Source organism: Meles meles, chromosome X, assembly GCF_922984935.1.
Source record: "Meles meles chromosome X, mMelMel3.1 paternal haplotype, whole genome shotgun sequence".
NCBI lineage: Eukaryota > Metazoa > Chordata > Mammalia > Carnivora > Mustelidae > Meles > Meles meles.
In genome coordinates, this window is record NC_060087.1 from 86,217,119 (window position 1) to 86,361,297 (window position 144,179).

Consider the following 144,179-nt stretch of genomic DNA (forward strand, 5'->3'; position numbering starts at 1 on the left):
TACTTCAGAATGAATCCAAAACTCAGCCATTTCCCATTATCTCCATTGCTACATATAAGGTCTAATCCACCATCATACATCATCTGAATAACAGCAACAGCCTTCTAAAAGCTCTCTTTGCTTTCATACTTGATCCCCCATGGTGCATCTTAGCACAAAAATGAAGGTGATAATTTTAAAATATAGGTCACATCATGGTTCTTCCGTGCTGAAAATCCTGAAAAGATACCCAATTCCACTCAGAGGGAGAGCCAAAGTCCTTACAAAAGCCATACAGTTTTTGGTTCTTCATTATATCTCTGACCTTTCCATCTGCTCACTTCATCACTCACTCTGTCATCTGTGGTCACCCTACTGTTGCTCAAACAAACAGGCTCACTGTTGCAATAAATCCTTTGCAATGTACCTCTGGAAGGAATGCTCTTTTCCAAGATACCCACTTTGGGTAAATTTTCTCACCTCCTTCAAAGCTCAAATTTCACCATTTCAATGAGGCCTACCTGAACTATCCTATTTAATACTGCAACCTGTCCATCCCAGTTCTATCTGCCTTAGCCTGCTCTGCTTTCATCACTAATATACTATACAACTTATTACTATGTTACTATGTTTATTGTTTTATTTTAGTCTTCCCCCATTGAAATGTAAAGTCCATGAAGACAAAGATCTCTATTTTGTTCACTGATCCCAAGTAACTAGAATTGTGCATAAGATGAAGATTTCTTTTTTTTTTTTAAAGATTTTATTTATTTGACAGAGAGAGATCACAAGTAGGCAGAGAGGCAGGCAGAGAGAGTGAGAGGGAAGCAGGCTCCCCGCCGAGCAGAGAGCCTGATGCGGGGCTCGATCCCAGGACCCTGAGATCATGACCGGAGCCGAAGGCAGTGGCTTAAACCACTGAGCCACCCAGGCGCCCCAAGATGAAGATTTCTTAAACAAATTATTTTTCTGGTGTTCTTTTTCCCCTTTCCTGCCATGCTCCAAAAGACTGGTCACACCCTGAGATGATTAAAATATTTACTCATTTTCTTCTAGTTCTTTTTGTTCTTATTATTTACATTTAAATATTTGATCCTTCTGGGGTGCCCAGCTGACTCAGTTGGATGAGCCTGTGATTCTTGATCTTGTGGTCATTCATTTGAGCCCCAAATTAAGTGTAGAGGTACTTGAATAAATTTTTTTAATTTAAAAAATATTTTATTATTCTGGAATTTATACTACAAGTTGTTATATAAAAATCAGCTTGGGGGTCCTGCATGGTTTAGTTGGTTAAGCATCCAACTCTTGATTTCAGCTCAGGTAATGATCTCAGGGTTATGAGATTGAGCCCTGTGACAGGCTCCATACTTAGCAAAGAGTCTGCTTGAGATTCTCTCCCTCCCTCTGTCCCTCCCCCCACACTCTCCCTCCTTCTTTCTCTAAAATAAATAAATAAATCTTTTTAAAAAATCAGCTCATATTTTTCCTCAACTGGTTATCCCATTATCTTATAGCATTTATTTAATAATTTTTTCTGTTTCCTAATGATTTTTGCATCACAAAAAATTATATCACACTAGGTATAGCCTTCTACAAAGTGCTGTTTTCACCCAACATTATGATTGTTTAGATTTATTCTTGTTTATACTGTAAGACTTATACAATAATTTTAAGTGATATATAATATTCCATTTTATGAACATCTTATTGTTTATATATTGCCATTCTTGTGGACACTTAAGTTGTTTCCTTTTTTTCTATTATGAACAACACTGCAATTGATATTATTGCTATAGCTTCCTGTTGTTCTATAGACATGTCTTCTGGAAGTGAAATTGCTAAATGACAGAGTACATGCATATTCAACCTGACTAGATTGTCAAATAGCTTGCTTTAGTAATTGAACAAATTTACATGCATATCTGGAATGTAGAATAGTTTCCATTTTCCCCTCATTTTTGCAAATAAGCATTTACAGATTTCTTTTTACCAGTCTAATGGGTGAAAATGAGCGTCTTCCTGGTGTTTGAATGGATTTCCCAGATTATTTCATGATGCTAGCATGTTGGTTTTTTTTTTAAAAAAAACTTCCAGAATCATAGCATTTTATTTTATTTTATTTTAAAGAGGTTTCACCCATTTGAGAGAGAGAGTGTGCACGCATGAGCCAGGGGGAGGGGCAGATGGAGAAGCAGACTCCATGCTGACCAGGGAGCCAAATGCAGAACTCCATCCCAAGACCCTGAGATCAAGACCTAAGCTGAAGGCAGATGCTCAACCCACTGAGCCACCCAGGCGCCCCAGGTTAGCATGTTTTTATACATTTTGGGGGCATACATGTTTCCTCAAATGAATTGCCCATTTTTCTTTTGTCTGTCTTTGAGTATTGCTACATATTCTATAGCTTAATTATTAGTCTACAATATATTTGGCAAAAATTTTTTCTGCATTCATATTTTGTTGGTTTACAACAAGTGTGTATAACTGGAATAAGCCTTTTTGAGGAAAAAATGACTTCTGGTACACATGCAACTCAACTGGTGGGAACCATGTACAAGAAAGTATACTATTAAGACAGGTTTTCAAAATATTTTAGGTATGTGTAATATACATACAGAAAAAATGGATGCATCCTAATTATGCATCTTCATGAATGTTCACAAAATGAAGACACCCATATAACCAGCCCCCAGATCAAGACACAGAACATGACTAGCCCCCGAGAAGCCTCTCTTTTGCTCCCTTTCAGTGACTATACCCAAGGATATTAACCACTCTCCTGACACTTTTATCCCTTTTGTATTTTTAGTAAATGAAATCATTCTGCATATACTTCGGTGTGTCTGGCTTCTTTTGCTCAGCATTTGTTTTCTGAGATTCATCTATGTTGTCATATATATTTGTAGTTAGTTCTTTCTCCTTTATGTATCAACTTCAATATGACACTATTAATTCTAATGTTGATGGACATTTAGGTTTTTTCTAGTTTGGGATTATTACAAATAGTGCTGTTACAAGCATCTTACCGATGTCTTTTAATGAACATACATATGCATTTTTCTTTGGCATATATCTCAAATTGAAGCTTCTGGTCAAAGGACATGCATATGTTCAGCTTTAGTAGATACAGCCAACTAATTTTCCAAAAAGTGTGCACAAATTATTGCTTGTCTTTTGACTTTAACTTCGTCTTTTATTATACAATCTTTATGAAACCCATTGTATAAATCTTTTTCTTTAAAAGTTGTGTCTTGTTCAGGAAATTCTTCTCTGCTATGAGGACATTATGATTTTTGTCTATATTTTTAATGTACTTTAAATTTTGTCTTGTGTACTTTAGGTCTTTTATAGATCTAGACTTTGTTTTGTATAAAGCATGTATCTAAATTTTTTCCATAAGGGAGATCAATTGTCAATCATATTTATTAAACTATCCATCCTTTCTTCACCTCTTTGCAAAGTCATATCTTTCATATACCAATTTCCTGTGTCTGACTTTTCCAATTTTGCAATCAATTTGTCAATTTTTACCAAAAAATAAGCATTTTAATCATTTGTTTGGAATATTATTATATTTATGGATTAATTTGAGAAGATTTGTTAATTTATTGACATGAAGTCTTCCCATGCATGAATACAGTGTTGTTGAGAAAGACAATCCACCATGGGCCCTGAGCATCCCTATATTCTTGCTGAATATACAAAAAATGTCCCTGAAAACTCTTTATCAGAGTTGTTTGAGGTGAACAGCCCTGAGAGATGAAGAAACATCTCCCCACAGACAAAGAGTGAGCTTGGTTCTGCTTCCTACAAAAGTGAACTCATTGTTCCTCTCCAGTAATGCAGTCCATTGTGTGTACAGTAATCCATCATGGGTCCTTTACAAGTATCTCATGGGACTTGGAAGATACTGGGAACAGACACAAATTAATATGAAGCTCTGATTGCTCCTTTTGCTGTAAATAATAAAAACCTTCATCTCTCACCTAAGATTCTCATGTCTTTTACAAAAATTCATGAAACTATGGAAGGTTAATGTGTTAACTTGTAGACAGGGTAAAATCCCAGACCCTGTGCAGTTCTTAACAAACACTTGTCCACTTTCAGGTATTTTTAAAGTTTTCCTTTAGTGTAATTTTATAATTTCATGCATAACGGCTTGTCCATCTTTGTTAGCTATCTTCTTAGCTGCCTTATAGATTTGGGGACTACCGTGAATGAGCCTTTTTTCAGTTGAATTTTTAAATTGGTTTTGAATTCTACAAAATTGTTACATGTCACTAGTGTATGTACTCAAATGGAATAATGTATTATTTCCCTCAGTAGACTGTTGACTTCTCTTAAGAGCAAAATCCATGCCTTATTCGTGTCTATATTCTTCCACTGAAACATTAATTCAATTAACATTTATTGAACATCTACTATGTATCAGTTGCTAAATAAAGAATGAGAGGTATCTAATCATAAATTAAATAGGATGCCTGCTCTCAAGGAATTTATAAAATGTGAAGAAGACAGACAAATGCTCAAAATAACATCATTAAGAAAGTAATATTATGGGGCGCCTGGGTGGCTCAGTGGGTTAAAGCCTCTGCCTTTGGCTCAGGTCATGATCCCAGGGTCCTGGGATCGAGCCCCACATCGGGCTCTCTGCTTGGCTGGGAGCCTGCTTCCTCCTCTCTCTCTCTCTCTCTGCCTACTTGTGATTTCTATCTGTCAAATAAATAAAATCTTTAAAAAAAAAAAGAAAGTAATATTATGTGAGATGCCTGAGTGGCTCAGTCATTAAGCTTTTGTATCCTGCACACAGAGAAGTGGTTACTGACATTTGTTATTGCCAGTAAAAAAGTCATCAAGCAGGATGCGGGGATGGCTCAGTTGGTAAGCATCTGCCTTCAGCTCAGGTCATGATCCCAGGGTCCTGGGATTGAGTCCTGCATCAAGCCCCTTGCTCAGCGGGGAGCCTGCTTCTCCCTCTGCCTGCCTCTCGCCCTGCCTGTTCTCTCTCTTTCTCTCTCTCTGACAAATAAATAAAAAATCTTTAAAAAATAAAAAAAGAAAGTAATATTATGTAGCACAACAGAGATATAAACAATCTATGGAAGTAGGGGCAATTCATTGTGACTTGGAGGATTCTGGAAGTCCTCATATAATAAGTAGTGTTTGAGTTGCATCTCAAAAGTTAATTAAGATCTAGACTAGTGCAGATGGAAAACAGGGAAGGAAGATGACTTCTCCTACCATGCCTGGCATTCAAGACCTTACACAATTCATCCCCAAGCTACCCTTCTAAACTCAGCTGTTAAGTTCTTCAAAAATTAAAAATTAGCCTCTCTTCTATTAACCATCTCTCAGATTCATAATATTTGAGTTCCCACCACATTGCTTTGCACTATAGCATGATGATTTAAAGCAAAAGATCTAGAATCAGGCAAATTTGGATTCTGGCCCAGGTTCTACAACTTACTGGCTATGAGACTTGGGGCAAATGAAAACTAGTTATGGTGCTTATCTCATAGGATTGTGTGATACAGAGATAATTCTTTTAAAGTTTTGATATAGAACCTGGCACAGAGTATTCACTCAATAAATATTAGCTATTATGAATGTTACCTCTATTTTATCCATCTCTCTGGAATTAATTCTCAAATCAATGAAAGCACATTTATTATAGGGGTACCTGTGTGACTCAGTCAGTTAAGTGGTTGTCTTTTGCTCAGATCATGATCCCAGAGTCCTGGGATTGAGCCCCACATCAGGTTCCTTGTTCATCAGGATCTTCTCCCTGCCACGACCCCTGCTTGTGCTTGCTGTCCCCCCCCGACCCTGTGTCAAATAAATATATAAAATCTTTTTTAAAAAACCCACATTTATTGTATATCCACTATGTGTAATAGGTAATATTAGGTATCATGGAGAACACAAAGATGAATAAGACCCTATACATGCCCCCCAGTGACCTGTCAAGTAGAAGATATAAAATAGGTTCAGAAAAAAATCATGAGGCAAGCCAAATGAAAAGTCTTGGCTACTCATTCTAGCTTTCCATAGCATGAAGAAGTTGGACCACCTGATCACCAAGACTATTTCCAAGCCTAACATTATGATTCTGTGACTTCTATGAGTGTAAGTGATACATCAAGGTTACTAACTACCGGGGAAAAGTGAAAAAGAGGTTAAACCAAATTCTACCTGGGAGAGTTGAGGGTACGTACCTGCATAGAGGAAATGACATTGAATTGTGTCATGATATATGGGTATCATTTGGTGAGGGAAGAAATGGGGGCAGTGGAATTCCAGGTAGAGGGGATATAAGAACAAAGGAAAGTATAGGGCACACTCAGGGAATACCTAGCAGTTTTGTGTGGTTAGAACATCAGGATTTATAATGTTTAAGTAGTGGAAAAATAAGGTGGAAACTTGTGTCAGATTATGGAGAGCCTGGAATGTCATGCTAAGTGGTATGGATTTTATTTTATAAGCTATTCACATTGGAAGGTTATAAGGAGTCCTGTTAAAAATAGTTTAGGAATAAAATAATGAAGGGTTGATTACTAATAAAGAACTGTGGGTTTAACGGTAGAAAAAAAAAGGATAGGCATCTTTTGGCATTTTCTATTACTACTTTGTGTATCTTGTTGAATAATTTTTAATCAAACATTTCTTGAGGGCAGGGACCATTCATTCATTCCACTAAGAGTTATTGAGCACTTAATATGTGCCAGACTCTCTTCTGAGGACTGAAAATACAGTGGTGAATGAGAGGGTCAAGATTCCCACGTGTCTGACTTATTTCACATAACATAATACCTTCTAGATCCATCCATCTTGATGCAAATGGCAAAATTTTCATTTTCAAATAGTTGGGTAATTTTCCATTATATGTATATGCCACATCTTTATCCATTCATCCATAAATAGAAACTTAGATTGCTTCCATAGCTATTATAATGTTGCTGTCAACATATATTAGGACTCTTGGTGTTGAAAGTATTGAAAAATGATGATAATGCTGGAAGTGGGAAGACGAGGAACAGGTTCGTAGAGGAAATAACAAGTTTTAGCTTTGAATATTAACTTTGGGATGCCAATAAGATATCTTTGGAAATGTCAAGTAGGCAGTTGTAAATAGACATCTTGAGCTTTTTTGTGCTCCATCCCACAGTTCTTCTCAATAACATAGTAATTTGTTTTAGGTGTACGTTTATTTTTTGAAAACTTAATAAAACATTGGCATCTTTACAGACAATGGTATGTTATGTTAATTGATATATACTAAATTAAGAACGTCGATATAAGGGATAAACACATATAAGCTGTTTAAATAACACAAGGTATATATTCTCTTTTAAAACAAAACAGAAGAGCATTACCTGTAAGAAACTCATTCTAATCCCATTCCTGATAATTCTCTTGTTAGCAATTTTTTAAAAATTCAGTAACTAATAAAAATCCAACAAAAGATATGCTAGACACTATGAAAAACATAAAACTTTGAGAAACATTAAAATTAGAATCTCAACCATAATTTTTGCTTACATTAAAACTCAACATTTACTTTTTTTTTAATTTCTTTTCAGCATAACAGTATTCATTGTTTTTGCACCACACCCAGTTCTCCATGCAATACATGCCCGCCCCAATGCCCACCACCTGGTTCCCCCAACATACCAAACCCCCTGCCCCTTCAAAACCCTTAGGTTGTTTTTCACTGTCCATAGTCTCTCATGGTTCAACTCCCCTTCCAATTTCCCTCAACTCCCTTCTCCTCTTCATCTCCCAATGTCCTCCATGTCATTTGTTATGCTCCATAAATAAGTGAAACCATATGATACTTGACTCTCTCTGCTTGACTTATTTCACTCAGCGTAATCTCTTCCAGTCCCGTCCATGTTGCTACAAAAGTTGGGTATTCATCCTTTCTGATGGAGGCATAATACTCCATTGTGTATAGGGACCACATCTTCCTTATCCATTTGTCCATTGAAGGGCATATTGGTTCTTTCCACAGTTTGGCGACCGTGGCCATTGCTGCTATAAACATCGGGGTACAGATGGCCCTTCTGTTCACTACATCTGTATCTTTGGGGTAAATACCCAGCAGTGCAATTTCAAGGTCATAGGGAAGCTCTATTTTTAATTTCTCAAGGAATCTCCACACTGTTCTCCAAAGTGGCTGCACCAATGTGCATTTCCACCAACAGTGTAAGAGGGTTCCCCTTTCTCCACATCCTCTCCAACACATGTTGCTTCCTGTTTTGCTAATTTTTGCCATTCTAACTGGTGTAAGGTGGTATCTCAATGTGGTTTTAATTTGAATCTCCCTAATGGCTAGTGATGATGAACATTTTTTCATGTGTCTGATAGCCATTTGTATGTCATTGGACACTTCATTGGAGAAGTGTCTGTTCATATCTTCTGCCCATTTTTTGATATGATTATCAGTTTTGTGTGTGTTTAGTTTAAGATGTTCTATATACATCCTGGATATCAACCTTTTGTCTGTACTGACATTTGCAAATATCTTCTCCCATTCCGTGAGTTGCCTCTTTGTTTTGTTGACTGTTTCCTTTGCTGTGCAGAAGCTTTGATCTTGATGAAGTCCCAAGTTCATTTTCGCTTTTGTTTCCTTTGCCTTTGGAGACATATCTTGAAAGAAGCTTCTGTGGCTGATATCGAAGAGGTTACTGCCTATGTTCTTTTCTAGGATTCTGATGAATTCCTGTTTCATGTTGAGCTCTTTTATCCATTTCGAGTTTATCTTTGTGTATGGTGTAAGAGAATGGTCGAGTTTCATTCTTCTACATATAGCTGTCCAATTTTCCCAGCACCATTTATTGAAGAGACTGTCTTTTTCCACTGTATATTTTTTCCTGCTTTGTCGAAGATTATTTGACCATAGAGTTGAGGGTCCATATCTGGGCTCTCTACTCTGTTCCATGGGTCTATGTGTCTGTTTTTATGCCAGTACCATGCTGTCTTGGTGATCACAGCTTTGTAGTAAAGCTTGAAATCAGGTAACGTGATGCCGCCAGTTTTATTTCTGTTTTTCAACATTTCCTTAGCAATTTGGGGTCTCTTCTGATTCCATACAAATTTTAGGATTATTTGCTCCAGCTCTTTGAAAAATACCGGTGGAATTTTGATCGGAATGGCATTAAAAGTATAGATTGCTCTAGGCAGTATAGACATTTTAACAATGTTTATTCTTCCGATCCAAGAGCATGGAACGGTCTTCCATCTTTTTGTGTCTTCTTCAATTTCTTTCATGAGTGTTCTGTAGTTCCTCGAGTACAGGTCCTTTACCTCTTTGGTTAGGTTTATTCCCAGGTATCTTATGGTTCTTGGTGCTATAGTAAATGGAATCAATTCTCTAATTTCCCTTTCTTCAACTGTTACTTTTAATAAAATTAAAATCTCAACAGTTTTATAAAAAATAAAATCTCAGCATCTATTTGTGTAGATATTGATGAGGGCAGTTAAGAAACTCTTGAAGAGGGTGCCTGGGTGGCTCAGTGGGTTAAAACTCTGCCTTCAGCTCAGGTCATGATCTCAGGGTCCTGGGATCGAGGCCCGGTTCAGGCTCTCTGCTCAGCAGGGAGCTTCTTCTCCCTCTCTCTCTGCCTGCCTCTTTGTCTACTTGTGATCTCTCTCTCTGTGTCAAGTAAATAAAACCTTAAAAAAAAGAAAAGTATCTCTTAAAGGACATAAAGTAGGAAGAATTTCCCTATCAGATACCAAGACTTATTACAAAGCTGCAGTAATTAAAGCAATGTAATATTGGCACAATATTAGAAAAATAGATCAATGGAGTAGAATAGAGAGGCCACAAATAATCCTAAGAATATATGAACGCTTAATATTTGACGGAGTTGGCATTGTGAATTAGAGAGGAAATGAGAGATTTTTCAACAAATGTTAATTGGAGCAATTGAATATTTATAAGGAAAAATAAAATTGGGTCTCTATTCTTACACACTGCACAAAATTAATTCCGTATATATTAAAAAACCTAAGTGCAGGGGCGTCTGGGTGGCTCAGTTGGTTAAGCATCTGCCTTCAGCTCAGGTCGTGATCCCAGAGGCCTGGGATCAGGCTCTGCATCAGGCTACCGGCTCATGGAAAGTATTCTTTTCCCTCTACCCCATCCCTGCTCATGTTCTCTCTTGTTCTCTCTCTCGAATAAATAAATAAAATCTTTAAAAAGAAAGTCTAAGTGAAAAAGATAAAAATTTAGAAATTTGAAGTGTTAAAATAGAGAAAACATCTTCATCTTCATCTTCATATCAGTATATCTTCTGTTTGTGGGGACAGAGAAGGATTTCTTTGAAAAGACACAAAAAAGCACTATGAGAAAAATGGTTGATAACTGACTATATTATAATTAAGAACCCCTGCTTATTGAAAGAAACCATCAATAAAATTATCAAAACATAAGAGACAAAGTGGGGAAGATATATGCAACACATATGAAGGACAAAGGACTAAATTTAGGATCTATAAATAACTCCTACAAATTAATTTGAAAAAACTATACTACCCAATAGGAAAAAAATGGCAAATGTCTCGAACAAATGAGTCACAAAATAATGAAAACTAATGCCCAATAAGCTTTCAAAAAGATGCTCAACATCATTAATAGTTAGGAGACTCAAAGTAGGAGGCCATTTTACTTACTACATTGGTGAAAATTAAAGTCTAATAAATGTTGGTCAGCAGGGGGAGCAATAGGAAATGTTAAATGCTGGTAGGGGTATAAATTTGTACATGCCATTAGGAAAAGCGAGGCACAATCTACTAACGTGGAAGGTGCACATAGCCTATAAGCCAGCAATTCCACTCTTAGGTAAATATCCTAGACAGGTTTGTGTTTATGTATACTACCAAGAATATTCATGGTAGCACTGTTTTCCAACAGTGAAAAAGTAGAAAAAATCAGAATGTCCCCAAAGTTATCATGGATAAATTGTGGTATGTTCACACAATGGTACATACAACAACAAAAGTGAAGTAACCAAACAACAAGTTATCACTACACACCTATTAGAATGACCAAAATTCAAAACACTGATAATGCCAAATGTTGATAAGGATGTGGAACAGTGGGAACTCTCATCCATTACTGGTAAGAATGCAAAATGGTACAGCCACTTTGGAAGGCATTTTGACAATTTCTTATAATATTCAACATATACTTACATACAATCCAGCACTTGTTCTCCTTGATATTTATCCAAAGGAGATGAAACCTTATGTTCACCCAAAAACCTGCATGTAGATGTTTATAACAGTTTTATTCATAGTTACCAAAACTTAGAGGCAACCCAGGTGTCCTTTAGTGATGAATAGATAAAAAACTGTGATACATCCAGACAATAGGATATTATTCAACATTAAAAAGAAATGAGCTATCGAGCCACAAAAACACATGGAGGAAAGTTAAATGAATATTACTAAGTGAAAGAAGTATTATCTAGAGGGTCCCCAAGATGATGGAGTAGTAGGAGGATCCTAGGCTCCTCTTGTCCCATGAACTCAACTAGATAACTATCAATTATCCTAAATACCCCCAGAAATTGGCCTGAAGACTGATAGAACAAACTCCACATTTGAATGGAGAGAAAAGACCACATCAAAGAAGGTAGGAAGTGCTGAGATATTGTTTAGGGGAGAAACAGATTGGATCGTGACTTTTGCAGAGGGGATGGAACTGTGGTTGTGGAGAAGGGCTAGAGAAGAGCACACAGGGAAACACAAAAGGAGAATGTTTTCCCAAAGCCATTGGCTTGGAAAATGAGAGGGGCTGAATTTCCTGAGTTCTTGCAAACAGCTGGGCTTACAGCCTGGAGTTTTAAAGGCTAGTGGGTTTGGCTGGGATAGAGCTAAGAGGGCACTCCCCTGCTCCTGGAGAGAAGGCAGTCAAACAACCTGGGGGGTAGATGGTGTGGTTCACAGTGGGGAGATTACTTGCTAATCTCAGAGAGCATCCCTGGGAGGATTCACAGAGATACCTTTCCAGGAACAGGGGAGCTGGCCAGTGCCATTTCCCTCCCCAGGCCTACAGCAAAAATACAGACCCACCTGTTGGAGGCAGTGTAGCATGGACTGGCTGCCTAACTTGCTTGCACTAAGCCCCACAACCCCGTGCTCTGGCAGGACTACATTTCTCTCTCTTTTTAAAAATGATTATTATTTTTTATTATGTTACATTAGTCACCATACAGTACATCATTTGTTTTTGATCTAGTGTTCCAAGATTCATTGTTTATATATAACACCCAGTGCTTATTGCAATATGTGCCCTCCTTAATACTCATCACTGGGCCAACACATCCCCCCAAAACCTAAAACCCCTCTAAAACACAGTTTGTTTCCTGGACTCCATAGTTTCTCATGGTTCTTCCCACCTCTGATTTTTTCCCTTCCTTCTCCTAATGTCCTCCATGCTATTCCTTATGGTACATAAGGAATATCATATGGTACGTATGATAATTGACTTTCTCTGCTTGACTTATTTCACTCAGCATAATCTCCTCCAGTCCCATTCATGTTGATGCAAAAGTTGGGTATTCATCTTTTCTGATGATTGAGTAATATTCCAATGTATATGTGGACCAAATCTTCTTTATCCATTTGTCTGTTGAAGGGCATCTTGGCTCTTTCCATAGTTTGGCTCTTGTGGACATTGCTGCTATGAACATTGAGGTGCGTATGGCCCTTCTTTTCACTACATCTGTAGTGAAATCTTTGGGATTGCCCTTTTCAATCAAGCTTGCCTCAGTCACAGTGCAGGTCCTCGGTTCTGGTGGAGTCAGTGTTAGGTCTCATTTCACAAGTAGACCAGAGCACACCTAGTTAAAATTTGCCACATTCAGGCCAAGGACCAAACACCATCCACAATGGGCAAGGAGATCCTCTACAGACAACACTCCTGAAAGATATAGCAGCCAAAACATAACAGCCGAGTACACACAGTACACACCAGAGACACTCCCAGGTCCTAGGCACTACAAGACTTCTTCTTCATAAGGTCACTACTTCCAGGACCAGGAGACATAACAGGCTTTTCTAACACAGAGAAGAAGGCAGAGGCTTAGACAAAATGCCAAGGCAAAGGAGTTTATCTTAAATGAAAGAACAAGAGAAGTCCATGGCCAGAGATCTAAGTGAAACAGATATAAGTAACATTCCTGATGGAAAATTTAAAACAATAATCATAAAGATACTCACTGGGCTTGAGAAAAGAAGGCATCATTGTGACCCTTACCACAGAGATAAGAGTTAAAAAAATCAATTAAAGATGAAGGATGCAATAAAGATTGGAAACAGGCTTGATGCAATGTATAGCAGGCTGAAAGAAGCAGAGGACTGAATTAGTGACCTAGAAGACAAAATAATGGAAAATAATGAAGCTGAACAAAAGAGAGAATTATGCAATATGAGAATAGACTTAGGTAACTCAGTGACTCCATCAAATGCAATAACATTTGTATTGTAGGAGTCCCAAAAGAAGAAGAAAGAGAAAAGGGAGCAGAAAACTTATTTCAATAAATAATAGCAGAAAACTTCCCTAATGTGGGAAAGGAAGCAGACATTCAGATCCAGAAGGCACAGAGAACTCCCTAGAAAAGCAACAAAAGCAGGTCAATGCCAAGACATGTAATTAAATTTGCAAAATAATAGTGATAAGGAAAAAATCTCAAAAGCAACAAGATAAAAGAAATCCTTAACTTACAAGGGAAAATCCATAAGGCTAGCTGGCAATTTCTCAACAGAAAGTTGGCAAGCCAGAAGGGAGTGGCATGGTATATTCAAAGTGCTGAATGAGAGAAATCTGCAACCAAGAAGATTCTATCCAGCAAGGTTATCATTCAGAATAGAAGGAGAAATAAAGAGTTTCCCAGACAACAGAAACAAAAGGAGTTTGTGACGACTAAACTAGCCCTGCAATAGTAAAGGGAACATTTTGAGTGGAAAGGAGAGACCAAAAATGAAAAAGACTAGAAAAGATCAGAGAAAATCCCCAGAAACAATGAAAAAACAAGTAATAAAATGGCATAAATATGTATCTACCAATAATTATTCTGAATGCAAATGGACTAAAAGCACCAATCAAAAGACATAGAATGGGTAAAAAAGACTTAGAACTATCTGTATGCTGCCTACGGTAAGAGACAAATTTTAGACCTAAAGACAGCTGCAGATTGAAAGTGAGGGAGTGGAGAAACAACACGCAAATGGCTGCCAAAAGAAAGTGAGAGTAGCAATACTTATATCAGACAAAGTAGACTTTTTTGCTCTTATATTGTTTTTATCCTGTTTTGGTATCAGGGTAATACTGGCCTCATGGAATGATTTTGTAAGTGTTCCTTTTATTTCATTATTTTTAAAATTTTGATGAAGATCATTATTTTGATTTGATTTGATTATTTTGATAAAGATTAATCATTTTTTTAAATGTTTGGTAGAGGGATGCCTGGCTGGCTCAGTCAGTTGGGCATCTTTTTGGCTTGGGTCATGATCCCAGAGTCCTGGGATCCTTGCTTCTCCCTCTCCCTCTGCTGTTCCCCTTCTTGTGCTTGCTCACTCTCTCAAATAAATAAATAAAATCTTTTTTTTAATTTAAACGTTTGGTAAAATTCACCAATGAAACCATGTGGTCTTGGGCTTTTTTGTGCTGGGAGGTTTTTGATTCCTAATTCATCTTTCATTCTTGTTCTTGGTCTAAGAAGATTTCCTATTTCTTGGATTCAAGATTCATGAGCCAATCTTGGTATCCTGTGATTTTTAAGGAATTTTTCATTTTTTTCTAAGTTATCTGGATTGTTAGTATATAATTGTTTATAGTAAGCTGTTATCACACTGCGTATTTATGTGGTTGTCTCTTGTTTTGTTTTCCATTTCTCATCTTGACTTTTGAGTCTTCTCTCGTTTTTCTTACTAAATGTAGTTAAAGCACTGCCAATTTTGCTTGTTTTCTTGGAAAAACTTGTCATTACATTCAATGTTATGTTATTGTTTATTCTGGTCTCTATTTTATTTATATCTGATTTTTCTTTGTTATTTCCTTCCTCTACTAGATTTCTGCTAAGTTCATTCTTTTTATATTTCCTTGTGGTGTAATTTTAAGTTGTTTATTTGAATTTTTTCTCAATACATGCATTTATAGCATTAATTTTACTCTAACATCTGCTTTTGCAGCATCCCATAAATTTTGGAATATTGTGTTTTCTTTTTCTTTTGTTGTGAGACATATTTTGATTTGCCATTTGATTTTTATTTGGCCCATGGCTTGTGTGGTAACGTGTTAATATTTACATATTAAATATGTACTCTAAAAAAAAGTCAGTCTAAAAAGGCTACATGCGGGGCACCTGGGTGGCTCAGTGGGTTAAGCCTCTGCCTTCAGCTCAGGTCATGGTCTCAGAGTCCTGGGATCGAGCCCTACATCGGGCTTTCTGCTCAGCAGGGAGCCTGCTTCCCCCACCCCCCAGCCTTCCTCTCTGCCTACTTGTGATCTCTCTCTCTCTCTGTCAAATAAATAAATAAAATATTAAAAAAATAAAAAGGCTACATACATGATTTCAACTATGTGACATTCTGGAAAAGGCAAAGCTATGGAGACAATAAAACAATCAGTGGTGGGGCACCTGGGTGGCTCAGTGGGTTAAGCCGCTGCCTTCAGCTCAGGTCATGATCTCAGGGTCCTGGGATTGAGTCCCGCATCAGACTCTCTGCTCAGCAGGTAGCCTGCTTCCCTCTCTCTCTCTCTCTCTGCCTGCCTCTCTGCCTACTTGTGATCTCTCTCTCTGTCAAATAAATAAATAAAATCTTAAAAAAAAAAACTATCAGTGGTTACCAGAAGTGGGTTGAAGTGGGAGCTGAATAGGTGAATCACAGATGGTTTTAGGGAAATTGACACCACTCTGTATGATACTATAATGGTGGGTATATGTCATTATATATTTGTCCAAACCCATATAATACACAACAGTAAGTGTGAACCCTAAAGTAATCTATGGACTTTGGTTGATAATGATGTATCAATGTAGGTTAATCAATGGTGAAAAATATACAACACTTGTGTGGGATGTTGATAATAGGGGAGGCTATGAATGTGTGGGAGCAAGGAGTATATTAGAACTCTCTGTACCTTCCTCTCAAATTTTCTGTGAATCTAAATCTGCTCTAAGAAAAAAAGACTTTTTAAAGTAAATTTGTCACATTTTTAAAAAAAGAAATGACATTTACAGTTACCTGGAACAACATGGATGAATCTTATAAATAATGTAGAATGAAAGAAGATAGTCACAATTCCAAATATATTAATTACATAAAGCTCAAATATCTGTGAAACAAAACTGCATTTAGAGAATCTTATATAGAAGAAAAAAACCTTAAAGGAAAGCAATTGTGTCACAATAGTCCAGCACAATAGTCAAGGTTACCTCTAGGATGGGGAAAGGAATGTCATCATTGGTGGGGGACTGAAGGCAGGGACAATGAAGGGGTGGGGGTTATCAAGATGTTCTATTTCTTGTCTTGGGTGGTCATTACATGGATGACTATAAATGTTCTTTTAACTGGAAGTTCTATTCTGAATGCTTCTCTTAAGGAAATGGAAAGCAAGGTCACCACCTGGGCTTGAGGATGGGTGAAGAAATGTTGAAGATTTGAGGACAAGAAAGGTGGTACAAAAGAAACAGAGAAGTTTGAGAATATAGGGAAATAGAATATTTTTTATTTATTTGTTTATGAAAACTTTTCACTTTTTTCCTGATTTATTATGGTGCTTTTTCTCTCATATAGAACATTATTTTATTCACTTGAATATACTATACTCTATGCAGTTATTCCAAAAATGTAAACTATAATACTACTTAATGTTTAAAAATAAATTTTAAGAGCAAAATTAAGTCTCAATAAACCATGTAACAATAATAGTAATACATTAGTTATTTGACCCTGAGCTTTAGAAAAGCTGATGTAGTTTATATTTAAGACAAAAATACACAGGGTTCATAGGGGGATTTTTATTCTTTTTCTTTCAACTTTTCATACTAAGTAACGTTAGCATTAAATTCTACATTTTGTAAGTTTAAATAGACACAGATATTTATTACCTCCTTATTTTATTGATCTCAAGTCCAAAAATCATTTTTTAAATGACAGGGAATGTAACTACATTAACATCACAAACAAAATATTGATATTTAAAATTACTAGAAAACTATTACACTCTTAAACTTTACTTGGAAGACTTAAATGGAAAAAGGTGATAGGTTTATATAATTTTGCCTAGGTTCTTATACAAAGCAATTTGAAAAATCAATTTAAATTGATAATTTAAATTATAACGTGCTTTAGTTGTAAATTCATGTTAATATTAAAATTACATACCTTTAAGTATTAACATACATAACGTAAATTTTCTATAAGGGCAAATATAGTGAATTTAAACAATTACCACAAATGTAAATTTAAAATAGTTCACAAATTTTCATTTTTAATATTCTATAGATTTTCTTTAACATGGGGTTACACCCTGATCAACCCAAGAGCATGGAAGCTGAAAATATCTTATGTCAAAAATGCATTTAATACACCTAACCTACCAAACATCATAGTTTAGCTCAACTTGAATGTGCACATTTACATTAGCTTATACCTGGGCAAAATCATCTAACACAAAGCCCATTTTATAATAAAATGTTGAATATCTCATGTAATTTGTTAAATACTACACTGAAAGTGAAAAATGGAATAGTTGTGTGGGTACAGCATGGTTGTCAGTGTATTGATTGTTTACCCTCCTGATTGTGTGGGCTCAGCTGTGTGACTGGCGGCCTCAGGTCTTCGCTGCTGCCCAGCTCATAAGAGTGTCTACCACTTATCACTAGCCACAGAAAAGATCAACATTCAAAAATCAAAGTGCAGTTTCTACTGATTACCTATTGCTTTCACACCATCATAAAGACAAAAAATCACAAGTTGAGCCACTGCTAATTTGGGGAACATCCATACAGTAACTGTGCCATTGTCATAGAGATAAAACACATTCTTTGAAAAGTAATTTGAATCTACAAACATTGACTCTAGAAATATTAAGATTTTAATTCCTGAGTAGTTCAGGGAAAAATATTGTGTGTGTGTATGTAGCTAGGGAATGAGGTGCTCAATAAAGTAAATGGGCTAAAATATTAACAGTGGGTGAATTTGGGTAGTATATATAGGTGTTCTTTATATTTGACTTATGTTGGCAACTTTTCTATGATGTTACCAAGATACCGACCTCACACTCAGAATCATATAAATCTTGTTATTTTTAATATTATTCAGAGGAAAATTGCATTGCTTGTTTTTAGCAGATGTGCTTTTTAAAATAAAAACAGACAAATTCATTTTGGACTATAAAAAAAAACTTTTCTATAAACTTGAAATTATTTCTAAATAAGAATTTAAAATGGAGAAAGAGACATGGGCTGACACAGTGGCATAAGTGGAAATCCACAGCATACTTGGAAATAAATGAATGCATCTGTTGGATTAAAAGATGGGGGAGTACGGTAGTTTATCTCCCTTTTAGCGTAAAAGCCACAACTATAGGGGTACCTGGGTGGCTCAGGGATTAAGCATCTGCCAGACGTCTTCCTTTAGGTCAGGTCTTATTCCATGGTCCTGGGATTGACCGGCATCTGGCTCCCTGCTCAGCGGGGAGTCTGCTTCTCCCTCTTCTTCTGCCTTTCCCCGACTCGTGCTTGTGCTCTCTCTTTCCAATAAATAAAGATATTTTATAAACCCACAGCTGTAAGCTATGAATTTTTGTAGATATTTTCTTCCTTATGAGTTTGCCTTGAAAAAGAACTATTCTATTTTTCCTTTCTTCGTGCAGACAGTATATTCGCTGTCCTAGCATCCACAGTACCATCCTACCCCATCCAAGTCTGCACAAGGACCAGATATGGGAACTCTTCTGCGGCTATTCTGGACCAGCTATTTTCTAGTGACCTTGCTGGAAAATGCATTCTGATCTCATATTGCCTACTGCTGTGTCTTTAATTTCTATGATATTAAGTGAGGAATTCTCATGGCTAGAATCTATATTTAGATTATTTTTAATGACAAATTCACTTAGGTGAGAAGGTACAAGTGGAGGTCATTATCACAATCATCTACAAGGAAAGCTGCAACATATGTCATCTTGGAAATCTTCAAAGTTCCAGAGTTGAAATGATTGGGACAGTTATGTAATATGTTTCTGTTTGTGAAATTTTAGTTCCTATGGTGTTGCTCATAGCAAACATGCCATCAATAACACAAAATCATCAAATGTCCCAGTTGAAAGTCATTTATTATTATTATTAATTATCATCAGCAGCAGCATCATTATCATTAGCACAAAACTAAATCCACTAATAAAAGAAAACAAAACCACACCCCAAAGGCATGTGTCTTGCTGACGGCAAGTCAATAACATTATTTTCACGTACAAGGGACAGCACCCTGAGGATAAAGATCATATCACAGATTGATAATCAATTCAATAATTCAGCCAACATTATTGAGCACCTAGGCACAACAGGAGATTTTAAAATGCATACAAGAATCTCTGCTTTCAAGGAGTTTTACAGTCTAGTAGGAGGTATTGAAGAACACCAACAAGAACACAGGGTCACAGAAACTCAGTGATATAATGGAATCAGTGCCATGTATGCAGTGTTCTTAGAAAGGGGGAGTCACAAGAGACTAATGCCACATTCAGGTGTGGGAAATCAGAAGAGTCTCCATAGAGAAGGTGGCATCTGAGCTAGGCTTTGAGGAACTGGAAGGATTTTTTACAAACTGGCATGTGAGGAAGGGGCACTGTAAGTGGAGAAATTGTGTGGGCCAAAGCACGGCCATGGGAAAGTTCATGGCATGTCTGGAGAGAGAACAATAGTCCGGTTTAGTGCTTTTTATGGGATCTATGTCAGTGGCAGTGGTGTGATAAAATGCTGCAAGTTATATGGGGGCCATATGTCGAATGGCTCCACATGACAGGTGAAGATTTCTGATCTTTTTGTCACAGTGACTGTATTTATCCACAGCAATAAAATATACAATTATTTGTGAGGAGATATGGTCATTATACTTCCAGATTTCCTAGAGAAACTCAAGTGGTTTCTAGGCAATGTTTTTACCTTGCTATCAAAAATATCCTGCCAGATAACACCAAGCCTTCTAGAGTAAATTTTTCTCATGCAACCAAATCTCTTCCTTCAAAGTCTATTCTTTCCACCCATCTAGTGACAATACTTCTTTCCACTCCTATATCCAGCTCCATCAGTTCCTGTGACAGCTGATCAGTTGAGGCAAGTCTAATTTCGGGTTTCCAGCTCCAGCTGCCAGCCTGACTGAAACTAGAGCCCCCAACCCTGAGAAGTGAGAGTGGTGGCAGTAGGGATAGTGAACAATATCTTGGAAATGCAGCCAGCCATCCAAGGAGTTCTGTGGAATCCACATCCTAAGCCTCAAGCTTAGTTCTTTGAAACTGGAGTCCCTGGTCCTCCACTAAGTTCGGTCCAAAGGACAACTAGAGGGATTCCAGAACTCATAGTGCCTAACTAAGGTCATCTTTCAACGTTTCTTCTTACTGTCAAGGAATTACTTAAAAGAATGACATTTCATCAAGGTTACAAGTTTTTCAAGGGCCTCCTGGGTCCAAGGCTGTTGAAACTGTGGATGGGATGAAATGACTTTCTCTTTCTGACCAAAGAACCCTGTTGGCCTTTGTTTGTACCAACAGGCTGGTAGTTGGGAATTTCTCCCATGCATTGGCAGTTCAAAGATACTGAAGAATGGTTGTAGTAGGTAACCAAGCCAAAGAAGTAAGGTATTTAGACCGACCTGGGAAGGCTTAGGATAACAAAGTTGCCATAGCCACACTTCCTGCAGTTAGTCAGTCTTTAGCTCTTTCCTGGAATGAGACCTCGTCTGCAGGAAGTCATGGATAGCTGTGGTGAGGCCCCATGTCACACTGGACCTTAGGATGACAAGGGAGCCTCCACGGTAGATCAGAAACACCTTTCGTCCCCGCGTGTCCCACACATCCTGGGCAGAGGCCCACAGGCTTGGCATGCTCTGCCAGCCAACATGGGACTGCATATTGGCCACCAGCACAATCAGAGGATACAGGACTAGGCAGGTTATTGTTCCATTGACGCTCCCAGACACTAAGGCAGGAACCCAATGGGGCAGGCCTTGCTCTGCCAAGCCATCCTGGATGGGGTCCTTGAAGGAAAAATACAGAGCACTCCCCAGGCTGTTCCTCAGAAGGATAGGCCAGAAACCACGATAGTAGCCCAGTGACAGCCGCCCCCATAGCCCATAAGAGTTGAACTCCTTGAGAATGCTGATGGTGCTGGGGAAGCGAGCTTGCTTGCGACCATCCTGGAGCACATTTTGCACCCTTTCAAAGGGGCTCAGTGCCACAGCCTCCACCACACCCGACATGAGCCCTGCAGCCCAGCGGTGTCTCAGGGAGTGTGGCCCAACGGGAGAGAGAGAACACAGCAGGCTATCATAAGTCCCAAACAACAGAGTCCCTTGCAATGTCTTAGAGAGAAGAGGTGGGTATATTCCCCGGTAGAAGTACTGAGGGCCTTCATGCCAAAGTTGTCGCACAGCCACTGATGCTGCCACAGCATGGATCTGTTGCCGGAACACAACCTTATAGATGGGGAAAGTCAGAAAAGTAGACACAAAGTTGGAAACGGCCCCAAGGGCATAGGCCTGGGAGTGCCAGCTTTTCTTTCCTGGAGACTCCACTCGTGTCCTGTGCTGTAGCTCCTTTCCAGGACAGTGGTTCGGTTCCTCCATGCTGAAGACGACTGAATACAGATGGAAGATACTGGCAAGAGTGGAAAAAGAGAAGTTAGACTGACCCATTAAATTTGTTGGGGGCATTTTCATGGCTTAGTGAGAAACAAAGCACCAAGAAAAATGGACCTAAGGAAAAAAGTAATGCTTTGGGCCAGTTTCAAAGAAATAGGCATATAAGAAGTCAACAAACTTGGGTGCCTGGGTGGCTCAGTCGGTGAAGCGTCTGCCTTTGGCTTAGGCTATGATCTCAGGGTTCTGGAATCGAGCCCCACGGCAGGCTCCCTGGTCAGGGAGCCTGCTTCTCCCTCTGCCCCTCCTCCCACTCATTCTCTCAATCTCTCTCAGATAAATAAAATCTTGAAAAATAAAAAAGAGTTTTGTTTTTTTTAAAAAAAGAAGTCATCAACCTCAAATTAAAACAAAGGCAGTTTTCTTTTTCTTTTTTTTTTTCCTGAAATGAGTCATCCTACCATGTTTTACCAACAAATCAAATATTCTAATATTGAAAGAAGATTTGTGACTGAAGAAAATAAAACCGGGGAAAGAGGGCTCAAAAACCTATTACACTCAACTTTCACCACATGAAGTTTTGCATTTGATAAACTGCTAGAACAATAAGTTGCTATTCTCTTTCCAAAGAGCGGCACTATCTCAGAGAGGCAGAAATGCATTCAGAAGCTGTAGTCCAATTCTTTCTCTAAAAGCTGGTAGTGAATGTGGGGATTGAGGAATCTCCCTCACCTCTCTGTCTGCAGAATCCTGCCAGTGTCCTGGCTGTTTCATGGCAATGCTCTGTCCACCCTCCCTTTCCAGTTGAGGAACTGAAAGAGTAGCTGTTCCTAGAAGGTCAGCACCAAAATGTTCCACACCTAGCTATTTCCAAGCCTACCCTTATGGTTCTGTAGCTATATAATAGAGTAGGAATTTTTCAAACTTGACAGCATGTGACATTGTTGGCCAGACAATTCTTTTTTTTTTATTTTTTTAAAGATTTATTTATTTATTTGACACAGAGAGACCACAAGCAGGCAGAGAGGCAGGCAGAGAGAGAGAGAGAGAGAGAGAGAGAGAGGAAAGCAGGCTCCCTGCTGAGCAGAGAGCCTGATGCGGGACTCGATCCCAGGACCCTGGGATCATGACCTGAGCTGAAGGCAGCGGCTTAACCCACTGAACCACCCAGGTGCCCGTCCAGACAATTCTTTGTTGTAGCTGCTGGTCCTGTGTATTGTAGAATGTTTAGCAGCATCCTGGCTAACACTCATTGAATGCCTGTAGCACCAGTTGAAATCAGCCCAGCTACTATAATCAAAATCATCTCCAGACAATGCCATATGCCCCCTGGGAAGCAAAATCATCCTTGGTTCAGAAGCCCTGTACTTGAGGTAAGATACAGTTCAAGGGCGCCAAACTACTGATCTCACCCCAGAAAAGGTTGGGAGCTAGCAGGTGGTTGGGTAGGTGAGAGGTAACTGGGGATCCAGGACACAGGAAGGCAACTCGGGATCAAGAAGAAATGAATGCTGAGTGTAGATCTGAGAACCTGAGAGAGTTTGTCAGGAAGGAGATAGGGCTGAGAAGACAGAGTGTGCCACAGGAGGAGACAGTGTGTGGAGGAGAGGCAGCATAGAGCTGTAGAGGGAAGGGAGAGGAGAAGACAGGCAGAGGAGAGGGCACCTTGACAGGGCAGGGGGTTCACATCGGGACTGGTAGGAATGGCAGATTCTGGAGCTTTCACCCAGAACCCTGGGCTGTGTGGTTCTGAGGGGAGAGAGAGGTGTTTGGGGCTCTAATTATGCTAGCAGTTGATGACCCCTCCACAGGGACAGAGGGGTACAGCCTCAGGCCTCCAGGGAGGGGTACAAGCCAGGTAATGTGAGTAGCCCACTGAAGACTTCCCTGGGCTGCCACACCCAGAACCTGCCAAGAAGTGCTTCTCCTTCCAGAATTATCCCCATCGACTCCTCCCTGGCTCCTTGCTCTTGCTCCATCCCTGACCCCATAATCTGACCTCATGGCCTCCCTCACAAGCCACACACTCTCTCTCAATGGAGGGAGGTGGAGGTTCAGACTCCTGTGCTCTACCAGTACTCTTCCCCTAATCCTAGCACCCCATGTTTGCCTTAAGCGTCACCTCCTTAACCTGGGAGGGTCCTTCTGCCTTCTGCCTCACACCCTTTAGCAGAGAACTGGCCAGAGCAAACGCTTATGAGGCCCACTCTTGCATCCCTCTGGAGGCACTTCTGGGTCCCAGCTGGCTACTTCTGTCTCTCTAGAGCTAAGAGACCCCCCCACACACACCCAGGTCACAGGTAGCTCTACTCAGGTCCCCAAAGCCACAGGCACTCCCAACATTCCCCAGATCTACTACCAAGGAACTTCTTCCTCCAAATCTGATCTGCACCTAAAGATGGGTAGTGAAGGAAATGTTTGCCCTCTCTTCTACCTCAAAGCGCAGTAATGTTCCACATTCTCCTGATTAACCTATAAACATGTGTTGACTGACTGCATAAGACATGTGGACTTGGCGGAAACACTGGGCTAGAATTTGGCAGACTAGCATTCTAAGTGCCAGCTCTGTTATCAACTTCCTTATGACCTTTAGAAATTTATTGACATCTTGGAGGATCATCCATCTCAGGTATAAAATGAGCTGAGGGGGTGTAATGCTCTCTAGGCATCCTCATATTTTGCATGTCACTGGGGGCTGACCTGGGGGAATTTGGACCAACTTTTAATAGCAGAATCTTGCTTTTCCCTCTTCAATTCCTCCTGCCATTTTTGCCAATCATTTTCAGGAATTAAAGGTGAACAGTAATTTAGAAATGCCTTAGCTTAAATATCTATTCATCATTTTAAAAATGCAATTCTTCCTATTTTGTGGGGGAGGAGGAGAATCTACTTTTTTCCCATGTATTCTCCTGTTATGATGCCAGGCTTGTGGGGGGCAGAGATCCAATACTGAATTCTGTCTCTATCCCTTAGTTGTGTGACCTTAGGCAAGACATTTCACTCATTCTCTGCGTCTTTAGTTATGAAATAGCCACAACAGACCTACCTCCAAAGCTTGTTGCAAAGATTAATAAAGTGAGATAAAGTGGTTAAGCATCCGCGCTATAGCGGCCTCAATAAAAAGCATTAAAAAAAAGATGCTTCCTGACTTCACCATCTGTCTCCAAGGAGCACATGTTCCTACAGGACACTCTCAGATCAGTCAGAAGGAGATGAAGAGGTATGGTGGAACAAATCCTGTGTTCACATGGGAGGCAGGGAAGACTTTTCTTCTGCAAATGCAAAGATGTTCTTATAAACAACTCTGGATGGTCTGGCCCCTTGACATGAATTCTGAAGTACAGACCACAGAATGCGTCAGGAGTCAACATTGAGCAGTTACTCCCTAGAATCCGTGTTGTGGCTCCTATGTCTATAGCCCAGAAAAGTGAACCCAGGGGGGTTCAGACTGCCCTGGCCCATCTAGTCCAGAGGGACAGCTGTGTGACCACCCCAGGATCCAGCCCCACGTTTATCTGTTCATTCATGGCCTCCCTCCACCACAGCTCGCAACCCCTTACTGATCGGCTACTAAATCACTTGTGCGTAAATTACTGTGAAGCCAGAAATGAACAGGACTTGGTACCTGCCTTCAAGGGCTTAGGGATCTAGTGGGACAGACAGTCAACAATGAGCTAAACTATACTGGAAGGCAAAATAAAGGGCACACTAATCAAGGTCAGAGCAGAAAGACAGGAGCAATTTATGTTATCTTGGACAGGGAGCAGCCAAGAAATTCCTCCCAGGAGGGGCATCTGACTTGATCCTTAATCAGTGAGCAGGCTTTCATTTGGAGTGAGGGCAGCCATTCTAGGCCGAGGAAGAGGTCTAAGGCACAAGAGACCTAAAAGCATAAGTGGTACACAGCTTTGGGTGCAGGCCTTGGAAAGGAAATAGAGCTGAGGCTGGTATAGATAAGTGAATTTAGAATAAGGGCCATATTTTCTTCCCCCACTGCAATGTGGTAAAGCATAAAGACACAGGCTCTGGAGTCATACAGCCCTGGGTATGGATTTATTTCCCTGTGCCACCTGCTAGCTATATGACCTCGGTCAAGTCTCTTCACTTCTCTAAGCTTCAGTATCCTTATCTGTCATGAAGCTTGCATGAGATGAAGTATATAAAATTCTCAGCACAGTACTCAGTATATAAATTGCTCCGTAAATTATATTAATAGTTTCATTAAAAAGAAGAGATCCCAGAAAGAAAGATTAGATTGTGACCACACTTTTTCTAAAGGCTGAAATCAGTCTAACATACTGGGTTGGGTCTTTTGCAGAGTTCATTTTAAATTGCTTGTTTGGGAGACAGCAGAACAAATTTGTTCATGGCCTTTGGAGTTTGATAGCCCTAAGAGGGCTGGAGTCCCCTGTCTCTACTTCTAAGTTGTGTGGCCTCATATAAGTTACTTGGTTCCCTATCTGCAAAATGGAATAACAATGCCTGTCTAACAGAGCTGCGGAGAAGCTTAAATGAGATAACAGATGGAAAGTTCCTGGCACAGGGGAGGCAGGCAGCCAAGGAAAACTATTATTGTTTCAACTGAAAAGCTTTATCTCCCTAACATTCAGGCTTTTAAGGTTTCTTTGTTGAAATTGGAAAATGTGGTCTCATTAGAGCCATGAATTGGAACACACTCCCACACATGAAGCCAGAGATAAGGGATGCTCTGTATCCAAATGGAGCCAGCTTAGCAAATCCTCCTCTCAGCCTTTTCCAAAGAGATCCTTGCTTTGTTTGAAGGGCCCAATCCAGGCACCTTTACACAATCCATTTCCTTTCACTTTTGCGGGGGCGGGGGGTCAGAACTCTAGGATCTATTCTTTGTCCTATTTGATCCCATCTCCACCAGCTGCAGATCACCTCAGTTGGCAGTGAAGCTAATTTAAACACAAGGACAAGAATCTGCTGAGACCTAGAGTCAGATGTCATGGCATTGGGGAGCAGAAGCAAAAGTCTGAAGGAAACCCAAGAGCTACTGCCGCCATCACCACGACCACGTGAGGAGAGCCTTCTCTCTACCTCCCACACCCTCCAGCCTCCACCACCTATCCCACACTGTCCCATCCACAAAAGAAAGGCCACAGTCCTCAGATAAAAGTCTTCATCTCCAAATTTTAAGTGTTTACTTCAAAGAACCCCAGGTATCAGGTTTGTCAAACAAGAAGGCAGAAAAGAGCATCAGGAGAAGTACCTTGGCAGGTTGAAAATGAACCCAACAGCAGTTAGATTTTTCATTTGCTTGCAAGAATCAGGAGTCCAGAACAGGCCCTGCAGGGAACCTTTTAACCACAATTTACATCAGGAAAGTAAGATCTGCTCTCCAAGAACCAGAAGTCATAGAATATAGAGACGGTTTCCCAGCCACTGGCATCACAGCCCATTCAAGCTGGCAGCCCTGCAGGACAGCTCTGCATGCCGTTTCCATGGAGTTGCTCCTGCTCTGGGGCCAGTGAGGCCAAATCCAGCAAAGAAGAGGTCCCCTCAAGAGCTCACAGAAGGGCAACCTAGCAACCTGTCCTCAAGCCAGGAAATGAAAGAGCTGTATCAGCAGTAGAGAGCTGGGGATCGGGAGTTAGGTCAAACTGTTTCATTTCTCATACTTCTTCCTGAAGTGCAAGTTGACAGAGGAAGATGTTACCAAGATGGCAGGGGAATGATTCTTAAATCACTTCTGGGCCACAGACTTCCTTGAAAATCTCCAAAACTAAGAACTCAGAAAAATACGCAGAGTCCAAATTCTTTGTAAACGATTTCAGAAAGGACCCTAGGTAGGAACCTCTGCTCAGTGGAGTTACGTGTCATGACCGATGTGCTGTGTGGCCAGATATATTGGCAGCAGGCCATTTGCTTATTACCCTCAGCATGATGTGGTGTTTCCAGCAGTGATTCATAAACTTCTCTACACCTCAGAATTAACTATAGCACTGGTTACAAATATAAATCACGCTCCCCACCCTTAGTCCTAGTAAATCTGAATCCCCCCAGAGGTAGAGCTCAGGAATCTGCCTTTCTAACAAGCTTTCCAAAATGATTTTGAGGCAGCCAGTCTTGTACCCATACTCTGATTAATAGCATGGGTTATGGTGTCAGAGAGATTTGATCCAAATTTTGGCTTCACCTTGTACTTTCAGGCAAGTCATCTCACCTCTGAGCCTTGTTTCCTTCGAGCTCATAAGCTGTAGATTTTTTTTAATAAACTGGCAGCTTACTGTAGCATAAAAATAGTGTAAAATGAGAAAGAAAAGTGCATTAGTTTCCTCTTCTGTACAATGGTTCCTGCAAAAATTGCCTAAGGCTCTTTTCCCCACTCTCTGCTGCCTCCCCCAACCACTCTCACTCAACACTGCCATCATGCCAAGACTGCTGGTGGGTTTGAGACCACCAACGTAAAAATACTCAGTAGGCAGTTCAGCTGGGCAAATAGTTAACATTAGAATAATAGGCTTGGATGCAAAATCGTATGCTGAAACTTATTTGCTGTGTGATGCTGGGCAAGACGCCGAACCTCTCTGTTTCCTCATCTGTACAATGGAGATTAACAGTCCTTGCTCACTAATTCTATATAGTTCCAAATGGCCCCTCCCATCTCCACTTTGGCTTTTCTCTACTAACCCTCAATCTGAGAGTAAAAAGGCGTGTTGACAAGGGGAGGCCTTTGAAATCGGATGTGTTGACTTGGGTGTGATCTCTCAGCTCTGCCCTTCCTCACCCCACTGCCTGAGTGGTGAAGTGCCCTCTCTGTTAATCCCGCACACCGCTACCTCCTTCACGGGGCTGCTGAGAAGAATATATGAGATGTCCGGGCAAGCGCATTCGCCTGCAGAAAGTGCTCAGTAAATGCTTTCTCCCCTTCCCCCTATACAAACGTGAGGGGCTTTTATTGTTCACTTGATTTCTGTCCCACCTCGTGTTTAAGGCATCCGGTCTCAAAGCGCGGAGGGAGGAGAGTCGAGTTGGAAGGGGTGAGGTAGAAAAAAAGAGAAGGGGAAATAGCAAACTCACGGGTAAAATGCAAATCGGCCCGGTCGGTGCGTCTGAGCTGCACTTGACACCGCGCTGGCTCCCGCGCCCCTGTGCCGCAGCCCGCGTAGGCCGGCTCCCCCCTTTTGCTAGCAATGGCCTCGGGGCCCGAGGCTGAGGGGAGAGGTCGCCCCCGCGCCCCGCTGATTGGCCGCGCGGCCCCGCTCATCAAGCTCTTTTGTGTCAATGGGCAGTGGCAAACTGAAGCTGCGGCTGCTGGGAGGGCCCAGCCGGTGGGCGGGGGCGGCCGCGGCTGCTGTGGGAACCTTGCCGCCTTGACTTGGCTACCCCCTGACTGGGCGGCTATGCGGTGCAGCTCCATCCCGCAGCTCCGGTTCGCTCAGAGGCGGAGAAGGCGTCATCCTTTTCCTCTACAGGGCTGCGGGGACTGAAAGGCGGCATCCGCAGCTGTCCACACCGGAGCATCCGCTGCTCACCAGCACAGCACAGATTAAAAAGAAAAATTAAAAAACCGATAGGGGGTTGCGGGGAGCGATTAACCGGCGCGAAGAGAGGAAGGGGAAGCTCCACCGCTACTGGGAGGCTCCCCACTTGGGGAATCGAGAACTGCGAGGCCGGGGAAGGAGCACTCCCATGGCCCAGCTGCGCCGAGGGAGGAGGTAGGGTTTTCCTGGGTGCTGCCAAATGAGTAGGATTTGCCTGGATTGAAAGAGGGGAAGTTTTTAGGGAGGGGTCGTAAGGGACAAGGAGGAGATGATCCCAAGCTGTCTGCCTTGAATCCCCTTTGCATTTCCCCATCTCTTCCTGGGGAGGAATATGTGAGGGTGCGTGTCCAACTCTTACTCCCTTTCTCCGTGGCAGGCCATCAAAGCCAAATCGGAACTTGAATTCTGTGCAGCTGATTGCAGAGCTGGTAGGCCAACAATTTCCCAGGGGACATGTAATGGAAGGGGTCACTTTGACTTGTATTCAGAAGGTGGGAGAGGGAATTTCCTGTCTAGCTACAGCGGAGCTGGGGGTGCAGGTAGGGACAAGGGATGAGGCTGCTTCTGACCCTTCCCTTCTCTGCCCTATCCTAGGGGACCGACACAGTCTTGACGCCCTGAGGACTGGGATCTGCAAACCGCACTGGATGGAGGTCAGGGCTGGGGTCTGCAACCCCAGTGGACAGAGGTTGACCTACCCCGAAGGGAGCTTTTTCATGGAAGGCACCTGCTGCAGACGCTGGAAGTGAATTAAAGGGGTGCACTTGTTTCCGAGCTTATGTTTTATAATCCGAGAAATAAGGGGAGAAACTTTTGAAAAGGGTGTGTGGTTGAGATCTGAAACGTGAGTTTAACAGATATCTTTAATTTTTTTATATATGAGTATAGTTGACACACAATGACAAGGGTATCTTATTACCTCTTATTATCACAAATCTATGAGATTTAGACCATTGCACTCTTATTCTGAGAGCCCAACAACAGCTCCACACACACTATTTCACCTAGAATTCAAAGCAACAGTTGCCCTCCCTCCTGGAAGACTGGCCAGAAGGGATGGATGTAACTCTGAAAGGAACCCTGCTAGCAGGAGGACCCCTGGTAGCTCAAGAAAGTTGTAATTGCCAGTCTCCTGCAGGGTATTTTCAGGTCAGTGGACAAATATAAAAGGTACTGCAGGGTGTTCATTAAAGTAAAGCAACTGCAGACTCCTTCCCTGCAATCTACTGCCTTATTGACCTTTTTTCCCCCTTTTTCTTTACAGTCCCTATTGAGATACAAGGAAGTCAGAGCCCGGGAACATTGCTTCCTCCTACAGATTAGGCTCTTCGAAAAAGTCTGAGCATCTTGTTATATTCAGATAGACAACCGTCATCCGTCATGGCTAGCATCATTGCACCGGTGGGTAAGAGCCGCAGCAAAACACACCCTTGCTACCTTGGCCCATTCAATTTTGAGGTCCCTGGGGAGGAGTCTTGGTCCTTTAAGGGTCCACATGGCAGAAAGAAATGTGAAGTTGTTCTTCGGGAGAGTGGTGCCAGCCCAAGGGGAAGAAACCTTTGAAAACTGGCTGATCCACGTCAGTGGGGTCCTGCCTGATTGGAATATGTCTGAGGAGGAAAAGCTCAAACACTTAATGAAAACACTCAGGGGCCCTGCCCGGGAGGTAATGCATTTGCTCCAGGCCACCAACCCCAATCTAAGTGTGGCTGATTTCTTGTGGGTGATGAAACTGGTGTTTGGGGAGTCTGAAAGCAGTGTCACTGCTCATGGTAAATTTTTTAACACTCTGCAGGCACAAGGGGAGAAAGCCTTCCTTTATGTGATCTGTTTGGAAGTGCAGCTCCAGAATGCTATTTAGGCAGGGATCATAGCTCAGAAAGATGCCAACCAGACTCGCCTGCAGCAGCTCCTTTTAGGAGATGAGCTAAATAGGGACCTGCACTTTAGGCTGAAACATCTTCTCAGGATATATGCAAATGATCAGGAGCGTTTTCCTAGTTTCTTGGAGTTAATCAAGATGATAAGGGAGGAAGAGGATTGGAATGACACTTTTATGAAACCAAAGCGACCCAAGAGGTCTGAGGTAATCTTGGAGAGGGCAACAAGCCCTGTAGTATTTCAGGGCCCCCAGCCAATAGCAATCAGCGGCACTGACTGCAACGTAATAGAGGTGAATGATACCCTTGATGACTCAGATGAGGATGTGATCCTGGTGGAGTCTCAGGACTCTCTACTTACATCCCTGGAAGCCCCATCCCTCAGAGGCAGGGCCAGACCTCTTGATCCAATACTGGTCATTGATTGCACCAACAGTTCCCGGGCTCAATCTCCTTGCACCAGTGGGGGTTCTGGGTATAAGAATAATGGTCCTGGGATGTGCGTAGAGCCAGGAAGTGAAAATACACAATCTTATGTTCATATTGTGGTGAGGAGGGCCACTTAAAGGAAACCTGTAACAGTGAGAGCAATAAGGCCCAGGTGATTGAGAATCTCATCATCATCCTGCAGGAGTTGACACATACAGAGAAGGAGAAGTCAAAGAGGTTCCTAGCAAACACAATGACCTCTCTGGGCCTTTAGTAAGGTATCAGAATGAGCCCTAAGTGAACCCTCAACTGTATTCATGCGGGAAAAACAGCAGGGTGGGGAGAAGTAGACTTCTGTCTGCATTAATTAATCCACAAAGTGGTTTTATTTGGGGCAGAAGAGGTCTTATATGCCACCAAAGTGGAGGGGATGGACTCAACTCTGTCCCTGCTCCCTCCTCTGTCTGCCTAAGGGTCTATTCTGTGTGTGTGTCCATTTCCTTGATGACTATTCTTTTAATGAAAGGAGTATAATTCTGTTAAACCTTCACAAAATGAAGGAAAATACAAATTACTGGAAACTCTCCATCCTTTTATAAACATTGTCAGACCTTTGAAGAGTGCCCTTCCGGATACTTATCTGTAATTGTGTACCCAAATATATATATATATAGATAGAAAGATAGATAGATATAGATATATAGATAAGTGATCAAATATAAGTGCTCTTCTAAACTGTATATTTTTCACCAAATAATATATGTTGTGGAGTTCTGTGTCAATGAATATATATAAGCATCAAGTTCAGTGTCTTTATGTGTGATGTTACTTTTAGGAATATAGAGGAAAAATAAATAAGAATCAAATATAGAAGCTTTGGGGGGGGGGTCATACGGTGAAATAGAGTTTTTAACCAACCTCATTTACAGATGAAGAAAAGGGAAGCTGAAATGGGCTGAATTTCTCCCCAAAAGGCCCTTATCACAACTGACCTGTCTCTTAGGTCAGGGTCAAATCTGCACTCATTAGTTAATATTGCAATGCTTTCTTCTCTAATGTATCCTGAGAAATGTGTTGATGGACAGGGGTGGGGGCAAAAAAGGGAAATGGGTATTTCATGAGTTTCATTCCTGTTCACTTTGGGAAGGAGTAGAGTAGATTCGTTAGACTGTAGCTTTTGCTTCTGGACAACAGCTGGTGGCATCAATAAGACTGTCCTTTGGGGGCACCTGGGTGGCTCAGTGGATTAAGCCGCTGCCTTCGGCTCAGGTCATGATCTCGGGGTCCTGGGATCGAGCCCCGCATCGGGCTCTCTGCTCTGCAGGGAGCCTGCTTCCTCCTCTCTCTCTGCCTGCCTCTCTGCCTACTTGTGATCTCTCTGTCAAATAAATAAATAAAATCTTTAAAAAAAAAAAAAAAAAAAAAAGACTGTCCTTTGGGCTGACCTACCCTCTGCTTTCTCCCTCAGTACTGAGAAAGCAGCTACTCATGAGAATTTGGTACTAGGAAGCTCAGCACCTCCCAAGCCTCCCCCTGGTTACAAGCTAGAGGACACCAAGAAGCCCAAGGAGGCAAAGCTAACCTTGTCCTGCTCCAACAAATGGGAATACCCAAGGAATGATGCAAAGTCATCTTGGTGCCAGGGTGTATGAAAAACATGGGAATCAGAAAGTCCACATGCTCTTTTAGGACTGAGGACATTAATAGGAAAAAAGAGATCACAGAAGAACTTCCCTGGATACCTGCTCCTGCCCATCTCATGACCTCAGACTGGAGGGTGATAAAAAATGATCCTCTGTCCTTAGGGATCCCCTGTTCTTCGTAGGTATATTGGTTTCTATCCTTGTGAGCAGGACAAGGTTGATGGCTGCTGATTTTATTTAAGGCAGGGAGTGGAATGAATGCAGACCTGAGGGAGTTTGTCAGGAAGGAGATAGGGCTGAGAAGACAGAGTGTGCCACAGGAGGAGACAGTGTGTGGAGGAGAGGCAGCATAGAGCTGTAGAGGGAAGGGAGAGGAGAAGACAGGCAGAGGAGAGGGCACCTTGACAGGGCAGGGGGTTCACATCGGGACTGGTAGGAATGGCAGATTCTGGAGCTTTCACCCAGAACCCTGGGCTGTGTGGTTCTGAGGGGAGAGAGAGGTGTTTGGGGCTCTAATTATGCTAGCAGTTGATGACCCCTCCACAGGGACAGAGGGGTACAGCCTCAGGCCTCCAGGGAGGGGTACAAGCCAGGTAATGTGAGTAGCCCACTGAAGACTTCCCTGGGCTGCCACACCCAGAACCTGCCAAGAAGTGCTTCTCCTTCCAGAATTATCCCCATCGACTCCTCCCTGGCTCCTTGCTCTTGCTCCATCCCTGACCCCATAATCTGACCTCATGGCCTCCCTCACAAGCCACACACTCTCTCTCAATGGAGGGAGGTGGAGGTTCAGACTCCTGTGCTCTACCAGTACTCTTCCCCTAATCCTAGCACCCCATGTTTGCCTTAAGCGTCACCTCCTTAACCTGGGAGGGTCCTTCTGCCTTCTGCCTCAGACCCTTTAGCAGAGAACTGGCCAGGGCAAAGGCTCATGAGTGACGAAGGATAGTTGGAAGAAAGGCAGGCAGGGACAAGAGGCCCCTGCCCTAAGAGGAAACCACACTTAAAAAGATTTTACCCCACCCTAGAAGGAGCCCTCCACCCTTTCCCATGTGACAGGTAGATGAAAAAAACCTGATTGTATGGCAGGTGCATGGAGGGTTAGTCAGATTAAAACAGCTCACCAACAAGCCCCCAAAATCCCATAGACTTAGAAACTCCGTGGCAGCCCTCTCAGGTCCCCTCCCTCTTCGGGAGCTTTGTACTATGGTTCAATAAACTTTACTATCACTCAATAAACTTTACTATCGCTCAATGAACTTTGCCCTGCTGCCCACCACTCTTCATCTGGCCTACCTTTTCCCTCTTCAGAAGAGGCATGGCCAAGAACCATGGGCACCAAAGGAAAATAAATCCTGTAACAACAAGGTCCACTTCTTACCTCCCTCTGTGGGTACTTCTGGGCCCTTGGCAGCCACCTCCTTCTTTCCAGAGACAAAAGAGACTCTTCCACCACCCCCAGGCCACAGGAAGCTCCACTCAGGCCCCCAAAGCCACAGAGGCCACCAACATTCCCTGAATCTTGGTCTATAAGCCCTTTATTCCTCCCTTTCTCTAAATCATCCCTTGCAGGGGATCTACCCATTCATCTATCCTAGATTCAAGTATGGCCTTTTCTCAGCTTTACTCTATAAATGCTTGTTGAAATAATTTATCCAAATAAACAGTTTATGCCGTCATAATTTCTTTCTGGGACCAGGTAGGGGAAAAAGAAAAATGAATGTGAGACCTACTACTGCCCTCCTTTTCACTGGTGTTAGCTTGGGGGTTCAATATAGACCACAGCTTTGCAAACCTGTTCTATGATTCATCTTCATTTCTTCCCTCCCTCAGCCTCTTCTTCATCCTGTACACTTAAAACTGTCTGAATTTTTTATTTCACCCAAATGATGCAAACCTGATACTTTATTTTACTTTGTGTAACATTGGCTTTTCCAGTATTCAGGACATATGTATTTTCCCTGGGGGATCTGGGCATTCAGATCAAACTAAGGGAGTTAGTCAAGAGAAGGCTTTTAGAGAATTTTGGGTCTGTTAGCCTTCATTTGAGAATTTTCTTTCCTTTCCCCTTCACTCTCATTAATTGTTAAGAGATGGAATGAGTCTTTTTTCAGGAGAAACTAGCATGACCTTCCTCTGCATTATTCCCCTCCTTCTAGGTACTATTTTCCCTTGGGCTTTGACACCCATCTCATAGTTTCCCCCTCCCAGATCTTTTCAGTGCCTGCTTCTCAGTCTCCCTTGCTGAATCTTCTTTCTCTTCCTGATCTTTCCTAAACAGCAATAGAAATTAAAACTACCACAACTACAATTTATTCAAAGCTTATTATGTGCCAAATACTCTCGTGCCAAGCACATTAAATGCAGTAACCCTTTAATATTACAGTAACCCCAGAAGATAGCTCTTACTGTTACTATTTCTAATTTACCATTTTTAAATTCTTTTTTAAAGATTTTATTTATTTATTTATTTATTTAAGGGAGACAGAATGAGTAAGAAAGAGCACAAGCCAGGGAGGGGGACATTGAGAGAGGGAGAAGCTGACTGCCCACTGAGCAGGGCCCCCCCCATGTGGGGCTCAATCCCAGGACTCTGGGATCACCACCAGAGTGGAAAGCAGATGCTTAACCGACTGAACCACCCAGGCACCCCTCTAATTTACTAGATGACATTAATTCAATTAGTATTTTTAAAGCTTTTTTATTATATTTATTTATTTGAGAGAGAGTGAGAGAGAAGGCACAAGCATGGCGGGGGGCACAAAGGGAGAGGGAAGCAGAGTCTCCACCAACTCAGGAGCCCAAATCAGGGCTTGATCCCGGGACCCTGGGATCATGACCTGAGCCAAAGGCAGAGGCTTAACTGACTGAGCCACCCAGGCACCCCAATTCAATTACTAGTAATTGCCACCTATTTCAGATGAGGAAACAAGCTGGAAAATTAGGAAACTACCTAGGGTCATGCCAGATAATTAGTGGTGGAGCCAGGGATGAGACTCCTGGCTGACTCCAAAGCCAGTGCTCCTTCCTAAAGTTAGTTCTCATGCACAGCATCCTCTGACATAGGTGCTATTACTATCTGCACATGACACATGTGCAAGGTTTACACATATGAATTGCTTAGCCAAACATTATAAGAGCAAGTCACACACAAGGATGGAAACTTCTTTTTTTTTTTTTTTAAAGATTTTATTTATTTATTTGACAGATAGAGATCACAAGTAGGGAGAGAGGCAGGCAGAGAGAGAGAGAGAGAGAGGAGGAAGCAGGCTCCCAGCCAAGCAGAGAGCCCGACGCGGGACTCGATCCCAGGACCCCGAGATCATGACCTGAGCCGAAGGCAGCAGCTTAAACCACTGAGCCACCCAGGCGCCCCGGAAACTTCTTTTAAAAAAAAAAGATTTGGGGGCGCCCGGGTGGGTTAAGCCTCTGCCTTCAGCTCTGGTCATGATATCAGGATCTTGGAGTTGAGTCCTGCATCAGGATCTCTGCTCAGCAGGGAGCCTGCTTCCCCCTCTCTCTCTAACTGCCTCTCTGCCTACTTGTGATCTCTCTCTCTCTCTCTCTGTCAAATAAATAAATAAATAAATAAATGAAATCTTTTTAAAAAACATTTTATTTATTTACTTGACAGAAAAAGAGTGGAGAGAACAAGCATGGGGAGTAGTAAAAGCAGGTTGTCCACCAAGCAGGGAGCCTGACCCGGAACTCCATCCCAGGACCTTGGGATCATGACCTGAGTCAGCCAAGTGCCCCAAGGATGTAATCTTCTAAGGAACTTTGGTTTGACAGAAAGGAGGCTTTTCCTACTGTTTTCTTTCCTGCTGGGTTGCAGCCAGACCTCCTGCTGCCTGACAACCAACCCCTTCCCTGTCTTCAGTTGCATTATTACATTCTATTCAAGAACCGTGTTGTTTCCTGCCTATGCTTTAGGTACAAATAGTTGTGAATTTAACATATGCAGGAGGAGAAAGCAGCAGCAACCCATGGGGGGGGGATTAATTGTACAATTAGTGGTGCTAGGGAGACTTCACTACCGGATTAGAAAAAAGGATCAGTTTGCTTTCCCTCGTTATGACACTAAATATGAATTTCAGGTCAATTTGAAAAATAAATGTAGATTTTGTGCAAATATGTACAAATTCTGAAATAATATATGTTGTTGAAAGAATAAAAAGGATCAAACATTCAAAAGCAACCTCTTTTAATTCTGCAAGAAAATATATATTTATTCGATCTCTGGATTGAAGAGAGATTTCTGCAGTTGAGTGTGATGAAAGTGAAAAAGGAAATACCAATAACTCAGAAGACAGCATTAACAGAAATAAAAGAGAAACAGCAAGCTGAGAAGTCCTGGCAACAAATAAGAAAAACCATAATAACAGCAGTGTTCTGTTGGGTTTTGATAGCTAACATTTATTAAAGTCTTACGAAGTGCCAGGCATATTCTAAGAACTCTACATGGCATCATCGCATTCTCAGAATAAATCCTGAGATAGATCCTAATATTGTCTTCAGGTTCTAAAACATTCTTACTTAAGGGGGAGAAAACAGAAAATGCATAAATGTAAATATACAGCTTAACAAATTACTATAAAGCAAATCACCACAGAGATCAAGAAATAGAATATTGCCATACTCAGGAAATCCCTGACCATCAAACCACTCTCATGACAGTTACAGTTATTATTATTATTATTATTATTGCTTTTCTCTAGAGCTTTACCACTCAAATATGAATCCCCAAATGCCATTGTCTTGTTTTAGAACTTTATATAAATAGAACTATAATGCATGTATCCTCTATCTGGCTCATTGTCCTTACGATTAGGTTTCTGAGATTCAACTTTTTTGCATGTAGCATTAGTCCATCATTTTCAGCATTGCATTACTGCATTCCATTCTAGGAATTTACGAGAAACTATCCATTCCACTGTTGATGGACATTTGGGTTGTTTTCAGTTTGGGGGCAATTATGAAAAAAGTGTTTCTATGAACATCTTTTTTTCTGTCTCCTGGTGCACATAGGGTATACTTCAAGGCAATAGGCTTGAGCAAGGGAAATTGGAGCAAGGCAAAAGGGCCCAACACTTCAACAACCCACCGAGCTGAATACAAACAGGCTCATTAACTAACCCACCTGGAAATAGCCATGGGTTCTAACTTAACAACTACAGCCAGGCACAGTTCCTAAGATTACCAAAAAAGAGAAAGTTCTATAAGTCCTCATCCTCCCTTACTCCACCCTATAACTGGAGCACCTCATCACAGCCTAGTTGCAGACAATCTCTCCTTTGCTGTCCTTTCCTCTCCCCCCTTGTGGTTTATTTCATAAACTTCTATCTCTTTTTTTCTGCCTTGGTTGAACCCTTTCACTGCCCACACCTGACAGCCCCCTTTGGATCAGAGCACCCCACACCTAGGAGTGAAATCTGGCTTGTAGAATATGTGTACTTTCAACCTCACTAGAGACTACCAAACTGTCTACCAAAGTTGTACCAATGGCCACTTCCACCATAAGTGTTTAAGAGCTCCCGTTACTACAGCAAAAACTTATGATGTACTATATGCTGGCTAACTGAACATAATTTTTAAAAGGGGGTTACTTTTGCTCCACATATTCACAAATACTTGATATTGTCAATAAAGCTTTATAAATTTCACTTAAGGTTTTACACATTTGTTTATTTTTTTAAAGATTTTATTTATTTACTTGACAGAGAGAGACACAGTGAGAGAGGGAACATAAACAGGGAGAGTGGGAGAGGGAGACGCAGGCTTCCCACTGAGCAGGGAGCCCTACATGGGGCTCCACTCCAGGACCCAGGTATCATGACCCAAGCTGAAGGCAGACACTTAATGGCTGAGCCACCCAGGTGCCCCTACACATCTTTTATTAAGTTTAGTTCAAGGTAGTTGATCTTCTATGCTTTTGTAAATATATGTTTGAATATCATTTTCTCAGTGTTTATTGAGGGTATGTAGAAATCTAATTGATCTTTTGATGTTGATTTTGTATACTGATTTACTAATCTCTCTGAATGATTGTAAATTTTTATCTGCAGCTTCTTTAGAACTTTCTGCATACACAAGCATATCATCTGCAAATAATAATTTTACTTCTTTTCCAACCCAAAATCATTTTATTTCTTTTTCTTGTCTTACTGCACTGGCTTGGACCTAGAGTACAAAAGTAGTGAGGGGGAAACATCCTTGTCTTATTCCTGAACTCAAAAGGACCACTTTCAACAATTTAACATTAAGCATGACACTGGCTACAGGTTTTGGTATACCATTTATCAGAGTAAAGATATTTCCTTCCATTCCTAATTTACTAAGAGTTTTTAAAATCTTCAATGGATGTTGAACATTATTGAATGCTTTTTCTGTACCTATTAAGATGACCATATCTTTTTTTTTTCCTTTTCTCTCTTAATATGTTAAATTGCATTGTTTGGTCTTCTAATAATAAAACAATCAGGCATTCCTGGGTTTGGTCCTTTTTTTTAATTAAAAAAAAGATTTTATTTATTTGAGAGAGAGAGAGAGAGCACTCCCGCCAATTGGGGGGGGTGCAGAGGGAGAAGCAGATTCCCCGCTGAGCAGGAAGCCAGATGTGGGACTGGATTCCAGGACCCTGGGATTACGACCTGAGCTGAAAGCAGATGCTTCACTACTGTGCCACCCAGGGGCCAGGTCCTGATTTATTTGATCCTGATTTATGATAATTGTTACATACCACTGGATTCAATTTGCTAATATTCTGTTTAGGATTTTTGTACCTTTGTCTATAAGAGATATTAGCCTGTAATTTTCCCTTCTTTTAAAGTCCTTGTTAGATATTGGTATCAAAGATTTGCTGACTTCATAAAACTAGCTGAGGAGTACAACCTCTTTTTTCTTTCTTCCTTTTTACAAACAAAAAAACTGAGGTCCAAGATGTTTAAATAGATTATTTTTCATATCTGTATCATATCCAATTATTTGCTTATAATCATGGTTTGTTGAACCAGCATCTGTATATTCATGTTTCTGATGTTCCACTATCATAAACCTACTGAGAAGAACATCCTGAGTCACATATAGGTTGGCACATGTGACCAATTATTTCCTGAGGATACATTCCTAGAAGTAGAATTCCTGAATGAAGGACTATGTTCCACAGGAAACAGAGGGGGAGTTGGCCCATGACTTGACCTACTTTGGTAGCACTGGCTCACATTTAGGACACTTCCTTATTTCTTAATATCCTTAAAATACTCTTTGACTCTGAGCTATTAGACTTTATCTTTGCTTTTTAGATTTTATGCTTTTAAGTAATTTCTACACCTAACATGGGGCTTGAACTCACAACCCCAAGATCAAGAGTTGCATGCTCCACCAACAGAGCCCCCCAGGTACCTCTAGAATTTAATATGTAATATTTAGTGATCAATTCAGGTCTAAGGAATCACCAAATTACTTAAACTTCCAAATAATTTAGTTTTTTTTCTTAACATTTTTAATGGAAATTTTCAAACACACACAAAAGTATAGAAAATGGTTTAATAAACTCCCATGTTCCTATCACCCAGTGTCAAGAATTATCAACACTTTGCATATCTTGTTTCATCTATAATCCCCCCACATTTTTAATAAGGTTCTTTATTTATTTATTAAAGTTTCTCAGTTGTAACATTTTTTAAAGATTTTATTTATTCATTTTTCAGGAGTGGGGGCATAAACAGGGGGGATAGCAGGCAGAGGGAGAAGCAGGTTCCCCTCTGAGCAAGGAGCCCAATGTGGAACTTGATCTTAGGACCCTGGGATCATGACCCAAGCCGAAGGCAGACATTTAACCAACTGAGCCACCCAGGCATCCCTATTTAAAGATTTTAAGTTATCTCTACACCCATTGTGGTCCTTGAACGCAGAGCCCGGACATGAAGAGTTGCACGCTCCACAAACTGAGTCTGCCAGGTGTCCCTTAACGGAGTACTTTAAGTCAATTAGTAGATATCATATCAAATGGTATGATTTTCTGTACTCCATTCATAGTTATATATCATAGTTATATTTTTCATTCCAAATTTTTTTATCGGGATAAAACCATATAACGTGAAATTTACCATTTTAACCATATTGAAAGGACATATTCAGTTCATTTTATTTGTGCATTTCTCTTTATTCTGGGTCAGTTTTTCCAGAGGTATATCTACTAGTCCTTTGGACAAATTCACATTTGGTTCAGCTGACTGTTCTATTGTTTTTTCTGTTTTCTACTTTATTGATTTCTACTCTTGTCTTTATTAATCCTCCCTTCTATCCTACCTAAATTATTATAGTGGATATTTGCCACATATATTTTCAGTCTTTCTTCACTTTAAATATATGTGCTTTGGCTTTAAATTTGCTTTTGAGTGTTTGAGGTAGATTCTATAAGCTTGGCTGAAAAGCAGATTTTTCATTATCACTCAGTTCTACACGTTTATCCATTTCCAGCAAATGCAGGCACTATTCTGGTGAAGACTCATGGTAGAATTTAGCCTCAAGATGGACATGATTTCTGCAAACTTCCAGATTCACGGCTCTAAACACTTGCCTTTACCCTACCTGATTACTGTATCTTGAGGTACTTGATGTAGAAAATGTTGAAGTTTGGAGTCAGCAGCCAATAAAGAATTCTTGAGATGTCTTTGAGGCAAAAATCTGGTTTTATTAACAATGAACACTGTTATGCTGTAAATAAACAAATAAAAAAAATCTGGTTTTATTAAAGCATGGGGACAGGACCCATGGGCAGAAAGAGTTGCACTGGGGTCATGAGGATTGGCTGATTATGTACTTCCAAGTTGGGAGCTGGTTAGAGAAAGCACAAGTCTCTAAGGAATTTTGAAAGCAGGGTTTCTAGGACCTTGAGGGGACTAGCTATTATTAGGAAAAGATCATTTATTACTGTCTAGTAAAACCCTAGACTTAAGACCCTTCAGATATATATCAGTAGATCATATACTTAGGAAATGACTGCCAACATATATCTAGGGGGTTAAGGATAAAGGAAGTTTCCAAAGGAATTTTTATATGTTAAAGTAGACTTATAAGGTCCTGGGGGAATGGGTTAAGATTGCCTTTGGCCCTTAGCAAAGCATTAACACTGAGGCAGCTGAGTTCCTAGAGAAAGGCCACTCTGCCTGTTTCAAGGACTTGTTGATAGGCTGTAGGCAATAAGTAAATTTAATTTTTTATTTTCCTGTTTCCCACATCAGTACCTCACTTACTTGTTCTGGAAAGAACTACATCACTCCCTTCTATGCTGGGCTGTTCTGAATCCTCCTTTTATAAGGATAAAACTACTTTCAGTAACATATTGATGAAAAATAAGATCCACAAATCTGCTTCAAGTGACACATGTTGCTACACTGCACCAACTAAGCCATCTTCCTCAGTCCAGCTTTTGGGAGTGGGGCACTGGCTGAGCTCTTCAAGTAGTAATATTGTGATTCCAATCTGCATACTGCATTTTGTGTAAAAGTCGACAGTTTGCCTATGTAGAGGTTGGGCAGTTGGATAAAGAGAGGAAGGACATGACTTGGGCATTCGTTCCTAAACTCTGGTTCATTCCCTTCCAAGCTGTGTGAACTTGGGCAAGGTAGTTAACCTCTCTGTGCTTCAGATTTCTCATTGGTACAATGGAGTAGTAACAGGAAGTCCCTCCTAGGGATGTAGTGAGAATTAAATGAATGAATACTCTCAGTATTTATTTTTTAAAATATTTATTTATTTATTTTAGAGAGAGAGAGGGAGGGAGGGAGGGGCAGAGAGAGTCTTAAGCACCACTCCATGCTGAGTGTAGAGCCATATAAGGCTTGAATTCAAAACCCTGAGATCAGGATGTGAGCCAAAACCAAGAGTCAGAAGCTTACTGACTGCGCCACCCAGGGGCCTCATTACTTGCAAAGTGTTCAAAAGAGTACCTGGTGCATTGTAAATGTTGCACCACGGATGATCATCACAACTATACAAAACAGCTCTCTTCAAACTCTGAACAGCCTTGTAGATGGTATTACATAGGCCATTTCAGCCTCTTCACAGGGAATTTCATTAAACTCAGTGGCCTTAGGCTACTTTACAACCCATGTGAAGGAGAGAATAAAAACTTCTAAGTGAGGGTCGCCTAGGTAGCTCAGTCGGTTGAACACTGGATTCTTGGCTCTGGCTCAGCTCATGATCTCAGTGTCATGTGATGAAACCTTGCATTGGGTCTGACATTGGGTCCTGTGTCAGTCCCTATACTGGGCCTACACTCAGAGCTGAGTCTGCTTGAGATTCTCTCTCTCCCTCCCCCACTGCTCCTCCTCACCACTCACTCTCTCTGAAATAAATAAATAAACCAAGTGAAATTAACCAAATAATTCCTTTTAGAATAGGAACTATCTTTGCATTAAGAAGATAGTTGCAAAGGGGTGCCTGGGTGGCTCAGTGGTTTAAGCCTCTGCCTTCGGCTCAGGTCATGATCCCAGGGTCCTGGGATCGAGTCCCACATCGGGCTCTCTGCTTGGCAGGGAGCCTGCTTCCTCCTCTTTCTCTCTCTCTGCCTGCCTCTCTGCCTACTTGTGATCTCTCTCTGTCAAATAAATAAATAAAATCTAAAAAAAAAAAAAAAGAAGATAGTTGCAGGGATGCCTGCTTAGCTCAGAAAGTGAGTGAGTCTGGATGGAGCTCAGATGGTCTGGGACTAGAGGAAGATGGCAGCTAAACTTCGCTGCAGAAACTGCAGAAAACTAACTGCTGAAGGAATGCTGGAGGATTGGAGCCGCTACGCCAAGAAAGTTAAGAAGCCCAAGGGCCGGGCAGGAGGCTGAACAGAAGAGAAGTCTGAGTGAAACTGTCCTGAAATTCTTTTGTATACTTTGCTGATGAGTTAATTTTTTTATTGGTTGACCTTGAGAGAAAATAATTTATTTTAACATGGTTTAGCATAGTATATGCTCAATTAAAATGAAACATCTTTTGGGGCACCTGGGTGGCTCAGTGGGTTAAGCCTCTGCCTTCAGCTCAAGTCATGATCTCAGGGTCCTGGGATCAAGCCCCGCATTGGGCTCTCTGCTCAGCAGGGAGCCTGCTTCCCCCACCCCCCTCTGCCTGCCTCTCTGCCTGCTTGTGATCTCTGTCTGTCGAATAAATAAATAAATAAAATCTTAAAAGAATAAAATAAAATAAAACAACTTTCAAACCCAGAAGGGGATAAAGTGAAAGTGGAATTTTCCCCAACTTCATGCAGTGGTCTGATGTGTGTTCTTCCAGATCTGCTTTTACACAAACACAAACATACTTCCTAAATGCTCTTGTTCTTTTTTTTTTTTTTTTTTAGTAAAATTTGGGTCAGAGCAGGCCCTTGATTCTCACATTCTCTTTCATGTTATCTACTGTGTTAGGATCAACTTCCTTCACTGTCCTGAACCCTAGGCAAGATCCTGCTACCTGCTTTGTGCTAGGTCTTTGGACTAACTCCTTAATTTCTATCAACAGTTAGAGTTTGACATTACTATATTCATTTAATAACATGATTACAACCACTGCTTATGGTGCTTTTACATAGGCAAATGTAAATTTGCCTATGTAAATGTAATTCTCCTTTTACATAGGAGAATTAGGCAATCTCCCTGGTGCTTTTCTTGAATTCACACATCACTTCCTCAGAACAACCCCTTGGAAGTCAATCTCACTATTATCACATGTGGATTTACAGATGAGACTGAAGAGGGCCCAAAAGCTAAACAGGAAAACATTAAGGAGGGAAGTAAACATGTCAGTGGCAGGACTCAGACCTGTAGTGTCACTTTAAGACTTCACAATTATGTTATGAGGACACTCTCACCACAAATGAGGCAACTGAGGCTTTGGAGTACGCAAAGCACAATGAAGCCACTGAGAATCTACCAGTCCTCTCATCTCATGGGTTTATTCCTTTCTGTAAAACACTGATGAAAGCAAGCAAGGAAGCAAAAATCTAAATGAATGGAGAGACATGTAATGTTCATTGACTGGAAGACTTACAGTAAAGATGTCAATTATCTCCAAAGTAATCTGTAGGTTTAACATAATTACTATCAAAATCCCAGGAAGACTTTTTATAGATGCAGACAAGCTTATTCTAAAATTTATGAGGAAAACCAAAGTAACTATGATAGCTAAAACAATTTTGGGAAAGAACAACAAACTGGGGAGAATCACTCTATTCAATGGTAAGACATATAGCTATAGTAGATTGAGACAGTGTGATATTACAGAAATGACAGAAATAGATCACAGAAAACGGAGAACCCAGAAATAGACCAATACAAATATGTTCAACTGATTTTTTAAAAGACTTAATTTATTTGTCAGAGAGAAAGGCAGACAGCCCAAGCAAGGGGAGCAGCAGGCAGAGGGGGAGGGAGAAGCAGGCTCCCCACTGAGCAAGGAACCCAACACAGGACTTGATCCCAGGAATCTGTGATCATGACGTAAGGGGAAGGTTGACACTTAACCAACTGAACCACCCAGGTAACCACCAAATGATTTTTTTTAAGTTTACTTATTTTTTTGGTAATCTCTACACCCAACATGGGACTCGAACTCATGACCCCAAAACCAAGAGTCACATGCTCTTCTGACTGAACCAGTCAGGAGCCCCTCCAACTGATTTTTGATAAAGGTGTAAAAAATATTAACTAAGAATTGAGAAATATTCTTGTAAAAAGAATTCTGTAAAAAGATTCAAGAAGAACACATTTTTCAAAAAATGGTGCATGAACAACTAGACACCCATCAAGAACAACAAAAAAATTAACTTCAACTTGAAACTCACACCAGATAGAAAAATTAACTGAAAATGAATCATGGGCTTAAGTGTAAAACATAAAACTACGAAACTTTTAGCAGAAAAACTAAGAGAAAATCTTGGGACCTAGATCTTGCCAAAACATTTTTAAACAAGACACCAAAACACATGACATCCATAAAAGAAAAGACATTATAAACTGGACTTCACCAAAATTAAAAACTCTTGCGCTATCACAGATGCTGTTAAGAGGATGAAAAAACAAGCTACATGCTAGGAGAAAATAATTGCAAACCACATATCTGACAAAGGATTGGTATTCAGAATATATAAAGAACTCTCAGAACTGAATAGTAAAAACATCAAATGATGCAATTTGGAAATGAGCAAAAAACATTAAGAGAATTGCACCAAAGAGAGTATACAGATGAAAACCAGCACATGAAAAGACGTTCAACATCATTAGTCTTTAGGAAAATGCAAATTAAAACCACAAGAAGCTCCCATTATACACCCAACAGAACAGCTAAAATATAAAATAGTAGTATCAAATGTTGGCAAAGACCTGGAAAATGGGAACTTTCATACAGTGAAATTGGAAATATAAAATGGTAAGACTCTTAAAATCATTCTGGCAGTTTCTTGCAAAACTCAATATGCACTTACCATGTAACCCCATAAGTACATCCTTGGGCATTTATCCAAGAGAAATGCAAATACATTCACACAAAAAGCTATATGCAAATGTTCATAGCAGCTTTCTTCATAATTGTAAACCAGGAAACAACCCAAATGTCCTTCAGTTAATGACTAGATAAACAAATTCTGGTATATTTATCCAATGGAATACTACTCAGCAATAGAAAAGGACAAGCTACTGATACACACAGCAGCCCAGATGGACCTCAAGGGCATTTCAATTAGTGAAAGAAGTCAATTCCCAGATGTATGTACTATTATGTACTATTATGTACTATTGGATTGCATTTACATACCATTCTTGAAATGCCCAAGAGACTGAGAAAAGATTAATCATTGCCAGGGTGTAAGGATGGAGCAGAGGGTATAAATATAAAGGAGTAGCAAGAGAACACTTCTGAGATAACAGAACAGTTTTATATCTTGACTGTGGTGGTTACACAAATGTATACCTAGAATAAAACTGTACAGAACTACACATACACATCCACACACACATAAATGCATATAAAAATGATGAAAACTGAAAAGAGTCTATGGTCCAGTTAACAATATTGTACCAATATAAATTCCCTGGATTTGATATTGTACTTTAATTACATAATATACCACCACAGACAGGATCTTGGTGACAGGTACTTAGGTCTCTATGCACTACTTTTGCAATTTCATGTGAGTCTTTAATTATTTAACAACAAAATGTTCAAAAAAAAGTCACTATGGGTTTCCAGAGTTTCACAAAGTAGCGTTAGTATATTTAATTACTAGGCTCATTCTGTGTAAGTTGCTTTCCACACATAGCTGGAGCAATTTAAAAATTCCCCTCCTTTTGGCAAGTTTTACAAATATGTGCTCAAAGGAAGTGTCCTACTACTTCTTTTTAAAATTCTGAGAGTTAGGGATGCCTGGGTGGTTCAGTTGGTTAAGCGTCTGCCTTCCTCTCAGGTCATGATATTTGGGTCCTGGGATCGAGCCCAGCATTGGGCTCCCTGCTCAGCAGGGAGCCTGCTTCTCCCTCTCCCTCTGTGCTCTCTCTCTCTTTCAAATAAATAAATAACTCCTTAAAATAAAATAAAATTCTGAGTTATTTTTATGATACATTTTAAAGTAACATTACATGCACATGGTAAAAAGATATTACTAATATTTTTTAGACCCTAAATAGCTTTTGCTTATGTAGGTTACAGATCTACAAACATTTACTGTATTGGAACTCAAAATTGAAAATATCTAAAAATATTTATTAATTCATCATAAATAATAAGTGACTATTAACATAAATAATATATTTTTACTCATTAACATAATAATATATTTTGTTAAAATAACCGTATTTTCCAAAATAAAAATAATTTAGAAATGTTTTATATATTTGAGACAGACAAATATATATATTTTGCTTCTGCATTGTGATATGGTTGTTTCGGTTGAAGTATAAGAAAAAAAACTAACCTTATGGAAATATGTACCTGGAAACAGGAGGATTTCCCAGATCTTTGAAAGGGTCTCAGGTGTCAACTGTCTCCAGAGTCATCAGACCACACTTGGAGAACCACAGTGCTGGGGATACATACTGAGGTATTTACAAAGGAAATGTTAGAATGTCTGCAACTTGAATTAAAATACTCTGAAACATATACATAGTACACATACACACACACACACACACACACACACACGTCAGTTCTCATTATACATGGTAGTTATATTCAATAATGTCACCACAAGCAGTGAATTAGCAAATACTTAGCCATTGTTCCTAGTGAAAATGCTGATTGAGTTTCCTGCAAGCCCCTGGTCACATTCCCATCAACCAGCCAATACATAACCTTGTTTCACTTGTATTTCTCTTTATTTTTTTAAGATTTTATTTATTTACTTGACAGAGATCACAAGCAGGCAGAGAGAGGAGGAAGCAGGCTCCCTGCTGAGTAGAGAGCCCGATGCAGGGCTCCATCCCAGGACCCTGGGATCATGACTGAGCCCAAGGCAGACGCTTAACGGCTGAGCCACCCAGGTGCCCCGCCCTTTATGTTTCTTAAATTAATGACTTATATGCAGCATTTATTTATAATAAAATACTAGCTGAGAAGGGTTTAACATTTTCCTGACCCTGGATAACATGACCTTAAACTGCTCTGGCTCTCAGCTTTACAAAAACGTTGTCTATTGCACTTTAAAAAATTCCATTGTTATCTCATGAATCCACAAATATAGCTGCTTTTCCATCTTTTCCACAGCTTCATCACACACAATACTATTTAAGCACTTCTGAAGTGGCATCACATATAGATCAAAAAATTTCTTTTTCTAGATGTACTGCATTGTTAATTCAATAAATTTTCTAAAAAAGATTTTATTTAGTTGTCAGAGAGCACAAGCAGGGGGAGTGGCAGGCAGAGGGAGAAACAGGCTCCCCAGTGAGCAAGGAGCCTGATGTAGGACTCCGACCTAGGACCCTGGGATCATGGCCTGAGCTGAAGGCAGATGCTTCACCAGCTAAAACACCCAGGCATCCCTAATTCAATAAATTAAACTCACAGTCAACAGCACTACAACTCATGCATGAATGAAGCTTATCTTGTGCAAGCATTTTCTCTTTAAGGTATATCACAGTCTTCTTACTGTAACAGTTATGGACCCCTGTCCCCTCCCTTACATTCATTGAGGAATATGGCATCTCAATTTATTTCCACTTCTCCAACCCCAAGTTTTCCCATTATCTTCAGTGATTTCAATTTCACATTTTTACTCATCTAACAGCCTGGCCTCTTATTCCCTGATCCTCTTATCTCCAATGACTCTCCTCCATAGTCATACCTTGAACTTTGTGATCATCTAAAATTTCTTTACCCTTGAAACAATGAACTTAAATTTACTACTATCTCTCTAGTTCATTCCCTCTCTGATCTTGAAGGTCTGAGATGGTTTCCTTCATACCTGGTGCCTTACTGGGAATACCTGCAATGCTAGGCACAGCTGGGCTGCTTTCTCTCTCTCTCTCTCTCTCTCGCTCTGTCTATATTGTCTCATGTTCTCTTCATGTGATCTCTCCAGCAGGGCGATCAGACTTCTTACATGATTGCTCAGGGTTCCAAAAGAGCAAGGCAGAATTTGCAAGGCTTACGACCTACCCTTAGAAGTCAGGCTGCATCATTTCCATGCATTCTATCAGTTAAACTTATTTAGAAGACCCACCTGATTCAAGAAAAAGTGACAACACAGGGGAATGATTGTTGGGACAAATGGTTAAAAGGAGCCACATGTTAAAGTCTACCACAGCCGTGCACTCCTCAGTCCACTGCAGTCTGGCAATACTCCTTGTCACTCCACTGTAATCACAATCTCTGAGGTAAAGACCTCTTAGTTCTTAAATCCAGTGCATACTTCTCAGTACTTACTTTGCTTGCTTTTCCTGCTGAATTGGGCCCTAATGACCACTAACTCTTTTCTGAAACTCTCCTCCCCTGGCTTCTATATGCCACTTTTTTTTTTCTTGGTGTGCCTTTAATTTTTTTGGCTATTTCTCAGTCTCCTGAAGTGACTCATTTCTTATGTTCTCCCCTTAACTAGTGGGCTTTGTTATCAATTCTCTTCTCACTCTTCACATGCTATCTGGTTACATCACCCACACATACGGCTTTATCTATTGTCTACTGAGGATTCCTCAATATTGGTCCAGTCCTCCAGACTCATATGTACTCTGACATGGATGACACCTCAAATGTGGCCAAAGCCAAATTCATCTTCTGCCTTAAACTTGCTCTCTTTCTTATAGCTTCTATCCTATATTGACCATCCTTCCAGATGGCCAAGGAAGAAACTTGGAAGTGATCCTTAAGTCTACTCTCTCTCAAATCCTCCCTCATATATTTTGTTACCAATCCCTGACCATTCAACATGCTATGAAGCTCCTCAATTTATCCACTCTTCTCCATCGCAGATACTAGATCTGGCAGAGGACTGAGTATGGGTCTTGGCCTGTTATAAGGATCTATGATTTATATAGAAATTATAGTTTACTGCAATAAACTCAAATAATGTTTCTAGATTTTTAAAAAGATTTTATTTATTCATTTGAGAGAGAGAGAGAGAGAGAGAGAGCAGGGGAGGGTGTCAAGGAGAGGGAGAAGCAGAGCAGGGAGCCCGACACAGGGCTCAGTCCCAGGACCCTGGCATCATGACTTGAGCCAAAGGCAGACACTTACCTGACTGAGCCACCCAGGTGCCCCTCAAAAAAAAATTTAAAGATTTTATTTTTAGGTAATCTCCACACCCTACATGGGGTTTGAACTTACAACCCCAAGGTCAAGAGTCACATGCTTTACTGACTGAGCCAATCAGGCTCCCCTCAGATAATGTTTTTTAAAAGCAGAGGTGACCAAGAGATATCAGGATAGGGAATATTTAAAGAGTAAAGCTTCTCATGGAAAGAGGCACTCAGATTGGTGGTAGCAGGATTCTGCCTGTTCACAATGAAGTTATTTTCAGCTCATGGGAAAGCCCAACAAGGGACTTATCAGGCTTCTCCTGAAACTGTCATCCTGAAACTTCATCATGTTTAGCTTATCTGGTTATAAAAACTGCTTTCATCAAGCCATATCATCAGGAACTAATATCAGGATCCTGGGTATAATTTCTTACTACCCCATTAGAACATTCTTGCCATATTGGAAACAGGTTATATAAATGTGACCAGTTTCTGGCTTTCACTAAATGACCAAGTAGCTTCTATCAAACCCACCTACCCTCAAATGTAACAATATACTCTGGACAAGATAGTAAAAAACAACTACCTCAAAGTGCTGACAACCCAAAGCAGGCAGAAACTAGAAGAGAATCTATACTTAAAAGATAGGATTAGGATCAGAATTAGGTGGTATTCCCATTCTTTAAGGTTTTTAGCTACAGGGCAGGCCTTAATCAGTGGGTAAAACTGAATCTCTACCAGAAGGTAGAATTTGGGATTTCAGCATCTGAAATATGTGGGGGTAAAATCCTGGAGTGAAGAGATCCTGACAGGTGGAGCCCTAAATTCTTTGTATAAACTCTGTCCAAATCTCTGGTTGACCTGTGAACGATGCATGCATGGGGCAGTCTCCAAACAGCCCCTAAATCTAAAAGTACTGAATTGAAATTTCAGCTGTTGCTTACTACCAGGGAGATTGACTATGGAATTTTAGCTCAGTCAAGTTAACTGCCTGTTAAAACAAACAAAAATCAGGGGTGCCTGGGTGGCTCAGTGGGTTGAGCCGCTGCCTTCAGCTCGGGTCATGATCTCGGGGTCCTGGGATCCAGTCCCACATCGGGCTCTCTGCTCAGCGGAGAGCCTGCTTCCCTTCCTCTCTCTCTGCCTGCCTCTCTTGTGATTTCTCTCTGTCAAATAAATAAATCTTTAAAAAAAAAACAAACAAAAATCAATACTCTTCAGAGGGACATAATGGAATCTAAATTCTCTACAACATGTCTTCTATGATGTCTATGAGACAAATCAAAATGACTGGGTATGTCAGAAATAGAAAATGTGACCCATACTGAAGGAGAAAGTCAATGCTCTCCCCTTAATTAGTGGGCTTAGTTGCTGTATCAGCTGATCAATAAATTGATCAACCATTTGATCACTATTTATTCATCACTCTTGACAATCTAGATGCTGGAATTAACAAGACTTTTTTTTTTTAGATTTGTTTCTTTATTAGAGAGAGAGAGAGAATAAGAGAGAAAGAGAGGGGCACCTGGGTGGCTCAGTGGGTTAAAGCCTCTGACTTCGGCTCAGGTCATGATCCCAGGGTCCTGGGATGGAGCCCCGCATCTGGGCTCTCTGCTCACTGGGGAGCCTGCTTCCCCTTCTCTCTCTCTGCCTACTTATGATCTCTCTCTGTCTGTTAAATAAATAAATAAAATCTTAAAAAAGAGAGAGAGAGAGAGAGTGGTGGGAGGGGGGAGAAAAGGGAGAGAATCCCAAGCAGACTCCTCACTGAGCAGGCAGCCTGCCACAGGGCTTGACAGAACAGAGGGGGGCCTCAACAGGGACAGCTCATGGGGTGGGGCTTGATTCCACAGCCTATGAGACCATGACCCAAGCAGAAATCAAGTTGGACACCCAACCAACTGAGTCACAGGCACCCCTGGAATTAACAGGACTTCTTAAGCAGCTATCATAACTATGCCCAAGAACATAGTGGAAAATATGCTCATTATGAAGAGTGACCAGTTGTATTCCATCCAGGTAAAGATAACCAGCCTGCAGATATGGGGAACTTGTTCAAGGTCTAGAAGAAACATGACAAGCCTGGCTAGGAGCTAACCCACTGACATCACCTTAGTTCAGATACTTATTATTTCTCATGTTGGCTATTAAAATAGTCTCATAAATCATCTCTTTGCCTTTCGTTGCTTTTTAGTATGACCCCCACCTCAATACACACAGAGACTCTAAACACATCTACACTGATTCCAGAAATAACTTTTAAAACACAGCTTTAATCAAGGCTTTAATTGCAAGGGACAGAAACACAAGTTTAATTTGAACAAAAGAGGAAATTTATTGGAATTCTCATATAATCTTAGGAAGGACATGGATGTAATTGGGCCTCAAGGGCAATTAAGACCAGAGACTTGAACACTGATAGGAATCTAGTGCTCATCCTGCATGTTGATTGCATTCTCTCAGATAAACTTCCTCCCTGTGGCTGTTAAAGGGCCTACGAGCAGTTCCTGGCCACATATCTCCCAGCTACACCACAAACGTGGGTCACAATATTTTCTCCCACTTAAGTCAGAAAATAATTGAAGAGAAGTATTTTGATTGTTCTGATCTAGATCACATGCCCATATATCAACTAATGAAATCAACTATCTTTAGAAGCTTCTGTTAGAACTGCATGGCTGAGGGCCACCTGGGCGGCTCAGTTAGTTAAGCACTTGCCTTCCAATCAGGTCATGATCTAGGGGTCTGGAATCCAGCCCCACATCGGGCTCCACTTAGCGGGACTCTGCTTCTCCCTCTCCCTTTGCCCCTCCCCCTGATCATGCTCACTCTCTCGATCTCTCTCTCTCACTTGCTCTAAGTAAATAAACACAATATTAAAAAAGAATTGCATGACTGGGGCGCATGGGTGGCTCAGTCAGTTAAGTGTCTGCCTTTGGCTCAGATCATGATTCCAGGATCCTGGAATCCAGCCCCACACAAGCAGGGAGACTGCTTCTCCTCCTGCCCCTTTCCCGGCTTATGCTCTTTCCCTCTCTCTTTCTAGCTCACTCTCTCTCAAATAAGTAAAATCTTAAAAAAAAAAAAAAAAGAACTGCATAGCTGGACAGGAAAGAAGCAGCACCCACCCCTGCCAAAACAGAGGGTTTTCTTTCCAGGGCAAGGGAAAGACATTGGGAAAACAATAAAGATCTACCAGATCTCCTATGTTCTCTATCTTTTTTTTTTTTAATTTGACAGACAGAGATCACAGGTAGACAGAGAGGCAGGCAGAGAGAGGGGAAGGGAAGCAGGGCCCCTGCTGAGCAGAGAGCCTGATGCGGGGCTTGATCCCAGGACCCTGGGATCATGACCTGAGCCGAAGGCAGAGGCTTTAACCCACTGAGCCACCCAGGTGCCCCCTGTGTTCTCTATCTTAACTTCCATGCAATCATTCACGGCAGAGTCCTGGAATTTCTCTTATAGCAGAGACTGCTAGTTGTCCCCAGTATCTGTTCTCCCCTTTCCTCCACCAGGCATTCTGCTGCTTGGGACATGAATGTGATGGCTGGAGCTCTATCTTTTATCATGAAGCAAAGTCTCACAATGTGGAGATGATAGGATATTAAGCCCTTCAGGATTTAACACGAAAGAGAAATGAATTTCTATCCTGTTCAATTGTTATTTGGGATGTCTGATAACGCACAGCTGAAACTGATCCTAACTGACAACCCACTCACTTGCCAATGTTATCGAGGCAAAATAATCTAGAAATTAAGAGTGAACCAGGTTAGGGTACCCTAGAACCAACCACCTAGGCTTGAATCTATGCTCTGTAGTTTCTGAGCTTGGTGATCCTCAGCAAATTGCTTTATCTCTCTATACCTCAGTTTCCTCATGTATAAAATGAGGTTAGTAACATTATATCAGAGGTTGGTTATGGGAATTATGGAAGATAATTCACATAAGCACTGAGAATAATGCGTGGCATATAAAGTGCTCAATGAGTGTTAGCTACCATTTTCAATGCCTGCCAATTTTACCTATTAAAGATCTTAAAAGACAGTCCCTACCTTCACTGCCCATGAGCCATTTTATTCCACTCAAATGAGCCCTGCTTCAGTCCCATTCCTCCACAGCATCTCTACAATGTCTCAGCCTTGCCCATCTAGAGCACCCAATCTGTTCAGGTCATTCCTGTTGTTGGGTCCCCCCCAAATTGGGTACCCCAATAATGGGTCCATGATTAAAGGAGCAAGACTGATACTGAAAGACCCCCTTCCTCCTCGCTGAGGGCTTTTTCCAGAGTGCTGAAACAAGGCCGCCACGCCAGAACAAACAGCTATGTCTTTGCCTTGAACCCAACGCCTGACTGTGCTTAATTTAAATAGACCAATCAGGTTCCTGTAACTAAGCATCTGCTTCTGTAAGTCCGCCTCCCGCTCCCCCGCTCTATCCCCCCTTTCCGCCTTTGCCTTCGCGCGCACGGGTCCTCCAAAGCCAATCCACTAAAGCCAAGTATGCCTTTTTCAAATGTTCAAACTGTCAGCCAATCAGCCCCGCCTCACCCAAAACTTGTTTGTACCTATCTATAAAAACCCTGCACCACCCCAGCCTGGTGTGCTCAGCTGGCAGGAGCTGCTGACCACCCGCAGGCGCCCGCGTTACAATAAAGATCCTCTTGCTATTTGCATCCTGTGGCAGTGTTGAATTCTTGGGTACGGGGATCCGCGGGTCTTAAAATACAAAGCGAAGGTCAAGCAAAGCTTTATTTCGCGCCAAGCATCAGGAATCAGACCGATCGTCAAACAGACCTGGCAGGGTTGCCCCTTACAGAGGACGACCCCTCCCTGCTTTCCAGACTAACTTTTATAGAGCAAAGGCCATGTGGTTGGGCCTGGCCACACACAGGTGGCTAATTGAATTACAATTCACCCCACAGTAGCCATGGAAACTAGCCCATCACCTTGGTAGCTAGGAGACAGTATGCGCCCCCACTGATTGAATGTCTCCACCTGGCCTTACCCACCCTTGTACTTGGATTTTGTTACCTGGGACTGGTTTCCGGGACTTGTTAAGTAAGTTCCCCTGGGGGTGGGGGCAAGGTCAATCCAAGGTTTTTGTTCGTTTTTTTAAAATATTTTGTTTATTTATTTGACAGAGAGATCACAAATAGGCAGAGAGGCAGGCAGAGAGAGAGGAAGGGAAGCAGGCTCTCTGCCCAGCAGAGAGCCCGATGCAGGGCTCGATCCCAGGAGCCTGAGACAATGACCTGAGCTGAAGGCAGAGGCTTAACCCACTGAGCCACCCAGGTGCCCCGGTGAACCCAAGTTTTACAACAAAATGACGGTTCAACCGGGGTGGGGCTGCTCTGGCTGAATAGGCCCTTAATTTTTTTGTTTTGTTTTGTTTTTTGAAGATTTTATTTCTTTATTTTAGAAAGAGAGATCACAAGCAGGGGGAGGGACAGAGGGGAAAGGAGAGAGAGAGAATCTCAAGCAGACTCCCCACTGAACATGTGGGGATCCACCTCAGGACCCTGAGATCAAGACCTGAGCCAAAACCAAGAGTCAGATGCTTAACTGACTGAGCCATCCAGGTGCCCTGAGTCACACCTATTTTAAACTTTTTTTTTTTTTCTGTTTTAAACTTCTTGATGACTCCCCATTATCTACAGAATGAAGCCTTAACTCCTTAGCCTGGTGACTAAGGGGGTGTGGGTGTGTGTGTGTGTGTGTGTGTGTGTGTGTGTGTGTGTGTTTTGCCTTTTGGATGAGGGCTTTCTGGGCTTATTTCCCGTCACTCCTCCACCATCAACCACACCCTGGCTGCACTCAACTTTTCTCAACCACCATCTCCTTATCTGCCTCAAAAATATCACCCAACCTCCAATCCCCCTCTCCTGAACTCTTTCCTCCCTTGCTTCTGTGGCAACACATTCTCCTGGTTTTCTTCTAATATCCCTGTCTATTCCTTTTCCATCTTTTTCATGGGCTTCTCATTCTATAGCCCCTTGGTGAGTGTCAGGGTTCCCTTGTTAGTCCACTCCCAATCTCACCGCAGGTCTTCTCCCTGAGTGATGGCATCCACTGTCAGGCTCTCAAGTTCTACCTATATGCAGTGACTCCCAGATCTTCACTCCTAACCCTTTGCCTGAGCTCTGGTCTCACACATCACATGAATATTACCTCCTGAAGATCAGAGAGACAAACCCTTATAGTGTCCAAGACAGAACTCATCTCCTCCACCCCAAACTTGTTTTTCTTTTTTTTACTCTGAATCTATTGGTAGCACCACTAGTACCCAAGCCAGAAACCTGGATCTTCTCATTCTCTCTTATTCTCTACATCTAATAAATTCCCAAATCCTGCCAATTCCACATCCTCTGTAACTCTCCAATCTGTCTTCTCTGCTCTATATTCACTGCCATTGCCCTAGTCTGGCTCTCATCCTCTCTAGCATGGACTCAGCAAGAGTCCCCTCTCTACCTCCAGTCTGTCATGCCTCCAATCCAACTGACAATCTGAGTTACCTACCTACAGTGAAAATCTTATCATGCTACTGCCCTGCTTGAAACTCTTCACTGGTTCCCACTTACTGGTTCCCAATTACTACCCATTCACCCCCGTGGTTGTTAAATACCTACCATGCACCAGGAACTATACTAGGTATTAGGAATACAATGTTGACTATAAAATGGCCCTTGCCTTTTAAGGAATTTGGCATCTACCTGGGAAGACAGATACATAACCACATATCAATAGCGTAATGTGATAAGTCCTGTGATACATTCACAGAGCATCACAGAAGTATAAGAGAGCGAAGTCTTGTGTCTTCCTAACCTTTGTATCCCCAACATTTGGTACCAGGTCTGATTCAGTAGAGAATTGTTTTTGAAGTGAACAGATGATCTTCTCTGAGCCTCAGTTTCTTTCCATGTAAAATGGTTCACAGGTCACATATCAAATAAATGCAGTCAATGGGTCTTGTTTAGACCCTAATTTGAATAAAGTAAATTCAATTTTTAACAAAAAGACAACTAGGTAAATTTAAACACTGGCTAGATATTTAATGATCTTTAGGTACTATTACTTGTTTGTTTTTTTAGTATTGTCATGGCTCTGTGGTGTGTTAAAAGGTTCTTACCTTTGAGAGGGATTAAAGAAAATATTTTAAAATGAAAGAATGCAATGAAATGTGAAATTTGCCTGAAAATAATCCAGGGGTATCGAGTAGGGGTATAACTGAAGTACAGCTGGCCACACCTATGTTAATAATTGCTGAAGCAAAAATAGTAGTAGTAATAGTAGTAGTAATTGCTGAAGCAGAGTGATGGATAAAGTAAATGACAAAATTAATCTCTCAGGGTTTTGTGGCAATTCAATGAAGTGATTGTATAAAATTTCTGATATAGTGCTTGCTGTCTCAAAAAATGTTAATTTTGCTTCTCCCCTCAGCCATTTACCGCCATCTATGGGGGCACAGCAGAAGAAACAGCAAGTCAGTGGTGTGGGAATTGGAAACCCAACATCAGAAGAACTGACATATTTAGCCTCATTTCTCTCCTCTGCTCAGTAAAGATAGAGTAGCTAAGAGCACCAAAAGGTTCCCAAGCAGCCTTGAGCTGGAATGGCAGTGTTCCAAGATCAGGAGAACACAGGGAAAGAAATCGTGGCTTGAACTTCTCTGGAAGACAGAAAAACTGCTTCAGATCTAAAGAAGTCTTGGATGGAAAGGGCTGTCTTTTCCTGGGCTGCTTAAATTCCTTGGCAATACTGCCACCAGGTGGCTCACTAGCATATTGCCTTACTTTCCCGGATGCAGTCAGCTCTCCTGGTTCAACACTAATAATTCTGGAAGGGAAGAGTCACTCTCAATGAAATGTTCCTTGAACTGCTCAAAGTTGAGCATATCATGTCATATCATATCCCTCATATCAACAATGAACAAAAAATAGTTGAGCAGATAAACAGAATTAAATATGTAAACAGTAAGTTAAAATAGCTACCTTCCCACCACTATAAAACTAATAGTTATTTAACATTTTTTGTGCACTTAATATATGCCAGGAATTTATCTAAGTCCTTTATGTATATATGCATTAACTCATTTAATTATTCTTTCAAAAAGATTTTATTTATTCATTTGAGAGAGACAGAGAGAGCATGAGCAGAGGGGAGAGGCAGAGGGAGAGGAAGAAGCAGAAACCCTGCTGGGCAGGGAGCCTAATGGGGGACTCAATTCCAGGACCCTGGAACCATGGCCTGAGCCGAAGGCAGACGCTTAACCAACTGAGCCGCCCAGGCATCTCTAACTCATTTAACTCTTAACAACAAATCCATGAAGGTTGTATTAGATAATATTATCCTCCTGTTACGAATGAAGCGACAGAGACACAGACAAGCTAGGTAAGTTGGCCAAGGTCACAGAGTTAGGAAATGCTAGGTAGAACTCAAATTCAAGCCTAACCTGGGTCCAGAGCCCATGCTCTAGTTAAAAAAATACTACTGGGGTGCCTGGATGACTCAGTCAGTTAAGTGTCTGCCTTTGGTTTAGGTCATGATTTCAGGGTCCTGGGATTGAGCCCCATGTCAGGCTCCCTACTCAGTGGGGAGTCTGCTTCTCTCTATCCCTCTAGCCCTGCTTGTTCTCTCTCTCTCTCTCTCTCAAATGAATAAATAAAATCTTAAAAAAATACTACTAAACCCACACTATTTCCCAATGCATGTTTGATGACTGAATAAATAAAAACCTTGGACCTCTGAAATCCAAGGAGAGAAAAGCTCAGGTAATAGAATCTCATAGTCAGAGGTTAAACTGATCAAGACCTTATCCTTCTGAATCTCACCTAGTCCCTGGAATTTTCTCTGCTGGATCACGACCTCTTTCACACCCTTTGCTCCCAAAAAGAGTGCTCTCCTTTTAATGTGTTGTCTTAGATCAAAACAAAAAACACTCCATATGATTCTTCCTAACATTAATAAAGCATGCTGGCATTTTCAAAAGATGCTACCAAATTCTAAATGTAAACAGAAGAGAAATAGGGGAATCTGGATGGCTCAGTTCAGTTAAGTTTCTAACTCTTGATTTCAGCTCAGGTCATGATCTCAGAGTCCTGAGATCAAGCCCAGCATCAGGCTCCATGGTGGCATGGAGCCTGTTATTCTCTCTTCCTCTGCCCCTCCTCCTGCTCACACTCTCATTCGTGCTTCCTCTCTTGCTCTCACTCACTCATTCTCTCTCTTTCTCTCTCTCAAAAAAAGAACAGAACTAAACAAAGCAATTTTAGGGAGCATTCAAAAACAGTTTAGATTCTGACCACACTTATGTGGTTTCCAGGCTTTGTGCACTTCAGTATCTGAATTTGTGGCTGGACTCAGAGATAAAAATACGGCTGCCTTCTAGTGATTACTCACTCTGTGCAAAACAGGGCAATGAAGAGAGAAAAAAGAAATAAAAAGCATCCATATTAGAAAGGAAGAAGTAAAACTACCTCTATTTACAGGTGGCATGATCTTGTATATGGAAAATCTTAAAAAATCCACAAAAATTGTCTTATAACTAATAAATTCAGCAAGGTTGCAGGATACAAGTTCAACATAAAAAAATCAACTGCAATAACACTCTAAACAAGAAATTATAATAAAACAATTCCATTTACAATAGCACAAAATACTTAGGAATTAGTTTAACAAAAAAAGTGCAGAATTCATATACTGGAACAAAATAAAGTTGAAATAAATATACAGATATTTCATGCCCATGAGTCAGAAGATTTAGTATTTAGTATTCAGAAAATTTAGTATTGTTAATATGCCACAAATGCAGTCCATATCAAAATCCCAGCAGTCTTTTATTACAGAACTTGATGAGATGATCCTACACTTCACAAAAAAAATGCAAAGAAGCCAGAATTGTCTAAACAACCCTGAAAAATAATAAGGTGGGAGGACTCACAGCTCATGATTTTCAGAATTACTCCAAAGCTATGGTAATTAAGATTGGTACTAGCATAGGATAAATATATTGATCAGTGGAACAGAACTGAGAATCCAGAAACAAACTCAGACCTTTATAGCCATTGGTTTTCAACAAGGGTGCCAAGACCATTCAATAGGAAAAAAAAATAGTCTTTTCAACAAATGGTGTTGGGACACCTAGATATCCCCGCGCAAAAGAATGAAATTAGACTCCTACTTCATGCCATATGCAAAAGTTAACTCAAAATGGAACAAAGACCTAAGTGTAAGAGGTAACATAAAAATAGAAGAGAACACAGGTGTAAATTTTGTAATCCCAGATTAGGCAACGGTGTCTTAGCTATGACTCCAGAAGCACAAGCAACAGTATGTAACTGAGATTTGGTTTTAGTAAAGGATTAAAGCAACCAAAATAAAACTACTGAAAACACTCTTAGATGTAATTCCTTAATTGTTCATGTTTTGCTTTTCTAACACCTATTTGTTACATATGTGGGGTACCACTCACATCTACCCTCCAGCCTTCTGATGGTGCATACACACAAGGATCTTATTTAATAATTTTAATGATAATAATGACAGATATAATAATACTTAACATTTAAACAGCACTTACTGTTAACCAGGTATCATCCTAAGTGCTTTACCTATATTAATTCTGCAAATCCTCCTAACAACACTCTTCTCCAATTTTATGGAGCTCAGATTCCAACACAGGAAGTCTTGCTCCAGAGTCTGTGCTCTTAATCTGGGCAAGCCCCCTTAACTCCTCATATCGAGTGATTATTATAAACCATGTGACTTAGGACTATACTGAGGCCTAAGTGGGGTTCTTACTCCCACTCCCTCTGCCACATGTTTTATTTTTAAAAACAGTATTATATTTTATTTCATTTTTAAGTAATCTCTCTGCCCAACATGGGGCTCAAATTCATAACCCTGAGATCAAGAGTCATGTGCTCTACCACCTGAGCCAGCTGGGCACCCCAGCCCCAGGTTTTAAATCTTAGCAACTGTATCTTCAGGCACCACAGACAACAGAGGGGATAATTTTCCTATATAAATTTGTTCAAATCACTTTGGCCCTGGGAGTGGGAGTCAGAAAGAGGAAATATTAGAGTAGAGCTAAGGAAAAAATATCTTCATCCCAACCCAATAAGCAAAGGAAAGAATATTTTTTGTTATCAGAACAAGATATCAATACAGAAAGCAAGAGTTCTGTGGAAGCTGCTTCATGGTCCTCACAATTGCTATCCAGGGAGACAAGGGGGATACAAGAGAGCAGTGAAAAAAATTCAAGTGCAGAAAAAGCTTGGGTTTTCTGGGAATTAGTTTCTCCTTTATTTCTGCCACTAATGTGAAGATACATGATCTTCACTAGCATCCCCAGGCTTAGGTGCCCTCTCTACAGATTGTAAAGATGAAAACACTCATCATGGAGCTATGGTGAGCCCATAAATCAATCAAATATAGACTCTATTTCCCAGGAATTCACAGACTAGCAGAAAGGGCAGACATGCACCCAGAAAGTTATTAAGCAAAACTGAAGATTGAAGGTGACCGAAAAGAGAAACAGGGAAAGAGGATGAGGAGGAGAACAGGAGATTTAGGTTTCCAAAGAAGTGTTGCTGACTTTGGGTCTTGAGTGTTAGATAAGATTCAGGCAAGTGTAAAAGGACAGAAGTACTTTTCAAGGTAGAATGCACAGAGGACATAAGCAGATCCTGTAGCAAACACCAAAATCACATGCATTTTTACAATGAAACAAGAGGCTGTGACATTTTGTATTTGGTCCATAACCATGAGGTCAGTTGACAAGAGCATTCAACATTTATAACTGGTATCTTTGAGTGTTCACTGATTACATAATTCCAGTATAGTACTAGGACTTCTATTATAACTTACATGTAGACTGACTTACTCAGCAAGAGCTATTGGCGTGTGTAACATATAGACACACATGGAGGTTTTAAAAGTGAACCAGATTATCCCAGATTAAAAGAATAAAACTCCTATACATGTCACTGGAAACAATATTGTGTTTTCATCTGACATCATACAATGAGATAGAGAAGAGCAAGTGTCCCTTACTAAGTACTGTTACCAAGGAAGACTGAAGAGTTAACAGTCTTCACAGACAGTTTCAACATCAATGCCATCAAATTGTCTTACCTAAATACCTCAAAGTCTACTGAGGAAAACCTTCATATAACTACAATAAAGTTGAAATTATTATTATTATTATTATTGTATTTTATGCATTTATTTGAAAGAGTGTGTAGAGAGAGAATGAGCAGGGGTAGGGGCAGAGGGAGAGGGGGGTAGATTCCTTGTTGAGCAGGGATCCCGATGCAGGGCTCAATCCCGGGACTCTGGGATCATGACCTGAGCCAAAAGCAGATGCTTAATCACCTGAGCCCCCAAAATGATTTTTATAAATAACACATGACTGACTGAAAATGATTAGCGGGATTTGTTCAAATCCATAAGCAACCATAATATTAAATCTTGTTATTCATCGAGTAGTTTGCTAGTGTTAATATTATTCCTTTTTTCCTTAGGGGAAAAAAACCCATACACACTTTGTTAATTTTAGTCAAAATTTACAGCTAAATAAGTAGTTCAATATCTTTAAATTTTTTTAATTTTTTAAATTAACATATAATATATTATTAGCTCCAGGGGTACAGGTCTGTGGATCGCCAGGTTTACACACTACACAGCACTCACCATAGCACATACCCACCCCAATGTCCATAACCCCACCACCCTCTCCCTATCCCCCTCCCCCCAGCAACCCCGTTTGTTTTGTGAGATATAAGGGTCTCTTATAGTTTGTCTCCCTCCCAATCCCATCTTGTTTCATTTATTCTTTTCCTACCCCCCAAACCCCCCACGTTGCATCTCCATTTCCTCATATCAGGGAGATAATATGATAGTTGTCTTTCTCCGATTGACTTATTTCGCTAAACATAATACCCACTAGTTCCAGCCACATCATTGCAAATGGCAATATTTCATTTCTTTTGATGGCTGCATAGTACTCCATTGTGTATATATATATATATATATATATATATATATATATATATATACCACATCTTTATCCATTCATCTGTTGATGGACATCTAGGTTCTTTCCATAGTTTGGCTATTGTGTACATTGCTTCCATAAACATTTGGGTGCACGTGCCCCTTCAGATCACTACATTTGTATCTTTAGGGAAAATACCCAGTAGTGCAAGTAGTTCAATATCTTATTTAAAGGGATGCCTAGGTGGCTCAGTTGGTTAAGCGTCTGCCTTCCACTCAGGTCATCATCCCAGGGTTCTGGGATCGAGTCCCACATTGGGCTCCCTGCTCAGTGGGGAGCCTGCTTCTCCCTCTGCCTGCCCCTCCCCCTGCTCGTGCTCTGTCTGTCTCCCTCTGACAAATCAATCAATCAATCAATTAATCTTTGGGAAAAGATCTTATTTTAAAGGAAGGTGCAAATTATCTGCCGAAGTTTCTTTTAGCATACTAGATAACTTCTCATTCCCTGCTTCCTTCTGTCCACTCCAGGGTCTCTGGGACCAAGGAGCCCAGTAGCAGCAGCAAAGCTAAATGCTTTGTCACTAGCCTGTGTTCCCTCTATCAACTACCTTCTTTGTTCCTTTTACTCCATCCCTTTTATTTGAACCAAATTTTCTACCTCTGATTGGATTACTATTGCTTTGTGATCAACCAATCCAAAACAGTGGCATTAAAACAATCGTTTTATTCTGCTCTCTGATTCTGTGGTTCAGGAACTCAGAGTATGGCAGGGATAGCTTGATTCTGTTCCATGATGTTCGGGGCCTCAGAGGGAGACTCAATGGCTGGGAGCATTAATCATCTAGGGGTATCTTTATTCACAGGTCTCCTGGTGAATGTTGGCTATTAGGTGGAACCTCAGCTGGGACTGCTGACTGGAGGACCTATACATAGCTGCAACATGGACCTGGACTTTCTCAAAGTATGGCAGCCTCAGGGTAGTCAGACTTCTTACAATGCAGCTCAGGACTCTACAGGTCATTGTCCTTTCAAATAAGGCAGAAGCTGCACTGCCTCTTACAGCCTTGCCTCAGAAGTCATAGGTCTCTTTTCTCCCTATTCTACTGGTCAGTATGATTAAATCTGCCAGATTCAAAGGAGAGAGTACATCAACCATAATTCTCAATGGGAGGGTGGCAAGATCACATTGTAGAAGAACGTGAGATGGGAGATACTGTTGTGGTCATCTTTGAAAAAGTCTACAACATTCTCCCATCTACTTCTCTTGTTTTTGTTTGTTTAAGGAAAAACAACTTCAGGAAACTACTATCACTGTGGCTTTAAATTCTACTAGAGGGTAACCAGATCCTTTCATTCACACCTACATCCACTACCTAATCTCTCCTCTTCAGCACATCTAACCATTTGTCTGCTATATCTTGCTCCTGGTAGAAAGGGAATTTGGTTCCCTACAGGCTGCTGGACTGAGCACTGCTCACTCTGAGGAGAAAAGCAGCCATCAATATACAGCTGCTGGCCTAGCCCTCACAGCCAGGCCTTGGTGTTCTTGGTGCCAGACAATTTCATGGGTCATCAATAGCAGAGAAGACTACTATGTCATTACTGTGACCAAGACAAAAGCAAGACCACTGCATAATCAAGTCTGAAAAGAGGCAGAACATGAACTTTGACCAAACCTCAAAATGACCAAACATCCTTCTACCCTGGCTAATGGCCACCACTACTACCAATTAGCCTCCTTCTAGTCTATCCTCCCTCTAGGCAAGATTTAAAAAGATGCCCAATTATAGTGTTACCCCTATATTCTGGATTCTAACAGAATTGGATTCTAACAGAATCCAATCCAGAGCAAAGCCTCACTGGTTTAAAGCCTCCCCCAAAATTACCTAACCCAAGTCCAAAACCCATAATAATAAATCCTTTGTAACAGCCCCTGAGGCACCCTGCAAGTTCCCAATCATGGGCACTCTCCCTTGATGCAGTGAGTAATCAATCTGACTTGTTCAACCACAGGTATGTTCTTGATGGTCTTTAGCTAGAGGTCACTGACAACTCCTCTGAAGAGCTTGAAAATAGAGAATATATTTCTGGCGAGGTCACTTCTGATCTGCTGAACTCCAGCTTTCAGTCAGACTTTGATTTGGCTCTTTTACAATGCAGTTTTGGAAGACATTGATATGCATTCTTCAGACCTCCAAAAGCTATTAAAATGACTCCATAGTTAAAAATTATATGAGATGGGGCGCCTGGGTGGCTCAGTGGGTTAAGCCGCTGCCTTCGGCTCGGGTCATGATCTCAGGGTCCTGGGATCAAGCCCCACATCGGGCTCTCTGCTCAGCAGGAAGCCTGCTTCCTCCTCTCTCTCTCTGCCTGCCTCTCTGCCTACTTGTGATCTCTCTCTGTGTGTCAAATAAATAAAAATCTTTAAAAAAATTATATGAGATTAAGTCCTCCAGGTTTCTTCATAACCTTATCAAGTGCAGAAAAGCAGGCAAAGCTGCTGTGTCCCCATGATGGTCACAGGACCCAAGGACAACCTGGCTACAGGCATAAAGGTGCTTAAGCCTCAGCTTCTGCTGTGGGAAAAGCTAAGCAGGTATGCACCTGCTAACTGGCTTTTCAGTTTCAGATACAGATTCTAGAATATATTTCTGCCTACTTCTCCTCCTCCTAGTGAGTTATTAATTTTTCCCTAATTTATTTTACAGTTCTCACTCACTTTATGTAGGGACTTATCCTTAGAAAGGCAATTCCAAATGACCTCCATAGCCTTGTGGTTAAGAGCCTTACCTGAAACCCCACTCTAACTCAGGTTACAGACACTTACTGATTTAAAGTTGTTTAGAGAATCCGCAGCAGCAACCAGTAAATATGAGTTGGAAGCAGTCCTGTCTGAATTTGAATTGCAGATTAATCATTTATTACATGACCCAAAATTCCCTTCCATCTGTCCAACCTCAGAGTTTGTAAGATATTGAGTGCTCAAGCAACAAAATTACATCATCTCTACCTAGGAATCACTTAGGACACAGTGATGCATAGTTCAAACTAACATAGGTTTCCTTCCTTCCTTCCTTCCTTCTTTCCTTTTCTTTCTTTCTTTCTTTCTTTCTTTCTTTCTTTCTTTCGAGAGGAGCACACGTGTGAGTGAGGGGCGAGAGGTAGAGGGAGAGGTAGAGAGAGAATCTTAAGCAGGCTCCACGCCCAATGCTGAGATCATGACCTGAGCCAAAATCAAGAATTGGATGTTTAAATGATGGAGCCACCCAGGTGCCCCTTCATTTCATAGAAAATTATACTCTCTATAAGATTAGGTGATTAGGTAGAGATGAGAACTGGTGTGGAGAGGAGAAAGCAGTACACAAATATAATGAGTGAGAGTCTCACTGACCATCTGCAAAATTTGATTAATATTCAAGAGTTATGTGTCTGAGTGTTGAGGGGGCTCAGGACATGCTATTCCAAAATACGTCACCTTGGCATATTGAATGCTTTAAGTTAAAGGATTTGGGAAAAAATAGCAGAATCAGAAAGCTCATTTTGACCTCCTGTCCTCTGAAACAGGTCATTAAAACCCCATGTGAGAGGTGGCCTCCCTATAGCATGAACGAAAGAGTTATCTTTATCTTCAAAGAACAAAGAGATGTTGAGAGAAATCCTAACAAACAGGCCTTTGCTACGTTTCCCCCAGTTTACTACACTTGCTTCATACTCATTATCATATTCCTTCATGACTGTCCACTCTTCATCAAACCTAGCATAAAATACTTAGGTCTTTTAAATTTTAAATTCTTAGGATCTTCATTTCCTTACAAAGGCTCCTGCATCATGTAAAACTTAATGCTTTTATATATTCTCTCCTGTTGGTTTTTAACACTGAATCAGGAACCCTAAGAGGGTTGAGGAAAACTTTTTCCTCCCATACAGTGTCCTGCTGACTCCCTTGGGATGTGGATATGACAGATCCTTATATTTCTGAAACATTCAGAGTACTGATCATCCTAGAATCTTGCTGGTCCCTACGAAGACTCATAATAGACTCAGGCCAGTGTGTTTGGACTTTTTAAAAATGTTTTAGGTGTGCATCTTTGATTTTGCAGTTTTGTTTCATAACTGGCCTGGGAAGAGATTTGGGATCCAAAATTGATAGGGGTTTAGAATGATTACTGTCATTCCTAAAAATGTGTCTTGGCCTTTTTTTAAACTTATGGGAGGGGTTTGGAGATTAGGTAGAAATGTGACCTGTTTCTCTCCATGAGACTGTCTAAGTCATTCCCTAAAGAAAGGTTTCAAATTAAGCTTTAGCACACTAGGATTTCTGGTTCCATCTGCACTCTACAGTGAATAAACTGTTTCTTCTGAGAATGGTAAGGTTTCACTAGGGAAAAAAAACTATTCATCGCACCTCAATTCTAGCTCCTTATACTAGTCTCTGTTGATTAGATTGTCAAAATTTTTTTAAACTTTTAAACTCAAACATAATTTACTACAAGAAATTGAGAAAACCTCAGGTTTTCTTGGTGATGACACAAGTTGTGGTGTGAGTTCCATTATAAATACCTAGTCACCTGGATATAACTGAGCAAGGCATCTGAAATGAAAATAGCTACTTTGTTTTTTAAACAATTTATGATACAAGGAAATCCGATACTTATTTGGGAAGAAAAGAACTGTACAAACCTTGCTTTGTTTAGTTCTGGAAGATTCATCTTTGTTCCTCCATTCAAAGCATACAAATGAACAACAAAAACAAATCCATTTCGTATCTACTGAGAATTAACTCAGACATGTCTAACCTTTGGTTGTGTGTCTAGTTTTCCCTAGAGATGTCCTTCACAGTTTAATGTCAGTTCTGTTTAGACCAGTAGTTCTCCAAGTGTGGTCTCAGAACCAGTAGCATCAGCATCTCATGGAATTTGTTAAAAATGTAAATTGGAAGGCCCAACCCAAGACCCACTGAATCAGCAACTCTGTGGGTAGGACCCAGCAATCTTTGTTTTAACAAGCCCACCAGCTGATACGGATGCCCAAGAAAGTTTGAGAACCACTTACTTAGATTGTCTGCTATACTTTTGTTTCTCTGGTAAACAAAGCAGCAGGTTTAATGATTTGAAAGTCTTAAAACATAGCTTAGGATTCCAGGTGGATGCACAATTCTGTGAACTGAATTTGCTGGAAAAACAAAGAACTGGCACAGAGATGCTTCAAATGCTTAGGGCAGACAGGCCTTGTGTCCTGCACTGTAGTTCTACCCAGAACTTGCAGGCTACATGTGCGAAGGGAGGCCTTGTTCTCTGTAAGACTGACTCTCCAACAGGGGCCCTGGAAGTGCCATTGTGAAGGACAACTGCTCTCACCAAGAATGAGCCAGTTTGGGCCTTAAGTGCTCCTCAGTTCTCCACGTAGCTGCTGCTTCTGAATTAAACAGGCCTTGAAAATTTTATAGTTTGGCTTGAAAAAAAAAAAAAGAAAGAAAAAATTTTATAGTTTGGCCCTACTTATAGCATCTTCAAAGTATATGTCAAATCACATCAAAGATTGTCCCAGATTGCACCCTCAGGTGAGTTTGTGGGTCCCAAGTTTTCAAAAACACTTAATGTATATATCTGTCTTCTTATATTGTAATTGACTATCTCCAAATGTGTATCATAACTAGCAGGCTTTAAATGTCAAAAATAATGGCTAACTCCTTTCCTCATCCACAGCCTTTAGTACAGTCTAGGTACTTGGTAATTTGTTAAGGGAATCAACCCATCAAAAGTAAAATATGGGGGCGCCTGTGTGGCTCAGTGGGTTAAAGCCTCTGCCTTCCGCTCGGGTCATGATCCCGGTCCTGGGATCAAGCCCCGTGTCTGGCTCTCTGCTTGGCGGGGAGCCTGCTTCCTCCTCTCTCTGCCTGCTTGTGATCTGTCTGTCAAATAAATAAATAAAATCTTTAAAAAAAGAAAGTAAAATCTGAAGCCAGGGATCCATTAATATCATTCCATAAAATCATCCCGTATAGGTACGACTCATAGATGCTGGTGCTCAGCTTTTACCCTCCATTCATTTATTCGCCACCTCCCCCATCTCCAAGTAACCATAATATTCACCCGTCTCAACAACAGCATACACACAACACATTACACTCCCCTATACAACAAGGACGCAATCATATCTCGCCGCTGGTCCGTCAGTCTGTCAGTTCCCCTACTCTCCGTTACTTCTCACTTCCGTTCCCCTCTCCCTGCGCGGCTGCAGGCAGGATGTGCCTACGCCTTCAGCCCAAAAGAAGTGCTCACAAACCTCCACTTCATCCGCTCTCCAGGCAGAGGCCGAAGGCCCCTGCCTTGTGTTCCCGGAGAGCAACTGCGGCGGCATTGACTAGAACCCATCTTGCCACGGCATTCACTGAGAGTCGGACATAATAGAGAGGTACACAGAAATTTCCCAGGTGCCTACAGGGCGACGTAAAACGGGTTCCCACGATCCTCTTCGCCTTCGTTTTCCCCATCCATACCACCCGCGCCCCCGCGCGCGCAAAAATGGCGCGGGGGCAGGGAAGGGGGATTAACCCTTTCCTGTCTGAGCTCATTGTCCCATCCATGCTTTCTTGTGCGCGGATTGCTTTGTTGGGAGATACAGGCAACTTCTCTGGTAAAAGAAGACCAGGCCTGCCCTTTTAGTCATAGTCATCTGTTGAACCTTTTCTCAATTTTCTTGTAAGTTGACCTGTAAGTTTACCAATCATTTTTTTAAGATTTTATTTATCCATTTCACACACACACACACACACACACACAGATCACAAGTAGGCAGAGAGGCAGGCAGAGAGAGAGAAGGAAGCCCGCTCCCCGCTGAGCAGAGAACCGGATGCGGGGGCTTGATTCCAGGATCCTGGGATCATGACCTGAGCAGAAGGCAGAGGCTTAACCCACCGAGCCACCCAGGCGCCAGTCATTTTTAAATACAAGTTTAATTTACTTGTTCACAACCTGAATAGTTCATAATAATGCCTTTAAACTTCCAGACCAACCTAAACTCTAACTTTGCAGTTTATGATTTTTCACCTTGATTGCCCTTTCTATCCTATGTTCCCCATCTCCTTTTGGTTTGACTCTTTAACTGCTTACCTCAATGATTAAGAGCAGGCACTTTGTAAACCCAGCTTTCTGGGTTTGAATCTCCGCACTCTACCACTATACAACCATGGAATCTTGGGCAGGTGATTTAAGCACGCATTCTTTGGCTTCCACATCTGTAGAATTGATATAACAGTAGTACCTACCTCTAGAGCTGTAGTGAGAATTTTATAAATTCACATGTGAGCAGCACCTAGAATATTGCCTGGCACAGAATTAAGCAGTATATTGAAATAGAAATGTTAATTATGGACTTTGAGGGTGAGGTCTTCTCAGCTAAGGCCTTCCAGCTAATTAAATACTGAATGATAATAATGGTTAACATGTGGACACCTATGGACCAAGTACTGTATTAATTGCTTTAAACCCATTTTTTGGTTTTGTTTGTTTAATCCTCACAATTATTGGTGGTAGTTAAAAGTATTATCCTTCCCTTTCCTTCTCTTTGTTTTTCTAAAGCAGCTAAGAAAAATTCAGATCAGTGAGACAGCAGATAACTCTAACTTTCCCGTGGTCATAGAGTCAGTAACAAATAGAGCCAAGACTTAAACTCAGATAAACTCAAATATATCTTGGTCCCACTTAAATATCACTGAGAAAATGGCAATAAATTATTTTTTTTTAATTTATTTATTTGACAGACAGAGATGACGAATAGGCAGAGAGGCAGGCAGAGAGAGAGAGGGGGAAGCAGGCTCCCGGCCAAGCATGGAGCCCGATGTGGGGCTCGATCCCAGGACCCTGAGATCATGACCCGAGCTGAAGAAACTGACCCACTGAGCCACCTAGGTGCCCCTGGCAATAAATTATTTTTGAGTGCTCTTTTTTTCCCCTAAGAATTGCATCAATATCTGTGCAGGTGAGGAAGTTTAGGTGCTCCTCAGAGTAGAAGGGCAGCAGGCAATAAAGCAAGGGTCTCTCTCTTGAAGGCTGGCAGCAAAGGAGATGTGCAAAATAACAATAGTCATAACCAGCTCACTTATTGTATCCCACTGTGCTACACAGACTGCATTACTGCTTAAGACCACCAGAGATAAAGATGTAGGATCCCCATCTCACCTGACCATCCTGTAAAGCTTGGATATTTTCAAAGATTATGCTTATTTTAGGACAGCACCAAGAGACTCTAATATACTATTCTGACTCCAGCCCAAGTGATTTCCACATTTGCAGTTCATAGAATCAGCTATTTCTATCTCAGCTCAAAAGCACAGGGAAATCTCTTTCCTCCACCCCCAGATTAAAACAAAAAAGGAATTCCCTCCTTTCTTTCAGAACCTATAGTACCCAGGGTCTTGTTATTCTTGCTTCACACCCACATACTACTGCTTCCCAACTTATCCTCAGGCAGTTTATAATGGTTTTTCCAGCAGAAGGACTGGTTATGGTAAAGAGACTGGGGAAGGAGAAGGTAAATGCCAGATTTTGTTAAAGGTAAACCAAGTAATGCCTCGTCCCCACCCTCTACCACTTCTGTGGATCCGTGACCTTCTTCACTCCCTCTTGGCACTTCAGAACCCATTATTCTGGACACCCAGGAAACCTCTGGGCTTGAATTTTAGAAGAATCAACTTCTTATCTTTTCCCCCCATGATGCCCATAATAGCATACCTGATCGGGCTTGGTCTTCTAATTAAAGAGGATAAATTTTAAAAGAAAAAGAAGAGAGATAGCAGGGGAAGGCATTTTACTTAATCTTTTTCATTATTTCTAGCTATCAAACTATTAGAAAATGTCAGCAAAGGGGTAAAACTGCAAGAAGTTCAGTTCCAGAGGCTAAGAAAGATAGAAATCTTGGCCAAAATGTTGACAGAAGACAGACAAGCAGACAAGGGTGTGTCTAGGGCCGGTAGAAATAAAGGAAGGGGGGATGTTGGGGTGCATATCTCAGACACAGACAAGAGACCCTGCCTTTATAGTTCCTTTTACCTTAAATTCCATATCACCATTCCAGAGACTTCATCTGCATTAAATCCTAATTAACCTGGTGCTTTCACTGCTGGGCATCTTGCTCTGATCACTGAAGCCACCACCAGCTGTGACTGCTTAGCAAAGAGAATAGGTGAGGAGGGGAAGATATTCTTAAACCCAGTGCTAGAAAGGGAGATGTGTTCCCAGCATCCCTAGTTGTTCTCATAACATTTCTCATAACACCATCATACATAGTTTAAGTGTGCAAGTTCAGCAATGCTTTCTGTAGTATGTTTCAGTTACGTGTTTCTTAAGGGCTGATCTGGGATTCTAACACGCAAATGACAGTGTTTCTATACTGTAGTCTTTGTATACTGCTGGAGACTAGTTCAGGCCACCTTTATAGGGTAGATGGACCCATCCCCTGCAGCTCTGGGTTTTAGCTGCTGACTCCAGCTGCTTCCTTCTCTAGAGTTACACTCTGAAAAATAGGAGCTTCAGTCCTCTGCAACACCTCCTCTCCGTATACACCCCTGCAACCGACAGCCAATGACTGAATGATGATGAGGGTACATAATGCCAGCCACTTCGCCTCAGAGTAAACCTATTCTGTGGGGTAAATCCTACTCCAATGTTCCTTATTGGATCAGGCTAAAGCTAGTCTCCATTTAGCTTAGTTGTTTTCCCCCTTGCCCTGTCCTTCTTCCTTCATTTCCCTTTACCTGAGAGTGCTTCCTCCATAAATGCACTTGCATAAGAACCACCTCCTCTCAGGCTGTGCTTCAAACAACACTACCTAAGAGTCCTTCTTATTTTAGGTTTATCAGAGAACTAAGTAAAGAAGGCCCTCTGTAGCCCTCCCTTCCTTCCCCCATTGTTGGCATCCATCTCTGGGGAAGCCAGAGATGAGTTAAGACGCAGGGCCCCTCAAATCAAACTTGGACCCATGACCTACTTCAGATGAAAATGAGGTCCAGCCTATTTCTAATATATTTCTTAAAAATATTTTATTTATTTGAGAGAACGAGGGGGGGGAGGGGCAAAGGGAGAGGTATAAGCAGACTCCCCGCTGAGCAGGGAGCACCACACAGGGCTGGGTCCAAGGACCAGGAGATCATGACCTGAGCTGAAATCAAGAGTCGTATGCTTAACCAACTGAGCCACCCAGGCGCACCCCTAATATCTTTTGTCTTGCTGACATGAACAGACTACATTCTATCAAATCAGAAATAAAGATACATTCGTTCATGCTTCATTGTAATTCTTTCTCACTACAGAATATGAAAAATTCTTATTATTAGAGCTATGTAGCATTTCTTAAAGACTTGGTTAGATTTTAATTCTCTTGTGATAGGTATTCTTGCTGTAATAGCGTGAATCTTAAATTTATTTATCAGCTGTTGGCTGTTTTATTTCTGTTAACTATAAACTGTTATTGAAGACGGCCAAAGAATGAGCCCAGGTTTGGATACCTGATAAAGAAGTGCTGATTAATCTAGAAGTGTTAAAAAACAGACCAGATTACCAATTTTCAAATAATAAAAATATGTTTTAATTTAATAATTCTGCTATGATTCAGAAGACATACCAGGGTTATCATTATAAACCTGAAAATTGTAAAAGTGTACAGCTATTAGTTAAGAGTAATGTTCAGATTGAAAATGACCAGATCTTTAAAATTTACATACGCAGAAATTCAAATTCTATAACATGTAGCATCTCGTTGTTTTTTCCACATATATGTATATACGTATACATATATATGTGTGTATCCTATTATATATCCCTTGTATAGCCACCAATACCAATCTCAGTTGACTAACTCCACTCTACTGGCTTACAACAAAAGTCTCAAGACAATAATTTTCACTGGGACTATCTTCTCAATTAACTTCCACCTAAATTAGGACCCAAATGTAACTGAAAACCTATTTCTGTGTACATTTGAATACATTCCTTTTGGTGTGAATTCTCATAATTGTTCCCTTTTTGTTTATTTTTATTTATTTACATATCTATATATAATCATTTTAATTCTTTTTCATTTGTTATTTAACAAAATACATTGATCATCTCTTCCCTCTAAAAATTTTAAATTATGGAGGTCTTTTAAATGGTTTTTTTGATTTGCTAACTGAAATAAATATTCCCTATTTCATAAGAAGAAAATATCATTAATTTAAAATTTCTGCTGATCTGAGAAATGTTTGTTTTTTCTGAAAAGCACTTTCTGCATTAGTCAAATCTCAATATTTATAGATCTTATATAATATTTTAGTTGTGTGCAAGATTTGCAATATAGCATAGGAAAGAGTGCTATTCTTTTTTTTTATAAATTTATTTATTTATTTTTTCAGCGTAACAGTATTCATTGTTTTTGCACAACACCCAGTGCTCCATGCAATACCTGCCCTCCCCATCACCCGCCACCTGGTTCCCCCAACCTCCCACCCCCGCCCCTTCAAAACCCTCAGGTTGTTTCCCGGAGTCCATAGTCTCCCATGGTTCGCCTCCCCTTCCAATTTCCCTCAACTTCCTTCTCCTCTCCATTTCCCAATGTCCTCCATGTCATTTGTTATGCTCCACAAATAAGTGAAACCATATGATATTTGAAGAGTGCTATTCTTATTTGCTTAAAACAGACATGTACTGAAGAGGAGATATGACTTTCCTAACTTATCTGTAACAGTGGTTAAGTGAAGGTTTGGTAAGATCAACTGAAGAATGGAGAATTATCCACTCATTAAATCTTTAAAATACTTGAACATTAAGATGGAAAGAATTATACAGGAGACGATTATATCTTATTTCCTTTTCAAAAGTAAGAAGAAAATTATTTGAGGGCAACTATGTAAATTTATTATAATAGTTCCCTTTGTTGATATTTCTCAAAATATTTCTGACCATCAGCCCTTAGGGGTTGCCATGATTGTATACGATTAATATTACATCATCCATTTCTTTTTTTTTAAAGATTTATTAATTTATTTGAGTGAGAGCAAGTGCTTGGGGGGTGGGAAGAAGGAAAGAATCTCAAGCAGACTCCTCACTGAGCGCAGAGCCTGATCTGGGGCTTAATCTCATGACCCTGAGATCATGACCTGAGCTGAAACCAAGAGTCAGATACTCAACCAACACAGCCACCCGGTGCCCCTCACATCATCCATTTCTAATCAAAAGTGTTTTCTAAATCTATGATCTGTCTTTCAAAATTAAGCAGTTTCACCACAGAAATGATACTGAATTTCATTGTCACACTGTTTTGTCTAAAATGCCCACCTTGGGATGCCTGGGTGGCTTAGTCGGTTAAGCGTCCAACTCTTGATTTCAGCTCAGGTCGTGATCTCAGGCTCGTGGGATCAAGCCCCATGTTGGGCTTTGTGCTCAGCACAGATTCTACCTGAGATTCTCTCTCTCTCCCTCTTCCTCTACCCCTCCCCCTGCTTACAGACTCTCTCCCTCTGAATGAATAAATAAACAAATAAAATCTTTTTTTTTAAGTAAAATGCCCATCTTTCATTGCCTAACAGACAGCTACTCATATTCTAAAAGCCCAGGCCAGAAGTTATTCCCTCTGGAAAGCCCTTCCCAATTTCCTTTCTCCCAGACAGAATTCATTCTTTCCTTAAATGTGCACTCATAGGTCTTTATAGATACGGACCTTGTATCCCAAGGTATTATATGTTGCATCAGTTAGGAATTATGTTTGGCTGTCATTAAGAAACCCATGATTTTTCTATTTCATAAAAGAAACCCAGAGGTAGGCAGTTCATTATTGTTATGGTGGTTGCTTTCATCTTTCCGCTCTATTTTCCAAGCTCAAGATTTGCCTTCATAGCTTGAGGTTTCCTTAGTGTAACAAAATGGTTGATGTAGTTCCAGGCATCACATCCGTGTCCTAGGGAAGGATGAATAAGAAAGTAATACAAAATGGCCTCTTATGAGACCTTAGCAGCCTCATAAGCACCATCTTTCTATCTTCCTCACCCCAGTGCACACACACACACACACACACACACACACACACACACAAACACACACACCCAAGGACAAAATTATGAATCTTTCCAGAAAGCCCCAACCAGCATCTTCAACCTCCATACCATTGGCCTATGTATAGTCACATGGGCACTCCTGTCTGAAAGGGAGGCTGAAAAATTACATTTTTTCCCCATTTGAATACATAGCTACCCCCAACAAAACCAGGTTTTGTCACTTAGAATGAAGAAATAGGTTGTGTAATAGACAACTTGCAATCTCTGGCACTTTTTCCCACTTTTTTTTTTAACCATATCTGTTTCTTTACCTAGATTGTAAAATCTTGGAAGGTTTAGAGTATGTCACATTCATTTTGTATTTCTAGAGCCTAGCACAGTACAAGACACTTAGTGGTTTACTGTTTATTTCCTTCACTACAATATGAAGTTTTATTCTGTGTAATCTGCCTGGATAGAGAAGAGTCCATGTTTTACCAGAATAATTTTTTGTGCTTTATGTTGAAATTATTATGTCCTCAATTATTTAAGAAAATAAATCTTCCTTATTTATTTAAGGGCCAAGATTCTTTTTTTTTTAAAGATTTATTTATTTGACAGATAGAGATTACAAGAACGCAGAGAGGCAGGCAGAGAGAGAGGAAGGGAAGCAGGCTCCCTGCTGAGCAGAGAGCCTGATGTGGGGCTCGATCCCAGGACCCTGGGATCATGACCCGAGCCAAAGGCAGAGGCTTTAACCCACTGAGCCACCTCGGCACACCCAACTATCCTATTTTGAGTGTTCAAATCTTTTGATAACTTTTGATTTTTTTTCCTTCCTAAAATTGAGTTGTAAATGTAAATTGAAATAAAATAACTTTCAGGATATCTTTTGCACGTATAGTTATCTTTGACATTTTCAATCAAAAACTTGTTCTTTTACCTTATAAAAAAGAGAGGTGCTAGAAACTGTTATGTTTAGTCAGTGTTACTTTTGACGAGTTGCATGGGAAGAGTTATCCAATCAGAAGAGATGCTCGGGGCGCCTGGGTGGCTCAGTGGGTTAAAGCCTCTGCCTACAGCTCAGGTCATGATCCCAGGGTCCTGGAATCGAGCCCCGCATCGGGTTCTCTGCTCAGCAGGGAGCCTGCTTCCTCCTCTCTCCTCTCTCTCTGCCTGCCTCTCTGCCTACTTGTGATCTCTGTCAAATAAAAAAAAATCTTTAAAAAAATCATCTGGTTTGATACTCCTATTAAAAAATAAAGAGATGCTCAGACTTCTCCAGTTTAAATTTGTATGGAGAAAATGTTATTAATATAAAAATTTCAGAAGTTACATGCTATATGGGAAGTACTTAGAGATTTCTCAATGCCCTCAGTCTCCATGGTGTTTCTGTTTATCAGAGTCCTAGTAGTGCCTTGCCTGAGAATATTAGGTAACAACAATATAGTGTTATCAGTTATAATTTCAGTTATTATTATAAACTTTTACTTGGCCACATCTTACTTATGAATTTGAATCTAGCATCTCAAGGAAAGTGGTTTTCTTTTTTTAAGATTTTATTTATTTATTTGAGAGAGAGTGTGAGAGCACAAGTCGGGGGGAGGGCACAGGAAGAGGGAGAAGCAGGCTCCCTGCTGAGCAGGGAACCCAATGACTTGAGACCCCATCCCAGGACCCCGGAATCATGACCTGAGCTGAAGCCAGATGCTTCACCAACTGAGCCACCTGGGCACCCCTCAAGGCCAGTCGTTCTAATTGAGGATGCACATCAGACTTAATGGAGTGCCATTAAAATACAGATTTTTGTACCTGTTCCAGACTTACTGAATCCCTTTATTTGATATTGTTCATATTCCATCAATATGTATTCTCCTGTATGTTCAGTATATTCATAATATAGAATGTACATTATATCTCTGTATTATTATATGTTATATCTTAAGTTTTTTTCTTTTTTAAAAAATTTATTTATTTTAATGAGAGAGAGCATGAGTGGGAGAGACAGAGAGAGAGGGAGAGAGAATATGAAGCAGACTCCATGCTGCATGTGGACCCCAGTTCAGCGGCTCAGTCCTACAACCCTGAGATTACAATCTGAGCTGAAACCAAGATTGAGAGGCTTAACCAACTGTGCCACCCAGGAGCCTCAAGTTTTTTCCTTTATTAAAGTTATTTTCATTAATTTTTTGTAAAGAGGTAATATTCACCATCTTTATTGAAAATAGGCTCAGTAAAAAAAAGAAAGAAAATAGGCTCAGTAATTATCCTTAGTAATAAGTAATTATCCTTATCCTTTATACATCTGAAACTTTGGGAATTGGCTTTATTATTGGGATTGTCTCTGATACCATATATTTGGGCCCATTGGTTTGTCCTGTAGGAAAAAGGATCAGCAGATAATTTAATTCAAGAAAGAAAAAGAAGTTAGGGGTCTCTGATTTGAGAACTGAAACCCTAACTACTTTAGAGGAATTCTGGATTTCTTTTTTCTCTCCTCAGGCCTCTTGATTTCATGTTTTATAAGAGGTCCAGAAAGTGGAGCAAGTCCTACATGCTGTGGTTCAGAACATAGCAAGCAGTTTAGACAATACCACTGCAATGGCTGAATGGTAGTCCCCTAATGATATTTCCACTTCCTCATCCCTGAAACATGTGACATTACTTAATACAGCAAAAGAGTGAATGTTACTATATATGGCAAACAAAAATGTGAATAAATTAAGGATTTTGAGAGAAGGACCTTATCCTGGATTATCTGGGTGGGCCCTAAGTCCAAAGACAAATGTCCTTATAAATCAGAGACTGGGTAATTCAGAGAACAACCTCATACCTGGCTTGACAGACTCTTTGGATTGCGACTGAGATCTATTCCCTTGGTTTAATATGGACACTTGGCTCCTGGCTAAGAAGTGAATCACAAAGTGTGGTAAGTAATACATTCAAGCTTTGTTTTATCAGTAGGTTGTGTTGGTGATCTTTGGGGAGATAAATTTATATATATTTATACATTTTATATGTAAAATTTCATATATCTAGATGTAGATATAGATAGATACAGATATGGATACATACACACACATATACATAAATACACATCAATCACATGAAACAATTTACAGGGGTGTTAGAGCATTGGGTCAAGTCTAATATATTTCTTTTATTTTTATCCAATAGTAACCCAAATGATAAAGACTGGTTGACATTTCTCAATCTTGTTCAGTCTCCACAACCCTTTCACAGCTCATCAGCTCTCTGGGAGGTAAATTATGCTTCTGAAGAAGGCAGGTCACCCCAGGGTTTCTTTCCAGCCCCAGACCCTCAGAGAAGGTAGGGAACTACTATATCCATGTTTTCAGAGAAATAGAAATTAGGAAAGATCTTGGTGGAGAATGGAAGGGAGGGATGAGTTGGGTAAATGCATTCAAACTAGGTACACCCAAGGGCCAAACCAAACAAATTAAAGTGGGGCAAGGAGGAAGGATGCACAACAGTCATCAACTCCTAGTGGCTAAGAGCTTGGTAAGATGTATTAGTACATTATTACCTTATATTTAAGTAAATGTTATACACACAGTGCACATACCCTGTTTATTGCTCTCAGTATCTAATTAGTGTTTCTCAATTGAGAAATATATTGGACGGACCTCTTCAAGGAAAAAACATTCTCTTAGACTCAGGCATTTATGGAAATTCTTTTCATAATATTTCTTAAATGTAAACAAACATAAAACAAAATAGAAACTCTGCTGTTCATAAAGCTCTTATACAAATTTAACATCAAAGTAAATTTACAAATTGTGCACAAATTTAAAAATGTTAATTTAATGTGGTACATGATATTTGCTGAGAGAAAACTGCTCTTAGAAACCTAAACAAACTACTGACTGGCCAGCATGTGTTCTTGGCTTTCAACATGCCTGTATGTGAGTCTTTTGAGGACCCTGCTACCCCATCAATTTCCTTTTACCAAACTACCAATCTTCATCTGTATAGTAAGCCATGAAGTATGAGGTACACCTAATTTATTTCCTTACTAGCTCATGACAAACTTGTATCGTTGCCAGCTTGTCAAAAATATGTCCTAATTATGTGGCAGCTGTTAGTTACCATTGTCACCCAGATACTCCAGGATATGCTTAAAATTAAATGTAAAAGTAAAACATACTTGTAAAAAACTCACAGACTCTGAGTACCTACATTATTATGCAGCACTTGACTATTGTTAAAGGGGACTAAGCCACTGCCCATTCAGGCTCCCTGGGAATGGTGCATTGGGGACCAAAACTCAAACCATCTACACTCTCACATCAATGATTTTTAAATTAAATGAAAGAAGACAGGCACACTCAACAGTCAGGTAACCAAATAACTGAAGCAAGACCATATATACATTTTAAAGAAGTGGTTGAGTTGTTTTCATTATACGTTAAATTGTAGAACATGGCACAGAGATTAAGACTGTTTGGGGCTTGTGTGTGACGCCTCCCCATTTCTCCAGCCTCCTTTCTCCTTCCCTCCTCCTGAGTTTTTTCACCTTTCTTCTTTTTTGCACCTAGTTTAGTTTTAGGTTTCCCTCAAAGTTCAATACAATGAGTTTTTCCATAAAGCTAAATATATTTAGTGTTTTTATTAAGAGACTATGCCCTTATTATTTTATATGAAAATGTGCTTCCTTTTGTAAAGTAGAAGCAGTTTTTTAAAAAATGGTCTTCATTTGGCAAAATAAGAGATTGGAAATCTTGTATTTTCCTCCAAATATTAAAAAAAAATTATAATTCCAAGATCTGCAACCACTTGTCTGGAAAGCAGAGAAAAGAGAAAGAGACAGGAAGATAGAATGGTATGTGACACCTAGTAAGCTGACTTAAATTGAACAAGCTAAGCGCCATAATATTCTTTCTACTGAAGCAATGACAGGAATATGTAAGACTCATTTGGGAGTCAGGGAAGGCTTCACAGAGGAGGTAACATTAGAGCTGGGGCTTTAAGGATTAGCAGGGGAGAACCGGCAGGGCATTCCAAGCAGAATGCATAATGGGAGCTAGAGCACAGAGCACAAAAGAGCACTACGTGTCCAGCAGCTCTGAATAGCTTGGTGGCTGTTATGTAGAATTCTCAGGGTTAGAAGATCAAGGGTGAAGCAGGGACTATCTTTTTTCTTACTTGGCCGATTTCCCCTACAGCTCATTGCACAGTGCTGGGCACACACTGCAGGAGCTCAATATAAATACTCACTGAATTGGGACAGGGTGGTCAAGTACGCTGGGAACCAGAGCATCTGGATTTTTTCTCACGCACTCGCAGTGTGACCTTGGCCAAGTCCCTTTCTCAGGGCTGCCGCTTGCTGCTTATTAAGCAGTTGTGGGTTTAAAAAAAAAAAAAAAAAACAGAGGTGGTTGGCCTGAAGCGCAGGGCCTTTCCAGCGCGAGGAACCCCAGATTCGACCCTTGGGCGGGCGGCGGTTCAATTCCTCCTCCGCTCCAGCAGGGGGCACAGGGAGCGGCTTCCCACCGCCTTTCTTCTCCAAGCGGGCGCCGGCGGATTGCAGCCCCTGCGAGCGGCGAGCGCGGTGGGCGGGGCGGGCCGGGTGGTGGCGGCGGCGGTGGCGGCGCGGCGCGGCGCTGCGCGGCGCTGACTGGGCTGGGCCGGGCAGCGGCCGCGACGGAGAGGGTTGTCGAGGCCACCGAGCCGCTGACGGGGTGGCCAGTCCGCCGCTGTGCCCTCTAGCAGCCTCTTAGCGCGGCCGGCATTCTCTGGGCGGCATCTGGCCTCGGCGCTCATCCTGTTAGCGAGCTACGGTGGGCACACCCCGGCGTGGCGGCGGCGGCGGCGGCGGCGGACAGGTTGGAGTGGGGGAAGGGGCAGGCGCGGGAGCAGCCCTGGGCCACAGAGGGAGCCCAAAGCCAGGCCGTCTCCAGCCATGTCCGACGAGACGTCGGCTACCACTTCATACGAGAAGTTTCTAACCCCCGAGGAGCCCTTCCCGCTTCTGGGACCCCCTCGCGGAGTGGGCACCTGCCCGAGCGAGGAGCCAGGCTGCCTGGACATCAGCGACTTCGGCTGCCAGCTTTCCTCTTGTCATCGCACGGATCCACTCCACCGCTTCCACACCAACAGGTATGAACCGTCGCTGAGGGCAGGGGCTAAGTGCCCACACCCCTGCCTCAAAAGGGAGAACGCTGGGTCCCTCCCAAACCTGGCGCTCCGCCTCGGGTCTGAGCTTCCATTCGTCCCCTCCCCCACCTTCCTCCGACCAGCGCTCCTACCCTGGCTGCTTCCCTGTCCCCCTCCCTATTTTCACTCCTGCCCTCCGATTTTCCTTTCGGCCGGCATTTTACTTGCTCCCTTTTCCCCATTCATCTTTTGACCATAGCGACGCCCCCCTTTCCCCTCCTGCCTCATCTGTGCCTGAAGAATCCCAAATCCGCACCTTCAGTTTTTAAAATGCATCCGTGTTTCCATCCACTCGAGAAAGTTTAACCCCTTCCATTTTCCGTACGCTCTAGAGATTTCGGATGACTCAAAACCATCTATGGTTCTTTTGAAAGATGGCATTTTGAAAGCTAAAGTTTTCAGTTTCCTGATTTTTAATCTTCCTCACAGCCCAATTTCCACTCTCACCCCAATTTTTTTTTTTGGTTAAGCTCCAGGAAACCAGACAGTCCTTTTTCCTCCTCCTTATGAACTCTTTGCTTTATGGCTTTAGGCCATGCCAAAATCTGTAAGCCTAGATCTGGAAGGTTCCTTCATGTAGCTTATCCCTTGGTTTGCTCCCCCAGTGGAGGGATGGAGCTAAGCTTAGGATGGGCTTGCTTATACAAATTTACTCAGGGTGCATCTCCTAACTGATTTTATTGAAGCTAGAGTGTTCTGGAGAATTCCCTCATGTAAGCATTTGAGTGTTATACCAAATGTGGGGGATGTGAAGATATTGTACACATAGCCCCAACCTAGAATATAGGTGGATATTGGAGAGAGATATACCAAGGCCTGGGAGGGTGTGTGGAGAACAAGGGAGGAGATGGGTTCAGCTATGGAAAATAATGGCATTGAATTAAGGAGTCTAGTTCTGATTTCTGATCCATGATATGAGCATGAACAAATCCTTCCACATTTTAATGTCTTTTGCATGCCCTCCCCCACCTCTTAAATCAGCTTACAGATTTACTGAGCTTCTACCAGGTACAGGCGGTGTGTAAGACATGATTCTTACCTAGAAGAAAAGTTAGAGTCTGTAAACCAGGTGTTATAGTTAAATAGACAGACAGTATAACACATTTGAAAAGGAAGTGGTAGTAAATTTGTTACGACTCTTCCAAATCTTCATTGCAAAAATGAGGAAACTGAGGCCCAGAGAGGAAAGACTAAGTTCAAGGTCATAAAACTGAGTTAGGCAAAGCCAAGATTACTTCTTTGGAGCCAGTGATGAAAACTGGAACAGAACTAATGGCTCAGATGTTATAAATGGTTGTTATAGTTTCTTAGACTAACTCGCAGAAGCTTACTTAACCTGCAATGTGATTATAACATGAGTGTGATGTATTTATGAAATCAAGTATGCTTAGGATTGTTTGCATTGGAAACAGTATAAAATCATACTTTTGCAACTGTTATTTAAGTTTTGCAGCACTGGAGCAAGTCCTATACACAGGGAAGTGAAATGATTCCAGAATTAGCCTGCTCCTATGATGAGGGCAAGGGAGTGGGGAAAGAGGCTAAGGGTAAGCACTGCCAAAATTGGTAGGGTGATGAAGAGTGAAGCAAGGAGAAGAATACATTTCTTACAGCTTGTTCTGTTCCTTTTTTTCCTTCCCATTTTTTTTTCTCCTGTGTTTTTCTATTCCTTTTCTAAGGCCAAGGTAAGGCCAAGGTAAGGCCAAGGTTGTTTTCCAGAATGGGGCAGTTAAGATGGAGGAGGTTCCTGTTCAACTCCAGTTTTCCCAAGTCAAACATTTTGTCTGCTTTTTAAAAACCTCTGTCTCCTACCCTACTTTTCTGAAGGCTTGGAATGGTACTAGAAGGTTTAATGTATTTTGCTTTGTACCCTTTTCAGCAGAGATTAGGGGAAGCAGAAGTAGCAATATTTACATCAGATGATGTTTTTGCCCTAGGTTACCTTGCTTTTTAAATCTTTTCTCATTCTGGAATGTTCTTTCCTATCTCTCCTCAAGATGGCATTTAAGAGGACCATATACTACCAGTCAGTTCTTTTCAGGGAGAAGCAAACAGCTAAGTCATGTATGTACGCAAAGTTTAGTTTACAAAATTCTTTTATTTTGGATTTGCATGTGTCATATCTTTTCTTCACATCAACAGTTCAAGCAGCAATTCAAAAACCAGATCTCTATAGTTGAGTATTGATATTCTGCTTGGGTTTAGTCATTATAAAACACATTTTATTGGAAACAAAAATCTTGTGAGTTGGTAGATACTTGGTTTACCTTTATCTTGGTTCTTCCTTGTTACCTGATAAGAAAACTGTGGAGCTTATTTAATGCCATTGATAAGAGCCTTATGATGATGGCAGTTTTGTGCCTGCTCATTTACTGGACTCTGGGCTATATTTTAAATCTTTGTTAACCAAGGGATTCAGGGCACCCTAGTTTATGGCCCTAAGTTTGAATGTTTATAATGTTCATATCAGAGTCACCTGTGACTTAGGATGATATATCATTACTCTAGGTTCTGTGGAAAATTACATGAACAGAGCCGCTTTCCTAAGAATTCACACATTCCTAGGAGTATCTTTTAGGATTTTATGACCCAGTTGCGTTTGTCTGGAAGTTTGGTAGAACAACATAAATTTTGATAAACCAAGAAACTTATTTTTTAAAGATGTATTTATTTTGAGAAAGAGTGTGCAAATGCCAGAGGGGGGAAGGAGCAGAAGGAGAGAAGAGAGAATCTCAAGCAGCCTCTGTGCTGAACCCGATGCAGGAATTGATCTCAACCTGAGATCATGACCTGAGCCAAAACCAAGAGTTGGACATCTAACCAACTGAGACACCCAGATGCCCCAATTATTTTTTAATTTAAATGTTAATACGGAATATATGTGGTGTGTAAGACATTTTTCTTTGGTTTTAGGACAGGATGTTTCTGATATAATTAGGGTTTTCTTTTAGCATTTGTCGATGGCAACCTCCACCATTATCAAAAAAGGAAGTCATTTACTAAATTGAAAAAATTATGATATTGGTAAGTGCTGTAATTAAATTGTGAGATGAAGGAGGTTAATATGAACTACCAGATGTGTTATTCTCTTCATCTTTTAGTAACACATCAGTACTTTCACATTGAATAATTGTGAAAAGTGAGAGGACAGTGTCTCACTTTTTCTTATTTTTTTAAAGATTTTATTTATTTATTTGAGAGAGTGAGAATGAGAGAGAGAGAGAGAGTGAGCATGAGAAGGGGCAGGGTCAGAAGGAGAATCAGACTCCCTGCCAAGCAGAGAGTCTGATGTGGGGACTTAGTCTTGGGACTCCAGGGTCATGACCTGAGCTGAAGGCAGTCGCTTAACCAATTGAGCCACCCAGGCACCCAGTGTCTCACTTCTGTACACCCTATTGGCAGGATAGGTTTCATTGTTGTTGTTTGCCTTGTTTAGTTTTTTCTTTTCCAAGAATAGAGATTTTTAGCTTCTTAGAAGCAGCCGACAGGAAAGGGAGAAATTGAAAATAAGAGAGAGTGTGAGATGACAGGAGATGGCTGGGATGAACTCAGAACATGAATGGAGTATTTATTCTTAGAAATTACATGGAATGTTTTTTACTTCCAAGATTATAGAGAGGGTAAGAGGGATGGATAATAATACCTAGACAATTGGGATGACTAGGAGGAGAGGTGAGAATTTGAGTATAGTGAAGGGATTGTGTTACCTGCTCTGACTTGGGGCCTTGATGGCCTGTTGTACTCCAAAGTTGTAGCAGAGGTTGGGGGTGACTATATGGGGATTTTGGCAGATAAGATTTGCAGATACATGTTCTTGACTTTACTTTTTTTTAAACTAAAATTTGGGCAGCAAGCCTAGTTTTTGCATTAAACTCCATTTCAATAGGATTCTTTTCAACGTTTTTCTTTTTTAAAGTAGAAAGTCTCCTTTGCAAATAATTTTATGGTTATAGCTAGGATCTTAGCATCAGGTAGCTTCCTCCTACTGGAAAAAGATATAAGGGCTTTGCAGATATGAATAGTTCAGTGTTGAGCACATGCACACAGTGGTCATTTATGACATATTTGAAACCAACAAAACAGTCTGAAAGAATCACTCTTAAATTTTTATTACAAAAGCTCACTTTAGAAAATTGGCGTATGCAGGGGTGTGTAGGTGGCTCAGTCGTTAAGTGTCTTTCTTCAGCTCAGGTCATGATCCCAGGTCCTGGGATCAAGCCCCACATCGGGCTCCCTGCTCAGTGAGAAGCCTGCTTCTTCCTCTCCCACTCCCCCTGCTTGTGTTCCCTCTCTGGCTGTTTCTCTCTGGCAAATAAATAAATAAATAAAATCCTTAAAAAATTTTTTTATTTGAGCGAGAGAACATGAGTGGGGGGGCATGAGGGCTCAATCCCAGGACCCTGGGATCCTGATCCGAGCCAAAGGCAGATGCTTAACTGACTGAGCCACCCAGGCGCCCCTGAAAATATAATTTTTTAAAAAAGATTTTATTTATTCTAGAGAGTGCAAGAGAATGTGTGAGTCGGGGGAGAGGCAGAGGGAGGGAGAGAATCTCAAGTAGTTACGCAGGGAGTGAGTGCACAGAACCCCCACAGGGTGGTGGGGGGCATCGTCTATCTCACAACCCTGAGATCATAGCCTGAGCCGAAATCAAAAGTCGAGCACCCGATTGACTGAGCCACCCAGGTGCCCCCTGAAAATATAATTTTTAATGATTAAGAAACACCATTATTTAGATATGTTATTTAATTATCCCCCACATTTGGGGGGCATTTCTTTTTCTTTGTTGGCTACTATAAATGATATTGTTTAGACATGTTTGGACATACATTTTTTTCCCAGTTTCGATCTGGGAAGTGATAGATTCCTGAAATGGCAATTACTGAATCCAAAGGAATGAACCGTTTTTTGAAATTCCTGATATATATATATCACATACATACACACATATACATACACGTGCGCGCGCGCGCGCACACACACACACACACACACACACACACACACACAGTACCAAATAATCTCACTGGCAGTGGATAAAAGTACTACCTGCTTTGTTTTTGTTCACATTACCTTAAAGTCATAATAACAGTATTTGGAAATTATAATAGAATTTAAAAAAATCTCTAGTAGTAAAAATATTATTTTTCTATTTTGTAAATGATTGGTTTGAATGATGGTATGAACCCAGTGTTCTTACCACTGTTAATTTTTAATAAAGGAAAAAGAAAAAGAAACAAAAGCTTCTAAGAATATCCAGAATCCTGTTAAATCTGTTACAAAGTCATGGACCTAGAAAACTGAGAAACATACTGATTTTCCTCTATTTTAAGAGCCCAAAACCAAGCAAATTCCTGTCTTGTCAGTGATCTAGTCTTTTTTTTTAAGATTTTATTTATTTATTTATTTGACAGAGATCACAAGTAGGCAGAGAGGCAGGCAGAGAGAGAAGGAAGCAGGCTTCCTGCTGAGCAGAGAGCCTGATGTGGGGCTGGATCCCAGGACCCTGGGATCATGACTTGAGCCAAAGGCAGAGGCTTTAACCCACTGAGCCACCCAGGTGCCCCGTGTGATCTAGTCTTTTGAAAAGGAAAGTCATTTCCTGTCTTGTCAGTCATCTAGTCTTTTGAAAAGAAAGTCATTATTAGTCATGGAGGGAAGCACATTTCTACTGAATGTTTTCAAGCTCAGAAAAAAATTTTCATAAAAAAATTATCTAACAGCTTTTCCTACCACATAACACAGTACTTGGCCCATAGGAGAGACTAAATGTTTGTTGTGTGGGTGAATGAATAAAGATTGAAAAAGCTCACAAGCAATTTGAAGACACAATAGAAAAAAAATTGCACAGAATACAACATAGATGATGGTTTACTAGGTCTATAAGAATGATTATCATTTTTTAGCTTTTATATTCCCTTATTGTACATCCTGAAAAATTTGGTTAATTCTACTAGGTTTGTTGATTTTTTTTTTTTAATATGAGGATACTGCCTGCCTAGGAAGCATGTGATGAAACTAGGTAATATTACAAGGTATTCTAAGATGTTAGATGAGTTTTAGATTTTGCCTATTTAACAAAGCATATTGACATCCGTACTGATAGTTACTAAACCATAAAAGTTTAGAGAGTGTGTGTCTGTGTGTGTTTTCATCCTTTAAAATATTCTACATTTAGCTCAAAGGAAGAAGTGCCATAAAAATGTCAAATTGCCTAAATTTTGTAAATCAAGAACTTTGAAGTTAAGATTAATAGTACAAAATAAGATGGGGGGGAGTTAAAAAATGAAAAACATGGTTCAAGAAAAAAATGGATTTAATGAGGATGAGAAACAACCTAGTAATAGGGAAGTAACAGGATTTTCTTCAGGAAGTCATTATTTCAGTACCTTATTAGTATCAGATATACTAAATAATTATCTTAAGGATTAATTCCCTAGACTGCTGCCTAAGCAATGAAGATTATCTTGTTAATAGTATGAAGCTAGTGGAAATTCACAAAAGAAAACAGATTTGTAGATTTCAAGACAAAAGTAAGCCTGCAAAAAATACCACAAGCAAAGTGTTAATATTCTTAATGCATCAAGAACTCATAAAATCAGTAAAGAAAACATTAACACAGAAAATCACTAGGACATTTTAAACATTTTAAAATTTGATCTTGGAGCACCTGGGTGGCTCAGTGGGTTAAAGCCTCTGCCTTTGGCTCAGGTCATGATCCCAGCGTCCTGGGATCGAGCCCTGCGTCAGGCTCTTGCTCAGCAGGGAGCCTGCTTCCTCGCCTCTCTCTGCCTGCCTCTCTGCCTACTTGTGATCTCTATCTGTCAAATAAATAATTAAAAATCTTTTAAAAATAATAAAATTTGATCTTGCCAGTAATTGAGAAATAAAAGTTGATATAAAAAAATTTTTTTTTTCCAGGATGCCTGGGTGGCTCAGTCAGTTAGGCATCTGCCGTCTGCTCAGGTCATGATCCAGGGTCCTGGGATTGAATTCTGTGTTGGGCTCCTTGCTCAGTAGGAAGCCTGTCTCTCCCCCTGCCTGTTCTCACTCTCTCTCTAACAAATAAATAAATAAGATCTTTTTAAAAAATGTTTTTTCCCCCTGTCAGATAGGTCAAACTTTAAAAATTAAAATTCTACTGCTGTTAAGGTTGTGGTGAAATGAGCATGTTTTATATACTGCTTCAGGGAGTGTAGTTGGTGCAGCGTTTCAGAAGGGCATTTAATGAAGTATGATAAGACATTTAGAAGTGGTCATATTCTTTGACTCAGTACTTTCAAGTAATCTATCCTGAAAGATTATATATATTTTGATAAATAATTAGAAACAAAAAAGTTCATCTTGGTATTATATGTAATACCAAAAAAAATGGAAGCAGCCTGGATATTATTGAAGGAATAAGATTAAGTAAATCATGAGACTTTTTAATTAGTGGAATGTTATATAGGCATGAAAATGTTTTCAAGTAATAGTCACAGGGAAATGTTTAATATATAATAAGTGAAGAAAGCAGGATACTAAAATATGTGTATATGTGTGTGTGTTTGTGCATACATGTGTGCAGAATGCTGATTCTATAAAAGATATACATGCACGTACCAAAATACTATGGATTAGTTATTGTTGGGTAATGGAACTGCTCGTTTATCACTCCTTTCTTATTCCAACGTCTTTGCAATGATCTTGTATAGCATTGATACATAAAAGTTATTTAAACATGCTTTGAACTTCTGTATACTTTTTGCTTTTCTCTTGCCCTGCTGTGGCTACCATCTTCCTTTAGTAGTAGTAGTAATAATGGGAATAATAATAATAATAATAATATAATAACAACAACAACAACTAACGTGTATTGAGCACTTTTTATTCTAAGACTTCTGTATGCATTCCTGTGTAATCTTCATAATAACTCTTGAAGATGAGAATTCAGGCTTGAAGACACTGTTTTGCTTAAGATCAAGCAGCAGTCAAACGACAGCAAAATTTGAAGTCAGTCTGACTTCAGAGTGTATTCATAATCACTATGCTATATGTGTTGTTTATACATGAAGATGTTTTACTTTATTCTTAATTTAGACATAATTTTCTTTTTTAAAAGATTTTATGTATTTGTCAGAGACAGAGAGAGAGAGTACACAAGTAGGGGGAGAGGCAGGCAGAGGGAGAAGCAGACTCCCCATTGAGCCAGGAGCCTGATACGGGACTCCATCCTAGGACCCTGGGATCATGACCTGAGCCGAAGGCACATGTTTAACCAACCGAGTCACCCACGCAGCCCTAGATACAATTTTCTTTTAAAATATTTTATTATACAAATTTTTAGACAAATACAAGAGTAAAGGGAATAGTGTAATGAACCTCATATATCCATCACCCAGCTTAACAGTTATTCACATATGGCAGTGTGTTTTATAGCACTCTTCATTCCTTATTCCCCTTATTATTTTGTGAAAAATCCCAAGTATATTTCATTCATAAATGTTTTAGTATACATCTTTAAAAGATAAGGGCTCCTTTGAAAATAATCACAATATCATTGTCATACCTAAAAAATATATTTACATTCTTCATAAATGTCTTGAATGTATCTCCTATTAATATCTTAAAATTGTGTGGATTCTGGAGTTCCTGTTGTGATTTCTATTGTGTTGTGTTTTTAAGGTGGAATTTAACTTCTTGTGGAACAAGTGTTGCCAGCTCAGAATGCAGTGAGGAGCTATTTTCATCAGTTTCTGTTGGAGATCAAGATGATTGCTATTCTCTGTTAGATGATCAAGACTTCACTTCTTTTGATTTATTCCCTGAGGGGAGTGTCTGCAGTGATGTCTCTTCTTCTATTAGCACATACTGGGATTGGTCAGATAGCGAGTTTGAATGGCAGGTAGGTTTGGTTTTTTCCCCCTTTTATTACCATTATTACTCCATAAATAGAATAATGAATTTGTATTTTGATATTTTCATCCCTGGCAACATTAAGAATTAGATGGAATATGTATCCTTTTTTTGCTAATGTATAATTTAGGCTTTCTGATACTATAGATACCCTTTTGTGGATTTTCATGTGATTTAATACTTGTATAATGTTCCCATTAGTATATATCATCAGTACTTTTCTACACATGCATCCAAGCAACTGTGTTCTTCCTACATTTATAGTAAATAGCCTTTGTGTCCTTATGGACACAATATCCTTGCATCAGGGTTATGTTCTGTATATCTAAGATCACAAACCACTGTGATGTATATATTAGTATTATCATTAGTGTATATCATCAGTACTTTTCTACACATGCATCCAAGCAACTATTAGTATATATATCCCATTAGTATATATCATTAGTATATATTAGTATATAGCATCAGTACTTTTCTACACATGCATCCAGCAACTGTGTTCTTCCTGCATTTATAGTAAATAGCCTTTATGTCCTTATGGACACAATATCCTTGCATCAGAGTTATGTTCTATATATCTAAGATCACAAACCACTGTTAACATAAAAACATAAGCTTTGGTTCTGTTGTCAGAAATATAATTTCTCATTTTGTAATCTCTTCATAGTAGAGCTGTTTTCTGCCCTACAGTGTTTTGTGTATATAGCATATATGCCATGTAAAATGGCTTTGTGGTAAATTGTTTGGAAATTCTGCTTTATAATGAGTGCAGTCTATCAGAAAATATAAATCATGTTATTGCAACATCCATTTTCTGATTGTAAAAGACAGTAACATTTGAGAAAGCTTTCCTTGCATATAGCTAATGTTAATATTCAACAGATACTTGAATGCCTGCTATGTTTGAAAGCCATCCAAATCTTGGAAGTTAAATTCCAAAGGAGGAACCAAATATTATTTTATTTCAGACATTTTCTTATTAAAATAGGAAGACAGACTGGCATGACATTAAAAATAATTCTCCAAGTCCCACTCTGCTGTGGTTACCACTGTTAAGGGCTTGTGCAGATACAAGTATGTTTGTACAGTGTTAAAAACACACAAATGGAATCATATTTCAGCCAGTTTGGCCCTTTGCTTTTTTGCAACTAACATCTCATTCTTTTCAATAGCTATATCACAATTTATTTAATCTATTCTCTAATAATGAATATTTAGATTAGTTTCAGTTTTTTCTTGTTATAAAAATGCAACACTGAAAATTGAGTTTTTATTTTATTTTTTTTTAAAGATTTTATTTATTTATTTGACAGAGAGAGAGGTCACAAGTAGGCAGAGAGGCAGGCAGAGAGAGAGGAGGAAGCAGGCTCCCTGCAGAGCAGAGAGCCCGATGCAGGGGTCGATCCCAGGACCCTGAGATCATGACCTGAGCCGGAGGCAGTGGCCTAATCCACTGAGCCACCCAGGCGCCCCTGAAAATTGAATTTTTAAAGAGGAAAAAATAATCTAAAACACCTCTTTTTATATTTTATATTATTTCAGATGTTTCTATTTTATGTACAGTTGTAAATATGATTTGCATAAAAATTAAAATATTTTTAGCCTTTAAAAATTGAGATAAAATTTGCCATTTTGATAATTTTAAAGTGTATAATTCAGTGATTTCTTTAATATATTCACAGTGTTGTACAGCCATCACAACTGTTTAATTCAGGTACATTTCCATCACTCTAAAAAGAAATCCATACCTGTTAGCAGATACTACCAATTCCTCCCTGCCTCCATCACCTCCATCACCTGGCATCCACTAATCTACTTTCTCTATGGGTGTGCATTTTTACATATCATACAAATGTACTCATATGTGTCTGACTTCTTTCATTTGGCATGTTTTCAAGGTTCATCCATGTTTTAGTGTGTCACAGTACTTCATTTCTGTCTTAGCTTACCTGCTATAACAAATACCATAGACTGGGTAGCTTAAACAACAAACATTTATTTCTCACAGCTCTAGAGGCTAAACGTCCAAGGTCAGAATACCATAATGGTCAGATTCTGGTAAGGATCCTTTTCCTGGTTTCCATATGGCTGCTTTTTGTTTTATCTTCACATGGAGAGGGGAGAGAGAGCGAACTGTGCTCTCTTCATCCCCTTATAATTATGGTCACCAATCCCATCATGGGGGGTCTACCCTCGTGTAAATGTAATTATCACCCAAAGCCCTACCCCCAGATCCTCCAAACTGAGGACTAGGGCTTCAAGATAGGGATTTGGTGGTGGTGGTGTAGGGAGGGTGCACACATTCAGTCCACACCAATTCCTTTTCATTGCTGAATAGATACGGACACATCACATTTTGTTTATCCATTCATCTGCTGATGGTTGGTTTCCAGTTTGCGGCTATTATGAAATACTGCTGTGAACATTCAGATATAAGTTTTTATATGGATGTATCTTTTTTATTATTGAAGTAAAGTTGACATACTGTGGATGTGTATTTGTAATTCTTTTGTACATACACTTAGGAGTGGAATTGCTGAGTCATGTGATAACTTTATGTTTAACTTTTTGAGGAGCTTCCAAAGTGGCTATACCATTTTACATTTCCACCAGCAATGTATGAAACTTCTAATTTCTCCATGTCCTTGCCAAAACTTAGTATTGTATGTCTTTTTGATGACAACCATGCTACTGTATATAAAGGGGTATTTCATTTTGGTTTTAATTTGCATTTCCCTAATGAGTAATGATGTTGAGCATCTTTTCATGTACTTATTTTTCATATGCTTGCTGGTGATTGGTGTTCTTTTTTGGAAAAATGCCTATTCAAATCCTTAGCCCATTTTTAATTTGTGTTGTCTTTTATTGTTGAAAGAGTTCTTTATATGTTATGGCTACTAGACCCTTACACATGATTCACAAAAGATCTTCCCTTTCCTGTGGGTTGTCTTTTTGCTTGATACTGTCCTTTGACACACAAAAGGTTTTAATTTTAGTAATGTTCCGTTTATTTTTTCTTTTAATTCTGTGCTTATGATGTCATATTTTAAAAAACCATTGCTTAATCCAAGGTCATACAGATTTTCACCTGTTTCCTTCTTAGAGTTTTATAGTTTTAGTTTTTACACCTAGTCTTTGAACGTTTTTGAGGTTTTTTTTGTATATGGGAGACGATGGGGGTACAAATTCATTCTTTTGCATGTAGATATTCAGTTGTCCCAACACCATTTGTTGAAAAGACTATATATTCATTGCTTATTGAATGGTCTTGGTACCCTTGTGGAAATGAATTGGTCATAGATGAGTGGTTTATTTCTGGACTGTCGATTCTGTCCCATTAATATGTATGTCTATCCTTATGCCAGTACCGCACTGTTTTAATTGCTCTAGCTTTATAGTAAAGTTTGCAATCAGGAAGCATGAGGTTTTTTGTTCTTCTTTATTAAGATTGTTTTGGCTATTGGGGATCCCTTCTGCAATTCCACATGAGTTTTAGAATCAGGCTGTCCATTTCTGCAAAAAGGGCAGTTAGAATTTTGGTAGGGATTGCATCAAATCTGTTATTTTTAGTTTCCAAGCCTTGTACTTCCTTGGTTCAATTTATTCCTACATATTTTATTCCTTTGATGCTGTAGAAAATGGAATTGTTTTCTTAATTTCATTTTTGCATTGTTCATTGCTAGTGTCTAGAAATAAAACTGATTTTTGTATATTGATTTTTTTTATCCTACCACTTTGCTGAACTCATTTGTTAGCTTAAATGATTATTTTTCTCTGTGTGGATTCTTTAGAGTTTCTGTGTTTTAAATCTTGTCATCTGTGAATAGAGATAGGCTTTCTTCTTCCTTTCTAGTCTGGGTAGCTCTTTCTTTCCTTGCTTAGCTCCCCTGGCTAGATGAATAGAAGTTGCAGAAATGGGCATCCTTGTCTTTTCTGATCTTAAGAGAGAAGCATTCAGTTTTTCACCATTGAGCATAATGGTAGCTGTAGGTTTTTCCTAAATGCCTCTCATCATATTAAGGAATTTCCCTTCTACTCCTAGTTTGTTCGTTATTTTTATCTGAAAGAACTATTTAGATTTTGTCAAAATGCTTTTTCTGCATTTATTGAGATGATCATGATGTACTACATTGACTTTTGTATGTTGACCCACCCTTATGTTCCTGGAATAAATCTGAATTGGTCATGTTTTATGTTCTTTTTAATATGCTGCTGCATTTCATTTGTTAGTATTTTGTTGAGAATTTTTGCATCTGCATTCATAAGGGATATTGGTCTGTAGATTTCTTGTGATGCCTTTGTATTGCTTTGGCGTCATAGAATGGGTTAGGAAGTATTCCCTTCTCTTCTGGATAATGTACTGTAATACAGTTTTCTCATTTAACATATAAACTTTTTCATGACCTTCATAATAACTCTTTTAGTGACTGTATAATATTCCTGGTACTATTTCTGGCACAATACTATTCCTGGTGCCAGAAATTGTGAGACCATTCCCCTTTTACATCTGTTTCAAATTTTTTTCTAGTACTGTAACACAGCAGTAAACATCTTTGTGTGGTTACCTTTTTATTCTATGCCTCATTTTTTTAAGTGCACACTTTGTATTTAAAATCAGATTGTGCTGAGTGAAATAAGTCAAGCAGAGAGAGTCAATTATCATATAGTTTCATTTATTTGTGGAGCATAAGGAATAACACGAGGACATTGGGAGATGGAGAGGAGAAGAGAGTTGGGGGAATTGGAGGTGGAGACGAACCATGAGAGACTGAACTCTGAAAAACAATCTTAGGGTTTTGGAGGGGCGGGGGGCGGTGGGAGGTTGGGGGAGTCTGGTGGTGGGTATTATGGAGGGCACGTATTGCATGGAGCACTGGGTGTGGTGCATAAATAGTGAATTCTGGAACACTGAAAGAAATTGAAAAAATAAATAAAAAATAAAAATAAAATCAGACTACTACAAAGATTCTTTTTTTTTAAAAGATTTTATTTATTTATTTGACAGAGAGAGATCACAAGTAGGCAGAGAGGCAGGCAGAGGGGGTGGGGGAAGCAGGCTCCCTGCTGAGCAGAGAGCCCGATGTGGGGCTCGATCCCAGGACCCCGGGACCATGACCTGAGCTGAAAGCAGAGGCTTTAACCCACTGAGCCACCCACGCGCCCCTACTACAAAGATTCTTAATAAAGATAATGGATGGAGTTCTGATAATTTTGAGAATTATTTTTTCTGATTATTTTCTTTGATTTAGAGTTCTTATCTATAATGTTACAAAGTGGCAGATGTTTTTTAATTTTAATTGCTGACTTCTTTACTCATTTCATGAATAGTTAAAGTGGAAAACTATCCCCAACCACTCTATTAATGTACATGACTGACTAGAACATTGGAATAAAAATGAGGCCTGCCTTAGTAATGTGTTTCCCCACTTCTGAAAGTGGAGTGTGGGTACTCTGTTACCATGGATATTTGCTATTTAAATATTCTGAAAGGTTTAAAATGATCTCTTGTCTTTGTGGGACCTGGTAATGACGTGCAGTAAATTATCCAAGAAGAAAATTACAAATTATGTGTTAGGATTAATATAGATTAAAATCGTTAACTATAACTTAAAAATTCCTAGTACCTCTCTTGTGATTAAAAACTACATTTAGGGGCACCTGGGTGGCTCAGTGGGTTAAGCCTCTGCCTTCACCTCAGGTCATGATCCTAAGGTCCTGGGATGGAGCCCCGCATCAGGCTCTCTGCCTGCCTCTCTACCTGCTTGCAATCACTGTCTGTCAAATTAAAAAAAAATCTTTTAAAAAAACTACATTTAGGGGCACCTGGGTGGCTCAGTGGGTTAAAGCCTCTGCCTTCGGCTCAGGTCGTGATCCCAGGGTCCTGGGATCAAGCCCCACATCGGGCTCTCTCCTCCATGGGGAGCCTGCTTCCTCCTCTCTCTGCCTGCCTCTCTGCCTAGTTGTGATTTCTCTCTGTCAAATAAATAAAATATTAAAAAAAAAAAAAAAGATTAAAAAAAAAAAAAAAACTACATTTAAATTTTTTAAACAGATGTTTCAGTTACTACTAAAGTAAATATAAAGGATTCATGGATTTTCTGGGAAGAAAAATACTAACTACTTGATAAGGCAGGATTTTAACCTTATAGTGAAGTAGCATCAAAGCATTTTGCTTTTTTAATAGTCTTCTTTGCTTGCAGTCCTTTTATTATTAAAGCTCTATTTGACTAGTGTTAGAGCTTGAGAAATTATTTTACTGTTGAGCAGGGAACCATAGAAAATTTAAAGAGTGAGTAATTCAGCTGTCACACTTGAAACCTAAAGGTGCAATTTGAAACTACACATCAGTTGTTACAGAAATGAGCTTACTCATAAAATTTTGCTGCATACTGCAGAAGATATGGCAGAGGTTTGATTTAATTTTCCCTACTTGTCACAATTACTGATTATAATATATACTAAATGTTATTGTCCATGAAAAATATGGAATAAGAATTATTAAACATTTTTAGCTTGAGATATAAAATGGGAAATTGTTTGTCTAATAAATATACAGGAGCTCGTACAGTTAATTCTGATGTACATCTGCAGCTCTGATCCTGTATCTCCAGTTGACTGCTAGACATTTCCACTTGGATGACCTTATTATTTCATGTAGCTATTATCTGATGCCGAGTCCTTGATCAGTAATGTAACTTCCAATTACAGTGTTTCCATGGAAAAAAATAGACTCCGCTTTGTGACATGTCTTACAGTGTAGTGAAAAATGAGTGTTGTCATTTTGAAGGACATTTGCACTTGATTCTTTCATTATCACTACAAACTTTCCATATTCAATTGTGTTCTCTCATTCCATACTACCTTCAAGGCAAGACATCCCAGCATAGTTGAAAGCACCAGGCTTGTGTTCCACTTTGGATACTGGCACTAGTCATATAACCCTCCCTAGACATCATTTTCGCTTATTTGTAGAATGAGGGTGTTGGACTAGAAGATCTATAATATTGCCTCAGGTGTCTTGCTATAGAAAATTGAAGTCTTTTAAGTGCATTACCCTGTATGAGTTGTATGACTGAAATGTGGCCAGTTTTCTTCTGGTTTCGGCATATGGTCATCTGACTATCATCCATTCAGTTATCAAACAGCCTTGTCAGGGCATCTGGCTGTCTCAGTCAGAAGAGCATGCGACTCTTGATCCCAGGGTTGTGAGTTTGAGCACCATGTTCTGTGTTGAAATAACTTAAAAATAAAATCTTATAAAAAGCCTTGTAAATCATTTTTCATTTGAAATTTCCCTATTTATTCTCATTTTTCTTCACGTTTTTTGTTTATCTTAGTCTAAGTCTAGATCAAATAAGAACTTCCTGTCTGATTTCCAGGCTTTCCTTATTCTGTTTTGTCCCTGTACTGCTTTTTAAAATTTTTTTTCCTTTCTCTTTTTTCTTTTTTTTAATTTCAGCGTAACAGAAGTCATTGTTTTTGCACCACACCCAGTGCTCCATGCAATTAAGGAGTGTCCTCCTTAATACCCACCACCTGGCTCCCCCAACCTCCCACCCCCACCCCTTCAGAACCCTCAGATTGTTTTTCAGAGTCCATAGTCTCTCATGGTTCACCTCCCCCTCCAATTTCCCTCAACTCCCTTCTCCTCTCCATCTCCCTGTGTCCTCCATGTTATTTGTTACGCTCCACAAATAAGTGAAACCATATGATAATTGACTCTCTCTGCTTGACTTATTTCACTCAGCATAATCTCTTCCAGTCCCGTCCATGTTGATACAAAAGTTCTGACGGAGGCGTAATACTCCATAGTGTATATGGACCACATCTTCCTTATGCATTCGTCCATTGAAGGGCATCTTGGTTCTTTCCACAATTTGGCGACCGTGACCATTGCTGCTATAAACATTGGGGTACAGATGGCCCTTCTTTTCACTACATCTGTATCTTTGGGGTAAATACCCAGTCCTATAGTGCTTTTTAACTCATCTTCCCTGAAGACTAATTTCATCAAGTTACTTCTACTTAGAAAATGTTACTGGCCTACTTCTGCATATCATGTAACAGCTTGTTCATCCACTGAGCTTTCAGTCCCCTAGCACTGATTTTCTGTTTTAATTATATTAGTCTCCTTATCCTCAACCTACTTTTTAAAAAAAATTGTGGTTTTACCAAGTTATTCTCCTTACTTGAATGCCTTCTCCTTTGAGAACTATTGAGAATTCTCCTTACTTGAATGCCTTCTCCTTTTGCACATTCTGTGATTCTGAGAGTACCTTGTGAAATTTCAGCCACTTTAGCAATATGTGGCATTCTCTAATGGCTTATGCTACCTTTTATTAGGGTAGAAAACAATGGAAAGAGATAGGAAAAGGAAGACATCTGTTTATTGAGTGTTGCCTTGTGCCAGGCCTATCACCTCATTTAAATTTCTCAACAATCCTTTGAGATGGGTGACATTAACCATAACTCTGGGGCTCAAAGAAGCAAACTAACCTCCACAGGATTACATGGCTAGTGAGCATCAGAACTGGGATTTCAACTCTGGCATATTTTCACTTCTCCCTGAAAAAAAAAAATAGCCAAAGAACCACTAGTTGCCCTCTTTACCCCACCCCCACCTCCAACATACACATAAACAGAACCAAAGGCACAAATGTAAGTGCTTAACATATACTCTGTTAACTAGCAGATGTTCACTAAAGATTTAGGTGGAAATTGTTCTTAAATTTTGAGAGTATACATATTTTGATAGTGCCATTACCTAATATATCAAAGGAGCTTGAAGTAGGGGAGGACTTTCATCAGATACGGACTGTTTCATTTTGTTTTAGGAACCCAGGGAGCTCTTTATGTAGTAGTGTTGCGATTTGAAGTCTTTCAAAAGGAAAATAGCAAAATATTTTCTTTTTTTGACATTAAAGACTGAACGATGGCCTTCATCTATGCATTCAGCAATCATGCTTTCATGACACAACTAGATATAATAGATTACATCAAGGCTAAGAGTGAATGAACAATTAAAGCAGTGTTAATGAGATTTTTAACAGAAGTCATACAAATTTTTGGTAGTCATTTATATACTTGAACTCATTAGTGACTGTTAAAATGAAAATGTGGTTTTTAATAGTAGTAGCTTAGACAATTTCATTCTAAGCATTATGGTCACCTTGCATGGTGATCAACCCAATTTTTGTATCTTTGTTTGTTAGTCCCTTCTGTACAATTGATTCCCCATTGCCTGGTCCCCTTGTAGCTCTTCTAAGCTTTAATCCTGCAGCTTTAACTCACTGCTAGATATTTCTGTTGATGACCTGTCATTTCAAACCTGGCATTTGTCGTTTGGTATTTTGTCTAATTGTATGTTTGTGTTATAGTATTATCTTCCCCAGTAGAGTATAAAGTTTTTGTATAAGGACCATGACTTAAAATCCTTTGACTCCTCTGTACCTATTAATGAATGCTCCAGGGAGAGTAGGAGACCAGATGTGTGTGATTGCAATAATCTTCATGGCTAAAGTAGCTTTTCTCTTTTGGTAACTTCAAAAGCCTAGTAATCATCCAGAGTTCAGCTGCAATTGGAATGGACAACAACAACAAAAAGGTAGTATTTTGTACCTTGTAAAAATGAAAGCATTATATTTGAAAATTATGTACTCCTTGTAGAAGAAATTATGTTTCTGATGAATGACTTAAACTTATTTGTTTATTTTTAGAAGTTTATTTAAGTATCTCTCTACACCCAGTGTGGGGCTGAAACTCACCACCCTGAGATCAAGTGTTGCATGTTCCTCCATCCAAGCCAGCCAGGTGTTCCTAAACACATTTATTTAAAATTAAACCCATTCTGACTTTTGGAGGTGATAGATATGTTTTTTACCTTGATTGTGGTGATGGTTTTATGGTTGTATGCATATGTCCAAAGTTCTCAAATTATATATATTAGATATATACTCTTCTTTGCATCATTTACAACTCAAGATAGCTGGTAAAAAAAATGAAATCCATTCTGTTTTTTTTTTTTTAAGGGGAATTTTTTTTTAATTTAACAGACAGATCACAAGTAGGCAGAGAGGCAGGCAGAGAGAGAGGAGGAAGCAGGCTCCTCATTGAGCAGAGAGCCTGATGCGGGGCTCGATCCCAGGATCCCGGGACCATGACCTGAGCTGAAGGCAGAGGCCTCAACCCACTGAGCTACCCAGGCGCCCCATTCTAACTGGTTTTTATTAGGCAGTGTAAAATTTTAGCACATTTATTTGGTGTTCATCTCACTTTAAATAGATTTTCTGTGTATCAGACTTGCTTGCTTTTCTCCTTGGTCTACATGTTGTCTCAGCATTTTTCTAATTTTTCTAAAAGTTTTTCTAATTTTTCTAATACTTCTGATCTTTAAAGTGGTTTGCTCTGTATTAACAGCATATTTTAAATTATTTTAATTGCCTTATTGTTGATGCTGAGTTGAGCACAAGGGCCATGGTTTATTTGTCTTTATATTGACAGTGTCTCCAGCATAGTGTTGGGCAAAGAGCCAGGTCATGGCAGATCACTCTCATCTCCTGAGATGGAGACCACTGTTCCTCATTCATCATGCTCTGTGAGCCCTAGCCTACATTCACATTGTGAATTAAAAACCCTAAGGGTGATTGACTCTTAAGTTAGCATTTTATTAACAAGTCTTGATTATGATTTTCAGCTTTTGGAAAATATCTCATTGAATAAATGACTGTAATACAAAGACTTGATATTGCTGCTTTGTCTAAAATAGGAGTGAAACAGAATTAATGTCTTCTCTTTCTGTATTTGTCATTAAAAAGTCACTTTAATCAATATGAAATATGTTGTGGGATTTAAAATGTATTTTTGAAAAATTGTGCTTTTCCTACCCCTTCTTATTTTTATAAAGTTACCAGGCAGTGACATTGCCAGTGGGAGTGATGTACTTTCTGATGTCATACCCAGTATTCCGAGTTCACCTTGCCTGCTTCCTAAAAAGAAAAATAAGCACCGGAATTTAGATGAACTTCCTTGGAGTGCAATGACAAACGATGAGCAGGTAGGGATCTTGATGTTCTTAATTGAAAGCATATATGTGGAGACTCTGGGAAGCTCAATGTATTGCCTATATAAAGCTACTGGGTAAATGTGGATTGCTTTGTACAATCTGAGTGGGGGCTTTAACTGTTTTGTGGGGAACAAATATCACGTTAAATGCTTTTGATATTTGAAACACATTATAAATGACACACTAAAATATTAGAGGTTTTGGCACTGATCTTGTTTATTATAATTTTTCATCACATAGGTGGAATATATTGAGTATCTGAGTCGTAAAGTCAGTACAGAGATGGGTCTTCGGGAGCAACTTGATATTATAAAAATAATTGATCCTTCTGCTCAAATTTCCCCTACAGACAGTGAGTTTATTATTGAGCTTAACTGTCTCACAGATGAAAAACTTAAGCAGGTATGTAAAGAAAATACAAATTTTACAGCTGTTAAGAAAATCATTATTTTAAAGTATGTAGATTTGAATAATATTTTAAAATACACAAATAATTAAGGTCCAAATCACTGCTGTGAAATGTAATATGGGAAAAATGGTGGCAGTAATTGAGAGCACATGGATGTAAGGTTTTAGGTACATCTCACCTGGCAGTGCCTTTCTGGGATCATGTGGATCTAGAACCTTCTTTTTAGTTGTGTAGGCTTTGCAACTTAATTTTACCCCTTAAGTGGTGGTTATGCTATTTATTTATTCTAATTCACCTTAAAAAAGAGTGATTGACAGAATCAGAATACTGATTATTGAGGGCTATCTATACTAGAGTGAACATCTGAATTGGGGGATTTGAGTTGTCTTATGAAGTAATTGAAGCTGGTTAGGGTAAAATGTAATTTTCCTTTTGCTATGCTGAAATATACATTGCTGGTGTCTTCTAAATAGTCTGTACTGCTCTATTTTTTTTTTTGGTACATAGTTGAATGAATACTTATGTTCTCATTTTTTAAAAGTTTTGCATTTATCATCATTTATAAAAATTTTATTTCAGTATTTCTCTCAACAGGTATACTATAATTTTCTACATTCCAGCTCATTTTTCAATAGTATTGAAATCGGACCATCCATTTGAAGACAGTTACCATGGGCCCCTAGCTAAGATTTAGGAAACAATCTTAGATATAATCAGCAACTTACTTAAATCATATTGAGACCTTTTAAAAAATGCCCAATTGATTTAAGGTTAATTTCTCTGAGCGGTTTTTTTTTTTTTTTTTTTTTTAAGATTTATTTATTTGAGAGAGAGCGAGCAGCGGGTGGGGCAGTGGGAGGAGAAAGAAACCAGCAGAGGGCATGCTCAGTGCAGAGCCTAACTCAAGACTTGATATCATGACCCTGAGATCATGACCTGAGCTAAAATCAAGAGTTGGACACTTAACCAACTGCCACACAGGCGCCCCCAAGTTTTACTTTCTTATAATCCTAAATTCTGGCTATAGCCTTCCATTTGCTGATTATATTTTATATGTTTTAAAATAAAGCTCCATAATATATATTCTGTAGTTTTGAACACTGTCAATTTTTCTGGTACTTGTTTCTACATTTTAGAGATTTCTCTCATCCTTTATAGTCTACTTATGTATCTCTCTAGCACTTATTTATTTATTTAACAATATTAAGTATCTATTAAATATTAGGATACAAAACATTTTAAAAATGACCTTGTCTTCACAGAGCCTACAACTCAAGAAAGAGCCAAACAGATCAACCTAGTTTATAGTCCAGGTTCACAAGTCTGTATTCAATAAATGTTATTTTTATTTCTTTGTAATTAGTCTTTTATTGTCACTATTATTTAAGCATCTCTTACAATCCAAGTTCTTTTTTTGGTACATTCATCAAAAGCAAGAAATTCACATAGATACAGTACTATTAAATAATCTACAGACTCTATTTAGGTTACACCAGTTTTTCAGCTAATGTCTTTTTTTTAAAGATTTTATTTATTTGACAGACAGAGATCACAAGTAGGCAGAGAGGCAGGCAGAGAGAGAGGAGGGAAAGCAGGCTCCCGCTGAGCAGAGAGCCCTATGTGGGGCTTGATTCCAGGACCCTGGGATCATGACCTGAACTGGAGGCAGAGGCTTTAACCCACTGAGCCACCCAAGTGCCCCTAAGCTTATGTCTTGTTTTATCCCAGGATCCAATCCAATATTTTTTTTTACAGTTTTTATTTAAATCCCAGTTAGTTAACATACAGTGTAATATTAGTTTCAGGTGTACAGTTGAGTGATTCAACACCTACATACAATACCCTGTGCTCCTCATAAGTGCCCTCCTTAATTCCCATCACCTATTTAACTGATCTCCTCACCCTCCTCCCCTCTGGTAACGATCAGTGTATACTCTATAGTTAAGAGTCTATTTCTTGGTTTTCTCTCTCACTCTTTTATTCCCTATGCTCACTTATCTTGTTTCTTAAATTCCATGTATGAGTGAAATCATATGGTATTTGTCTTCCTCTGACTTATTTCACTTAGCATAATACTCTCTAGCTCCATCCATGTCATTGCAAATGGCAAGATTTCATTATTTTTGATGGCTGAGCAATACTCTATTATATAGATACATACTCCATCTTCTTTATCCATTCATCGGTTGATGGACATTTGGGCTCTTTCCATAATTTGGCTGCTGTTGATAATGCTGGTTTAAACATGGTGGGGGAGCATGTATCCTTTCAAATTAGTATTTTTGTATTCTTTGGGTAAATACCTGGTAGCACAATTGCTAGATCATGGGGTAGCCCCATTTTTAGCTTTTGGTTGCAACTCCATACTGTTTTCCAGAATGGCTGCATTAGTTTGCATTCCCAACAGTGCAGGAGGGTTCCCCTTTCTCCACATCCTCACCAACACCTGGTGTTTCTTGTGTTGTTGATTTTAGCCATTCTGACAGGTGTGAGGTGATACCTCTTTGTAGGTTTTTTGTAAGAGATTTTTATTTATTTGAGGGAGAGAGTGAGCAAAGGAGAGAGAGAGAAAGCACAGCAAGGGGGAGGAGCAGAGGGAGAAGTAGACTCCCCACTGAGCAGGGAGCCCAGATCGGTGCTCCATCCCAAGACTCCAGGATAATGACCTGAACTGAAGGCACACCATTAACTGACTGAGCCACCCAGACGCTGTTCATTGTAGTTTTGATTTGCATTTCCCTGATGAATACATCTGTAGCACTTCTGATAATGTCTTACATTATGTACAATATTCTTTTTGCCAGTATTTTGAGGGAGAATATTGAGGAATGACACTGACCAGTTTTTGTGTATTCCAAGGTCAGAAACTATATCAAGGAGCATAGCCCTCGCCAGCGGCCTGCAAGAGAGGCCTGGAAGAGAAGCAACTTTAGTTGTGCAAGCACCAGTGGAGTGAGCGGGGCCAGTGCCAGTGCCAGCAGCAGCAGTGCCAGCATGGTCAGTTCTGCAAGCAGCAGTGGGTCCAGTGTTGGAAACTCTGCTTCAAACTCCAGTGCCAACATGAGTCGAGCACACAGTGACAGCAACTTGTCTGCAAGTGCAGCAGAGCGGATTCGGGATTCAAAAGTAAAATGTCTAATCAATACAAAACTTTACCTTTCAATATTAACATTAGTACTCCTTCGTATAAATTTCTTGAAGAGTTAAAATTATCTTGCTCTCTGAGTGCCTGTGGGTTTTGGCTTTAATTGAACAAGCAGGATAGTCTGCTATTGAGTAAAGCCCTTCCGGCTGAGTGCTTTGAAATACTGTTTTGACCCACAGCTGTATCACATTCAATTTTAACTGATTTTTGTGTCTTTTTTAAGTAAGATAAATTGATGGAAATAGTGAGTGAGTCTCAAGATTGCAGTACTGAATGCAACTCACTACTGAGCGGATCTCACTATGTTCCTGATGTTGCTGTCTATTAGCTCCTAAGAATGTTCTGCATGTCGTGCGCGTGCGTGCATGGGTGCACGCATGTGTGTGGGTATTAAATGTTTTCTTAGTGTTTTAATCTTGAATGTTTGTTCTTAGATCTTTTAAAAATATAATAACACCTCTAATTTCTTTCTATTTACAGTTGAAGAATTCTTTGTAATACTTTTGGGGCACATAAAAAAATAGGGAGGTTTAATAAGTGTTTTTAGAATGGTTTTGTGATGCTTAGGTAAGTTTGGTTCCTTGCAGTGGTGACAGTTTGGAGCCAACTTAAGGATAAAAAAGGTATCTCTATAACTCTTAATGGAACCCAGTGGGTGACTAGGAGATACACATTCCTTCCTTCCCTGGCTCTTACCAAAGTAGCAGAAACATAGCCAGCTTTGTTGGTTGCCAGGGGATTCCTCTGGATATGTGGTCATTCCTTTTTTTCCATCAGTTTACCACTGACAAGGAATGGAGTACCCACTGGGTTTCTAATGGGCTTTTAAGATGGTATTTGCCTAATGGGGAAAAGACATGATTCTTTCCCAGCCATTGTAAAATTGCTAGTACTTTTGGATGGAAAAACACCTTAAAAGTGTAAGCATTAGAGATATTGGCAACGTTCTCTACATTGGTATTCAGTATTGTTTATTATGTGTTCACTCTGCAGTTACACCAATGTACCTTAATTTTCTAAAAAAAAAAAGGCTTTGAAATGACTGATTATCCATAACTAGGCAAAATGATCAGGTTTCAGTTCTTCCTAAGATTCACGGGTCAAATACCATAAAAATAGAATCTTGAAGAATCATTTCCCAGTCTAAGCCAATGGCTCATTTACTGGAACCAGGATCATCCTGCAGAGGAATTTGGACATCTCCAGAGATTCTGAAAATACAGAATTTGATCCATAAAATGTTCTGGGGTGGATATGCCAGAACTGATTCTTACTGATTTAGAAATTTTTATTTTGACAGAAGCGATCCAAGCAGCGGAAGTTACAGCAGAAGGCTTTACGCAAGAGGCAGCTGAAAGAGCAGAGGCAGGCTCGGAAGGAGAGGCTCAGTGGGCTCTTTCTTAATGAAGAAGTGCTGTCCTTGAAAGTGACTGAGGAAGACCACGAAGCAGATGTAGATGTTTTGATGTAATAAGGGTGAATTTATCAGCGTTCTAAGTATTTAAGTATTCTACCCTTTTATTTGTTTACATGCATCTTGACCAAACTTTTGGTTAGGGCTGTGCTGATGTACTATTAATAATTTAGGCCAGTGGTTCTCAGCAGGTGGTCCCCGGACCAGCAGCTTCAGCATCACCTGAGAAGTTGTTGGAAATGCATACTACCAGGCCCCATTTCAAATGCAGTGAATCAGAAACCATGGGGGAGGGGTGCCCAGCATTGTGTTTTAACAAGCACCAGGTTATTCTGCTGTACCCAGCTCTCATTTAAAGAACCACTAATTTAGTAAATGTCTTGACTATTTAGACTTTAGGGTGGTTTAAGTGGGCTTTATCAAGAACTAGTACTTTTACAGTTTAGGAAATTTCAAGGTACTGCTGGCAAGTAGTTTATTATATCAGTATAGGTACATACATAGTGATCTTAATTCCGTTTCCTTTTTAATGCTACAGTTCCTTAGTTTGCTTTTTCTAAAGGGCCATAGTATAATTCTCAATTCCTAGTGAAAATCTTTTTTTGAGGTTGTGGGGATCGGGTGTGGATTGCTGTTTACAATAGTGCCTTCATTAGGTTTAGTTCTGTTTCATTTGTTATTAACTTAAAAAATAACAGGCCCTAATGTCTTTCCTGTTAGGTTTGTTTGTTTTTCACTTTATGTAAATTTAGAATCCTATTGTAAGTGATGACTACTGATGAAATAATGTTACTAGTAGTTGAACTTTAGACTTGATGCTATATTGATTAATATTCAAATGGAGAAAGCAAATAAACAAAACCGATTCTGTTTTTCTGCTGCTTTTTGAAATTTTAGGCTGTGAAGCTGTCTCAGAGGCAGAAACTATGTCTTTTCTTTTTGTAGGTCATTTTTTTTCCCAGCACAGATCTAATTTTTAAATATTTGGTATAGTAGCTTCTGGCATGTGAACAGGTTAATGTTCAAAGTTAAAGAAAACCCTTATAGTTCTCCTGAACTTCTCTATAAATCACTTAGAAATACACAGAGCAGTGAGATATAGAAAAGAAACTGTAGCTTGTTGGTTATTAATAGAAGTCTAATTTTAGATGTGAAATCATGGAGTTTCTTTAAATGTTTTCATGGAGAGTTTGTTATCATGAATATTAGAAGTAGTGTGATTCCTTTTCTTCTGCCACATGTTAAGTGTCTTTAAACATTAACATGGGTTAAAGAAGATGGAAACTGATACTACTGACAATCAAGCTGCTTTCTGACTTCCATGATTTTCTTTTTATTGTGGATAACTTGGGAGGAAATCGTGAGTCTGTAGAAGGAGTTGTAATCAATATTTTTTTAAACTCTAGAGTCAAAGATTGATAGGATTTTTACTTTTTTTTAACTTTATCATATCAAGTGACTTTAAATTCTTAATTCTCAGTTGATATAAAGGCTTAAGCTTTGCTTACAATCATGTGTTTTGAATACTTGATTTTACTTTAGTTCTTGAAGGTTAAAGAATTGAAACAGGATGAAAACTGATGAATTGCAGCTTTGCTGAGGTCTGTGGTATGGTAGATTTTGAAGAGTACTAAATTCATACTTAAAATTTGTACTAAAATGAAATTATGTGTATATGGTTATCAGTTGGAGTACTCCTCTGAATTTCAACTTACCCCTTCTTTGATGCTCCTAATCAGCCTTAGAGGGCCCAAAGGGAGCTTGGGGTCAGACCCCGGAATACTTTGAGGAAGATGTGAAAAGGGTCAACCTCGTGTCTTTCCCTTCCAAGTATAGGAGGAGTAAAAGGAGAGAAGAGCAAATACAGCTGAATTTTCTGCCTGCTCTTAGCAAAAGCAAAATCCCAGAGAATGACTTGTCTGTTCTCTTTACCTACTCTTCCAGGAAAACAGGCCACTTTTGGAGACCATAGGGCAGCATTTATCTGTTAAATACTTGGAAACAATTGGCAATGACCAACAAAAGAAAATCCTAACAAGGTCGTGATATAATAAGACCAATTTTTCCACTCCCAACAATCACATAGTCTTATTACCTTAAATTTAACTTGTCACTATTAAACAAGTTTACCAAAGCACCACAAAGCCAATTTTAAAAGTTTACAAAGATCTGAGTGTTTATAGTAAAGTATGCCATGAAATTTTATGTAAATCTGGATACACTGTCTTTACAGTACTATAAATTAGAGATTGCCCATAAAGTTGGTTTAGAGGAGATTGAAAGTAATTCCTCTGATTAAAAGAAAAAAAAATAAAAACAACTTGGGTTTGCTTGTGATGTGGAAGAGGAAGATTACAAAGTCTTTTGCCATCTCTTCCCCCATTAAAAAAAAAAACAGCAGTAAAAGACAAAGTTCTCTTGTTTTTGTTAATGTGCTATACTGTGTTTTTTTTTTTTGTTTTAATATCTCATGTAGATAATTCAGGTTGGAATTCTTTCTTTCTTGGAATAAGTAATAATTTATTCAGTCTGGTATATCTCTGAGTTTAAGACTGATCCAACTCAGTATTTTTTCTTTTTAAATATAAATCTAAACTAATCAATAAAAATGTGAGCCTTATTTGCTCCAGTGTCTGTTGTCATCTGTATGGAATTAACACTGGAGCAATTAAGTTTCTCCACCACTTTAAACATAGCCTTTATTAACTTAGGGCATGATAAAGTTCCCGCAGATTTTTCAAACAACATTTTATTAGAGATCTTTTTTTTTTTTAAGATTTTGTTTACTTGCTTAACAGAGAAAGACACGGAGAGAGGGAACACAAGCAGGGGGAGTGGGAGAGGAAGAAGCAGGCTTCCTGCCAAGCAGGGAGCCTGATGTGAGGCTCAATCCCAGGACCCTGGGATCATGACCTGAGCCGAAGGCAGCCGCTTAACTACTGAGCCACCCAGGTGTCCCTATTAGAGATCTTATATGTAAATTTAATTATATCTCAGTAAAACAAGAAAAAAGAGCTCTTTTAGAAGTCAGTGCCTATCACAAGTATGAACTTTGAGTTAAACAAAATGGCATGTCTTTTTCTACAGTTTTATAACTGAATTAAAGTAAGGCAGTGTAGTATAATGTTCAGTAGACTATAAAGGGTAAATCATTCTGCCCTAACAAGAATGTAGAAAAGAATAACACTTTTTTTTCATGAGAGAGACTTGTTTCATTTTTTCTTAGGCTGGGTCAGTTTTGTCCATTTCCTTAGCTCTTTGGGTTAACTATAGATAGATATTGCTGAATTAATCCCAGAAACTGACTTGTAATTTAATGACTTTATGAATTGGATGGACATCTCCTTTTAATTAGCTCTTAAAAGTCCTAATTCCCCCTTAAAGGAGAAATTCCTAGAAACTACTGTATAAAGGTATCCAGATTCTGATGAGCTTTAAAAATTGTGAAATTTATCAGATATCTTCATATTTAAGCCAAAAATGTTAGTACATGACAAATATAGAAGTCTTATTTCCAGATTCTCTAGCAGAGATTTTTGTTCATGGCTTACTTTATAGCCTCATGTGCCTTAAAGGTGAACTCTTGTACTTTTTCTCAATATCAGGCTTTTCAAACTCAAAAATAATCTTAATATTATCATTTGTTTTGTAAAATCCCCATGCTGTTGGATATCAGTAAGAAAAAACAGTAAATTGAACCAATCAGTAGTAATAGTGTATAACAAAACAATGACCTTTCTGATCTTAAATTTCATTACATAACTTTATTTTTGGCCCAGGTAGGTCATTGAAGAATACTGAAAGTTAATCTAAAGTAGAGCTTAAGGTATTTTCTCATTTTTTCCCCCTAAAAATAGTCATAAGCCAGAATACTTCTTTAAAGCTAGGTAATTCTTAGTATCTGGAAAGATAATTTTCAAGACAAAAGTACATCAAGAACAGAGATATAGCAACTTGATTCTTTTATTATAACTTTAGGGATTCTTTGCATTCTTTTGTGTAATAGCTGGATCACTCCCCTCCCCTTTAACAAATTACCTTTTAGCTCTTTTATCTTCAAGAAATGTTTGCTTAGATTTGGAAGGGGATTACTCAGTTTATAGTTTGATAGAGTTGATAGGAAAATTACCAGTTGTATTCAAATATGGTATTGATACTGAGCACACTGACATTCAGCATGTCTAAACTTAAAGGTAAATCTAATCCTTAAAAGGACTATTAGAAAATAAGTAATTGTATACACATGTATTGTGGTAACTTTGGATTCATTTTAAGTCTGACAAAGTAAGATATATTCTATCTTTACAATGAAATTATGCTAAGAGGGTAAGAAACATCTGAGAGATATTTAGACGTAGGCATCTCTGTCAGCATAGTATCTTGGAACATAGCTCCTTAGAATTCTAGCTTAATTCTCTTTTCTTTGGAAAATAATTTACTTATTCCATAGGCTTAGAAGGAACTCTGAAAATTCCTCTAATTTACTGGCTGTTAATAGAGTGCAGAAGTTGCATGCTATAGCTGCAGATCTGAGTTGACTCACTAAAATCTTATTTTCATATTTTTTCTAATACTAAAATTATTTATTTTAAGCCCCCTCACAATTTTATTTTAAATTGAAGTTATTAATGTTTCAACATAGACCACGTGATATTAAATTAATTTTTAATTTGACATTCATACTGAACTGGTTTAGTCTTCTCTGATTTCAGTATATAGTATTTTTTCTTTTTTGTCAAGTTTGTTACATCTGTGTGGTCAGTGGAGCCTGTGGAAATCTGTGTTCTTTTTTTGTGGTGAGGGCTAGGGGTAGTAAAGAGGAGAGTTGCTCTAATTATATGTACGCATTTTGACTATATAAAGGTAGTCGTAGAATTAATATGTATAAATGACAAGTTAACACTTACTCTGACTTGTTCTAAGGAACAGTGGCCTGATGCCATGGCTTATTTTCTGGAGCTGCTTTCTCTTCAATAGTAGCTGACCAATTGGATTTAAGTTTGGATTTTGGGGTTAGGTTGTCTAGCTGAGGCTTTTAGGAATGGGTCAGACTATGTCTGTTCCTGTAGTGGATCAATTTAATTTCCTCTTTGAGTACTCTAGGTATAGTTATTATCCATTCTAAATCTTTGTGTTGGGAGTTTAAAAGGACTAGGGATATTGTCAAAAGCTATTAAAGATAAACACAAGTAGATGTAAAACGTTTCATTTCATGGCTGGTTAAAAATTTCACTTTTTTTGTTTCAGAGGTTAGTTATGTAGCATCAGTATCATAACCAAAGCAAGTAGGAAGTTGACTGGTTTGGAGAATCTTCAAGTAGTCTTAAATACTGTAATGTATCAGATTGCTAACCAGGATTTTTTTCCTGTATTTCTGCTAAATGTATTACTATATTAATGCACTTTTGTATATATAACTGTCTTCTGTACATTCTGTACTTACTATAGTGTATATAAAAGCTGTTTTTCCTGAAATCTGTAAGGGAAATAACAACAGCTATAACACAAGTCATTTCTATTTTGAGTTTCTTCTTGTACTTGAAAGTAGTAGTTCTGTAGTTAAATCTAAATGTGTATGTATGGTTGTAATTAAAAGTGGCAATGTGGCAGAGCTGTCTTTTGAAGCTGAATATCTGGACCGTGTTGTTTTGGGTATTAAAATCTCTTGTAATATTTTAATTGTTTCTTTTGATGTATGGTGAGTTTTTACAAACCCCACTGCTGCTTACTACTTTATACTTAAGAATTCACTCCTTTACACGTTCCATCCCAGAACATTTATCAACAGAAGAATTAGGTCTCCTCTCTATTGCTCACAGTTTGGAGAAGGCTCCATAAACTTTTGTTGAAAGACACCATTTCCCAAATGTCATTGGCAAATCATTTTTTCTGTAGAGATCAGATTTCTAGAGAGATTAGCATTCATAGCAAGTGAAAATTAGGTCTAACTTTTGTTTACAAGAAATCATACCTATTTTCCTTATATATTAATCCAGAGTCTTTTTAGGTTATAATTATATAAAAGAAATATCTGTGAGCAGTTTTATATAGTTTCAGAAGCAACTCAACTTTCAACAACTTTATCTCTTGCCACTAGAGGGAGGTCTGTGGTTGTTCTCCTTCTGAAAATGCTGCTTTTGTTTTTAATTTCAGAGGTTGAAATGAACCTCATTTTCAAAATTCCTCTTGTGATATTAAATACTTTCATTGATAGTGGAAGGTAAGTTAATTGAGCTTGTTTAATAAAGCATATCTTATTCATGCTTTTCTGTAATCTTTAATTTTTAATAAATGTGAGTTAGCTATTAAGTGAAACGTGTGTGTTTTCTTCTCTTTAGTATTTTAGAACTGTACTGTCCCCTGTGGTAGCCGCTAGTCACATGTGGCTATTTAAATGAATTAAATAAAATTTTAAAATTTAGTTCCTTGGTCCTGTTAACAATACTTCCAAGTGCCCAGTAACCACATATGGCAAGAGGCTTCTATATTGGAAACCTCAGGATACAGAAAACGTCCACCATCACAGGAAGTTCTGCTGGACAGTATGGTCCAGAGATTTAATGGTTTATGTAGAGACCACTGTCATCATCTTACCAGTGAACAGTAATCAGTGATTCAAAACTTCTGCCCACAGTTAACTGTTGTAGCTTATTGGTGTGAGGGGGGAAGCAAAGTGAGTTTCATTTTTTAATTTAATTAAAGCCACTAAAGTTGGGACTTTGGTGGTTTAATGCAGAAATTTCTCAAATACTGATTATTTCACTTGACTATGAATAAGATTTCTTAAAGACTCCATTTTTCAGAACTTAGAGTGTTTCTTTATTCTTGTGATGTAACAGCCTTAACAGGGTCACTGTTACTTGGGACTGACAGTCCTCTGCCTTCTTCCAATCAATTTGAATCTCATGGTTAAGTGGTATTTTTATATTACATTATCTCTGTTTCTTAGTAGTAGGTTGATAGATACTAGATTTAGGAACAATGATATTACCCCTTGTAATGGGTAAATAATATTTTTAACATTCCAGTTTATTCATTTGGTTGCCAGGATCTCATTATATGCTTTTTTTGTTTTAAAAATAGCAGATAACTGAATTTATATATTTTCAGATTTGTCTTATAAAGATTGTCAAGTAACACAGTAAAATGAATCCCCACATACCCATATCTACTTCCACTCTTCTCTTTTGGCCAGTCTTCTTTCGTTTAACTTCCACCCCCAGACACCTTACCTGAAATACCAGTGATACTCAGGCTAACCCCAGGTAATATTTCAGTTTTAAATGTTTCAGCATCAGATTTTTAAAAGAAGGACACTCCTATTTTATATATATGACCATATACTGTCACAAATAAAAATAATTCCTTAATATCAAATATCTGGTTTACTTGCTTGAAATAAAAACTGTAACCATTAGTCTTTTTAATTTCAAAATCTTTCTGCATTATACTAAGGTATAAGAATTTTTATTATCGCTTGGGTAAGTCCCGATAGTATGTCTTGAGTACATTTTTATTGAAAGTGAGATATCTATTGCTTTTAGATAAAAACAAAACCCAGCTGTTTTCCTTACTATTTTGTTAAGCCATGAAGTAATTTGGGTAGCAGGAAGGGAGGGAAATAACTGTTAAAGATGAATTGAACCATTATTTTTGTCTCACCTACCTTTGGGTTCAAGAATGCTTTTTGTGGGGTACCTGGGTGGCTTTGTCGTTAAGCGTCTGCCTTCTGCTCAGGTCATGATCCCAGGGTCCTGGGATCAAGCCCCACATTGGGCTCCCTGCTCGAAGGGAGGCCTGCTTCTCCCTCTCCCACTTGCCCTGCTTGTGTCCCTTCTCTTGCTGTGTCTCTCTCTGTCAAATAAATAAATAAAATCTTAAAAAAAAGTATACTCTTTGTTAGACAAAATTGGCATACATGGTAAGGATCTGAATACCTACTCTTTTTTTTTATTTCTTTTCAGTGTAACAGAATTCATTGTTTATGCACCACACCCAGTGCTCCATGCAACACGTGCCCTCCATAATACCCACCACCTGGCTCCCCCAACCTCCCACCCCCCCACCCCTTCAAAACCCTCAGATTGTTTTTCAGAGTCCATAGTCTCTTATGGTTCATCTCCCCTTCCAATTTCCCTTAACTCCCTTCTCTCCATCTCCCCATGTCCTCTGTGTTACTTGTTATGCTCCACAAATAAGTGAAACCATATGATAATTGACTCTCTCTGCTTGACTTATTTCACTCAGCATAATCTCTTCCAGTCCCATCCATGTTGCTACAAAAGTTGGGTATTCATCCTTTCTGATGGAGGCGTAATACTCCATAGTGTATATGGACCACATCTTCCTTATCCTGAATACCTACTCTTAATTTTTATTTTTTAAATTTTTAAAAAAAATTAATAGATTTTATTTTTATTTAAATTCAGTTAACCAACATATAGTACATTATTAGTTTCAGATTTAGAGAACAGAAATTCATCAATTGCAATATAACACCCAGTGCTCATCACATCGCATGCTCTCCTTAATTACATCACCCAGTTACTCCATACCCCTCACCCACCTCCCCTCCCGCAACCCTCAGTTTCTTTCCCATAGTTGAGTCGTGGTTTGTCTCCCTCTCTGATTTCTTCCTGAATGGGTTTTCCTTCCCTTCCCCCCCATGATCCTCTCCACTGATCCCTGTATTCCGCATATGAGTTAAGCATATAATTGCCTTTCTCTGATTGACTTATATCTGCTCAGCATAATACCCTGCAGTAACATCCATGTCTGTGTAAATGGTAAGTATTCATTCTTTCTGATAGCCAAGTAATATTCCATTATATATATATAATATATATACACACACACACATACACACCCCCCACATTATTTTAATTTTATTTTTTTATTTTTTAAAAATTTTATTTATTGAAGAGAGAGAGGGCACGAGAAGGGGGAGGGTCAGAGGGAGAAGCAGACTCCCTGCTGAGCAGGGAGCCTGATGTGGGACTCCATCCCAGGACCCTAGGATCATGACCTGAGCTGAAGGCAGACACTTAACCAACTGAGCCACCCAGGTACCCATACCACAATTTTATCTATTCATCTTTCGATAGACATCTTGGCTCTTTGATAGTTTGGCTATCGTGGACGTTTTTACTACAAACATTGGGTTGCCTGTGCCCCTTTGTATCACTACATTTGTATCTGGGGTAAGTACCTAGTAGTGCAATTTCTGGGTTGCACAGTAGCTCTATTTTTAACTTCTTGAGGATCCTCCATACTGTTTTCCAGAGTAACTGCACCAGTTTGCCTTCCCACCAATAGTAATAAGAGAGTTCCCTTTTCACCACATCCCTGCCATTATTTATTTCCCGACTTGTTAATTTTAGCCATTCTGACTGGTGTGATGTGGTATCTTGCTATGGTTCTGATTTGTATTTTCATGATGAAAATGGTATTAAGCATTTGTAATGGATCTGTTGGCTATTTGTAGATCTTCTTTGGAGAAATGTCTATTCATGTCTCCTGCCCATTTCTTGACTGTATTATTTGTTTTTTGGGTGTTGAGTTTGATAAGTTATTTATATATCTTGGATACTAGCCCTTTATGTGATATGTCATTTGCAAATATCTTCTCACATTCTACAGGTTGCCTTTTAGTTTTGTTGACTATTTCCCCTTTGCTCTGCAGAAGCTTTTTATCTTGATGAAATCCCAATAGTCCATTTTTGCTTTTGTTTCCCTTGCCTTTAGAGACATGTTTAGCAAGAAGTTGCTGCAGCCAAGGTTAAAGAGGTTGCTGCCTGTGTTCTTTAGGATTTTGATGGATTCCTATCTCACATTTTGGTATTTCCTCTATTTTGAATTTATTTTTGTGTATGGTGTAAACAAATGGTCCAGTTTCATTCTTCTGTATGTAGCTGTCCAATTTTCCCAACACCATTTGTTGAAGAGACTCTTTTTTCCATTGGATCTTCTTTCCTGCTGTGTGGAATATCAGTTGACAATAGAGTTGAGGATCTGTATCTGGGTTCTCTATTCTGTCCCATTGATCTATGTGTCTGTTTTTGTGCCAGTACCATATTGTCTTGATGGTGACAGCTTTGTAATACAGCTTGAAGTCTGGAATTGTGATGTCCCAACTTTGGTTTTGTTTTTCAACATTACTCTGGCTATTCAGGGTCTTTTCTGGTTCCATAACAAAGTTTAGGATTATTTGTTCCAGCTCCATGAAAAATGTCAATGGTATTTTGATAGAAATTGCATCGAATGTGTAGATTGCTCTGGGTAAGACATTTTAACAATATTTATTCTTCCAATCCATGAGCATGTAATGTTTTTCCCTTTCTTTGTGTCCTCCTCAATTTCTTTCATAAGTGTTCTGTAGTTTTTAGGGTACAGATACTTTACCTCTTTGTTTAGGTTTATTCCTAGGTATCTTCTTGGCTTTTTGTGCAATTGTAAAAGGGGTCAATTCCTTAATTTCTCTTTCTTCTATCTCATTGTTAGTGTACAGAAATGCAACTGATTTCTGTGCATTGGTTTTATAACCTGCCACATGGCTGAATTCTTGTATGAGTTCTAGCAATTTTAGGGTGGAGCCTTTTGGGTTTTTCACATAGAGTATCATGTTATCTGTGAAGAGTGAGAGTTTGACTTCTTCTTTGCCAATTTGAATGCCTTTTATTTATTTTTGTTGCCTGATTGCTGAGGCTAGGACTTCTAGTACTATGTTGAACAACAGTGGTGAGAGTGGACATTCTGTTGTGTTTCTAAACTTAGGGGGAAAATTCTCAGTTTTTCCCCATTGAGATTGATATTTGCTGTGGGCTTTTCATATGTGGCTTTTATGATATTGAGGTATGTTCCCTCTATCCCTACACTGCAGAGAGTTTAAATCAAGAAAGGATGCCGTACTCGGTCAATGCTTTCTGTTCCTCAGTTGAGAGGATCGTATGGTTCTTGTCCTTTCTTTTGTTAATGTGCTGTATCACATTGATTTGTGGATGTTGAACCATCTTTGCAGCCCAGGAATAAATCCCACCTGGTCGTGGTGAATAATCTTTCAATGTACTGTTGAGTCATATTGGCTAGTATCTTGGTGAGAATTTTGGCATTCATGTTCATCAGGAGTATTGGTCTGTAGTTCTCCTTTTTGGTGGGGTCTTTGGTTATGGAATCAAGGTAATGGTGGCCTCATAGAACGAGTTTGGAAGTTTTACTTCCCTTTTTATTTTTTGAAACAGCTTCAGAAGAATTGGTATTATCTCTTCTTTAATGTTTGATAGAAGGCTCCTGGGAAACCATCCAGGCCTGGCCTCTCGTTTGTTGGCAGATAGATTTTTGACTGCTGCTTCAATTTCCTTGCTGGTTATTGGCTGTTCAGATTTTCTATTTCTCCCTGTTTAAGTTTTGGTAGGTTCTAGGAATGCATCCATTTCTTCCAGGTTGCTTAATTCGTTGGCATATAGTTGCTCATAATATGTTCATAAAATTGTATTTCTTTGGTGTCAGTCATAATCTCTTTCATTCATGATTTTATTAATTTGGGTCCTTTCTCTTTTGGATAAGCCTGGCTAGTGATTTATTGATCTTATTCTTTCAAAGAACCAGCTTCTAGTTTCATTGATCTGTTCTACTGTTCCTTTGGTTTCCATTTCATTGATTTCTGCCCTAATCTATTATTTCTCCTCTGTTTGGTTTAGGCTTTATTTGCTCTGCTTTCTCCAGCTCCTTTAAGCGTAAGGTTAGCTTGTGTATTTGAGACTTCTAGTTTCTTGAGAAAAGCTTGTATTTCTGTGTTCTTCCCTGTTAGGACCACATTGCTGCATCCTAAGTGTTTTGAACAGTTGTGTTTTCAGTTTCTATTAATTTTTTTTATTCTTTAATTTCATGGTTGACCCATTCATTGGTTAGTAGGATGCTCTTTAGCCTCCAAGTATTTGAATTCCTTTCAAATTTCCTCTTGTGATAGAGTTCCAGTTTCAAAGCATTGTGGTCTGAAAAGTCTTTTGGTACTGGTTGAGACCTGATTTGTGACCCAGTAAGTGAGCTGTTCTAAATATGTTCCATGTGCACTCAAGAAGTATGTGTAGTCTGTTGTTTTTGATGGCATACTCTGTATATATCTGTGAAGTCCATCTGGTCCAGTGTGTCACTCAAAGCCCTTATTTCCTTGTTGATCCTCTGCTTAGATGATCTGTCCATTGATGTGAGTGGGGTATTAAAGTCCCCTACTATTACTGTATTATTATCAATGTGTCTCTTTAATTTTGTTATTTTGTTAATTTGTTATTGTTATTTATGCTCCCAAGTTAGGAGCATAAATATTTAAAATTGTTAGATCTTGTTGGATAAATGCTGTAAGTATGATATCATGTTCCTCTTCATCTCTTACTAGAGTCCTTGGTTTAAAATCTAATTTGTCTGATATAAGGATTGCTACCCCAGCTTTCTTTTGATGTCCATTAGCATGATACATGGTTCTCCACCCCTCACTTTAAAGCTGGAGGTGTCTTTGGGTCTAAAATGAGTCTCTTGTATATAGCATATGAATTGGTCTTGCTTTTTTATCCAGTCTGATATCCTGTGTCTTTTAATTGGAGCATTTAGCCCATTTACATTCAGAGTAACTATTGAAAGATATGAATTTAGTGCCATTGTATTACCTGTAATGTCCCTGTTTCTGTATATTGTCTCTGTTCCCTTTCTGATCTATGTTACTTTTGGACTCTCTCTTAGCTTACAGGATCCCCTTTAATATTTTTTGCAGGACTGCTTTAGTGATCACATATTCCTCAAGTTTCTGTTTGTCCTTGAATCTCTTTATCTCTCCTTCCATTCTGAAAGACAGTCTTGCTGGATAAAATATTCTTGGCTGCATGTTTTTCTCAGTTAGCACCCTGAATATATCATGTCAGCCCTTCTGGCCTGTCAGGTTTCTGTGGATAGGTCTGCTGCCAGTCTAATGTTTCTACCCTTTTAGGTTAAAGACTTCTTGTCTTGAGCTGCTTTCAGGATTTTCTCTTTATCTCAGAATTTGCAAGCTTCACTATTGTATGTCAGGGTGTTGATATATTTTTGTTGATTTTTTGTTCCCTGAAGACTTTCTGTACCACATTAGAGGATGAAAATAAAAATGGTGCCATTCCCATCTCCAGCCCCTGAGCTGAAGGAACGCGGCCTCCTCTCTTCAGTTAAACCCTCAGGGAAAAGCAGTCTTCGCTTGTGTGTGAGCCAAACTCTGCAGATTCCTGAGGTGTGCACCTGAAGGACCCCTCCCAGGGGAGGGAGGAAGGTTGTCAGGGGTCTTCTGCTTGCAGGACCCCCACACAGAGAGTGGTCACCCGATTGTGGGCTTGCCTGAACATGGGTGCACCTGTGCTGCCCTTCTCAGGGGAAGGTGGAGGGTTGCCGTCTTTCTGCCCTTTGAAGGGCCCCCACACAGAAAGCAGTCACCTATTGTGCCAGGATTCGTGGTTTATGGCAAACAGAGCTGAGAGCCCACTCCCAGCTTGCTGACTGTAGTTGGTTCCCCCTTTCCAATGCTTGGGAAATCTGCCGCTCAGGTACCCCCATTCTTTTCCATGACCCTGGGGATACTGAGACCACACTGTTCCAAGATTCTGCCTGCTTTGCCACCTGAGCACCTTTCAGGCAGGGACATCTCTTACTGGACCATATTTCGAAAAGTTCCAATTTTGCCCTCTGGGGCTATATCACTTTCTGCTAGCCAGCTTAGGCAGGCTCCCCCCTCCCCCTTCCCCCCCTTTATCTTCCAATATATACCCTTAGATTCATTTCTCCACACCTCCTATTTTGCAAGAAGTGGTCAGTTTTCTATTTGTAGAATTCCAGTAATTCTTTTCTTACATTTCTGGCTGGAATCACAGCTATTGAGAATGATTTGATAAATACCTAGCTAAACTCAAAGGACCAGATGAAACGAAGTCCCCTACTCTTTCACTATCTACCCCCCCTACACTATTTATTTATAAAGAGTTTTGCAAGGATGTTCTGGGGAGCATAAGGAAAAATAGAGATTCTTATTTTACCCCTTAGAAATTAATTTCAGGAAATCTTTTTTTTTAAAGATTTTATTTATTTATTTGACAGAGAGAGATCACAAGTAGACAGAGAGGCAGGCAGAGAGAGAGAGAGGGAAGCAGGCTCACTGCTGAGCAGAGAGCCCGATGCGGGACTCGATCCCAGGACCCTGAGATCATGACCTGAGCCAAAGGCAGCAGCCTAACCCACTGAGCCACCCAGGCACCCCAGGAAATCTTTTTTAATAGCTATGATTCAGGCTATTGGTTCTGGTTTTCCATTTTAATTTACTGAAATTTAGGCTTTCCAAATTGTAGAATTTTGGAGCTTGAAGGGACTTTGGAGATATTTAGCTTGGTGGCTCTTAAACTTAAGTGTGCATCCAAATCCCCTGGAGGGCTTGTTAAAATGCAGATTGCCAGGCCCCACTCCCAAAGTTTCTGATTCAGTAAGTCTCAAGTGGGGCCTGAGAATTTGCATTTTTAATGAGTTCCTAGGTGATGCTGATGCTGCTGGTCCAGTGAACACACGGAGAAGCATTGATGTAGTTCAGTCCCTTTTTCTCTTGCCTCTATTTTTGCAAATGAGGAAATTTTACACTAAATGGAAAGTGACTTCTTTGCCCAAAACTGGTTAATGACATAGCCAAATCAGAATCCAAATCTTGAGATGACTTATTTACACTGGAATAGTCCAGTGCTATTCCTATTGTGCTTTGTTTGCTTCAAAGTAGTTGCCTCCAAATGCTTCCTTCTAAGTCTTTTCTGAACATTTGGGTTCTCTTGATACTGGTAAATCTTTATCTCCCTGTACCAAGAATTTCTAAGTTGGTGTCAGGATTAAAATTGCTAGCAATTCTTTTTTACATGCCAATGTATTTTTTTTTGAGGAGGGCTCCATATCTTTTATCAAGTTCTCAAATGAGTTTTCTTCCCCTTAATGGCTAAGATTCTGTCCTTTTAAGGCAATTTTGGTTTTTGGAAATAACCAAGGGTCATTTGGGAGGTTTATGTGTGTGAGAAACCTGGAAATTGCTACATTTGGTCAATGAGGTATGATTTTAAAAGTAAGGACTGGTTTGGGGTGCCTGGCTGGCTCAGTGGGTTAAAGCCTCTGCCTTCGGCTCAGGTCATGATCCTAGGGTCCTGGGATTGAGCCCCACATTGGGCTCGCGACCTAGCAGGGAGCGTGCTTCCTCCTCTCTCTCTCTCTCTCTCTCTCTCTGCCTACTTGTGATCTCTGTCAAATAAATAAATAAAATCTTTAAAAAAAGTAAGGACTGGTTTTTTTCATGTGGCTTAAAAACTAGGGCTTTGATATATATTAAAGAAAAGAGTTCTAGAAATATTTTGGGCAATGACAGTATCATTGGATTAGGTGTATGTTGATGACATGGAATGGGGGTGGTATTAACTTGGATGTATTAGCTCTGGCTTATTAATTAAAATAGTCATTTTCTCATAATCATAACTTGCATTCTAGAGAAAAATCTTCCACTAATGTTTTAGAAATATCAGGTTAGATTTCACAGACTTGTTTGTCAAATCTGAGATAACAGAACTAGATGGTAATCTGAAAAATTGAAAGAGGTATAGACTTTTTGATATAATGGTCATTAAACCAGTCTCTTTATTTTGCAAGTGAGAAGCTTGAGGCCAAGAGAAGTGAAGTGATTCATTCAGGTCCTATAGCTGAATGATGACACATTAAGGACTAGAATCCAAGTCTCTTGAGCTGCATAGACTAGTGCTTTTTCCACTATATCACTGCTTTATATCAAAGCTCCTACTTTTCACAGTGTTTCATGAAAAACACCTTGAGATTTTGGTATAGAGCAATGGGGTAAAGTGTGGACCCCACACCAGCAAAATCAGCATCACCTGAGAACTTGTAAGAGGTGTAAATTCTCAGGCTCCATGTCAGTACATGAGGAACTGAATTCTGCCAACAATTGTAAATGAGCTGGGAAGTGGTTCCTTCCCAGTAGAGCCTTGAGATGACTGCAGTCTTAGGATAAATCCAAGGCTGAGCTCAAGCATCCAGCTGAGCCATGTCCAGATTCCTGCCCACAGTAATTGGGAGATAATAATGTGCTGTTTTTAGCTAATAAATTTTGGGGTAATTTGTTAAGCAGCAATAGATAACTAATATATTACTTACTTAATGTGCAGTGAAATGACTTCCTGTTGCATCCTTCTCAGCCTCAGATGCTCCTTCCTCATTCATTTTTTCAACAATATTTGCTAGATGCCTACTATATGCTAGATACTGTGTTAAGCACTAGGGGATAATTGATAAATAAGCAGGCACAGTCTCTGCCCTTACATCAGGTGCATTCTTTTGCATTGATTTTCAAATTCTCACAGAAGAGGAAACCAAGGGGTGCCTGGGTGGCTCAGTCAGTTAAACATCTGCCTTTGGCTCAGGTCATGATCTCAGGATCCTGGGATCCAGTCCCATGTAAGTTCCCTGCTCAACAGGGATACTGCTTCTTCCTCTCCCTCTCCCCTCTGCAACTTATGCTTTCTCTTTCTCTCCCCTGCCTCAAATAAATACATAAAATCTTTTTTATGAGACCAAGATGCATTTCATTAAAGGAAAGCTATTTTTTTAAATGTAGGTGCCAGGCCTAGCAAGGAGCTTAACACAGGGTTTGGACCATGACCCTGAGATCAAGACAAGAGCTGAGATCAAGAGCCAGCCACCTAACTAAGTCACCCAGGTACCCTAAAGGAAAGCTATTTTTAATGCCAAGAATATAGGAATGAAATAATCTAAAGAACCGTTTCTACATTGTCATTTTTGTCATTTTGCTATAGACCAATTAAAACTTCATTATAAACTAGTATAGGTCACGTTCAGGCATTTCTGAAGTCCCAAGTTCTAGTGCATTTTACGTCAATCCAAATTCCTCTCAAATAGGGTGTATTACTCTTTCTAAGCACTACTAAAATGCTTATTGTACCTTTATTTTGCTTGTATGCTATTCTGCCTTACAATTAGGGAGGTTTATTTGTTTTCCCCACTGGTTCTCATTTTCATTTTACAACGCCATGGTTTTTTGCACATGTATGAAGAACTTTGTTAATTTAATATTAGTAATAGCTGTGTTAGTCTGAGATTAATGGAGATTTCATTCAAACTGAGTTATTTTAAAAATCTAATAAGCCCCATTATTCTTCATTTTCTCTTGTTTTAAAAGAGTATTTATTGAAAGCTCAAATACTGTTTGTTTCTTTGTAAATCCCTTTTCCTTTCAAAATGATTTAGATTGTGATAATGCTACTTATTAAAGTTACAACCTCTAGTCATGGTAAAATAAAGCAGGGCCATTTACAAGCTGATGAAATGAAGATGATTCATGACTAGTTCTCTTGGTATTATATTAACCAAAATTTACCTGTAGTTGATTTCATTTTATATATTTGTACAATACCCTGAATGGTAAAAAAAAAAAAAAAAGCCAAAATATAAGGTAGTCATTGTTTTAGGTGATTTCATACAACTTTCTGAATACTCAGATGCTTGTGTCTGCTTATAGCCAGAATAAAATCATTAACTTATAAATTTAGAGCTTCTAACTGCCTTGCAAGGGCAAAATAGTTACTCAGAGAACCTAGTAACATTGATTTGTCATTAATCATTTTACTTGATGACTCATCTATGATCACAGTATAAGAAAAATGTCATGTTTACTTAGTGGTATTAACTCCATTTATCTCTTGTACATTCAGAATATTGCCTTGTCATCAGTGCTCTATGAGTATATCTAAATAAGACTGTTATTAAAAAGATTTATCTCCGGGGCGCCTGGGTGGCTCAGTGGGTTAAGCCGCTGCCTTCAGCTCAGGTCATGATTCCAGAGTCCTCGGATCGAGTCCCGCATTGGGCTCTCTGCTCGGCGGCGAGCCTGCTTCCCTCTCTCTCTCTCTCTCTGCCTGCCTCTCTGTCTACTTGTGATCTCTCTCTGTCAAATAAATAAAAAAAAAAGATTTATCTCCACAGGGAGTATGACCAGTTAAAAACCTATCAGAATAATTCAAACTGAGTAAATACATTATTATAAAATTTAAAACATCATCATTTGTAACAAAGGAGTTTGATACCTAACTTTTCCCAAATTTTTGGAAGAAATATGTTTTTCAGTTAAAATTTTCAAATTCTTGGGGATGGCATTGGGTCTCTGCTCAGCAGGGAATCTGCTTCTCTCTCTCCCTCTCAGCTTCCCCTGCTTGTGCTTTCTCTCTCTCTTTCAGTCTAATAGATAAATGAAATCTTTAAAAAAAGGAATTCAGAGACAGAATCTTTTTGTCTCTTTTTTCATTGTTTGCTTTGTTTCTTAAATTCTACATATGAGTGAAATCATATGGTATTTATCTTTCTCTGACTTAAGCATTATACTCTCTAGGTCCATCCATGTTGTTGCAAATGGCAAGATCTCATTCTTTTTTATGATGGAATAATATTCCATTCCACTGTATGTTTGTGTGTGTATACATAGGTATATATATATGCCAATTCTTCTTTATCCATTCATCTATCAGTGATGCTTGGGTCACTTCAATATCTTGGTTATTGTAAATAATGCTGCAATAAACATAGGGCTGCATATATCTTTTGAAATTAGTGCATTTGTTTTCTTTGGGTAAATACCCAGTATTGGAATTACTGGGTCATATGGTAATTCTATTTTTAATTTTTTGAGGAACTGCCATACTATTTTCCACAGTGGCTACACCATTTGCATTCCTACCAACAGTGCATAAGAGCCTTTTTCTCGGGCACCTGGGTGGCTCAGTAGGTTAAGCTGCCGCCTTCAGCTCAGGTCGTGATCTCAGTGTCCTGGGATCGAGTCCTGGATTGGGCTCTCTGATCGGCGGGGAGCCTGCTTCCCTTTCACTCTCTGTGCCTGCCTCTCTGCCTACTTGTGATCTCTGTCAAATAAATATATAAAATCTTTAAAAAAAGAGTTCCTTTTTCTCAACACCCTTGCCAACACCTATTATTTCTTGTTTTTGATTTTAGCTATTTTGACAGGTGTTAAGGTGATTATTTCATTGTGGTTTTGATTTGCATTTCCCTGATGGTTACTGATGTTGAGCATCTTTCATGTGTCTTTAGGCCATCTGTTATTTCTTCTTTCGAGAAACATCTATTCAGGTTTTCTGCCCATTTCTAATTAGATTAATTTTTTGGTGTTAAATTATGTAAATTCTTTATATATTTTGAGTACTAACCCCTTATTGGAGATATCATTTGCAAACATCTTCTGCCATTCAGTAGTTGCCTTTTTGTTTTGTTGATGGTTTCCTTCAATGTGCAAATGATTTTGGAGAAGTGGGCAGGGGATGGATGGGCGAAATAGATAAAGGAGATCAAGAGTACACTTAATCTTGATGAACACTGAGTAATGTATATAATTGTTGAATCATTATATTGTATACCTGAAACTGATGTACATTTATTTTACTTCAATAAAAAAGAGAAAAGACAAAAAATAATTCAGAGCCACAACAACAGAATAAAACAAAAGACCACAGACTGCAAAGAATAATAAAAATAGTAGAAATGGATGGACTAGAAAACAAAGCTATACTAGATAGAATCATCTATGGCATCACCCCTGAAACCTTTCTTTAACTCGCAACTTAGACTCAATCTGTGAACTCTGTTGCCTCTACCTGCAAAATTTGTCCAGACAAATCTGACCACTTCTCACCACCACCATTGCTACTACTGAGGTCCATGCTGCCATCATATCACTTGTCTAAACTAGGAGGCAGGTCTGACACCTGTGAAAGCAAAGAAGGAAGAAGGAGGATTGGGGAAGAGGGGTCTCAGATTGCAGTGCAGCTTTGAAATAATCTTGGCTAGCTGAATATGAAGTTCTGCAAAGATTATCTTGTGCTGGTCATATCATGCTCCGTCATAGGCTGAAACCTGCCTGGGAAGCACGTGCCTCAATTCAAAAACAGCAGGCTCTACAGGAGCCTGTAACTGGGACCTTTCAGATAATTACACTTCTTGGGACAGATTTTCTCTGAAAGGGAGAACTGAGTAGCGTGCTTTCATGTCTATCACAGTACCACTTCTCTTAGATGGTATCAGGATGAGACTTAGGACATAGTACAGGGCTCAGCAAACCAGGACCTATAGGCCAAATTGAGTATGCCACCTGCTTTTGTAAATAAAGTTTTATTGGAACTTAACCACACACATTTATTTCTTGTTCATGGCTGCTTTTACACTACAATGTCAGAGATGAGTAATTATGATAAGACTATATTGCCTTTAAATCCTAACAAATAGCCCTTTACAGAAAGTATTTGCAGACCCCTACCTTAGTATGTATTTAGCAATATGCAAGGCACAATGGAGTCTTTGAAGTTTTATAAGTTGGCCATCTTTCAGGAAGAGTAAGACATATGCACAAATACTTTTGCTAAGGATGTCTCTACCATTTCTATTCTTCATACTACATGTAAACACTTTGGGTGTGTAGAAGAAGGAGGGATTTAAGAAGGGCAGTTCTATGTTGTTATTTAGGCTTTTAAAGGCTTATTCTGGCTGCTCTATGCAGACTGTATTATTGAAACATAAAGATAAAAGCAGGGATACCTGCCAGGAAGCAACTGTTGTAGTCTAGGCAAGAAATTATGGTAGTTTGGGCTAGGATGATAGTGGTAGAAAAAGAAGGATGACATTTTCTGAGATGAAAACTAGGGAGGGATCGAGCAGTGTTTACAATAAAAAGTTTTGCTTTTGGGGCACCTGTGTGGCTCATTTGGTTAAGGGTCTGCCTTTGGCTTAAGTCATGATCCCAGGGTCCTGGGATCGAACCCGATGTCTCCCTGCTCAACAGGGAGGCTGCTTCTCTCCCTCTGTTTTTCCTCCTGCTTGTCCTCTCTCTCCGTGTGTCAAATAAATAAATAAAACCTTTTAAAAATTATCAAGTGTCTTTTTTTTAAAGAGTTTTTCTTCTGACATGTTGAATTTGAGGTATCTAAATGGAAATATCAAATAAAATGTTGGATTAAATGAAGCTAAAGTTCAGAGATGGTCTGGTTGATGATGAGAATTTGGGAAATGGTATTTTGGTAGTATTCCAAGCTAGGACTAGATGGAATCATATAGGGAGAGGGTATTTGTAGAGAGCTCTTTCTTACAACCAAGGCTTGAGAGACCAACATTTAGATGTTGGAGAGAGGAAGATAAGTCAGGAGAGGAGTCTAGAATAGTGTTTCTACAAACAGGCAGTGGACAACCATGTGGAATGCTGCTGAGACCAAGATGAGGTAGGAAAATGGACAATGAACTTTGGAAACATAGAGATCACTGGTGACCTAAAAAATAAGTAGGATTTTTTTTTTTAATGCTCAGGAGCCGAAGCTAGAACGAAATGGGTGTAAGAGAGAATAGGAAGTAAGGAAATAAAGATAGCCAATGTAAATAACTGTTCTGTCCCTTTACTGTGAAAGGAAGCAGAGAAATGGGGGTTAGTTGGAGGAGATGTGGGGTCTAAGGAAATACTAGGGCCTGCTTGAAGGTTTTTAGGCAGAATGGTGACCCCTTTGTGGTTTAGGAAGACTGATCATCCTTATCTTCTGCTGCAGAGTAGACCTCACAGGGAGAGATCCAGATAGGCAACAATTACAGTCTCAACTAAGGTAATGGTAATGAGAAAGGAAAGGGGTGGGGGAGACAAATGCATTCTCTATGGTGTAGAATTAATCTTGACTTATTTCTTCAGAGATTTATATATAGTAGCCACAATTATCTTGATGCATTTCTTTCTCAAATATATGTCATTTAGAGAGATTTTTGTCTTTTCCTATGATACTTGAATTAGCACTAAATGTTTAAAGATGGAATGAAACTAATAAAACTAGTCAGTTCTAATCATGCACCATGCAGGCTGCTACATTGCCCTTTGTTTTGTTATTTATACCCTGGAATCAGAGAGACTGGGTTACTATTGTTGTCCCTCCTACTTTTAGCTATGTGATCCCGAGAAAATCATCTGGCTTACTGTGGGAACTATTTGAGGTAATATTTTGTTTTTAAAGTTTTAAGCAGCATTTCCATTCTGGAAATGATGAACTAGAACAATCCTCCTGTTGAGGAAAATCAGGAAGTGTGTGTGTGTGTGCGTGTGTGTGTGTGTGTGTGTGTAAAATATTCTTGCTTCAAAGCAATGAAGAGTTTTAGAAGTCAAGATCTAAAAGTCCCAGAAAACGCAGCAAGTCAGAGAGGTAAGTCTGGCACTTGGGGGCAATTTTTCCTATAAGGCTTCTGTTCATTCCAGAAAATACTGCCGAATGACTGAGAAGCCAGGCAATGCTTTAATAGTTTCAAAGGACAAGGGGGTACAAAAGCTGCAGTCCAGGGCTCACCAAGGAGAAGAGGGCCTGGCAACTCCACTCAAAGCTCTTATTTGGCACTTCAAAAGGAATAACAGAAAACTAGGTATAGACCAAACTTTGCAAGATTTGAAGCCCAGCTTTCAATAATCTCAGTCCCTGAAACTGGATTAGGATAATACTAGATGACTAGAGACTAGCCACTTGCAAGAAGGCTCTCTTCTTGCAGGGCAACTTCATTCTAGGTTTCAAATTATTTTTTGTAATTGTTCATATGATGTTTACCATTCATTCAAAAGTAACCTTGTATAAGAGAAAACAAAATATTGTGAACAAAAACCAAGAAAAGCAACAGACAATAAAAACAGGCTCATAGACACTTCATATAATGGAATTACCAGGCAAAGACTTTAAAATACCTATCCTTGGGGCACCTGGCTGGCTCAGTTGATGAAGCATGTGGCTCTTGACCTCAGGGTTGTAAGTTCAAACCCCACTTGGGGTGTAAAGATTACTTAAAAGTAAAATCTTTAAAAAGAATAACTATCCTTAATATGCTACAGGAGGTAAGTGGCAAAATTCAGAATTTAGGAAAAAGACTAGAAATTGAGCAAGAGACTTGAACAGGTGCTTCACAAGATCTTCACATGGCCAATGAGCATATGAAAAGGTGCTCTACCTCATCTATAACTAGGAAAATGTAAATTAAAATGATGAGACTACCATGTACTCTTCCAAATAGGCAAAATTAAATAACTGACAAAACCAAGTGTTGGTGAAGGATGTGGAGAAATAGGAACTCTCATGCACTGCTTGTGAAAGGGTATTTTCATGCAAACATTTTATTTTTATTTTTTATTATTTAAAAAATATGTATTTATTTGACACATACAGAGAGAGAGAGAGAGAGAGAGCGCACACATAAGCAGGGGTAGGGGCAGAGAGAGAAGCAGACTCCCCCACAGAGCAGGGAAAAAAATTTTTTTTTAGTTTATTGATTTTCTTTTTTATTCATTTATTTATTTATTTTAGATTCTTTTATTTTCTTTTTTAAAAACATTATTTTATTTTTCCAGTGTTCCAAGATTCATTGTTTATGCATCACACCTAGTGCTCCATGCAATACATGCCCTCCTTAATACCACCACCAGGCTCACCCAATCCCCCACCCCCTCCCTTCCAAAACTCTCAGTTTGTTTCTCAGAGTCCACAGTCTCTCATAGTTCGTCTCCCCCCTCCAATTTCCCCCAACTCACTTTTCTTCTCCTTCTTCCAGTGTCCTCCATGTTATTCCTTATGAGGAGGGAAAAATTGCAAATGTGTTATCTTTGGATAATAGTATACTATACCATGTTGTGTGCATATAACTACATGGATCAATCTCACATTTACAATGTAGAACAAAATAATCAGATACAAAAAGAGCACCTATTGTATGGTTCTGTTTACATGAAGTTCAGAAACAAGCAAAGTAATCTGCAGTTAAAAGTGAAGGTGATGGGGGCCGCCGGAGTGTTTCAGTCAGTTAAACATCTGCCTTCAGCTCAGGTCAGGCTCCCAAGGTGAGGATCCAGCCCCTGTGGGCTCTCTGCTCAGTGGGGAGGCTGCTTCTCCCTCTGCCTGCTGCTCCTCTTGCTTGTGTGCACTCTCTTTCTGTCAAATAAATAAAATATTCTTTAAAAAACTGAAGGTGTTGGTAGTCTTTGGAGAAAGAGGGAGTAGTGTAATAGGGAGAGGGCATGGAGCAGCATCTGGCTGCTGATGAGGTGCTATTTCTTGACCTGTGTAGTATTTATACATTTATAGTGACTGTGAAAATATGTTGAGCTGTACATTTACTTCCTGTGCACCTTGCTGTATGTGTTATACTTTATAATAAAAAGTTAAATCTCTATACATCATTTTCCATTTCTAACCTTTCACTCATTATTCATTTTAACACTCTAGAACATATCCTGTTCAGCTCTCACAACTTGCTCATCTCCTCTGTGAAGCCTTTCTAACTCCTCTACATAGAATTATAGACTCCTTTCTTTGGATCCTTACTGTAATGTAATACTTGTAATAATATATTAATCTTATGTGTTTGTTATCTCCTATTACAAAGTTGTAAAACCCTTCAGGGCAAAGATTATTCATTTTTTAATGTCCAAACTGAGTGGAATACCTAGTACCACAGGCATTTAATACATACTTGTTGAAGGGAGCCTGTGTAGTGCAGTAGGTTAAGCCCTCAACTCTTGGTTTCAGCTCAGGTCATGATCTCATGGGTCATGAGATCATGGGGCTCTGTGCTTAATGCAGAGTCAGCTTGAGTTTCTCTCTCCCACTCCCTCTGCTCCTCACCGCACCCTCCCAAGCTCATGTGCTTGCTCGCTCTCTTTCTCTGAAATAAATAAATAAATATCTTAAAAAAGATAAATACATATTTGTTGGAAGAATGAGTTGCAAATATTACCAGTCCCATTACACATATGGAAACCACTACTCAGAAAGGTAAATTATCCTGCAAGGTCACACAGCTAGCTTTGCACCCAGATCTATCTTATTCTAAAGCTGGTGCTTTTCTTCTCTGCAGTGGTAGGTTAAATTTGTTAGCTTACTTAATCTTTCCTTTTTATTTTTTTAGGTTTTATTTATTTATGACAGAGAGAGACAGCGAGAGAGGGAACACAAGCACGGGGTAACAGGAGAGGGAGAAGCAGTCTCCCTGAGGATGTGGTGTTCGATCCCAGGATGCCAGGATCATGACCTGAGCTAAAGACAGATGCCTAACGACTGAGCCACCCAGGTGCCCCAGCTTACTTTATCTTTACTACATCTTCATGACCTCAGTACTAGTACCATCCTCATTTTATAGATGAAGGAACTGAAGCTCAGAGGGGTGCAGTAATCTCTTCAAGATCATACCCCTGGGAAGTAGTCAAGCTGTGATTCAAATTTAGGTGTCCCCAATTCTTAAAGCCCTTGCTTTTAACATTACATCATAATACACTTGTGATGTACCTCATAACACATTTAGAGTACACAGTATTTCATAATCATTTAGATTGCTTCCTGTCAGAGCAGAGTACAAATATAGCATTACCATTTCAAGATTTGGTGTCCAGAAAGCTCCTATTCTAATATCATTTTGCTTTTTTTTAAGGTGGTATCTTTTCCCAATAAGTATACAAATGGAATTTTTTATCTTTGAAACCTCCATGTTACAGATGGTGTTTAATAGAACTCTGGACCAGATCCAGGTTTGGATTTGGGCTAATTATGTAATCTCCTCTCCAAAACTCTATTTCTTCATCTCTGAAATGGTGTTAATAATAGTACTTACCTTATAAGGATTAGTGCCTGACAATAGAATTATTATTATATCATTATTATTGATGATTTTCCTTAAGTTCCTATTTTATAAGAAGGGAAAGAGAAGCATGAGAAGGGTAAGGTATTTATCTGTTCTAGGTTGTGTTCTCCAACAAGATTTTACTTGAAGAAAAAGTGCACTTGTGGAACATGACTTGATTTTGTTCTAGTTTGTTCTTTTAGGATAAACTATTGAACATTATTTTCATCATTTCTTCCTACTCAGTAACCATTTTTTTCTCACTGCTTTTTGGATCACATACATTCTCATCCTAGCACCTGTGGCTTTGCAGCCTACCCACTATTTCATATTCCCTCCAAAGCTTCTCATGCCTCCAATGAGAGCACTCATTTTTCCCCTACATGGTCCCTGGGCTATGAGCTGGCTGCTCCCCTCCAGCCACCAGTCAACTCAGGCCACTGATTCTTCTACTCTAGTTTCCTTACCTGGAAAGCTGGTTTCCTTTTTTATCCATGGCCATGCCCTTTAAGACCTGGCCAAAGATTCCTATCTTCCAGGTGTCTCACTCATTTATTCAACAAATATGATCTAAGTGGCTACTTACTGGGGTTATTGAAAGAAAAGAGACAGCCAAGACCTGCTTTCTTCCCTGGAACTTACATTCTAGGGGATGAGGGAGAAAGGGAGGGAGTAGGGAGGGAAGGAGGGAGAGAGGGAGAGAAACAGAGGGAGAAAGGAAATAGGATCATTTCAGATACTCAAAAGCAACATGAAGAAGATAAAATCAGGCAATGTGATGGACAGTGATCAGTGAATGGGTCACTTAGGACTGGGGAAGAGCAAGGAGGAAAAATCTAAGCTTTCCTGGCAAAGGGACACACTAGGCAAAGAGACAGCACAACACAGTACTGCATACAAAATAGGTGCTTTGCAGGTTCCCATTGAATACATACGGATAGTTGCCTATTACCATTGCTTTTTTAGGTTAAAATGTGATGACTTTTTCTTTATTTTTAAAGATTTTATTTATTTATTTGACAGAGAGAGAGAGAGGGAGAGCAAACACAAGCAGGGGAAATGGCAGACAGGGAAGAAGCAGGCTCCATGCTGAGCAAGGAGCCAGATGTGGGGCTTGATCCCAGGACTCCAGGATCACGATCTGAGCCAAAAGCGGCTGCTTAACCAACTGAGCCACCCTGACGCCCTGATGACTCTTCGTTTAGGCAAAAACAGTTCATGTTTTGTTTTTTTTTTTAAAAACCCTTTCCATATAAACACCATAACTGATCACAATAGATTTAACTTAATACCTACCAAGACAAGCGAAGGGAGGACTGCTAAGACCCCAAGTAGGTCTGGTTGGCCGCCAGACACTTTTGCTAACCAAGTCTCATGGCTCTGCCAAGGTCCAGCTGGACTCCTAGAGGCATAATCATACGCACACTGCATTTTATAGAGACTCCCATTACCTAGGGATGACATGCTCTTTAGATCAGGGGTTTCATGCTAAACAAGAACACTACCCAGTTGCACCCAGTGATTTCCTAAGGGGGTTGTTTCCAGGGAGCAACATAGAAAATGAGTCCCTTTTTTGAGTTAGTTGTCAATTTGATGTCAGCAGAATCGCTCCAGTTCTCTTTATCTTCTCTATGTCGCCGCCTTTCAGTAGCTCCCTCTCCTTTCTACCAGTCTGCTGCAGGATTGAAATTCAATCATAGGGTCATTCCTGCATTTAAGATTTATTTCCTAGAAACAAACTGAGGGTCATTCCTGCATTTAAGATTTATTTCCTAGAAACAAACTGAGGGTTGCTGGAGTGGAGGGGGCAGGAGGGATGAGGTGGCTGGGTTATGGACATTGGGGAGGGTATGTGCTATGGTGAGTGCTATGACTTGTATAAGACTGATGATTCACAGACCTGTACCCCTGAAACAAATAATACATTATATGTTAATAATAAAGTAAAATAAAAATAAAAAAAAGATTTATTTCCTAGAATCCCTGTTAAAAAAACATATAGTCCTAGGAAGAGGAGCATGGCATTCCATTACTTTCTCTCTTATTTTTTTCTTAAAGGTTTTTTATTTATTTATTTGACAGAGATCCCAAGTAGGCAGAGAGGCAGTCAGGCGGTGGGGGGAAGCAGACTCCTTGCTGAGCAGAAAGCCAGATGTGGGGCTTGATCCCAGGATCCTGATATCATGACCTGAGCTGAAGGCAGAGGCTTTAACCCACTGAGACCCCCAGGAGCCCCCATTACTTTCTCTCTCTCTTTTTTTAAAGATTTTATTTATTTATTTGACAGACAGAGATTACAAGTAGGCAGAGAGACAGGCAGAGAGAGAGGAAGAGAAACAGTCTCCCTGCTGAGCAGAGAGCCCAATGTGGGGATCGATCCCAGGACCCTGGGATCATGACCTGAGCCGAAGGCAGAGGCTTTAATCCACTGAGCCACCCAGGCGCCCCCATTACTTTCTCTTGAAACAGTCCTATAACTTGATCAAATTGTCCTCAGATTATACAACTTGGGCATGGGACTAGACTTCTCAGTAAGCTTTGAAATGCAGCGTCAGAAAAACCAGCAACGTTTCTGCCACTACTTAAGATTTGCCCTTCATGGCTGAGGGGGAAAAGACGAGTAAGAAGTAAAAAAGAGCAAGATAAGCAACGTTTTTCTTTGACACTACCACCTTTTTATTCTATAGACTCCTTCATGTTCTCATTACCCTTCCTTCCATCCCAAGAAAACATGCAATTGACAGTCACTTAGAAAAATAAAAAAAGTCAGATCCCCAGGCTCCTTCCCTGAAGATTATGATCTAGCAGGTCTAGGTGGGAGCTAGGAATCTATATTCTAACACGCCAAGCCACTCTGATCCTTATTCCTCAGACCATGCTGAGAACTCCTGATTTAAGGTCATACAAATAATTGGGGGACAGTTAAGCCTGGAGTCTGGATGAACCTTCTCTAACAAAATACACCAAATTGGGTACTCACTGGTCAGAGCAAAGATTTCAACAACTTGGCAACCATTTTGAGAAAGAGCGCTGTCAGTCCTGTCAGGGCAGGAGACTGGGAGGAAAGTGAGACAAAACAGCTGTCACAAGACAATGGCACATATATAAAAGGGGGAGATGTGTATGCAGGGATGGTTGTCAGTCTCACAGGGGCTCTTCCTGCCCAGAGTTAAAGGAGCATAGGCACCTACCTGATCAGGTGCAGATACTAAAGTAGGGCTATGGAGCAGAAAAGACTGAAGGGGTGCTGGGGTTAGAGGGGTGGGATCATGGAGCTAAAAAGGGCAGGACTAGAGTGTGAACCTATGACCCTCTCTTCCCAAAATTTCATGCTTTGAATCCCTCACAGTAAGTCACATCTTTGCTGAAACTGTTGCCTCTTTCTGTCATCTCTGCCTGAGGAAATCCTGTGCACTTCAAATGCAGCCCCTTCTGTGAAGCCTTCCCTGATTTCATGCCCCTTATCTCTAACAGATGTCAGCCCTCCTGTTGCTATGAGATGGGGAATATGGGAGAACCAGGCCTTGGATGGGTCAGAGGAGTGAATTTAGACTTTCAACAACACAGCTACCATGTTTGGGAGGAGGGGAGTTGAGTGGAGGTGAGAATACCTCCCTGAACAGGAAAGGGCCTTTTGTGCTTAGGGACCAAGGACCATAGGCCACTTTCTGAGCATGTGCAATTGGAAGAGTGTTGTTACATGACACAGTAGCTGGAGAACTGTGTGTCTGGGGACAGGTGGCAGGAATACCAGAAAGGCGAAATCATGTGAGAAACTTGTTATAAAGGTGTACTGGTGATTCTTACTCCCAGATATTGTTGATTGATGCTTCCAGTAGAGCCATTTAGGAATGACCTGTCTTTTAAAGAAGGGCCTCAGATATTTCTGATGAAAGTGGTCTACGGAACACTCTGAAAAGGGCTCAGAGTAAGGTGATCTGAGTTACCTTGGCTTTTTCTTGTGTGCTAAACTACATGCTGCAAAGCTCTCTACTCATGTTTTCTCATTTAATCTTCATTGCAATCCTATGAGGTAGGTAATTTTATTGTTCCCATTTTACAGATACTTACATTGAGGCACAGAGAAGTTAAGTAATTAGATCACATGGTTATAAGCTACAGAGCTGGGATTTGAACCCTGGCAACAAGACACCTGAACTTCACTCTTCAATGTAATAGTTACTAACCATATGGGGCTATAGAGCACTTGAAATGCAGCTAGTCCAAATTGAGAGGTCCTGTAAACTTAAAACACACACCTGATTTCAAGAAGGTTATAAAATATCTCAATAATATGTCTATATTGCCACATTTTGAAATGCTAATATTTTGATATGAATTAAAATATATGATTACAATTAATTTTACTTGTGTTTTTTACTTTTTAAATACAGCTCCTGGAGAAATAAAAATCACATATGTGGTTCACATATTTTCATTGCTCAGATCTGCTCCAGTGGCTGCATGGTAAACCATGACTTTTGCTTGAACCAGAGATTAAGCAGATGTTTCACATTGTCAAGAAGCTTGCAGTTTGAGTAGGTAGGATGTAAGAATCAAATATTTCTTTCTAAAAGCATATTGTAATCAAATGTTATGAAAGAGAATGGAGACTTTCTAGTGTGTTCTGTTTCAGGGGGAACAATTAACCTGGTCCTTAGATTAATAGTGAAGGTATTATTAATAGTAAGGTATGAGAAAAAGGGAAAACATGGGTACATTTACAAAAAGGCTAGTGGTCTAGTTTGGGGAATATGGTAACAGCAAGGAAGTAGAGGAGATTGCATAATTAAGCAAAGACCAATTCTAACAGGCCTTGAATACCAGACCAAGGAGTTGGGACTTTATGTTGTTCGTTATAGGGAGCCATTGATAAGTTTCAAAGGAAGATGCCATAAAATGACCTAGTTTTAGGAATGTTAGCCTTCCAGCTGTATGTAGTGGAGCTGGGGTTGGAGTGGAAATGAGGTCAGAGCGAGAAATTGTAGTGGGGAAGAGTTAAGAGGCTTGTGACAATAATTCAGGGGAGAGCAGGGCCTGGGTGGCTCAGTCGGTTAAGTGACTGCCTTCGGCTTGGCTCATGATCTCAGAGTTCAGGTCCTGCAAGGAGCTCCCTGTTCAGTGAGCAGTCTGCCGTTCTCTCTGCCCCTCTCCCTGCTCGTGCACTCTCTCTCTTTCTCTATCTCTCTCTCTTAAGTAAGTAAGTAAGTAAGTAAGTAAATAAATAAATAAATAAATAAAATAATGCCTGGTAGAGGCAATGAGCACCTGAACTTGATTGTTGGCTGTAAGAATTAGGAAAGCATGGGTTTAATTTGGACAATACTACTGAAGTAGAATTACTAGATCAAGCAGTAGGTTGGTGCAAATCCTAGCGAATGAGTCAAGTATGATTCAGGAAATGCAAACAAGTGGGGTTCCCCAGTTTTAAGGACTGACAAAGCAGGTCAGATGGATTGGGGCTCCTGGGGCTCTAGACATAATGTGATTTAAATTGCTAACCTTAGGGTCCATGCTGGTCCAAAGGCAAGTGAAGGCCAGTGAGAAGGAAAAAGAGGGGGAAGAAGAAAAGGAAATGCTTCAGTCTTTGGGACCCGTTTCCCTCATTGGTTTTAATTCTCTGATCTGAAAAGGGGAGATTGAACCAGATGATCCTTAAGTGTCCTTCGAAGACCAATATTCATTCTAAGATCTATGTTGATATTAGAGGATGTCAATAGGGCATAATAAATTTACCTTAGTTATCAGCCCTACTTTGTTTTTGAGATCTGTTTCTATTAGCTGCATTTCCCCCCCTTGAGCCTATGATCAACTCTCTCCAAAGTTTTCTATTATGACAAATTTATAGATGCTAAATCTGATGAAAAAGAGGGGAAACAAGAGAGAAATTATGAAAGACTTAAAGATCATATAAATATTGGGGCGCCTGGGTGACTCAGTGGTTTAAGCTGCTGCCTTCGGCTCAGGTCATGATCTCAGGGTCCTGGGATTGAGTCCCGCATCGGGCTCTCTGCTCGGCAGGGGGCAGGGAGCCTGCTTCCCTCTCACTCTCTCTGACTGCCTCTCCGCCTACTTGTAATCTCTCTCTGTCAAATAAATAAAATCTTATAAAGATCATATAAATATTTAGTTGCCAATGACTGATACAGAGGGAAAAATATACAACTTAACTGTAAGGAGTTACCAAACCAAAAGTGATTAGCATCAGCTTAAAACTTTCAGGACTTTTTTTCTTATTGAATCTAAACAGAATAATGCAATGATATATTATCATGTAAATGACAATAATGCTCAATTTAAATTACTTCCAGCAAGTGCCACTTTTCAGGTCTTGTCAGACATCATGCTGCTCTTTCAACTGCACTTTGCATGTACAAAGCAAATTAATGTGGATAGAAACAGTTGTAATTTAGGATAATTCACCAGTGTATCTTTCACTGCATACAATTGCTTTGACTTAAATGGTATTAATTGCATATATAATGTGGTCTATGGTTTTCTACACAGATAGCTCTGCTGAAAAAAAAGAAGATGATCCCAACAGCAGATGCCACTCTATCAGACTCCTTCAGAAGTTGAGGAGAGAAGGTACAGACCAAGAAGGTGGAGAAGCAGAGCAAATATGATTTCAGCAGGGAGTGAGCCACAAAATGCCTCTTTCTCTGGGAATTTCACAGTTCTCAATAGAGAACCAGTCCTTATCAAAATCATCAAGTGGGCAGCCAGAGCAAAGGGAGGAAGCCTACAGCAGTATTTATCCAATGGAGTCTAGGAACCACCTGTGTCAGGATCAGGGGTTGGGGAAAACTTTTTTTTTTTAAAGATTTTTATGTATTTATTTGAGACAGAGATCACAAGCAGGCAGAGAGGCAGGCAGAGAGAGAGAGGAGGAAGCAGGCTCCCTGCTGAGCAGAGATCCCGATGTGGGGCTCGATCCCAAGACCTTGAGATCATGACCTGAGCCAAAGGCAGAGGCTTTAACCCACGGAGCCACCCACGGGCCCCGGGGGAAACTTTTTTAAAACACGATTCTCTGACTCCCAGACTCCATTCCAAATCTACTGAATTAGAATTTTGGAGGTGGGGCCCAAGAATATGAACTTTAATAAGCTCCTAGGTGACTTGCATGTATACCAGAGTTTGAGAACTACTCTCACTACAGCAAAAATCCTTGAGTTGCATATTGTGTCATGTGTCATGCTTTGCACAGTGATGCTTAGTGAATTATTGCAGAGTAAGCAATACTATTAAGTGATTGTCTTCTACATTACTTGCCCAAAGCCAAGCTTTCTTTTCCTCCTTTGTTAGTTCTTCAATATTCTTGAACAAAATCAGAATGATAGACTGAGAAGACTGGGCATAGACAGAGAACATTACCTCCTTTACAGAGAAAACTGAGACAATAGGTTCAACTCCCTCAACTTCCTTCCTGTCTTTTCTCATTTTTTTCTTTAGATTTATTAAAATTTATTTTAAAAAATATTTCATTTATTTATTTGAGAGAGAAAGAGTGAGTGGAGGGAGGGGCAGAGGAAAAGAATCTTTAAGCAGACACCACACTGATCATGGAGCCTAACATGGTGCTCAATCCCACAACCCATGAGATCATGATCTGAGCCTAAACCAAGTCAGACACTCAACTGACTGAACTAACCAGGCAACCCTAGATTTTATTTTTAAGTAATCTCCACATCCAACATAGCACTCACTCTAACTCACAACCCTGAGATCAAGAGTCACATGCTCTACTGACAGAGCCAGCCAGGTGCTCCACCTTGTTCTCATTCTTTTTTTATTTTAAGATTTTATTCATTTATTTGAGAGAGAGAGAGGGCATGAGCAGGGTGGGAGGGGAAGAGGGAGAAGCAGATTCTCCACTGAGCAGGGAGTCTGCTGCGGGACTCCATTTCAGGACCCTGGGATCATGACCTGAGCTGAAGGCAGACGCTTAATCCACTGAGCCATCCAGGCACTCCCTTGTTCCTATTCTTAAGTGGAAGACATTCAGTTTATTACCATTGCAATAGTAACTGCAGATTTTTCATAACTGCTTTTTCACAGATTAAGGAAATTTCTCTCTATTCCTAGATTGCCAAGAGTTTTTTTTTTAATTCAGAAATGGAAGTTGAGTTTTGTCAAATGCTTTTTCTGCATCTACTAAATCGATCAAATGATTTTGCTTTTTTAATGTTAATAGAGTAATACACAGATTTTGAATGCTTAAACATTGTGTTTTGGAAACTCATGAAAGATTCCAAACGTTGTAATGAAATATTATCAACCAGAGAAAATGGCCTTGCTGTGGACCTAACTTATTTTGCTGAGATCATCTCAAAAGTTAAAGATTTTTTCATTTGTTTGGTTGTTGGCAGTGATTGTTTTTTTTTTAATGAGTAACATTCCTTGTAATTTTTAAAGATTTATCTATTTATTTGAGAGAGAAAGAGAGAATGCACAAGCAGGAGGAAGTGTAGAGAGAGAGGGAAAGAATCCCAAGCAGACTGAATGTACTCAGGGCTCAATCCTACAACCCCCAAGATCATGACCTGAGCCCAAATAAAGAGTCTGAAGTTTAACCAGCTGAGCCACCTAGGCAAACCCCCCCCCCCCCATATTAACAGACTGAAAGGGTAACATGATTTGGAGCAGTAAAGAAAACATAAATTCTTTTTTTAAATATATAAAACATAAATTCTTTGGTGAACTATTTATTATATATCTTGTAATGTGTGCCTATTGTATTCTATTTTGTAATTCTATTTAAAGAGTGATACTGTCATACTCATTTTGTGTTAGGCAGCTTTATTTGTCTGTGCTGTAGGAGGGAGGTGATCTTAGGACCAAAAGAAATGATCTCTTTGTAAATTAATCCATTACTAGACTCCAAGTACCATCCCCGTTTACTGAGTATATAAGGAGATAACATTGCAATTTATTTATTTGCTTTATCTTGTGCTTGTAGGTGACATCCAGCTCTTAGCCAAAGAGGTGATAAAGTGATAGATATACCAGATTGCCTGCTCCTAAAAAGTTTACTTTAATTATGTAGTGTCCTGGTATACAGTAGTTGATGTCTGTCTGTCCACTTTATTTAATGGCTCCTCACTTTCATGCTTTGTGGGGCCTCAATTTTAAGCTGAGAAGTAAAAGTAGCTGTAAAAATAGCTTCAGAGTAGCTCCTCCCACTGGAAAAAAGACTCCCTTTGATAACTTATTTTTTAAATTAATCTGGCTTACTTCTCTTATTATTCTCCATCCCTCTCCTCAACTCTCCTGTTTATTCAGTGCATGTGCCAAGGGGAGGATATTTGGCAATGAATTGCGATAAATACCCAGAATTTCTGACTATGAAAATTATATTCAAATTCTTTAACTATATCTATTTTCCTTGATTGGTGGAAACATCCCAGAACACTTAGTAGTAAGGAGCAAAGGAGGGAAAGTGACATTTTTTCCTCAGCTGGGATGATTTTTTTTTTTTTTTTTGGTGGGGTAGGAATGCTAAGCCACAAGGGTGAATAGGTAGAAGGAAGACATAATTAAATACTAATAGTATTATAAAAAGATAGATTATTACTGTACACTCAGGGACACCTGGCTGGCTCAGTTGGTAGAACATGTGACTCTTTTTTTTTTAAAGATTCTATTTATTTATTTGACACAGAAAGGAGATCACAAGTAGGCAGAGAGGCAGGCAGAGAGAGAGGGGGAAGAAGACTCCCAACTGAGCAGAGAGCCCGACATGGGGTTCAATCCCAGGACCCTGAGATCATGACCTGAGCCGAGGGCAGAGGTTTTAACCCACTGAGCCACCCAGGAACCCAGAGCATGTGACTCTTAATCTCAGGGTTGTGAGTTTGAGACCCAGGTTGGGTGCAGAGATTACTTAAAAAATAAAATCTTTTAATTAATCTGTATATTCAGATGGCTTAAATTTTTCTATTATAGAATTAGTTTTATTCTTCAGGAACTTCTTAAAAGGAAATACTAGCAATGCTGTAATAAGTGTGTGGTGAAATCATTTGAAAAGTACCTAGAGAACTGTCAGAAAATATGCTAAGGGTAGAGGGTATGTACCTGCTTTATTTTTGGAGGCAGGTGGGAGATAGGAGGCAAAGGAAGATATTGCCATCTGTAATTAGTATAATATCACCTATTCTTTCTTCCTTCCTGTATCAGTCAAGTTTTGCTGAGTAAAATTCCAAGCACAAAATCTCAGTAGGGTGCATTAATAAGTATTTATATCTTATATATCAGTTAGGGGTTGTCTGATCTAGGCAGCTGATTTGGGACACTATGCTTCAAGCTAGAGGTCTGTTGGG

The 144,179-nt window shown here is 39.6% G+C and overlaps 3 protein-coding genes and 1 long non-coding RNA gene across 5 annotated transcripts; 2 read left to right on the forward strand and 2 right to left on the reverse strand.

Annotated features, from left to right (window-relative positions):
- Positions 1-19,322: 19,322 nt before the first annotated feature.
- On the reverse strand, positions 19,323-28,959 carry SLC25A53 (solute carrier family 25 member 53). Its single transcript, XM_045995681.1, has 2 exons — positions 28,894-28,959; positions 19,323-21,868 (listed from the first exon to the last, which is right to left on the reverse strand). The coding sequence occupies exon 2, from the start codon at positions 21,835-21,837 to the stop codon at positions 20,914-20,916; it is 924 nt and encodes a 307-aa protein (XP_045851637.1). The 5' UTR covers positions 21,838-21,868; positions 28,894-28,959; the 3' UTR covers positions 19,323-20,913.
- Positions 28,960-29,165: 206 nt separating this feature from the next.
- Positions 29,166-32,314, forward strand: ZCCHC18 (zinc finger CCHC-type containing 18). Its single transcript, XM_045995492.1, is given in 6 exon segments — positions 29,166-29,531; positions 29,952-30,010; positions 30,622-30,787; positions 30,789-31,732; positions 31,735-31,899; positions 31,902-32,314. Coding segments are annotated over 4 exon segments (1,221 nt in total). The 5' UTR covers positions 29,166-29,531; positions 29,952-30,010; positions 30,622-30,737; the 3' UTR covers positions 31,964-32,314.
- A 9,502-nt stretch (positions 32,315-41,816) lies between these two features.
- Positions 41,817-70,424, reverse strand: LOC123935058. The gene is made up of 3 exons (XR_006816876.1): positions 70,298-70,424; positions 48,280-48,383; positions 41,817-42,027 (listed from the first exon to the last, which is right to left on the reverse strand). It is a non-coding gene; the product is annotated as an uncharacterized LOC123935058 (long non-coding RNA).
- Positions 70,425-82,624: 12,200 nt separating this feature from the next.
- FAM199X (family with sequence similarity 199, X-linked) lies at positions 82,625-108,998 on the forward strand. Of its 2 annotated transcripts, none has more exons than XM_045995749.1 (6): positions 82,625-83,138; positions 91,860-92,079; positions 102,997-103,146; positions 103,396-103,557; positions 106,424-106,690; positions 108,010-108,998. In XM_045995749.1, the coding sequence occupies exons 1-6, from the start codon at positions 82,942-82,944 to the stop codon at positions 108,178-108,180; spliced, it is 1,167 nt and encodes a 388-aa protein (XP_045851705.1). In that variant the 5' UTR covers positions 82,625-82,941; the 3' UTR covers positions 108,181-108,998. The 2 variants fall into 2 exon arrangements, with proteins under 2 accessions (XP_045851705.1, XP_045851706.1); XM_045995750.1 differs by having other exon boundaries at positions 106,424-106,561.
- The last annotated feature ends 35,181 nt before the right edge of the window (positions 108,999-144,179 follow it).

Excerpts from the sequence above, each read along its gene's own strand:
- FAM199X (XM_045995749.1), top strand. The coding sequence starts at position 82,942 with ATGTCCGACGAGACGTCGGCTACCACTTCATACGAGAAGTTTCTAACC. Across the intron at positions 83,139-91,859 it reads CACCGCTTCCACACCAACAG|GTGGAATTTAACTTCTTGTG; the intron begins GTATGAACCGTC and ends TGTGTTTTTAAG. Across the intron at positions 103,558-106,423 it reads CAGATGAAAAACTTAAGCAG|GTCAGAAACTATATCAAGGA; the intron begins GTATGTAAAGAA and ends GTGTATTCCAAG.
- SLC25A53 (XM_045995681.1), bottom strand. The coding sequence starts at position 21,837 with ATGGAGGAACCGAACCACTGTCCTGGAAAGGAGCTACAGCACAGGACA.